At 38.9% G+C, this 144,179-nt stretch overlaps 1 protein-coding gene and 1 non-coding gene across 5 annotated transcripts; one reads left to right on the forward strand and one right to left on the reverse strand.

Moving 5' to 3' along the window:
* Positions 1–2,748: 2,748 nt before the first annotated feature.
* Positions 2,749–87,957, reverse strand: enah (ENAH actin regulator). Of its 4 annotated transcripts, none has more exons than XM_008125937.3 (14): positions 87,512–87,957; positions 45,039–45,204; positions 43,025–43,202; positions 33,693–33,777; positions 20,867–21,216; positions 16,699–17,469; positions 14,835–15,130; positions 14,297–14,430; positions 13,585–13,639; positions 13,304–13,352; positions 12,363–12,429; positions 9,686–9,764; positions 6,729–6,786; positions 2,749–5,958 (listed from the first exon to the last, which is right to left on the reverse strand). In XM_008125937.3, the coding sequence occupies exons 1-14, from the start codon at positions 87,514–87,516 to the stop codon at positions 5,921–5,923; spliced, it is 2,331 nt and encodes a 776-aa protein (XP_008124144.1). In that variant the 5' UTR covers positions 87,517–87,957; the 3' UTR covers positions 2,749–5,920. The 4 variants fall into 4 exon arrangements, with proteins under 4 accessions (XP_008124144.1, XP_008124146.1, XP_008124147.1 ...); XM_008125939.3 differs by having other exon boundaries at positions 16,699–16,809; positions 87,512–87,953; XM_008125940.3 differs by lacking the exon at positions 16,699–17,469 and having other exon boundaries at positions 87,512–87,953.
* mir5444a (microRNA mir-5444a) lies at positions 11,378–11,466 on the forward strand. Its single transcript, NR_130044.1, has one exon. It is a non-coding gene; the product is annotated as a microRNA mir-5444a (primary transcript).
* Positions 87,958–144,179: the final 56,222 nt, after the last annotated feature.

The following is a 144,179-nucleotide window of genomic DNA, read 5'->3' on the forward strand; positions in this document are numbered from 1 at the left end:
AAAGGCAGTTTCACAAATTCTCCAAGCTCTTAGATAACAGCTATCTTCTCCACTCTTGTGTAAAATATACTTGCAAAACTGCTTTCCTTAATACAGCATTGTTTTTTTCTATCAAGATAATTATATATTTTGTTAATGAAAGAAGCACCACGAATCTCTCAAAACCGGGAACATGTACAAACGTTTCACTGGTGCACAGGTTGCCTGACTTAAACCAACATAAAGGGCCGAAGGCTTATAAAGAGGCCCCAAAAGACCATACACATTTTATATAATGTAATTCTTAAAAGGTGGAGGCTGCATAAGTCTCTGCTGTATGTCTTCCTGTGGGTCAAGAATTAAGAGATGCTATATTAGTCTTCTGATTACATTATCACACTAGGATAGTTCAGACTTAGTGCTAACCACTTACTATCAAATATCTGGTTAACAGTAAGTGTGAACAATCCTAGTGCTACTGTTGATCACTTACTATCAAACAGTGCTTCACCCCAATCCCAGGAATCTTCCTATCAAGTGGCCCAACTCAGTCTTTTCTACAGTAGTGCTCTTGCTCACTTTTAAGATTCGTTTTGAGAAATTAGGCTATTTTAAACTTCTTCAATATTTAATGCATAATTTGTTTATGGAAATTCCACTTTTCTTACAAAGAACACAATAAAGCTTTTAGAACATTGTTGATTATATCAAGGGGCATTTGCTTCTTCTTTTAGTGATGAAAGAGCATAAAAATATTTGGATAAAATTGTATTTGCGCAAAACTATCTAATATTACCTGTGGAAATGCTTTATGCTAAGAGCCTACAGGAAAACATTTAAAATGCTACTTGGTATGAAACTATTTGCAGTAAAAAAAATCAAAACTGCTGATTGTGTTTGTGCAAAATATTACATTTGCACACCTGTATGAATCAGCCTATTGTTTTTACACCACCATTTGCATCATAACCCCGAATTACACAACCAAGAGAGAACCCTCTGGCAGCAGCAACAGCAAGACAATGACACCAACCAAGAAAATGTAGTTTGGTTGGGAGTAGGATGAGCAGGTTAGTATGGGAGGGTAGATGCCAGGGAAACAGAAGTACAGGAATTCATGGTGAATGAATGAACTACGGAGCCAACCCTGCACCATCACCACCAGCTCCTCAAAATAAATCAGATGTTCTATTCTAATGGTCTGCAGTGGTTTGATGTATAAGCCAGTGGTTCCCAACCTTTGGTCCTCCAGGTGTTCTGGACTTCAGCTGGTAAACTGGCTGGAATTTCTGGGAGTTGAAGTCCTAAACATCTGGAGGACCAAAGGTTGGGAACCACTGGGATACACCATTTTATCTTTCCTGATCCTTTTTAAGTGACAAAGAACCTTCTCTTATAGGGAGGAGTTTGACCAGTTTTAAGAGCTGGTTGGTAACTACTTAAATAAATTAAACTCAGAAGTTACTCACAATTATTTCTTTGAGTACACAGAATATCAACAGCTATGTTTCAAATCCAATGAAAAGGGGGAACAAGCTAATAGCTTATGTGTAAATGTTCAGTGTTTAAGAACTATTCATTAAACCTCCTTTAATCTCAGCAACTTTATAGTTTTGCTTGTATTTTTCACAGAAGTCTGTAACTTACCCTCTTCTTTATGTTATTACATCAAGATCCTTCATCCCCTTTAGAAGCAAAGGTAAATACAGTTCAATTTCATTAATAGAATCTGTAATTCTGTTTGACCTAATTAATGCCTGACATTTTGCTTCTAAATTAAATATTTGAGTTTTTTATGATTAAGAAGCTATATTCTCAAATAATATAGTGAGATATACCTGCATTAGAAACATGTTTCCAAGGCTATTTGGATAGTAGTGAAGCTTGTTAAAAGCAAGGTGAAGACATTTTGATTCACATTAAACATAAGAAAAAAGAAGGTGGGGATAGGAGCTAATAGATTAAAAACAGGAAACTCTGTGAAAAGATCGGAATCAACTCAATAGCAAAACATTTGAGTAAACTGTGATTGTAGGTGGATTCTGTGTAAGTTGTACAGGCAGCCCCCAAGTTATAAACAACCTATTTACAAATGACTCATAATTATAAACAGGAGTCAGACAATGTGAAGTGAGAGAAATCTACCACTAGGAAGGGAGATTCACTCCTGAAAGAGTGAATTTTCCATGGGGAAAAAGTGACTCCACTGAAGCTTTATCACAATCCTTGTTTCTACAACAAGCCAAATTTTTAAAAATCCAATTATCACAGGGACAGAAAGTGAGGTGAAATCTTCTGAACAGACAGAAAAACAAACACCACAGGGGTGTTAAATCTCTCCTATGCGATCCAAAGCTTATATATATATATATATATACACACACACATACATACACACACACACACGGCTGGAGTTACACTTTAAAAATGTTCCTGTTCTGACTTACATACAAATTCAACCTAAGAACAAACATACAGAACCCATCTTACTAGTAACTTGGGGACTGCCTGTATATACATTCGAAGGTACAGGGGAACTGGACGGAGAGACATCAAAACCCAAAAGCAACTTTAAGGTGAAAACGTATAGCTGGATTCTTGGATTCAACTCTTATGTTGAATCTAAACAAATGTTGGTACATTCTTTATGGAAGTAGCACTTATAGAATGCTGAGAACTTCACATGGCAACAGAAGTGAATTACACTAAAAGCCATCTCTTTTTCCCCAACATGACCTCAAAGTTCACAAAAATAATAACAGCAACATGTATATATTGCAATTTTATTTCATCTGCTCAAACAAAACAAAGTTAGCATTTAAGAAATTTTAAAATGACACAATATGGTAAAAATAGCAGAGAATTAACTGGAAAACTCAAAAGGAGGTAAACTAAATGCATGAAAATTCAACATTCATTAGTGTTTCATCTTCAGTTTTGATTGACACTTGATGCTTTCAAACTTTTTGAACAATGTTTCATGACAACTCTGAAGAGATTTCAGCACCAGCACTAAGATTTGTACATTCAGTTTGTATGCAATTGACTTGTTAGCCACTTGTGTATGGATAGGACAGATTTATCACAGATCAGATCACAGTGTTGAGGAAAGCAATACCTTCCTGGAATTAAAAGTGATCCCCTAAACCATATTCAGCTTAAGGCATCCGCTGTACAAAAGCACAGGAACCATCATAACATTTTTAAAGAACAGTAATTAAAATAACCTAATAGACTGTAGCTAATTTTAATTACAGGAATATCTGGCAATGGCATAGCTGTTATAGTAGTAACAGCTGGAATTTACAATTTAACTAAAACTAGATCTTTCAGAGCGGTCCAATTCAGGATTATGTAACTACGCATGTAGAAAGAGTACAAAGACCTCTGTTTCTTTTTTTCCTTTTACACAGAAATCATGTTAACTTTAGACCAAGGCACAAAACGTTTAGTGCATTAACCAGTTTCATTCACAATCAGTAACTTAATTTCCTTACCTTTGGACCACTTACACCTGTAACATTCTCCTAGACAACCTCAAAATTGTCTTTATAAACAAAATCAAACATGATTCTGGAAAGAGCAAGTTTTTACGTTTAATTACCGTCTAAACAGAAGTTACTTTCAAAAGATGGAAATGCCTCCTGTCAATGGGATCAACATTATTTGCCTTGAGATTTAAATGCCTTCAACTAATGTATGCAAAGTAAAAAATTTTTTAGAAGTTACCACTGATTTGGGGTTATATTTTACTTGCCATACTTATGTCTTGTAGAAAGTGAGGGGAAATGATGGTGTCATTCAAGCCTCTGAGTAGTAATAACAATGGTTAATTTGTTTTGAGGTCTAACACTTGGGAAGATGTGCTACTGAAAACTTATGTGAACTAAATTGGATGGAATGGGATGATCTAAGAAAATGAGTAGGTATGTTCAAACTACAAGTCACTTCCAAATGAGAACAGTTCACAAAATAAATATGGCACTATTATATCATGAGCAGCAGAGGATGCAGTGGGCTCTTGTTTGCACTTTTGTCAAATCACAAAATTCAATAGAAGGGTCTCTTTCTCATCTTTTCCTAAATTCTGCATGGGAAATTTTTAAAAAAGATTTAGAAGTTGGGATAGGAGATGATACTAAGTGACTTCCATGTTACTAAAAATTTACTGTTGCTACTCTACTCTTTTAAGACTTTTTCCTGTCTTGTGACTTTCTGCATCAATGTTTGATTGTTAACTACATGCCCAATGCATGAGAAAACTCATATGCAGATTTCCACCCATCTCGCATCAAATTAAACCAGCCGCAACCACCATTATAGGCTGCAATGACAGTAATCATTTTTGAATCCTGGGTAAAATAGAACCAACAATTATATAACCCTTAATAATTCTTGGGACCTAAGTGGAAAGGAAGAAGAATGGTTGCTGCAGGGAGCATGGGGACAAAAGAGCACATGATCTCATAGGCAGCTTGCAATCAGTCACACAACCTGGGCTTAAAGCCGGGATGGAGAATGTGGCCTCCCTGATGCAAGTGGACAACAACCCCCATTTCAGATTGCCACTGGCTGTGGTGGCTATTATTAATAGGACATGTAGTACAACTACATCTGGACGGTAACAGGTTATCCCTCATTGCATTAAACTATTGGAAGCACAGCATTTTGCACTGACTATGACTCTCCAGCTTCCCCTCCCCAAATTTTAATGGGATTTGTCTCAATACACAGTGTAGCCTAGCTGTTGCGTGTGGGGGTATATTGTTATTTTTATATGTATCTTTTAAAAAAATCACCTCTTAGTATTTCTATGATGCTTAACTTTAAGCTAAGAAAAGAACGAAAACAGTTGGTAATGCCATTACTGAGGCATTACTTAGTTTGAAATACAAATGAAATGATACAAAAAAGTATTAAGTACCTGGCTGTATTTAACATGATTACTGATAAGTCACAACATTTTCCTTATTATTACACATGCATGCAATAAAAGGAAAAATAGTGCAGCAATTAATACAAATGTTTTAAATAAAAAAGTCACCCCTATTCTCAACCCTACATTCCCAAGTTTTTCCCCCTGGGTATTAACTAGGCCTTAATGGGAAAAAAGGGCTACTTAATATTTGTGGCATGCAAGAATGTTTTAAATTAAAAAGCCAACTCTGTGGTTGTGTTATATTACAAAAATGTCTACATGCATAAATTTGTAAAAGCTCAAAAACCTATGGTAAGTCTATAACAATCTAATAATTTACATTTGACCATTGATTTGTATTCTGGAGAACTTTTAGATTTGGTAAAGCATAACATTTTAGGAAGGCATCTATATCTTTATATTCTGGACAGCATTTGCATTTTCCCCCTACAGAACTGCATGAAGGCTAACTAGAGAGGTTTCCTATCATGAGATTCCAAAACACTCATTCTCTATTTTGTGTTTATCTGGATTGTGTTTTTCAGCACACTCTCCTATCTGTACTATTTTGTAAACCGAAGTTATGTTTGATCTTTAATTAATAGAAATAGCCAATATGATAGGAAGACTAACCTGAGATACACTTTTGTTCAACAGTACAGCTTGCTAAATCCTTCCTTAAGAAAACCTCTTTGAAAAGCCTTCTCCTATTTTACTTCTTTCTTTGTATCTTAATGAACCATGAATATACAGCTTCATTTTGATATGAAAACATTTCAATGCACTGTGATCTTGTCCAACAGTATAGGATTTTCTGCATAAATCATCATCACAACTTAAGACTATTTTCCACCCTGTTCAAAGTCAGAAAACAGCAGCGAAGGGAAATAGTGACGTCTGAAAGTTTTCAGAATCTTGCTCTCTCTTCTTCTTAGTGTGTTTTTCCATTTCTTCTAACAGCTCACAAAATGTAGTTGACTTTATGCCAAGACCTGTGGTCACAATGGCTTAGTCCTAGTCTTTCTATGTTGTATTTGACTTATTCAGTTCTTGTCGGATTGCTGTTTAGAAAAGAAAAAAGCTGTTAACTATGCAATGCTAGAAGACAGAAGACAAATTTGACTAGTAAGACACTATACAACTACATTATATACAGCACAACTATCAATTACATATATAAAAATTGACAGATTAAATTGGAGCTGACATGCCCGGATTCTGGAATATTTGTTCTGAAATCTTGGACCAAACACTATATGCTCAATGTAGAATTGTTTAACAGTAGACTAAAGAGATGAACAGTGAAAACAACCATTATGGAAAATTGTTTTGGACCTGAAACTAAGGAACAGCACATAACCCCCAGCAAACAGTCTCAAGGAAGACAGTGAAAGAGGGACATAAAAGTATGAGGGGTAGATGTCAAAAAGGTATTCAACGTCTTAAATACAAAAATCAGGACAATAAAAGAAGTGTGTTGGAAATACCTCTGCAAAAGTGGCAGATTGCTCATACAGATCATCAATTTAACAGCTATTTATATTACCATTGTATACACATGGGAGTTGGGACAAGAAGTGACTTGATAAGATGACAAGTACATAGTACAGTTTAAACTAGGTAGAAGCTAAATGATTGATCTATTTATTCAAAACCATTACTTTCGGTTGTGGAAGTAGAACAGTCAATATGAGGATTGGGGCAGATGGGGGGGGGGGGGACAAGGTTAGGAATTTTGCATTTTCAGACCAATTTTTGCAATCCCAAACATGCAAGTTCTATTTAATTATAGTCAACTTTACAATGCCATATCATAGGTTCACAGACTTACCATCAATTAATTCTTCTTTTAGTTTTGTTAATTCCTTTCTCATTTCATCTAAAATATCCTATGGTATCAGAACAGACAGGTTAAAACAATAGAATTCAAAAGGTGTCGAACTGAACAAAGCACAAATTGAACTTTTTTTAAGGAAGTAATTTATAATAGAGCGAGAAATCTTGGGAATGAGGTTTCAACTGCCTTCCCACAGACCCTTCCATGACCAGATTGTGGTTGGAGAATACAATAACACCTGGATATCCTTCAGGAATGGAAAAAGAAATTAATGAACGTCTTTAAAGAAAGAAATTGATTCCATCAGTGACCTGTGAGACTATTAACAAAAAAGACATGTGTATCTTTCAGTTTCTTATCATCAGAATGAAACCAGAAAAATAAGACTCCCCCTTTTTTCCATTTCAAACAGTATGTAAATAGTATTTGCAACTAAAAATGATCCATCTTTTAAAAATGCACAGAAATATGCTTTGATCAATGGAGGAATGTATAAAATGTGCATGTTAAGAAACATTCATTAAAATTGAATTCATTAGCAAAAGTGTACACTAAAGTACATATGAATTTCAAATGGGGAATTTCACAAAGTAAAAACAACAAGAAGTCAAGTGCAAATGGGAGTTGAAGAAAACAAAAGCAAGACAGAAATTTTCACATCCCTAACATCACCAGTTTCTGATGCTGATGCTTCAAATAAGGACTACCACTCTCCCTTCAATATCTACATGTGAAGAAAGTAATAAATGACACTATAAAGTCTAGAGTGGGCTGTGAATCATGTGGCCCTTCAGATCCCAGCATCATGACCAAAGATGGAGAAGGTTGAAAGCTGCAATCCCACTATATCTGCAGGTTAGATAATTTTCAAACTTGAAATTATGATTTCCTTACTTCTACATAAGATCTTTGCACCTATTTATCACATTTTCACTTCACTTTTTACATTTGAGCACCTAAGCAAAGCTTTTTGAGATCTATTCAATGCATATAGCCCAAAAGAGTGACACTGATATCTCTTCATCACCAAAATCCAAAAACAAGAACACCCCCATTCCTTGCTATATGGCAATCAGCTGATCACGTTGGACTTTTAAGTGGATATATATAACCTGAATATTACATCTATGTTGTAACGGTAATATAAGTATATGGTGGAAGGAGCAAGAAAGTGTGATATCCCTTTCCAATTATTATTATTATTATTATTATTATTATTATTATTATTATTTTATTTTTGTACCCCGCCTCCATCTCCCCGGAGGGACTCGGGGCGGCTTACATGGGGACAAGCCCAGTCAACATAGTTAAAATATAAAATATAAACATACTAAGTACACACATGGTACATAGAAGTGTATAAACAATACCGTAAAAACAGAAAAATAAAAACATTATAACCAGATATATCGATACTCTGATATCTAGTAAAATATATGCAATATATGCAAGGGGGGTTGAATGTATAATTCAATAGGACACTTTAATGAAATAGTATCTTAAAGAGATAACCAACAGATTCTACATGCTTCACCATCATTTCTCTTTCATCCTTTTCTTGCAGGTTGGCTTTGGTATCAACTAGAATTCCCTATTAATGGTTGTTGTGGTTGTGTGTCTTCAAGTAGATTCTGACTTATGGTGACCCAAAACAATCCTATCATGGGGTTTTACTGGCAAAATTTATTTGGGGATATTCCTTTGCCTTCTTTTGAGGCTGAGAGAATGTGTTCTGCCCTAAGTTACCAAGTAGGTTTCAATGGCCAAACAGAGATTCAAACCCTGCTTTCTAGAATAGTTCAAACTACAGTAGAGTCCTGGTTATCCGAGATAAAGCGGCGGGCCCAATCTCTGATAACTGGAACTGCTCGGATTGCCAAGAGGTCCTATTATCCTCCCGGCAATCCAGTTTAGGGAAGCGCCCGTGAGAGCTGCTGCCTAGCAATGATCACGGGCGGCTTCCTAAGGGGTGAGGGCTCACCGAGGGACGTCTCCCCGGATCTCCCTCGGCCAGGCCCTTGCTGCAATGGCCTGGTTGAGGAAAACCCATGGTACGCTCCTCGTTTCTTGGAGGGACAGGCCCTTGCTGGAGCAAGGGCCTGTCCCTCCGAGAAACGCCGAGTGCACCCCGGATCTCCCTTGGCCAGGCCATTGCTGGAGGAAACTTTCTTCCAGCAAAGGCCTGGCCAAGGGAGATCAAGGGAGATGTCCTTCGGTGAGCCCTCACCCCTTGGGAAGCACCCCACAAGCGCTGCTGCTTAGAAGCATTCCTGGGGTGCTTCCCAAGGGGTGAGGGCTCAGCCCAGGGAAGTACCCCATGAGCACTGTGGCAGCAGCGATCACAGGGTGCTTCCAGGGCACCTCTCCTTCTCTCGAGCTCCCTTCGCTAGAGAGAAGGAGAAGGAGGGTGCCCCCAGCGGCGCCTCGGATAATACGACTCTCCGTTAACCGGAACTCGGTTAACCGGGACTCTACTGTACTATACCACATAATGGAGGGAGTATAACTTATTCAACTTCTAGTTTTTATTGGAAATTCATCTATCATACAAACGATGAAATTTTGAACTGGTAACCTGAAGTACCATTAAAGAGAAGGGCAAAAGAATCCAGTCTTTGCTTTCCTCAGTCTGCCTTATTTTGTTGTATGATGTAGAGTATATGTAAATAGGACAAGCCCTGTCCCTCTTTTTAAATGGGTTTCATGCTGAAATAAGAACCAGAAAGGATTTTGTCTCAATACAATAATCATGTGGTGCTGGTGTCCTATCTTTAGCATATGCTTCCATTACAAGTATTAAAACTGTTACTATAATGCTATATATTGCTCAATCAGATGTTGCTTCGATGATAATTAACTTGTTAAATGCGTTGCATGCCAGATATTGTCAAGTATATAGCATTAGAAATATCAAGTTCACAGTGTCACGTTCTAGTAATAGTACTATTTACCTGTTTCAATCTGTCATAATCTAGCCCTTCAGCCTGTACTCCATTGGTACTGGGTTGCCCAGTGGAAGCAGATTTTGGTCTATGAAAAATAAATAGACACAGTTTGTTCAAGTTAACTGTGCTACCATACACTTTTTCACCAAGGTTTCAACATTTTAAAACAGTTATGGATTTTGGTATGATCCGTGGAGAAGTTGAGGGTCATTATGTGAAGGTGACAAAGGTGGCAAAGTGCCTTCAGCTGACCAGCCACATCCGGCTACTGCCATTTTCCTGCCCACAACTTCAAAAAAAAAAAAAAAAAGATCTGTTAAAATGCTGGCTATTTATTACTTCTGTTTTACTCATGTCTTTGCTGCTGTTTTGCCTCCTGGGATAGAATATGTTCCTTCTCTTCCAGGGTGCTCAGAAAAAGTAAACAAGTGGATGATCACTCTTTTCCCGCTCCCCACCCTTTTGCCCAGGCTACCTTGCATCTCATCCATTGCAGCTACTGCAATTGCCACTGTTGCCCCTTCTTGACTAGCACAATTATTTAGAGGGATACATGTAAAATGTGACTGGGGATGGCATTTAATTTTGTTGTATGATGTACAATGACAATATTGTTATTCTATTCTAAAGTTATTCTGTTCTACAATAATCAAATCAGAAAATGTCTGTCTAATTTCCTTATGTATTAAATTTTAATTAACAATGATTTTTGTAGGAATATTCAAATAACACAGATGGTCACCACCTTAATATACCCTAGAATGCAATCACAAATAAAATGGCTCTAGTGCATCAATATTAGTTTGTACAGGAAAAAGACATCTATTTGGTAATGCCACTGATATAAGAATATTTATCAGAAGAACCAGCATGGCCTAATTGGCAGTGTGGGTGTATTTCTTGCATATACATGTACATGTATAATGCTTTCATGTAGTGAAATTATTTTTAACTCTTGAATTAATACTTCAGTTATACATAATAGGTTATTGAATAAATTAGCTCAGTATACCAAATAAATGTAAATCATTTAGTTTTTAATGAAAGATTCCTACAGAAGTTTACTCTGATCTGGGATTTTCTTCATGCAATTATGCATTTGTTCTTCAGGATAGACCTAAGTTTTTCAGGATCTAAATATTAATGTTGCAATGTTCTAACTCATTATAGTTAATGTTTTCACATAAACTAGGTTTTTTAAAAGCTACAGAATACAAAGCATGAGCACCCTAGCATGGCCCGTTCCTGGTGGCAGCTTGATGAAACCTAAATATTTGTCTTTGCAGGCTTTTTGCCTCTTGAGATATTCATCACTGCTTCTTCTTTTTCTTCTGACTTTACAACAATAATTCAAGATTGCTGTTTTTAAAGTGGTGTACATGTAACTAATTAGTTAAGATTAAAATAAAAATAAAAAGTATTTGAAATAATTAAAAATTGCACTGCTTCTTATTTTAATTTACAATTTTAAAAAAGTTATTGCAATTTATAAGTACTTAAAAAATTGAGCCCTTCAAACTTAAACATCAATGTGTTGCCTTTGTAATGGAAAAATGGTGGAGACAACAGCTCCTTTGGCAGAGGAGAGAGCAGAAGGGGTGGTTCTCTCAGTGCGGAGTCAAAAAGAAAGTCAGAAAGGTAAGTCTGTGCCATGAGAATTGGAAGAAAGCAGCTGTTTTGGGATTTCTTTGTCATGGCAGGTGCTTCTTTCAGGTTCTTTCAGCAAGGATTAAGGTCTGAGAGTCCAAGAGTTTAGTCCATGCTGGAAGAGCATGAAGAAAGCAGCAGTTACCTCTGCTCGCACTCTGGCAGCTTTTCTGGGATTTTCGGAGAGCAGAAGGGGTGGATATCAGGCTCTCTTGGCACTGAGAAAACTCCAAGAGTCTGAGAGCATAGTCCACGCTGTAAGAGTCTCAAGGAAGCAACACCCGCCTCTGCTTTTTCTCCGGTGGCTCTTTTGGGGCTTCCCTGCTGTGGCAGAGAGAGAAGAGTGGGCGAGTGCTTCTCTCAGCCTTTCTTGACGCGGAGTACACTACAAGGCTTTGACAGCTTAGTTCATACCAACAGAGCCTGAAATAAACAACAACCCCCTCTGCTCTCTCTTTGACTGTTTTGGGACTTCCTTGTCACAGTGGACAGATATTGCTTCTGCTGCCACTGCCATTCCCCACCTAGATGCTGCAAAAGGTCACAGGAGAGAGTAGAGAAAGTCAGAGCTTCTTTTAGAATTTTCGACAGAACATGGAAAACATTATTTTTTCCATCTCTTTAAAAATGTACTTAGCACATGTACTATCTGTATCAGTAGTTCTCAACATTTGTTTCTCCGGGTTTTTAGGACTTCCACTCCAAGCCCCCTGGTCAGCTTGAATGACAGTCAGGAACTCTGAGAGCTTATGGAGGAACACAGGTCAGAACCACAGATTAATATTAATAAAACTGTGAAGTTTAATTTTATTATCTAAAAACATTTTTGGAGTTAATAACTTTATTCTTATATCCCATTCCATTTCCCCAAAGGGACTCGAGGCGGCTTACATGGGGACCAAGCCCAGTAATGCAACAATAAAATACAACATAAGATATGTTCAATTATAATGAATTAATACATAAAACATATAAAAATAATAAAAGCATAAACTCAACAACAAGTTCTTTTATTGCAGTTATTTTCAAATACTACCTTGAGATAACAGGTGACTTGCTTCCATTCATTGTATTTGTTCTTTCCCAGGGCTTTCTTGTTAATTCTGTAGAAAGTAACATAACTGAATGTTAATGAGTTACATTCACTGAATGATGCTTTTAGGGCATTCTTATGGTAGAGATGTTCTTTCTAAGATCCTGGTACTATCAAATGCCATAAGATCAGCGGAAAACATAATGAAAGATTAAATTATACACTCAGCAGACAACATTTTGGAAATCCATTTTTATCGGGTACATCCAACGAGATTATCCTATATACTCATGTATAAGTCAACCTTATGTATAAGTCAAGGACAGGTTTCTGGGGTCATAATTATGTGTTTTTGATAGGACCAGTGGATAGGTCACAAGCCATTCCATGAAGAGGCAAAAGCACCAATGTTGCTTCTGGGTGGCAGCCACCCATGCTGTTTTCCCATCCAGGCATCCAAAAAAGGTCAAAAGTAAAGTAATGACAAAGAGAGTAGATGAGCTAAGTGCTTCTTCTAGGTCAGTGGTTCTCAACCTGGGGTCCCCAGATCTTTTTGGCCTACAACTCCCAGAAATCCTAACAGCTGGTAAACTGGCTGGGATTTCTGGGAGTTGTAGGACAAAAACATCTGGGGACCCCAGGTTGAGAACCACTGTTCTAGGTTCTCCCAAGGCAGACTAAACTCTGACCTTTCACCTCTCTATTCATAGAAGGGGATGATTCCTCTTTATTAAGGGTTAAGGTATAGTACTCAAATTGACCCATGGATAAATGAACCCAGTTTCTTAGGGCTGATTTTTTAATTAAAATTTCTAGACTTATACGTGTGTAAACAGAGTAGATAGATTATTAAATATTTACCACAATTATGCTTTATGTTACAATAATGAACAAAAAGAATGTCAAAAGGAGAGTGCCATGCTTCACAAATTTACACAACTTACCAGGTGTGCTTGTTGAAGGAGGCTTGGAAACTGAAGGCTCTGGTTCTTCCTATGAAAATGAGATGAACAATCTAACAATTTTGCACCTAGTCAAATTTATGAAGCAAAGCAGTTAAGCTCATATGGTTACCACACTTCTAGAAGAAGGAAAGGGAAAGGTAAAAACCTAACATTTCAAGTTGTACATTTAAAACACTGCAATTATTTTCATTTAGGCACACTATAATTTCAACAAAATAACAGCTTGGACATATGCGTGACCAAATAATTTATTAGCTTACACTTTTTTCTTCTTTTTGTTCTGCTTCTGACGATCCCTTCTCAGCAATTCTTCTCCTTCAAAGAGGGACATATATATATGTGGTTACTTCTTAGCTAATACTGCATGCTGATATATAATTACAGCATCATTTTCCAAACTCAGAAAAAAAACACATTGTCCCATCCCTTAATATAGTGTGAAAACTATGACTAAATAAATGCCTCTTAGCATATTATTGAATGCTTGCAGTAATGAAAATCAACCAGGTGGGTGTGTTAATGGAAAACAATGCATCATGCTATTTCAGAAGCTAAAATTCAAGTTTTTCACCATTAATATACGGTATATACAATATAACATGTATGCTAAGAATATGTTTACATTATAGAGATCTGAGATATTCAGGAGAGGGAGAGGGAAAAAGAGACTATGTGTGACTGCCTTCAGGTCACCTATCAATCTATGGTAAGTCCACGAATTTCAGTGGGTTCCTTAGGCAAGGAATACTCAGCTGAGATTTTCCCAGTTCCATGCAAGTATTAACTCGGGCCAACACTGTTTATATTCCAACATTTGGTGCCTTTAGAGCATTGTCAGCCTGAGATATCTGTAACTATTCACAATTTACCTTCATGGTAGATACTTACATTAACAAAATATAGACATGTTTAATTTTTCAAAAGTAACTCAAATCTACAAGAAATGCTATGAAAAAAATCCAACTGTGTTACCTTCTTGCCAACAGTGCACTCATTTCTTCCATTAAACCGCTTCCTCCAAGGGGAAGTGGGCCATTCCCACGACCACTATCTGTTTTAGGTGAGGCAGAGCTTGATCCTCCACTTGGATTAGGTGACTCTTCATTCTATAATTGAAAATATGCAAATCATAATGTCAAACTACATCTCTAAAGGATGACTAAAACATGCATCTACATGGCCTAGAAAAATTGTCAATATTTGAGTAAGTTGTCACATCTGTTGAATCTAAACCCTTACCACATACTGATACTGTACCTGAACATGTTATACAAGGCATGGGCAAACTTCAACTCGCACAATTCCTAACCGCCTACCGCCGGTTAGGAATTGTGCGAGTTGCAGTCCAAAACACCTGGAGAAACGAAGTTTGCTTATGCCTGTGTTATACCTACATGTTGTCTAGTTAGAGTTCAACCTTGATTCTCTACACCAATTAGTCATTATAGAAAACTAAGTAGAGTTTAAATTCATGTTAAGTAACACTTTAAAAAACTTGAATTGTATTTACCCGTGATACTTTTCTCAGTTTGGCTCCTGCAAGGGCGGCTGCGAGTCCTGTTATAGGACGATGGTCTTCATACATCAACCCCTTGGGGAAACCACTGACAGGGAGGGGAGGGGCTGGAGGCGGAGGAGGGACTTGGTTGGGAAGGGGGGGCGGAGGGGGAGGGGGAGGTGGCCCTGATGGCGGGAGAGGGGGTGGTGGAGGTGGCCCAGGGGGAGGAGGGACTGCTGGTGGAGACTGGACGGGGCCAGGAGGAAGAGGGGGTGGGGGCGGAGGTGCAGGTGGTCCTTGTATAACACCTAATTAAGAAAAAAAAAAAAACACGTAGGAAAAAACCAAATACAAAAACTATGACAAGAGGTAAAAACTGCTAGGAAGCCAGTTTTATAAACTCTTAAAGAGAATAAAATTCACATTCCAACATCTATCCAGTTCTACAGTCCATAAAATATTTACTATTTCTAACATTTGCATTCAAGAGTAATAAACAAACAATTTAGCCTGAATAAAAGGTAGTCTTTAAAATTTGTAAGATGGACTCATATTGTTGAAGACAACAACACTCATTTCAGTTTTTTTAAAAATACGATACCACACAATTTTTACACTGTGTACTAAAAGATTCCTCCCTAAAAACAAAGATATAATGTCAGTGGATAAAAGCCAATGACCCCAACACTCAAATAATCTATGTTATAATATTAAACTTTAAAAATATGTACATCTGCATTGGGTTCTTTAGTTTTATAGATGTATAAGAAAGATTAAGGACAAGATAAATAAAATAAAAAGTTGTATTTATTTAGATAATTGCACCTTATGCCTTGGATTTTTGTCAGAAGTATTAATAATGCATACATTAGTGGGTTAGAAGCTTTTAAAAAGAATGTTCCCCACCTCCACAGCTTGATGAAAATCAATTTTTGTACGGCTGTGTGTAAACCCAGACTTACCCACCCACCAGTTAATGAGAATTGCCCATAACCACAAACATAGTTTTGCCTATCAATTTAGGATGATTTTCATCTGCTCCTGTAGTGCAGTGGTTCCCAACCTTTTCTTGACCAGGGACCACTCTCCAACACTAGTACCAAAAGAGTTACAAATCAGTTTTTGGTCAACTTTAGATTTGGTGTGGTTATTTGGGGTGCTGTTACAGAAAATTGCATTGGATAGACCACATCAGCTCTAGTTTCTGATACAGAAGATAAGCTACCCAGTAGTCGCCATCTGCTTGCCCACAGAAAACCATATTTAATAATCTAGAGCTGATGTGGTCTATCAAATGCAATGGTCAGCTCTGCGGAAAGGAGCGGAATTAAAATAATTAAAATAAATAAAGAGGAAGAAGGTTCGCAGACTGGATTTTCATTCCCGTGGCCCACTGCTGGGCCATGGCCCACAGGTTGAGAACCACTGCGTAGTAGTAGAACATCACAAGTCAATAAGGGTTGCCTCCTCTTGGGCTATAATATATACTGAGTAATAAAAGAACAGTTGAACAGTTATGTGTCCTGAATTTCTTAATACTGAACTAATACAAACTTGACTCAGTCAGATGGCTTCATTTAAATAAGGAGCACTACAATGAGTATCCCCCCCTCCCAGCAAACCTCATACAGGAGCTAAATTCACCTTCCAAGAAACAAACAAAATAAAATAATTAAACTCTGCATATATATTTTTATTTGACAAAAAAAAACATACCGCCAATAACTTAGCATCCTGCCAAACATTTGCTGGGGAAATTAAGATCACTCTGAAACTTTCAAACTGTTAATGCATCGGGACAATCCAGGTTTTGGATGCAAATTAGTTAGGGGTGCATTCCTGATTAGTTAATTAGTATCAATAACAGAAACCTTACCCTGCTGGGACGGAGGTTCAACCGGCTGAGAGGCTGTCTGCAAGACTGGCTCAGAAGCAGAGGAGTCTCCCAGCACAGAGTTTAGAGAGTTCTCAACAGAGGCAGGGGGAGCTGCAGAAGGAGAAGGGAGAACACTAGGCTTGGATGAGGGAGCCGAGGCATTAGGGGAGCTTGGAGAGGAAACTTGAGGTCCAGAGAATGAGAGAGGCTGAAAGGAAGGTGGCGGCGGCGGCGGCGTTGGACCTGAGGTAGGTGGCGAAGGAGCTGGATAATTTGCCAATTCTGGAAGACCATTGGGCGCAGTAGGGGATGGTGACATTTGGGATAACTGAGCACTAACAGGAATGGGGAGAACAGGCTTCGGGCCAGTGGCTTTGCCTGGAGGACTGCTAATCATGACCGGAGGGGACGGGGGAAGAGGTGCAAAACTAGAAGCAGACCAAGTAGTAGACTTGGTACTTGCGGGCAAAGAGGCAGGGGGGTTCACAGGTGAAGGTGGTCGAGAATTTTTGTTTACTTGACGAGGAACTGTGGCGTAATGGGGAAGAACAGGGTGGAAGGCAGAGCCCAAAGACGTAGCAAAACGTGACGCGGAGTGCCTTAAGGGTGGCGTTGGGGGAGAGGACACTGGCTGTGCAGCAGTCACTACAGCATAATCTGGAGTAGAGTCTGACATTGCTTTAGCATATGAAGGAGGTGGTGCTGAAGGAGGCTGGCAACTGGCGTATTCAGGAAGTGAAGTACTATACGGGGAGTTGTCGTAAGATGGAGCTGGACAGAAGGTGGAAAGCAGCAGCAGAGGCAGGATAGAGAGAAAGAGAGAGAAAAAAGGGAGCTAATGAAGCAACAAAACCAGCATTCAAACAGAATTTATAAATGTAGACTATAGTTAGTTCCACAGGATTAGGCACAAGTGATTTACGGTTAGGAGAATTTATATACTATCAAGAGAAGCTTCCAGTTTCACCATTTATTTGTGCCAGTGCTTGAATTTACAAGCACATTTTAGAAGTATTTTAAAAAACACAATTCCTCGGCAGAATAAGCTCCCAAAAGACAAAATCTATAGTTTGCAATCAAGTGTATTGATCCTGGGAGTTTTGAAAAAAAGAAAGACTACTGAAAACAACTTCACTATCTGAACAAATAAACAAGCAATTTTAAGAAACCTACATAAATTGCCACCATATGCAAGTTTCTGTTTTTCCAGTTATTCATTTTTGGCTAATAATTAATCAGAAACTTAATTATTACTTTGCCTGCTTGCCTGTCTAGAATAAGAACTGCCTCCAGGTTACAAGGCATGCCCTAACTTTTGCAGCACTATGTTATGCACTTCTGCACACTTCTTTGAAGCTAGTGAATCTGAAAGAATACAAAACTAATGACAACATATTCCCAAGAGGGATATCCCAGCTTTCTGATTACATAAAACAAGGATTTCAAGTATGTCAGACTTTCAAAAGAATGAATGGCTTGAATGGCTTTTACTGCACCTATTACAATGATGACACATATTTAGGATAAATATATTTCAGATACAAATGGCTACTTTCTTTAAAGTTTTGTATATGTTTTTAAGTTTCTAATTTATGAACTGATATATCAACACATGTAATAATTCCACTGTTTAAAATATATTAAATACACTGTCTACAATGTATTAAATTACAGAACTAACAACACAATACAAGCCTGGATCTATGGTGCTTCACAGTAACGCATCTAAAACACCAGCCATACAACCTGCTAAAAGATTTCATCAAGACTCTTCATGCAAAGTCTGCCATTATTAAACTCTCATGCTAGAGATGCAGTTATACAGACAATACCCTAACATGAACTTCAAAGCTTCATCTCAGGTGACAAGTTGGGTGGTACAACTGGCAGAGATTCTAGTTTACAGTTGCACCTAAACACACACAAACTGAATCCACTGGATCAAAACATTTATTTGAAAAGAGTTTTAAATGCCACACCCTTATCTCCAAATTCTGAAAAGTAAATGTACACACATAGTCCAAGCTGGGTTGCAAGACAGGGTAGGAGAAGGATAAGGCTGAGAAAAGGGGGATATAAAAGCATAAAAAGATCAAGAACAGGAAGCCAGGTGTGGAAAACAAAGCTCTTCAACTGAAAACAAAGCACTTCAAGAGAGGCTAGAAAAAGTAGAAAATTTATATTTTGGTATTGGAAACAGTTCTAGGGACAAGGACATCAAGTGAAAAAGAAGTCTGTAGACATATGAAAAGAACAAGCCACAAAATATTCTGGAGATAATGACTATTATACATCCTATTTGTATGGGAACAATGAATATAAGTCAGTTTTAAAGCTATGTGATTCAACATAAAATGCCTAGTGTTTCTTTGTATGAAAATAGGCTATCTGGAATAACTGGAATTATATAAAATGGACTGGATGACAGGATATTCTTATAGTGAATCAAGGGTTCAAACTGCTTCACTTTACTGAATACAGTATTACCTTCAGACTATAAGAAAAGATTACAAGAAATAAAGCTTAGGGGCAAGTTCTGATAAAGCCTTTAAGCTTAAAACACTCAAACTGAGCTTGAGTATAATGCTTAAAAGTTGTATGTAATAATGTTTGCAATTAGCTCCCTTTGAGATCTTTGTTCTCGTACCATTTATATCTCATGATGTTTCATGAATCCCAACCTCATCTTGTCTATGACAAAAACATACACAGAAAAAAAAATCTAAAATGAGTGTATTGAAAAGTGTATGAGATTTGCATTATTCTCCCTCGCCTAATCCATCCCTCACATGTCTCTATCAAGTTGAGATTCCAGATTGTGATGTACATTTTTCCTAGCGATACATATCTAAGTATAGGAAAAAATGTAATTGCCCATAATCAAAGGCCACATTAACCCATTTCCAGAGCATACACCAAGCTAGACCTGAGGAACAAGACACTAATATCCTTTATTTCAATTTCCCTATTTCCTACATAAGTCAATTTGCCGCCACTTACTTTATGGGACATGTTGAATTGGAATAGTCTTCACCCTTTCCTTTTAGAGGCAAGAAAGTGTATGGTCATATCTCAACTAAAAAAAGCTTATGACAAAGAAAATATTTTTTAACAAAGTGTTTTTATGCCTATTCTGCCCCTATTTTCCTCCTTGTATTGGCAATGGGAGAGTAATAAAGAATTGCTGGAGAAACAGGCTTTTAATGTTATGCTGCAACAGCATGTCTGTACTAACGCTGTGAAGTTTGAGCTGGGAAAGAAAGGGATACTGTTCCCCTACAACAAGCACATTAACATCATTTGTCTCAAGGTCACCTTACTGAGCATGAGGATCAAAACAAAGATAAAATGTGAAAGCAACTTGCCTCACTAGCAATCCCCAGCTTGCCTGGCTGCCCAAATAAAAATTGGTGGAAGAAGCTTCTTCATCATTGAAAAAGCTTCCCCATAGTCTCTACAAGGTTTTAAATGTTATTGTTTGCTTTTGCAAGAATTATCTGATGCAGTTTTTATTTCACACAGGCATATTATTGTTAGTTTTGAAGAAAAGGTTTGCTGAAACATGTTGAATTGCTCTTCCCTTTTGTGTTATCTCTATCCTTCTAATGTTTTTTTCTGCCTCTGGTATCAAATTTTCTGTGAAAAAAGTAATGTCCAGGAACACACTGACTTTGTTAACAGAGGAACACCTTGTTACCACACTAAAAGGCCTAATTTATTCTTTTCACAGGATAGTTCTTGAGCAAAAAAACCTCTGGTTCCAGATTAATATTAAGTGACTGCTTCTTGTGATGGACAAAAATATTCAGGACTCCATGGTAAAACATAAAAATATAACTGCTGGGTCACATTAATTTTCTATATCAGAAATATAGTAACTTTATAGGGTATAACTCCAACACTTTTAAATTTTTAAAGCAAATTAATTAAATCATTGTTTCTCACACTGTGGTCCTCCAGGTGTTTTGGACTTCAGCTCCCAGAAATCCCAGCCAGCTTACCAGCTGTTAGGAATTGTGGGAGCTGAAGTCCAAAACATTGGAAAGGGCACGGTTTGAGAAACTCTAAATTAAATGCAGCCAGGAAGTAAGTAATTTTATTCTTTGATTGCTTCTATCAATTCCATTACACGTAAAGTCTAGTATTTCAAGTGTACTGAAATTCTTACCAGCATTTGAGAGTTTTCTTTCCCTTTCCCATTCTAGTTGTTCTCTTTCTAGTTGTTCTTGCCGTTCTCTTTCCTGTCTTTCCCATTCCAATTGTTCCCGGTCTTGTCTTTCCCGGTCTTGTCTTTCTCTTTCAAGGCGCTCTTGACGATCTCGTTCTTGTCGCTCCCTCTCCTGCCGTTCCAGTTGTTCCTGTTCTAATCGATCGCGTTCCAGTCTTTCTTTTTCTAGTCTTTCTCGCTCCAGCCTCTCTCGTTCTAGTCTTTCCCGTTCCAGCCTTTCCCGCTCCATTCTGTCACGTTCCAGCCTCTCCCTTTCCAACTCCTTTTGTCGTTGTTGCTCCTGCAGCTGCCTACAACACAGAAAATGAAAAATAAAAATAAAAAGCAAAATCATTAATGCAAACACAGTCATTAATTTTAAGTAGTAAGGCAATAATTGGGAATTCAAAAGCTTATATTACATTCTTTAGTCAATACTTTCAACATTATTTCTCAATTTGATTACTAGATAGTCTTTTGATTTAGAAACTTCTCTCAGAAAACTTACATAAAGATTTTTGTGTGTGTCAGGAGTGACTTGAGAAACCGCAAGTCGCTTCTGGTGTGAGAGAATTGGCTGTCTGCAAGGCCATTACTAAGGGGGCGCCCAGATGTCTGATGTTTTACCATCCTTGTGGAAGGCTTCTCTCATGGGGAGTGGGAGCTGACAGAGGGAGCTCACCCATTCTCCCCAGATTCAAACCGCCGACTTCTCAGTCAGCAGTCCTACCAGCACAAGGGTTTAACCCATTGCCCCACCGGGGGCTCCTATACATAAATATTACTACAACAACATGGCATAATTGCTTTTAATCCTTCTGATATATGGTGTTATTCTGGAATGTTATCTTGGGTTAACTTGGGATATCAAACACTGGGTATGAATCATTCATAATGTTAACCTTCTGTATGAGGAAACTCTTCAAAAGTGCAACCTTATCTTCAATTTTCATTGGGAAACAAACTTTATTCCTACTAAGTATCTGTTGGTATAGAACTAGTTAGGGCACACACAGTTGATTCATGTCAGATATCCTGGATGTAAGCTTGGCCTCAATGTAGCAGAGCTCCATACTCAATGAGAAAATGTTTCTATCTTCTCCCAGTGGACAACTGATTTAAAAAACAAAGCAAACTGCAACTTATTTAAAAATTAATAAAACATTAAAAAGTTATAGAAGTAGAAAGTCAAGAAGATGTCATGGCTATTTTAGTGTATATAATTTTTGAGACAGAAATTAGAGGTAGGCATTCAGTGCAATAACTGTTTGGGCTTCCTTTAGCATGAAGGTTAGGAGAGAAAAAAAGGATTTAATGCAGTGGTTCTCAACTTCTGAGTCCCGAGGTGTTTTGGCCTACAACTCCCAGAAATCCCAGCCAGTTTACCAGTTGAGTTGAAGGCCAAAACACCTGGGGACCCACAGGTTGTGAACCACTGATTTAAAGGATGAGGCACTTGAAAGTGTAATCCTATATCTAAGACAGGGATCAAAACACTAGCACGAAACATGGGAAAAGTAGATAATAATAATAATAATAAAAAAACTTTATTTGTATTACACCCTATCTCCCCAAGGAGGCTCATACATACAATAGCAAATATTCTATACCTCCGTAAAACAAACAAATACTGACATAAAATCCCAGAGAAACCCCGCATATGAAAATAACATTAAAACCTAACATCAAATTTAATTAAATTAATAACTTAACTTAAAAAAGGAATTGGAATTATCAGTCTCAGGATAAATCACACTCATGGGATAAAAATGAAAAGCTTTTTGACTGTACAAATTTGGACAGAGTGAAAAAAAAGCTTATGAACATACCATACAACAGGATCTGACTGAAAAATGAAGCAAGCCACTAAAAACTAAACGTCTTGTAGGGAACTCTTTCAAGTCACCAAATACCTCACATATTTGATTTATGTACTGTATTTTGCCATTTACTACAGAACTTTTAAGTAACTCTGGTTGTCCAATAGATGGCAGCAAAGCCTTATAGCTTGCAGAAACAGATAACAGTAATTCACCTTAATTTCCCAAGTCACCTGAAATAGCTACCTTTAATATTCCCTTTTGCATTTTGCTTTAAAAAATTTCAATTCTACTTTTTTCTCTTTCAATAACCTTTCTCTCTTTGTAATATGCGTATAAATTCTTAGCATAAAAAGGAAAATCCGAATGCAAAGGAAAAGAAAGAAAACATTTTACAAACATACTATGTTTTACAAACCAGAATGTATCAGCATAGTCTAGGAACATATCCCTGTGGGAATGGGGTCATACTGTATTACAAACCCATATACTTTCTGGTCACTCTGTCGCCAAAAGCTAAGAGTATTTATTTTACCCACATCTTTCTGTATTAGGAATTTCTTTGCTACTTAACGCCCAGATATTACTCCAACTGATACCATGTTATAACTGCTTCTCTCAATTTTCCTGCTAAGAAATATGTAGCTTGCTTATGGTTTGTAAAATTGGACTGAATCTAGGTTGGAGGTTAAATGTCATGGGTGAACTCCAGTTCTGCTCTAATCAATTTAGCAAACCATATATGATGCATCTCTGTCATGCAAAACAAGCACATTCTTTTCATCCCTTAAGAGAAAGCATTAAGAACTGCTTTACACTTAGTGTTCTTTATAACAGTACCTTTAAATGTTAAGACCTTCTAAAGAGGAATTTTTACTCAATTTGGAGTAAATATCGGCATTACTTTTAATCTGTGATGTGTCCCAGAATTATGCACCTCCGCAGTACATCAGTAGTATAAGTACTTTTTAAGTTACACTGCACAATGTTAGAATCTTTTTTTTTTTTTTGAGGAAGATGGATTTATTTTTCATAAAATCATTCCCCCAGTAAAATCTTAGAGCAGCTAGCACAAATCTTGCAATTAAAGGATACAAAAAGCACTTAGATAACTACAGTAGAGTCTCACTTATCCAAGCTAAACGGGCCGGCAGAAGCTTGGATAAGCGAATATCTTGGACAATAAGGAGGGATCAAGGAAAAGCCTATTAAACATCAAATTAGGTTATGATTTTACAAATTAAGCACCAAAACATCATGTTTTACAACAAATTTGACAGAAAAAGCAGTTCAATATGCAGTAATGTTATATTGTAATTACTGTATTTACGAATTTAGCACCAAAATATCACGATATATTGAAAACATTGACTACAAAAATGGCTTGGATAAGCGAGGCTTGGATAAGTGAGACTCTACTGTACATTCATGACATTCCTTACATTCTTTATTATATTCCCTGACATTCCTTAGTTATAAACTTTTATGTCCCATCGTTTCAGACTTGTACATATGTTTATTGCAGTCCAACAGCCTTCACAGCTAGATCAGGAATAGAAATGGTATGGGGCTTCAGGGCTGCACCCCCACCACCCTAGTGATCATACAGAACTGACTTGTTGAAATATTTTTGCTCCCATATTGGTCATGGGGAAAATGTGCTGCTTTTCTTCCTTTATGGATCAATTTAGAACCAGTTGAGGCCTTTTCTAAAAATAGGAAGTCACCCAGAATTTTCAGATCACTTCCTGTTTGAAAAAAACCTTTCCTGTCCTTTGAACAATCTGGTGTTCAGCCTATAACTTCTACAAAGGGGGGGGGGGGGAGAGATTAAACACAGGATACCCTGGGATGCACAACAACAGCCCTTGGGCTACACGTGTTCCAGGGATCTTCCACATCCAGAGTTAAAAGGACTTTGGATATACATCAGTTAAAGCTTGACATTAAAAATACAATTCATGAGAAGATCCACAGGATCACACCAGATACACAAAGAAAACGGTTAAAACATGGTTCACTTTAGCAAGAATAAACAAGTGGTTCAGTAAGATATCGTATTAGTCCAGGGAACAGCTCTACAGATGTATTCTTTAACTGCTTCTTAGGAACAATATGAAATGTTATTTAATAAGCTAAATAACATTTAATCTTTTCTAAATGAATATTGCCAATACAATTGCAAACATAGGTTGCAAACCCAAAGCTCAACATTCTTGGCTGCATCTCACACATTCTAGAATCCCTCTCTGTTTGTAGAAATGACTTGCTGAATCTATGAAATCTGCAAGCTAAGGGTCTCTAAACGAGGTAAGGCTGGGAAGGAGCTGTTCTTCATCTATGACAGTGGTTCTCAATCTGGAGTCCCTGATGTTTTTGGCCTTCAACTCCCAGACGGCCATTTCTGAATAGAAGATATTCTTCCCTTTGCTGGATTCATATACTACCAGTATCCTAAAGTCTCTGATGAAAGCGAGGTAGATGAACGAAAATCTAAATGGGCTCTTCAAAGTCAATGCAGTGACTTTCACTTAAAGCAGGTGTGGACAATACCTGTGAAAAGTGCAAGATATTTTTTTTCCTGTAGGAACCCTCCTCAAGGGCCACACCGTGCAAATATGCCCTGAAATATAATCTGAAGTATCTGGAAAGCTGCCTCTCTCTGTAAAAAGGAGGATGGATTACACAGAGATAGGACAGAACTAGATGATGTCAGAGAATTATACAGATTAAGGGCAAGGTCCTCTCCCATGATGTCAACTGGCCTACAAGCTTGGTCTTAGACATTCTATATCAATCAAGTCCTGGTTAAAAATGCCCACGTTTACATTCTTGTCAGATGTAATAGGTGACAAACTCCTTTATCCTCTGCACAGCCACAATGGAATAAAGAAGGGCATAAGACAAGTTGGATGCGGCTAGTTTTCACAGCATTATGTCACTACATAATAAAAACAAGAAACTAAAATCTTAGTACAAAACAAGCATTTACTTCTTGGACAACCAAAATCTGTTTTTTGTTACTATACATTATTTCCAGGTTGAAGCTATTCTTGTTAGAAAAATCAATTTTATATGAAGCCAACAAACATACAAGGGATTCCCACCTATCTGGACACTATCTCTAAGGTACACCAAGAACCCCTGTAGTAATTATTCACTTAGTGTTACTGAATTCACAATCTCCAAAGGAAGCTAAAAAGACTGCTTCAGACAATCTTGGCAACACGTCAGCAGAAACTACTGGCTCTATGTGTTGGCTCCTGTTTGCCCACACACAGACCCTCAGTTATTACTGCCATGTTAAAAATGGAAAGTATCAAGCCTCCTCTCATTGTGAAATATATTTTGCCTGGTCATTTAGAGACACTTCTTACAAATCACAATGGATAGCTATGTACAAGCCTGGCTCTATGTAAATTGTGAGTGCCCTGGTGCTTCAGGGTGAAAATTTCAGATTGAAATCTTTAATCTACAAACATTTAAGTTGAATGTCAGCTAACAGTAGCTAGTTCTCACATTTAATTTTTAAGCCACTATAAAGAGGTTTAAAAGACAGTGATTAATGTGTCTTTACCTGAAGTCTCATCAAAATGGTCAAAACATGGGTTAATAACACCTACCCAACAGTATATTTTTATATTACTCCATGTATCAAATGTATGATCAACAATAAAAAATGGCACAGAACGGTTTTACAAATAGTTAAATATTTTGCTTTGATTACATGCAATCTCACTGAAATACTCCAGATACACAACAACAGCTACACAAAGAGGCTCATTGTTTTTCTCAAAAGTAACAAATGTTACGATACAATTTGCTCAACCGTCAAAAAAATTCAAAGTGATTACTTACAGGAGAAGTCGGTCAACCTTTGGTCCATTATATCTCTCAAGGATAAAGGGAGGCCTATACACTTTCATTGTTTCTGTGGTCTGTATACTGAACCCTTCAGCTCTCCCCTTTATAACATAGCCATGTAGTAATTACTTTATTTATAGATATCAACTCAGCCAGCTACCAGCTACAAACAGATAGCAACAAATTTACATTCATGACATTTCTCTAACATATCTAGCTGTGATGATGCTATATTAACTTCATGAATCATTCCAAGGCATAATATGAGCTAATTGTCTATTTAAATTTAGATTATGCTGTCTCCCTTCCCTCCTAGAATCTTGAACGTGTAAACAGATTTTACAATCAAAGCAGAAATCTTCTCCACACTGCAACCTATCAGATGTGCTAGACCAGGGGTGTCAAACTCATTTTCATTGAAGGCTATATCAGCCTTACGGTTGCCTTCAAAGAGCCACTGAATGGAGTATCCATGGGTACAAGAGGTGAGGGTCAATTGCAAAGTGGTCAATGATCTCTAGTTTTTATCCAGTTTGGGGCCCCAGATGTTACTGAAACATCCCTTATGTACTGGGGGAAATGGGAATTGCAACCCAACAGCTCTTGTGGTTCTGAGATTGGGGAAAGTTTAAAGGACATTTTAAAGTCAGACATCCTATCCACAAGTCTTGTATCTAAATTCAAACCCCACTATGATGACTACACAGAACAAACTGCAGCCTTCAAGATGTTACTGTATCACAACTCCCATCAGCTCTAAAAACTTTATTTTTATATCCTGCCACCATCTCCCCAAAGGGATTCAGTGAGGCTTCCAAATGGGACCAAGCCCAGCAGAGCAAAGTTTACAAACTAAAAACACATTTAGAAACAATAGCAATATGATTAAAACAATTAAAAACAGCAGAATATAAAAACAAATATTAAAATTAACTAGAACCAGGGATAAGCTGGGCAAGATAAAAAATTAGAGAGGGCTGGGCCTGGATATGTGTAAAAAGGAGATTTCATGTTCTAGGAAACTCTTCATCCTCCAGGATGACTCTGCAGTCAACTTTCACTTTCACCTAAGTTGAGACGTTCTTTCTAGGTATCTGCTGAAATTGACAATAGTCGCCCTAGAGCAGGGGTCCTCAAACTTTTAAAGCAGAGGGCCGGTCCACGATCCTTCAGACTGTTGAGGGGCCAAATTATCACTTGAAAAAAAAATACGAACAAATTCCTATGCACACTGCACATGTCTTATTTGTAGTGCAAAACAATAACAATAACAATGAAAGACCAATACAATATTTAAAAATGAAAATAAATTTCACCAACATAAACCTGTCAGGATTTCAATAGGAAGTGTGGGCCTGCTTCTGGCCAATGAGATAGTCAGGTTAATTAGGATTATTGTTGTTGTGTGTCTTCAAGTCATTTCAGACTTTGGGCAAGCCGAAGTCCAAAATTATTTATTTATTCATTTACTACATTTATTTACTACATTTATATCCCACCCTTCTCACCCTGAAGGGAACTCAGAGCAGCTCTATGTACATACAATATATTGTATTATTAGCATAGCACAATATTAGCATTATATATTACTATATTGAACTATACCACTATCTATATATATAAAAGAGTGATGGCATCATGGCAGCGGACAAAACAACAAAAGTAAATACCCCACAACCTTGATGCCATCACTCTTTTATATATATAGATGTAATATATAACATATAATTAATATTATTATTAGTATTATATTGTATAAAATGATAATATTATTATCAATATCATATGTATATACAATATATTATATTATTAAAACTGATATAAAAATATTATATTATAAATGAGGGTGGGGGCCAGGTAAATGACCTTGGAGGGCCGCATCCGGCCCCCGGGCCTTAGTTTGGGGACCCCTGCCCTAGAGAATCTAGAGATTCCTGGAGAGAACATATTCAATCCATGAATAATCAAATCAGCATAAGTTTAACCCACAAATGTGGAAGGCCGACTGTATTACTCACAATATTTTGTAGTATAGTGCACAAAGTTATTCTTATTTACTTAAGATGTTCTTTATTAACTGTGAGCAGACATCCCCAGGGAGATGTACATTTTAAAAAGTGCAACAAGAAAACATAAAAATCATATACAATGAGTCAGAATGCAGTCTAACTAAAACACAGAAATAGAAAAAATATCCTAGAGTTGTAATTAAATGGTTTAGGGAAATATTTTTTTAAAACATCATCTAACTGGCATTAAAAAACACTACAATTGTGTTGGGTGGACCCTCTGTATTGTGAATTTTCTACAACTGTAGTAGTAGCATAGAGAAGACGCTCTTCCCTGGCAGCTGCCTACATTGCCATACATGTGTAAAGCACTCACACACTGAGGAAGGCCTTCACATCTAGGTATACACATTTGCATGTAGTTCTTTAAACACATAAATCCTAAACAATCTTCAAATATTCAAGTCCTAAGATGGAAGAAAAAACCCTAAAAGTATAGGAAGTCAAGACTAGCACTTTTCATGCAGCCAGAACTTCTCCTAAACAAGGGGATTTTGAGTGTCTCATTGTGCTGAGAGCCATACCATCAAGAACCTAGACTTAATTGAAACCGTGACCTCTAATATGGTCAGGCAAGGCAGGATGCTAAATGTAAGGTGCATCCATGTTCCTTGGGAAGTAAAGGCCACATGAGTAGAAAATAACAGATAGTTCCAATGGCAGAGAAGCTTCCGAAAGGAAGCTACTGGGCAGCAGCGGTTGTGAGAGGAGAAACTGGCAGAGACAACCGCTGTGACACTTTAGACTATTATTAGCACTGTGCAGGAAGACAGAACGGTAAACCACTTCTGAACGACCTTAAAATGCCATGTCTTTTACCTTAAAAGCCCTAAGATGAAACAATCCATGAAACAAGTGTTAGTGCTGGAGGATGATACCACTCAAACAGCTACTGGGAAATAGCAACGGACAAGTATAAATAGTGATGGATGCAACTGGACTCAAACTGAAAGCGTGTTCAGCTGCTGACATGCTCAAATGTGAAAGAAAAGCCTGAAGCTGCAAATAGGAATATAGAGTGTGAAATTTTTTTATAAAAGAGGAAATGGAATGTATAAATATTGTAATATTTCATGTGAGTGAATTGAAGTGGATAGGAATGGAAGATTTTCAGATTATATAGTATTTAGTTTGGAAATGACAATCTAAAAAGAAATGGTGTGTCATTAACAGCGAGACATGATGTGGCAAAAGTAGTAAAAAGATGTAATAACTGGAAGAATGACAGCAATAAGATGTCATGCAAAACATATCAATATAGCCCTAATCCAAATTTATGTTCCCACTACAGAGGCAGAAGGGGAAGAAACAAATTCTACTGCATGCATCCAGGAAGAAACAGATCCACACGCAAACAGGATATGCTGATAATCATAGGTGGATGGAATTCAAAGGTAGGAAACAAGAGTACAATCATACATTGTTGGAAAACTGGCCTAGAATCAAGAACTAAAGAAGGGGAGTCACTCATAAAAGGTTGATAATGTATATGGAAATCATTGGACAGCCAATATAGAAATGAAATAGGACTATGCAACTGAAAGCAGAAAAGTACCAAAATACTAAAGAACACCTTTGTAGAATTCAAAGAACATACAAACAGATTTGCACTACCAAACTTAAATCAACGGACTAATGCAAAAAGACACTGTAGTCAGCTGTCCATATCTACAGATTCTGCATTCATGGATTCATCCATACACAATTGGAAACTATTATCTCCCCTCCAAAAAAATTCCAAAAAAGCAAACTTTGCTCTTAACAATTTATACAAGGGACACCAGTTTACTAAGCCATATAATAGGACTTCTTCTGCATCCATGGATTTTAGTATCCATGGGGGTGGAGGGAAGGGGTGGGACTGCTTTGGAATCGAGCCCCAGTGGATACCAAGACCCCATCGTATCTGCACATTGAAAAAAAGCAAAGCCTCACTGAATAACAGATGAATTCTTAAGGATTAAAGAGAAACAAAACTAAAAGATGACTAATGGTGCATCTACACTGTACAATTAGCATACTATTTTAACTGCCATGGCTCAATGCTATACAATCATGGGCATTGTAGTCCGGTGAGGTACCAGGTAAAGTCCTTTTTAAAACGTACACTCCCATGATTCCATAGCATTGAGCCATGGCAGTTAAAATGGGGTCAATGCATTGATTCTACAATGTTGATGTCCCCAAAGTCAGAATCCTGTTCATACACATTCATATTCATTCCTGGATAGCCAGAGGAACAATCCACTTAAACGTGAGTCACATCAGGCCCTTAGGTAATCAGGTGGGTATAGCTGATCTTTTCTGAAACAACTGCCTGTGAGCATCCCAAAGTCACCTATGCTGAGCGATATCTGTCTAATTTGTAATGCCTGATATAAATAGTCATCTCTTTCCAACCTTCAGTCTTGCATTCATCCTCTAAGAAGGCTGAAACTTAATATGCCCAGGTCATTGTCATTCTCCTCATGGCATGGGGCCCGTATGTGCTGAGATCTTTGAACACGAAGTCATAATGTTAAAGGTTCCATGCCTTAATCCAACTTGCTCTCATCAATTTAGTTGCTCCGCTCCCTGATGACTTGGAGCAAAAAGAAATTAACAGAGCCTGAGTGTGTCTAATTGACCCCATTCTTTTAAAGTAAACTTTCAATGCCCTGCTGATATCCACAGAGTGCCAACATATCTCTTGTGGATTTCATAGACTTGGACAAAAGACTGGAAGGAGAATACACTAAGGAGAAAATATCTTTGGCAGAAATGTTAGTTTTATAGCCAACATTAGTTTGTTGTCATCAAAACGGCACATATTTAGATTAGTTTATAACACTGCCAATTCAGAATCTCATCTTGATTGATGCATTGCTAATGAGGAAAAAATCACTTTCAAAGTCAACCGATGTAAAGACATTTCTTCAATTGGTTTGAAGATTGATTGATATAATTTATTTATATCCCACTTTCCCCCCACAACTGGGACCCAAAGTGGCTCATAATTTAAAAGAATACAATTAAAATATACAAAAAATGAATACTAAAATAGAATCAAAATATTTACAGTACTAAAACAATTCACACCTCGGTGAAAGAATAACATGTAATTTTAAAAGTTTAAGTAGCTCTTTAAAACAGATTGGTTAAAACAGTAAAGCACACTCTAGCCTGTTCTTTTAAACCATTGTTTTATGTATATAGATGTTCTCAGATATATAATACTATGAAATCTGAGGTCCCTTCTACACTGCCTTATAAAATCCAGATTATCTGATCTGAACTGGATTATATAGCAGTGTAGACTCATATAATCCAGTTCAAAGCAGATAATGTAGATTATCTGCTTTGATAATCTGGATTATATGGAAGTGTAGAAGGGGCCATAGATTCTGTAACCTGCATCAGTTAACAGCCTGGCTATGGTTCTTTGGACCTGCTGGTCTGGAAAAAAATCATCAAAAAGGATGATCAATGCCTCCAGGGTTCACAACTTACCATTCTTCTGCAAGTCAGAGGGAATCACAAAGGTCTTTTAAAATCTAAGACAGGTGAAGGGACAGAAATGTCCAATCACACATCCAAGAGCTTTATAGGTACTACCAGCTATTTGGGCAAATCTTGGTTTGTGGAAAATATTATCCTGGCTAAAGGTCAATCCATGTTTATCTTCAATGTTAGTAAGATTGCACTAAGAGGATCTGAAATAAATCTTCAAATGCTACTGCCATGTGTGCTCTCAGCTACATCTCTCAGAAATAGGTTTCTCTTCGTAAATGGCACAGACAATATCACAGAAGCAAAAACCCAAGACAAGCTTTTATGAATGTCAGCTCCCAAGATTTCTTTCAAAAGTAATGTATGAGCTCATGGTCAAGACAAGAAGAAGTTTCTTATCGTGTTCCAAGAGAATCCAAAGGCTATAATATAATGACTTCATCTAAATTCGTGATTACTGCTTAATGCCCAAAAAACAAACATGTCATAAAACCTTTTAGTTTAAAATAGTATCCACCAAACCTGAATGAATAGACTACATGCTATCAAAAATTCAACCAATATGAAGTAGGGTATGTGGCTGGAGATAAGAGACAAATGAAGAAGCTTAGCCTTAATGCTATCAGTTTGTATACTGCAGAAGATACCTGTTTATTAATCCCTCCTCTTTTGTCTTTATAAGAATATTACTCAGACTAGCCATCAGCTTGACCTGAGTTGCTGGCTACAATCCTACATTCTTTTTAAAGTGTACTCAATAGGATTTTCAGCTTAGCACAATGCAACAGTCTCTCTCTCCCACACACACATACACACTTCTTTTCTTCCAAATGGCAAACTAATAAATGGGTGTTCGAAAACTCCCTTGAGTTTTGCAGGAAACTACTGGGAGGTTGGGGTGGGGTTGAATAGAGAAGTGATAGAGAATGGAAGACAAACTGTGCAGCCCATAAATTGGTTTTCTGGTTTATGATTATACAGAAGTGAGCCAGACAGCAAAATTAAGCTTTATAGGACTCAACTAATGGACAGAAAAATGCTTACCAAATTAACTTCTTTTTAAAAAGGCAGCCAGACTCCAATAAAATTCACTTTCGTCCCTGCCCTTTAGCAAATTGCAATGTGAGGAGCCCTGGGAAGGAGGAAATGCTTCCTACAGTTCTGATGGAATTGGAGGATAATGCTGTCCACTTCTCAAGCTAGAAACTGGAATGAAAACTGAAGCTGACCATTTGGGCTAAAAATGACGAAGGTACTCTGACTTGGCTCTTTTTATAAGACTCACTGAATTTGATAAGATTTGCACATTGCTATCTGTCTAGAACCTCCAATAAAGGGAAGGGCGATTTTTAAATATATTACGACCATGGCAAATGTAGAATCCAAGTCTAGCCGAAATGTGTGGATATCATTTGCATTCCGTAACAAGCAAATAATCTAGCATACATCTATTCTGAAAAGATGTTTTTGAGAACCCCGAATAAACGCAATAAAAACAAGCATAATCAACACTGTAGTATCTGCTATTCATCAAATCATACTAACCTCCTCTGAATTTCTATATCTTCTTGTGATGGGCCATTTTGCACTTGTGTAGGAAGTTGTGCATTTTGTCGAGGCAACGTTGGACCTGAAAAAAGACACATTATACATTAACTTTCATTTGAAAAAAAATCACTTGTAAAGTCCAGTGCAAAGTTTTGATTATATTCTTGTTTTGTTTACAGTAACTCCAAAAACCTATACAGCACACAAAATGTAACTGAACACTGTCCTCAATAATTTTTTTCTAGTTTTACAATATCAAATTGAAATATAATTCAACATAAATATGAAGAGTGAAGCTATTCACTACTCCTGAAAACATTATGGACATATTCATGAATCTTATATGTTTCAAAGTTTTACACAATATTTTGAGGAAACATATTTTGAGTTCAAGATGATGCTTGGGGAAAATCAAAATATAAGACAGCCGTATACATCAATACACTATCAAATATGGGCAGTTGTTTCACCTGGGGTGACAGAAATTACATGCCAATTATTCATTATTATTTAGACTAAACTTTATTCTGTTAAAGACCGTATTATCTAATTGGAATACTAATTAACATTGTTTTATGTAGTGAGGCAAACTATGTTGGGAGGATAATCCAAGAAAGCTAATTGACTAATATCTTTTATTATGATCATCTAGAATACCCACAAATAGTGAAAAAACCTTTGGGTTCTCAGCACTAGAAGCTTCATCTGGTGTTTTACAGAGGAAACAAGTAATGACTGAGTTCTTCCACATGTAAAAAATGTAACCTTCAACACAGTATAAAATAAGGATTTTTAATGAACTGTTTTGATATACAGTAGTCTCTCACTTATCCAACATAAACGGGCCGGCAGAACGTTGGATAAGCGAATATGTTGCATAATAAGGAGAGATTAAGGAAAAACATATTAAACATCAAGTTAGGTTATGATTTTACAAATTAAGCACTAAAACATCATGTTATACAACAAATGTGACAGAAAAAGTAGTTCAATACACAGTAATGCTATGTAGTAATTACTGTATTTACGAATTTAGCACCAAAATATCACGATGTATTGAAAACATTGACTACAAAAATGCGTTGGATAATCCAGAATGTTGGATAAGCGAGTGTTGGATAAGTGAGACTCTACTGTATTTTTTAAAGTATTTGCACACCAACTATGTGGTAAGGTTCACCTCACATTACATACTTCTATCTAAGTAAGTATTCTAAAACACTTTTTAATGAACCTTTGTCATTGTCAGCTAGAGTGTATTAAAAGGTAGATCACATAGTATGCAAGTAATATAGCTATACAGGCAACTTACAAACAAGACAGGTTCTATAGGTTTGTTCTTAAGCCAAAAATATCTATGTTTTCATTTTGGATAGCATAGGGACGGGTTAACACTCCTGTGGTGCTTGTTTTGCTGTTTTTGTCCCTGTTCAGAAGATTTAACCTCACTTTCTGCCCCTGTGACAATTGGAGTTTGGAAAATTTGGAAGCATGGATTGGTGATAAAGCTTCAGTGAAAACACCTTTTCCCCATGATAACTCTTTCAAGAATGAATTTCCCTTCCGAGGGATAGATATCCCTCACTTCCTGTTGTCTCACCACAGTTCTTAACTATGAGTCATTTGGAAATTGAATGTTTGTAACCTGGGGACTGCCTGTATCGTTATATAGTTCAAATCTCCAAGGATAGGGAAAGCAAAATTCATGGCTGCATGACTTACCAATACCATTCCATGTCCTCCCATCTCCCAATATGCAGGTGCACCCATATGTTTGTGTTTGTACATTTACTAAAAAATCTATCTTGCAATTTCTTGGAGTTGTAGAGGCAATTCTGAGGGTCCCTTGGCCTATATAAGGTCATGGTTCCCCCCCACAAAACTCAAAATAATTTCTGGTTACTTCTTGTTTGGAAAAAAAGAGTAGCAGCTTCATGATTATTACAAAAACTAAGTGATTCTGACGTGTTTGCTTCTGATGAAACCAGGGGGAACTAATTGCCTTTGAATCTGAGTCTCTGAGGAAGTTTATACATTTCCCTAACAACAAGCAAGTATAAATGAACAGAGAAGTCATATCTGATCACACTGATTCCTTTTAAAGCCGTGTCTTATGAACCAAATGTACGTATTCTATGCATTTTCTTATATTAAACAGCAGTATTAACTGGAGATACGGCATGTGGGTGCGGGCAAGCCCCAGGGTATCACAGAATGGAGCCACAGAAGTTAATATAGTATCGAATTGCTGTAATTATGCAGTGTGGATGGTCTCTATGTTTTGAAGGGTTAGTGGAATAAAGGCATCCATGAACGAGTCATTCTTTATAGTGTCTCTATGCTGAAGCAGAGAGCCCTCAAAAGAAGATAAAAAGTTACATGATCCAGCTCTCTCTCTCTCTCTCTCTCTCTCTCTCTCTCTCTCTCTCTCTCTCTCTCTCTCACACACACACACACACACAGGTTTTACATACACTGTAACTGAAAAGGCAAAGGAATGCAACCAATGATTGGCTCTTTGCATCCACAGATTCTGCATCTATGGATTCAACCACGCATGGCTTGAACATAGTTAAAAATCCAGAAAGTAAACCTTTCTTTTCCCATTTTATATACCGTATATATTCATGTGCAAGTCAACCTTATGTATAAATTGTCTCAGGGTTTGGGGCCAAAACTATGACTTTTGATATGACCCATGGATAAGTCACAGGTCATTACATGGAAAAGGGAATGCACCAATGAAGCCCCAGGAGTCAGTCATGCCATGACACTCCTTCCATCATTTCCCCCTCTAGGCATTCAAAAGGTCAGAAGCAGCACAGTGGCAGAGAAAGAAGAAGGGATCAGTACTTCTTTTAGGTTCTTCCAAGACAGATTAGCTCTTGCTTTTCAACACACTACTCAGAGAAGGGTATGGTTCCCTATTCTAGATGTATACATGAGTATTATAGAGTAAGCATAAACAGACTCTGGTATCACTGAGAGGGGATATTGGAATCAAATACCAAGGATTCGTTGCATTTTCTATTGTATATTTTTAAGCAGTTGTTTTTATAAGCTCAAACTCAGAGATGTAACAATGCTAGAAAGGACATGGTGGTGACCTAGGCCAACACAACTTCCAGTGCCTACCCAGCCACTAGTTCTTTGGGAGAGTTCATTGCCACATCCCCTGCCCTTTTCAAGCATGAGGAGAACCTGACTGACACAAAAAGATACATTTTGTCTCTCCAACAAATCTGTTCTGTGAGTCCTATTCTCAGGAGAGAAGAGGCAAGCAGACAGCTGCTGGAGCCTGCCCAAGAGCAAGATTAGTGAATGACAACTAAGAATGAACACAATGGGTCTGGGGGGAAGAAAGCACATGAAGTCCACTCGGCACTTTTCTTTATCTCACTCCCTTTATTCTTTCACTTCCCCCAACTCCAACTTGAGAGGATTCAGCCAAGTGGATAAACTACCATAATGTTAAAACTGCCTTTCTTGAAAACTACACAATATTTAAGGGACCAGATTACTTTAATAAGTAGTATGAATAAGATAGTTTTGTTTTAACTAAACAAACTATGTTAAATAATTTGTACATTTTAGAATTCTGAATTAATAGTTTGCTGATTCTACTATTTAGAAAAGTGATTCTTAATCTTTCTTTAACAAGAAGCCTCTTTAAATATATTTTGGTGCCATAGACCCCCAAGACTTAACTGAAGATCTATAACCCTAAAATGCAACAAATATTATACTGGCCAACCTCATCTATATTCATAAGAATGGAGAAAAAACCAACTAAAAGAACTATCGACCTATAAGCCTGATTGATATCACAGCAAAAATTTATCCAAAATATCTTTTGATTAAAATCGAGCAATAGCCCAATGCAAACAATATTCTCTGTGAAGAACTATCAGGCTTCCGACAGGGATGTTCAACCATAGATAATTGCTTTGTTCTGCAGCATATAATCCAAAAGTATAATTCAAGCGGGATGAGTCTGTATACAGCATTTATAGATTTGTCTTCAGCATTTGGCACAATCTGCCGCAACATATTATGGGAAAAGCTGGCCGCCACAAATATTGACAGAAGATTACTTACTTTATTCATTACGTTGTACTCTGATATGGTACTGAAAGTCAGACTTGGACCCACTGGAGCCCTGAGCAGTGAAATCAAAATGTCAACTGGTGTGAGACAAGGGTGCATATTAACCCCTTTTCTCTTTAACTTCTATATAAATGACATTGTGAAAACATTATCCTCTAACAGTCTACATGGCCCTAAAGTTCTGACCAGAACTATCAACATCTTGTTTTACGTTGATGATATGGTGATCATGGCAATGTCTCCAGTGGGACAGAGAAGATCTCTGGAAAAATTCAATTTGTATTGCGAGCTAAATTCGCTCACTATGAACAAGGACAAATCCAAAATCATGGTCTTTGGAAAAAGCAGGAAACGGTTCACTTGGACCCTGAATGGCACATACATGGAACAAATTAATAGCTACAAATATCTAGGCATTACATTTTCATCATCCGGTGCTTGGGTTAACCACATTACCCATAGTATACAAAGAGCAACGAAAGCTGCAGGTTCCATTTATAAGCTGTACCATTATAGATACCCAGGCACAATTAGACCCGCCCTGGAAGTCTTCAAGACAAAAATAATACCAACACTTAAATTTGGGGCTGAAATTTGGGGGCACATCAATTTGGCCAAAATTGAAACTTTCAAAGGTAAGCAATTTCGCATCCTCCTGGGCCTTTCCAGAACAACGCTGATGGCTGCAGTAAGGGCGGAGCTAGGCATGCTCCCAGTAAAAGCTCAAATTTTAATGAGACAATTCAATTGCTGGTAAAAAATTAATCAGATGAATTCCAGCAGACTTCCTTGCCTATGTCTAGAGGAGCAAGTCCAGCACGACCACAGGTCATCAGTGGCTTCAAACAATGAGATGGCTAAAATTGGCCTTCATTTACAATTTCTGAACTATCTAGGACCTAGGGCAAAACTAGTGCTCATGCAACGCACTCGTTATATCTATGCTCAATTGAACCTAGCAAGTATAGGTAGGTATTCTGCCACAAAGTTTTTAGCCTCCCACAAAATGAATATTCATTTAGAACACTATCCATTACCCTTAAGAAGAATATATATCAGGGCTGGGTTTGAACAACTCGGTATTATGATGCAAACTGGTTACTACTGTAACATCCCAAGAAATGAGAGATTTTGTGTTTGGGGAGAACAATCAGTGGAAGATACTGAACATTTTTTGATTGACTGCCCAGCTTATACTGAACTTTGATACAGATATTTACATCCATTACTATCGAATTTTAGGTCCCCCAACAGAAATGACATTTCTCTTGCAAGGACAAGAAAAATCCACCATAATCGGAGTAAGCCTTTTTATCCTGAAAGCTATAATGAAAAGAGGACATTTCCTGAAAGAAGAATCAGGAAAATAAGATTTTGACTGCAAAGAGAAGGTCAGCGGCTGTCCTCTCCTCCTTTCTGCCATGTTTTTATTTGTGTTGTACTTTGAAATAGTCATATGACTGGTCAAATAAATAAATTCTTATTCTTATTCTTCTTATTATTATTATTACTACTGGCTAACACACATGTTAGTGCCTCAAACATTAGATCTGTTTCTGAGTATAATTTGACTTGATAATTCCAAAAATGGCACCAGTTTCCCTCTCTCAGTTCTAGTTTTTGAGATACAGCATATATGCCATATACCAGTCGCCATCGATTTGCCCATAAAGAACCATCATAACCATATATAAAAAGCAAAGGCAGATGCGGTCTAGCCGATGCCGTTTTCTAAAAAACTCCAGGAACAGTCCTAAAAACAAAGACACCAAAAATGTTTCTGCTGGGCTGTGTTATTAATGGATCTGTGGTTACACTAACATTAAATGCAGTTGGTGCTAGGAAACTGTATCAGTTGCTGTTACGTTATAAACCAAAATTTGTTCAATCATCTTGTCATTACATGGCTTATAGTGATTTCAGAAAGACCAGTGTCTGTTGAACAATTGTCAGTGTGACTGAACACAACCATAATTACATTAGCATGCAGAATTATCGGGTCAGTTTTCTTCTCATATTATTTTAGAGCTGCCAATTACTTGGTTTCATCTTCTTGCCGTATAATTATTCATCACGTGTGGCAAGCATTTAGTCAACTCAGGGGTCAAAAATTTGTACTGGGAGATCACTATAAATATGATGTATTTTTTTGGAAGGGAGGGGTTCCATTCTTCCTGTTTCCTTAGGTAGAAAAATATCCTAAATACCTGCAAACAATATTTCTCCAGCTTCCTAGGAGATATAGGATTAATACTGTGAAAGACCATGTGAACCCAGACTAGGTCTTCACAACCATCTACAGATCCACCACCAAGATTCTACCTCAAAGACAATCACATTCAGACTTGAGTGATTGCCTGTGATGATGATAGGACTAACAGAACCAATCATTCTCAAATGTTTCCATTATAGCACAATTGCTTTTGAAAAGTAAGTATGGTTTTCTGCACAAAAGGTCACAGGGACTGCATTTTTTTTCTCATCAACCTCTCTAGTTTTATTGAGTTCCTATCTCTTCATCCTCATCCTTCAAACAGAGTTATCCTTAACTGATAACTGCAGTCTGTAATTAACAACATCCAGAACACTCTCAAATGAGTGTTTTAAAATACAGTAATATACATCTTCATTAAGCGAAAACCTATCAGTATTAAAGCTCATTAATGTTTGCAATGATGCAATCTGCAACCATGATGAAAGTTGAAGGGGAAGGGCAAGGGAAATGCATTAATGAGAGTGAAGAGGGATATAACGGAAGTCCTTCAACCATTTCCAAGTGTATCTTAAGGAAAGGAAGACCTGGAAAACCAATTTTTAAGACTGGTTTCTGCATTCATTTCACTATCCTAGTATTCTATTAAGACTTTAAAATACTGTGCCTATAATAAATATAATATTTTGGTTTTCTGTCCTTCAGCATATTTTAAACATTAAAAAGTAAGTTATTATCTCTTTGTAAGGTACAGAAGATGCTGCCATACTGAACTGCAGTTTGAGCGACTAGTTTAGAGATCTTAAATATTATTGAAAACTGAATGGGAACTGTTAGATTGAAGGCTAATACAAAATGCATGTGTGAAAACTGTACAAATCTTAAAGAAGAGTGAGCAGATAAATCGAATGAGCAAATAAATCAAAGCACCTGTGACCTGCTATCTTTCATAAGAAATAAACAGCCACATTATGATTTTAACTAAGAAGTTTAACATTTATGAGATTAGATAGAAAATCATGAAAGCATTAATCAACCACATTCACTCAAGAACAGCTGCAGTGCAGACACTATTTCCTCTCTACCAAACAAAATGTCAAAGCAAAATCCAGTGGTTCAAAAATATTCTTTATCAATCAATGAACCTCTTTATTTGACATTGACTAGGCAGACAATTTTATGTTGGCACCTGTCATGTTATAGTTTGTAATATTACAGTCAGCTCTCCGCTTTCATGAGGGTTAGATGAGTGGAAGTTAAACCTGTAATACTGGAGGGTCGACTATTTAAAACTAACAAGAATAAAAAATATTAACAGTACTCATAAGCAATATCACAAATATTTCTATGGATGAAAGCTTCTTAAACCATTACTGGAAAATTATAAGGAGAATTTATTTTCAAATGGAATCAAATTTATTTAATCTTAAAATTAGCTATTGAATGAGTAGCAGATCCAGAGAAAGACAACACAACTAAACCTAAGGCTTCTGTTTAAAGACCAAACGGAATTATTTTGGTGTACATTTTTGTGATCTATACAAAAGATCAAAGAACTTTTCGGTAAACTAATTTAAACAAGAACAGCTGCCATTGCTTTGAAATATTCTTATGCTTCATCTTTCAAAGACAAAACAAAACATGTACTACTGAACTAGGGATATGTTTTGCTTTTGGCAACTTCAACTGCTCCATAAACAACTGTTCTGGAGCTTAAACTGCTTTTCAGAAGCCTACTGGTATGCTAGTAAATTATTAATATGAATGAGATTCAAAATGATGAACAAGGTTCAGATTTTTCCAGAAAATGTATACCATGACACAATTTCATTTCTGCATTCTTGAACATGATTATAGAGGGTTATAGAGAGGGTTATTATGTTTTTCTACTTGATAAGCATTTTTACTTGATGAGCATACCACCAAAAAAATTCTGGAAATGCTTTTTACGTTCTTGTTTCCATCCCTATAATCAATTATTCATTTTACAATATGTAAACTAGCCACACTTTTCAAATGTAATCTGTTGCCTCTTCTTCCAAAAGGAAATTGGTGTTCAACCTGAGCAATATGGAGCTAATGAGACAATAGGGGAAATGCTACCCCAAATAGGTAAAGTAGTAGTCAAGCAATACTTGGCAACCTGAAATGAATTCAAGCCTCCAAGGCCAGATGAAATACATCTAAAAGTATTAAAGCAGAAGTAATTTCAGAACCACTGGCAATAATCTTTGAGAATTCTTGGCGAACAGAAGTCCCAGTAGACTGAAGTAAGACAAATGTTGTGCCTATTTTCAAGAAGGGGAAAAAAGAGGACTCAAAATAATTACCATCCTGACATCAATACCAGGAAAGATTCTGGAGAAGATAATTAAAGAGGCAGTCTGCAATCACTTAGGAAGGAATGCTGTGATCACTAAAAGTCAACATGGATTTTCCAAAAATAAGTTATGCCAGACTAATTTTTATCTCTTTTTTCGATGGAGTTACAAGCTTGCTAGATGCAGGGAATGCTGTGGATGTAGCATATCTTGATTTCAGCAAGATGTTCGACAAGGTCCCCCACGATTTTCTTGCAAACAAACTAGTAAAATATAGGCTTGACAATAATATTGTTAGGTTGATTTGCAATTGGCTAAGTGACCAAACCCAAAGGATGCTCACCAGTGGTTCATCTTCATCCTGGAAAGAAGTAACTAGTGGGGGGTCACAGAGTTCGATCCTGGGCCCAGTACTGTTCAACATCTTTATTAGTGACTCGAATGAAGGTTTTGAGGGAGTGCTTATCAAGTTTGCAGATGGCACCAAATGGAAGGGATAGCTCCAGAAGACAGGATAAGAATTCAAAATGACCGTAACAGGTTAGAAAGCTGGGCCAAAACTAACAAAATAAATTTCAACAAGGAGAAATGTATGATACTATACTTAGGGAGAGAAAATGAAATAAACAAATGCAAATGAATTTGAAACTTTATCCACATACAAAACTGGAAATTTTAGGCAGTCTTACCAGAATCTTGTGAATTCAACACTTCTAAGGCATGCATCATGGCACTTGCAAAAACATTGGCATCTTCTTTACTGCCAAAGTTGAGGCCATACACTTGTCTAGCATCCCGCCACTGATGAAAAGTCTGTGTTGCTTGGTTGTACTTCAGTCCTTTTGGAATGGCACAATTTATTACAACCTAAACAAATAAGGTAAAATGAAAATTGGACCTGTTAAATTACAGGTAAATGCACATTACCTAGTTTCAAAATAATTCAATAGATTTAGATGCTGTTCAAAGGACACAACATATCTGAATGCATTAAAATGGATGCTTATCTTTTCTGACTTTTTTGTAATTACGGTATATTGTTTAAATCATTAGCTATTACAATCTGCAACACTAGATAGCACAATTCAAATAGCTAAAAATGGTAAAACCTAAAATACAGAACAATACTTGATTGCACATATGTATATGAGATACATATGTGATGTATCTCATATAAACATTCTACAGCTTACAATAAAAAGGAAAAAGAAAAACACTCCATCACACTTGTGAACTATTATGTTAAGGTTGAAGGTTTTCCCCTGACGTTAAGTCCAGTCATGACCGACTCTGGGGGTTGGTGCTCATCTCCATTTCTAAGCCAAAGAGCCAGTGTTGTCCATAGACACCTCCAAGGTCATGTGGCTGGCATGACTGCCTGGAGTGCTGTTACCTTCCCGTCAGAGTGATACCTATTGATCTACTCACATTTGCATGTTTTCAAACTGCTAGGTTGGCAGGAGCTGGGGCTAACAGCGGGCACTCATTCCGCTCCTGGGATTTGAACCTGGGACCTTTTGGTCCGCAACTTCAGCAGCTCAGCGCTTTAACACACTGTGCCACCAGATTAACACTGTGCAATATCAAGAAACTAAAATGCATTCTTTAGAAGTATTACACTATTGAATACTATTCTGTTCCTGGCTTGAAAGTGTTATTTCCTGTTTAATTGTGTGGTAGTTACTTTGAAAGTAGTTGTTACAATATAGAAACTTTTTTTTGTTGCTGTCATTTCTAACCTTTCAATGTGCCATTTTTAACCTTTTGTAGTCATTTTTAACCTTTTGTGCAGACAGCAAAAACAAAGTTTTTACAGTCTAATAAACGTTTTCCATGTTTTTATGGTAAAACCAATTAGGAAATCACATTTATAACCCAGGAAGAAAAATCGTGTTACATAGTGTTATTTGTCAAAGCCCATATATTTCAGCTTTTAGGAGAAAGGACAAGAATTTCCAGATCATATGGAAAGGGAGGGGGGTTGCAAATCTACAGACTGCTCTTTACTGGAAGTTCTCTGCCATCTCTGGTAGAAAGAACATTATTGGTTACAGCAGGAATTTTGAACATAACAGGCACTTTGATTCCCTCTCAGACGATGCTTCCTAACAGCAGATTGTTTTAATTGGTCTTCTAACATATAGGGATGGAGAGAATCAATCACACTATTTCTGAGCCAGTTTTCCAATAAGCCCCTGAGAATGGGCATCTGAAAAAATATAATCCTCCATCACTTTGTCCATATGAGAAGCAAAGTGTGTGTGGTGGCTGATCATCCTCTGAATATCACACACAGGAATTACACAGATAGACACTGTGATATACATATATCACATAAGAGTAAAATGCAGATATATACTCAGAGCACTGTATCTGGCTGAGGGTGTACTTGCTGCTAAACCTGAGTCTTCTTACATGAAATGTCAAGAACAATTATAATTATATGTAGCACATTTTTAACCATTTTACAACCATATTTTGATCCTTCAAGATATACAGACATTTAAGTATTTTAAAGAACACCACACTCCTCTCTATGAAAACAATTAAGAAATCCTAAAATAAGTGTAATTTTGAATAAGGAAAATATGGTAAGGGTACTGGGTTGCATTCAAATATTTTTCTTTCTATCAGAGGAGCAATATCTTTGAACCTAGCAATAAAAATACCATTATAACTGATTGGATCACAGAAATCACTCACCTGATGATCCTGAATCTTCCTGCCAACGACTCTAAACGTATTGTTGCCTGTATGATGGTATATATGAACTCTGCTAAATCCAGTAGATCCACCAGCTGGTACCCACTTCTTATTGGCATCATCATACACCATTACAGCAGCTCGTGCTTGGCAGATGCTCTGCTCACTGTTTTACAAAAAGAAATAAAAAATAAAACATTAAAAGGGAAAGGAGATCTGATGTTAAACATTCTACATGAAAAGAAACACATGATAGCAATTTTAGGGACAAACATAGCTGCCTAAAATTGTCAGACACTATATTCAAAGCATTCCATTATTTATCTGAACATAAGAAAAGGAGGGCTAACCATGGTAAACCAAATTATTAATTTTGCCAAATTTATCCATTTTGTAACTCATATACACATTAAGGTTATGTCAGTTTAGATTTTGTTCAGATGAATAAAAAGATGAACAAGTCAAAAAAGTCTCCAGTGCTTGGAACAATAAATAACCCAAACACCCAAGAGAGAAGAAATGTTTTCAGATGTTGATGAAAAAATGATCAAGTTGTCAATATGCAAGTTTTCCTGGAGAAGCACATTCCATAATATGGGCATTTTGAAAGAGAAGGCCTGTTCTTTCATCTCTATCCTAAACACCTATTGCAGGGGGCTCTGAGAAAAGGGGAGCAACAACACGCTCAGGGTCTGGATATATTTGTATGTTGATAGTTCTTAAGAGATTAGGCTTTAGAAGCCAAGACAAACGCTATGACCTGGAAATAAATTGGCAGTAGACTAGTGCAGAACTATAATCATATGTTCGGAATACATAGTGCTAGTAAGCATTTGGTATCACATTTTGCTGCTCCAAATTAAAGCTTACTGCAATAATCTAACCTAAGGATGACAGCACAAATTACTAAAGCCATGTGATCCCCACCCAGCTAAGACACCAGTTGAAGTTGTTGGAAGGCACTTCAAGCCACAAAGACTACTTCTGCCTTTGATGATGACAGCATTAGCAGTATACAGTATCTGCACAGGTAAGTCTTTAGTTGTGACCCCATCTAGAACAGCATCTATATGCAATTCAATTCAAAGCAAGAAACTGGCCATAAACAATGTTTCTACTGGATTAAGTTTATGTTTCCTAATTAATTATGGATGTCCATCAGGCAAGTCCTTCCATGTCAGCTCCTTGCTCCATTTAACTATCTTCCCACCTTGAAGACCCAGCCTGATTTTCAAATCCTTTAAAAGTGATCAATCTCTCTCTTCTCCTTTCTCCTGCTGCCAAATTTTAAACCTCCTTCCCAATTATTCCCTTCTCCCCCCTTCTCCTGCTACTGCCAGATTTTTAAAGGGGCTTAAGATCTGGCTTCAGCAGGAAAGGGGGAAGAAGGTAGATTGTTGGGGAAAGGATTAAAATCTGGCTGAGACTTCATGGTGGGAAGGTGCGAATGGGAATGATGGGGATGTGCTTTTGGTGGGAAACAAGCTTACATTTTGGGGGAATGAACTTATAATATTTGCAATTTCCCACTTTTGTGCGGGTCCTGGACCCTAAGTCTCCCTTTAATTTGGGGGGAGAGGCATTGTACAAAAATAATCAGCATCAGCTAGACACAGAAAAAGGGGCCACAATGTTAAGTTTTTATTTTTTATTTATATTTTCCCCAATCTGTATTCTATTTACTCTCACTTCCATTCACATGACTCCTTCCTTAACTTCAGATTTCAAGAAGAGCATCTATATGTAATACTTTTACATTTCTAAATTCCTAGAATGATTCTGACAAGTGAAAACAGAAGAAAGTTAAATTCTGCTGGTAAAAAGCAGTGGTGTAGATAATCTGAACTTCCTACTCACTTAAAAAGCATACTTTAATCAAATATTTCCTCTTAATACTAGTACGAAAGTTATTACTTTAGAAATTCTGTCACTTGTGCTTTATTTATGCAATAGATAAAATTAAAGTCATGTCGTATTTTATGAAATATCATGTAATAAGACGTAATTAATTTCAGGCAGCAAAATTTTTACAGCAAACACACATTATGGATTACAGTAAATCCAGTATTGAAACCTGTACAACTGCTATATATATGAAAAAAGAAAATATCCATTCCATACTTCCACAACAATAAAACATCTAGTATAATGAATTTATATCAAGCCTGCACAACATGCGGCCTGTGCACTGGACGCAGCCCTCACAAGGATTTGGTGCGGTTCGCTGAGGCTCTGAGCCTAAGCCTTTGAGAGGGAGATCATGCACAGCACTGCAACAGAGTAGCAACCAGAACCTACCATTCCCTCCTCCAGTGTTTTACCTCTATGCATTTCTTTCCGTATGCACCAAAGTTACCAAACTATCCTATGACAAAGGGGGCACCACCAATAGATCCAGTCAGAATACTTGAAGTTCTGGTCATTTGGGGAGGTTGTTGGACTCAGGTTGTAGTAGTGGGGAGCAAGGAATGAAAATTTAAGGTGTATTGGACCTTACTAGGAGAGTTTGGAATCTTGGCCCCCAGGTTATGTGAAAATTTAACATTAGATCAGCCATTTTAGAGAGGGGGTGTGGTAAAGAAGAAGGGCCTCAGTTCTTGCCTCTGTTGCTCTTCCTTTCTCTTTACCTTTGATGTCTCCTCCTCTGTAGGAAAAACCACCAACTCCTCACTGTTCATGTTCCTCACTTGTGAGGGAGAAGCATAGCTTCGCTATGAAGTTGTTGTGGGATTTTCATAGCGAAGCGAAGTTTCTCCCTCACAAAAGAGGGAAAAACAAATAGCATAGAATTGATGGGTTTTCCCTCCATAGCAGAAGGAGACAACAGAGGCAAAGAGAAAGGAAGAGCAGTGGAGGCAAGAGCTGAGTGCTTCTTTCCCTAAGAAAAGTACTATAACCTGTAACCACATTGAGGGGAAGCAGAGAAATTCGAGGCTAATCTGCTCTGCTGCTTGCGGAGAGCGAAAGGCACCCTCTGGCAAGCTCTGAGTGAAGCACTAAAAACCTATCTCCAGCCCAAAGAGGTTTTGCCTATTTAATATCAGCCACCTACTACTGCCAAGTTGTGCAGAACTGGTCAACATAGATCTGCCTCAAATAAGTTTCTAAGACAGGCCTGCACAACCTGTGCCCCCCCCAGGTATTTTGGACTTCAGCTCCTAAAATTCCTGACTACTGGACAAGATGGCTGAGGCTTCTGGGAGTTGAAGTCCCAAACACCTGGAGGGCCACAGGTTGTGCAGGCCTGTGCTCGGACCTCTACTGCAAAACAAGATTGTGATGGTTTTTAGAGTGATCAAATCAGTTCTATTTTTAAATTCAACAAGCTCAACAATAATGCCCAATGTAAAATACCCTGTTTCAAGCAAAAGAAGAATTTGCTCTGTATGGTTAAAGAGATTGAAACCTGGGCTTATCTGAACACATTTGATTTAGATAACCACAAACAGCTCTCCAGCCCTAAAACATGATTTAAGAAATACAATTACCATGATAATTGAAAAAAATTGAAGAGTTCCTGCTAGTTCAAGAGTTCAACAAATAATACTGCAGAGCTAGTTTCTTTTGTGTACATGACCACCTGAATGTAAGAGCTGTGCATTCTTCCTTAAAATATGTCAAAATACAGGAAGTTGGCTGAGCTTTAGTAGGTGTGCAATTAAAAGGAAAAATGAAGCATGCAAGTTCGTTTTAGGCAGTTAATAGTACAATCTTTTAAATACTAACTCAAAGGTAGGTTCCAATGAAGCACGTAGGATTGATACATTTAATAAAAATTTGCAATTTCTAAGTGAAATCAGAAAAATCGCAATTCTATTATTGAAATAGCTCACAATATATCTGGACTTTTTGTTATTTATGAAAGAAACACGGTTTAGAAAGTTCAAATATTGTTTTATACAAGAGATTTAAAACAAGATACTTATTTCCATTATCATTTAATTAGTTTATTCCGCTAAACCACCACAGAATTTCTCCCAGACACCAAATATAAGTGCAGCAGCCTTGTTGCATTAATCACTTAGCAGCAACCATATGGCTGCTGCGCACAGTGTCAGTTTTAGCTTCCTAAGCTTGTTTCTAATGTTAAGTGTTGATTCCTCACCAAGATATGGACTAGGGGATCGTTAAGCCTCTATAATAAAGGATTTAGGACTGATAACTACACATCAGAATTCTATTGGCAGTCTTAATCCCCAAAACACAGACTGATATAACTGTTTATGCTTACTTCAACTGAGTACAGTTTGTATGAAGTAGAAGTTATTTTAGTCAAGGCTGGTTTTAGAAAACACCAGCATACGTCAGTTATGTTATTTATTGCAAAGTCTGTTCAGAAAGTACATGCCATAAATGGAGACACCATCCAATCAATAACTTCAGAGTATTTGTTACCAACAGACAACACAAAGCTCAAATAGAGCGTGTAATAATATTTAATTGTTTTCCAATTAACCATTTCAGACATCCTAATGTGCCAGTGATCACATTTTCAAAGAGGGAATTGCATGTGGAAATGTAGTTCTTTATATGTAAGCAACATGACTTTTTACACATATCATTCTTATATCAAAATAAAGGATTAAGGTATCAAAAATATTATACCAGTGTGCACTCATTGCTATGTATCTTTTCTTTTTATTATTATGCACTCCGCGTTATTAACCTTATAGGCTGTTTCAAAATGATGAACCCGGTATATTTCACAATGGCAACATGTTACCATTACACAAAAAGGAACAAATGGTTCAATAAGTTATCAAATTATCAAGTTTACTAATTATTTTGAGCCAGAAACAAATCTAAAAATTAACTCCGTAAATGGGGAATATCTCATTAGGCCTTATATTGTGGGGTCATCATCTCGCGAATGACTGAGGCTAGGTGTTGTTTCAAGCCCGTAGCCAAGGGGTGGTTTTGGGGTTCAAACCACCACCAAAAAATTTCAGGTTAAAAAAAACTGATTTATTCATGCATTTTAACTGGTTAACCAAATCCCCATGCTAAGCCATGCTAAATGCATGAGAAGCAAAAAACCAGAATCCCTCCAGAACTGTATGCACTATTCAACCAACTTTCGATAATTTATTCACACTATCATTTCCAATATTTCCATTAACTTACATTGCAATAGCAGTAATAGCGACATAGTGGAAGGGGCAAGTTGGCCCATTCGCAGTTGGCGGCGAAAGCCTAAGGCGCGGGGGCCGGATATGACCTGGATTGCAAGTGAAAACTGAGGAAACTTGTGAAAACTGAGGTGTCTACCACTGATTCAAGCCCTGCCAAAGAAACCATGGAACAGGATCAAAGACAAGAAGCTGTGTCATTGCTAGGCCTTGGACTTTATATGAACAAGATTGTTTTTGATGACCAAGTGAAAGCTCAGTTAGTGCAAAATCCACAGACTCCATTGCCAGGATATGTATTTCCTGTGGATAAGAGAAAGCATCTAAGTTTTCAAATGGTTCAACAGTTCCCCTGGTTAACCTACTCATTTTATGTACAAGGTGCACTCAGTAAGTACTGTATGATGTTTAGAGTACAAGTTGTGGGTAAAGGTGGTCATCAGAAGCTTGGCGCATTGGATGCTAACCATTTGTGTGATTGAAAGATGCAATACAAGCTTTCAAAAAACAGAGTACCAGCAGAACAACTTGTGCTTGGCTGAAAACTTCTTGCTAATTCACAGTGGAAAACCTATTGATGTAACCCATCATCATGATAAAGAAAAGAAGAAGACAGAAAGAAACTTCTGCCAGTTGTGGAAACTACTGTTCTTTGTGGCCAACAAGAATTGACTTTAAGAGGGAGTAATAATTAAGGACCTATTACCTGTGAAGAACCTTTGCACAATGATAGTAATTTCAGTGCTTTATTGAGATCTCGTGCCAGATCATGAGATACTGACCTGAAAAGTCATCTCAAAACTGTAGCCATTTATTTATTTATTTATTTTGTCTCGAGAGCATTGCATAAATTAGCATAAAACTGATAAAAAAAATACAGTTTTTCCAAATGGGAAGAAACTTCTTCAGATTGTTGCAACATTGCCAGTGTCAACAGGTACAAATGAAAGGTTGTTTTCAACTCTTAAACCTTTGAAAACATACATAAGACGCACAATGGGGCAAGAAAGACTGACTGGATTTGTCTTTTGAGTGTCCACTGAAGTTTACTGATTGAGCTTGATTTCTGTCAAAGTATATTGACATAGTTTTCAAGTGTTTCCAACAGGTGTTGTATTCTTTTGTAACAACTAAATTCCAAATTAACAGTCCTTTTCAGTTTTTTTACACTTGAAACTTTGCAGCTAAAATAGAAATTTGAGTTAATTAAGTCTATAAAAATAGAATTCTATGAGTCATGGAATTTAAATGATTTTGTGTTATAGACCTACTCTTCATGATTTGCTTAAAAAATTCAACCTCTCCTGAAATTTCTTTCTGGCTACAGGCACAGATTGTTTGTGTGTTTTGAGAGGCATCCAGCAATTTTAAATCAAGTCCATCTTTTCGAAATACCCTCCCTATCACATCTTTTCACTTGTTAAATCCCTTTTTTTAAACAACTCAACAAAAATGGCTCCTTCATTTATGTCTAAAGTAAAAAAGAATGAAAAAAACACTATCTCTGCTGCTTACAGAAGACAATGAATTATGAGTTATTGGTACACAGAAGCTGAGAGGAACTAGCATCATGACTTCTGTTCCAAATTATTTATTTCTCCAAAATGCTTTCAGTGCATTTTGATTCACTTTATAAAATTTGAATTTCTTCATCAAAATATTATATTTTGACGGAACCTATCATTCTTTCATATCTTTTGTAGTGTTCATATAACACATTCCCCAGCTAGCATTCATCATAGCTGCTCTCAGTTTAAATTTCCCTTTGACTTTACAATCAAAACAACCAATTCAAAGCATTTTGCTACTTATTTTCTTACACTAACGGAGCAATAACGTACAGAGAAACAAAGCAACCAAATAAACCTATGATATCTTGAGGGCTTAACACATTTATTGACTATACCCTGTTTAATTGGATGCATGAAGTAAACTGAGCTCTAGTCAACAAAACCTCATGCTGCAATAAACTTCTTAATCTTTCTAATGCCATAGGACTTTTGCTGCAACAGATGGTCATGATTCCCAGTTTGGAAATGTCTATACCAACAGGTGATTATACAAAGTTTCAGAATTGTGATCAACTACCAAGAGAAAGAAGACAGCTATTTAAACAAACTATTGTAATGAATAACCTGCTAGAAAAATATTCTTTCTTCTTCTCAAAAGTTGTGTAATGCTCAAGCTATAGTCATTTTAAAAAGATCATTATACTATGTAAACTTAAAAGAAATTGTTTAAGTTGCTTCACAAAACTGATCTGAACTTATATTTTAGAAGCTGAATCTATATACACATACATTAACAAGCAAGGACTATGGCATGTGCTCAGATTTCTACAGGCAGCTGGACTGCAGTCAAGGACAGAGCTTAATCATTTGCTGCTTGCTGCCAGACATACTTAAAATTCTCAGGACAAATGCATAACCCCTGAAACAGTAATTTATAAAGGCTTTAAAGAGTTAAACTAGATTAGACTCTTGAAGTAATACACCAACATCTAATTAAGACAGAGCGGTGTCTTAAAATAATCTATTTCCCCCTTAAATACACACACTGTTGGGAGCTCTGGCTTTTCTTATTCTTTTTTTCCTAAACGCAACCTGTTAAACAAAGTTGCTGCTAGTAAAATCTATGCAAGATGTAATTAATAAAACTTTTACTAAGCTTTTTAAAAAGCTTGTCAATCATTTACAGGGAGTTCTGCTCAGAACACGTTTCAAAAGCGGATCATATGTGTATGACAACCATATAAGCATCATAGGGTTTTCTTAAGGAATGAATACTTAAAAAGAGGTTTTGCCCGTTCCCTCCTCTCAAATATAGCTTAGACCATCTGGTTTTTGTTGGTGGTCTCCCATCCACTTATTAAAAAGAGCTGACCCTGCTGAGCTTTTCAAAATCAGACAGGATCAGGTGTCTTTAGAGTACTTAGGCCGTGAAAGAATATTAATGAACAGATAATACTAGTCTGGGTACATAGGGTCTCACAAATTGTGCAAGCAATATCACTAAGGAACATAAAATTAGCCCCACGAATCTAATTACATATGAAAGCATAAATATTACACAAAAAAATAAAATGATGTGCATAGTCATGCTGCAAAATTCTTCATCACCGATTTGTTATTATGGGAAGCATATACCTCTCTGGTATTGCTCTATTTGAATGATTCCAATTACTTCCAGAAAATGGGAAAGCTACCTCCAGAGTCCCTTTCTGAACGTGCTTCAACAGCAAACAAGGAGAGGAGAGGAAATACATAAGCCTGCCTTAAAAGAGAACTGCTCTATAAGCCTGGCCACCAAAATGAAAATCGTAAGAAAAGGAGAGGATGGTGAAAGAAAGAAAAAATGCCTAGATGCTTTTTGGAAAAGGATTTTACATGGCCTCTAGAAGGTCTATACAAAGTTTCATTACAATATCTCTAACCAATCAAAGTTATGAAAATAACTGTTCAATAACAAAAAATGTACTCAGCCCTAGCTACTTCTACACGTGGGGAAGAACATGGTAAGTGAATAATGCTAAGTGGCTGAGAGAAAACATATGACATGTCTTGCTACCACATATACAGCCAGAAGCTGCCTTTGGAACTTCATCACATTAACATGGAGAAATACATCCCATTGTTGGGTACATGCTCTATACACACAGAATGCATAGAAATCCCGTCTCACACTTTTCTTAAGTTTTCAAATAAAAAAAACAAAAAAAAAACTTTATACCCCGCCCGTTCTTCCTGAGGTGACTCGGAGAAGATTATAACAATGTAAATAACACAACAATAATCAAAATAAAATGATGATAAACAATAAACCAACAACCAATTTAAATAAAATTAATACAAGTAACTATACAATCCATAAAAGTGAAAAAAGTAAACCAAACATATTAAATTAACAAGAGACACCATCATTTAAACCAGAATTATATGGTATAAAACAATTAAAACAGCACCACCACTGCTCAGGTTAGCGAGACCAAGGTCCAGTTTAGAAAGTGCAGTTCAATTAGGTTATCCAGCCATTGTGTGTTGTTATGTTTGACCATTCTCAAAAGCCTGTTTATAAAGCCAGGTTTTCAATTCCTTCTGGAATATTCAAGTGTAGAGGCTTGCCTAATTTACCTGGGGAGGGCGTTCTAGAGCCGGGGGGGGGGGGGCTACCCATTAGGCCCTCTCCCTCGTCCCCACCAACCATGCTTGTGACAGAGGTGGGATCGTGAGAAGGGCTTCCCTGGCTGATCTCAGGGCCCGCAAAGGTTCATAATAGCATAACTTGGAAGTCTCGATGTACTAATACAGTGAGAGTTGGAAAGATCTTGTGTCTGCGCAGTACTAGAGCTCCCTAATCACTACCTTTTGATGCAAACCGGTAAATCAACAGAATTGCATAGATTCAGTGTTTTTTAATGATATAATTAATTAGTAAATAGGCTTTCTTTCCCCAACAACCAATGAAAGAGAAATGATGACTTCTACCCTCATAATTATTATTATTTATTTACTGCATATATATACCGCTTTTCTCACCCTTGGGGGGACTCAAAGCGGTTTACAATATAATGGCAAAATGCCAACCATACATTAGAAAACATAACAGACTGATCTAATCATAAACAATAAAATGAACAACATCACGTGTGCTTATCGAACAACTCAAAAATAACAAAAATAGAGATTTAAATATATAAATCAAACATTTAGGACATGTTTACTAATAGATCTAATATTAGTAAACAGTTAAAACATTAAACGTAAAAAGGCAATTTGCAACAAGCCAACAGGGCAGATGTAGTGTCAGAGTGTTTAAAGTGCTGTCTGAATTAGAATTATTATATTTGTTACGCCCTAGGCAGCTGGAGCACCGAAAACCAACACAAAGACCAATAACAATATAATATCTTTATTAAAGCAAGTAAAGTTCCAAAAGGAAATAAGCAACAAAGTTGAAGAAGCAACTGACCTTCCAGGAAAGATCAAATTTAGTCCAATAAGGAAAAGTCTTATGTCCAGCATTAGAGTTTAAAATCCAGAAACCGAAACACACTCAAAACTCCGCCTGAGTTTTGAGTGGGGAAAATAGCAAGTAGCAAGAGGAATCCTCTAGAATAAATGTCCAAAACAGGATTTCAGGGCAAGGCAGAAACTAGATGTCCAGGAGCTGAAACGCAGTCCAAACTTGGCAAGGAGGTAGACCAACGCCTGGTCTACTCAAGAGTAAGTGCACCTTCAGGCCGCTTGGAATCCAGGAGCTGGAGACGATGATGTTTCTCAGTGAGAAGTAAAGTTGTCACCACAAAGGCAAGTTCTCAACACAACACTTTTATTAAAGTTCATAAGCTCCCCCAAAGCAGGTGCCTGACTCCCTAAAACTTCCCAAGAGAACTGAGCTTGTTTCAGCTGCTGCACCAGGTGTCTAACTCCCCAATTCTTCCCAAGAGAACTGGGCTTAGCCATAGTCACCACGCTCCGCTAATCTAGCGCTTCTCCGGAGGCTTTGTCTGTTTGATCTGTCTGTGTGTACAAATGCCCTACGATCAAACACCAGATTTTCCGGAGAATCTGGGAGAGCCGCCATTATCTCAAGGGCATTCTTAATTGGCTCTGGCTCGGAGATGTCAACATGAGGCATCTGGAAGGGTGTTGAATCTTGCTGACTTGGGAAAAAACCCTAATCTTCTTCATCCTGGTCAGGAATGGGCAAAGGGTCCAGGGCCAAAGGTGCTCTAGGCATCACAATATTGCACAATTCCACAAGTTAAAAAGGGCCAAGTTAAAAGGGTTTGGTTACCATTCCCCTCCCCCACCTGCCTCCTGAATTCCTTCCCCATAATGTCTAGCCCCAGTCTTTATGGCCTCCTAAAGATTTCCAGATCATCACAAATAAGGACTCCTCTGGATACTGTTCAGGCAAAGCCCAGGTCTTCATGGGGGGCGGGCAGTGTAAACTGTGATATGAGGTCCTTGGGGAAGTAGATGGGGGTGTTTTTTCTTGTGATGGCGAGATGTCTCTATCCATGTTGGTAAAAGTTGCTCAGCAAAATAGGCTCTGGGACCAGTGATGTGCTGCTGGCTTCTGGTGAAATAGTACAGCTGTGGGGGCCATTCCCAGCATGTTTGGCAAGGCTGGCCCCAGGCAGAAGTTCTAAGTAGAGCTCTCACCCTCTGGCTGCCTCTGTTGCTCAGCAAAGCAGGCTCTGGGTCCAGTGATGGTGATAAAGACTTCCAGAGCCAGCAGAATCCACCTCTAAGGAGAGATCACATGACAGCTGACACAATGTATATGGGATGCAGGATCACACAGAAAAGATGCACCTTAGAACTTGTGTTCGATTATTCTGTTTGAGAGCTTTAGTAGACTGTTTCCAAAGGGTTGCTTATGAAAGGGGACAAAAATCACATGATAGGATCCATTGGGAATCACATGCAAATGATCTCAGAAACGGGAGTATAGGTTAATGTGATGAGGTCCTTAGTGTTGTCTACATTGTGCCATCACATTCTTGGACTATCTGTTGCTTCTCAGAATTTCACAGCTGTGGTTAAAATATTCTCAAATAAATCTATGTACAAGAGGAAGACCATGTTATGGGAAGAATCAGAGTCAGTCAGTGCAAGTGATCAGATGAACTTTGGAATAACTGAATTACTCAAAAAATTATTGTGCTTCTTCTTTGAATAAAAGAAGTTATCGTCAGGTAAAGTGAATTTTCAATCTTATTGTGCAGGATTTCAAACAATACGTTTTGGCTGAACAGATTGCTGGCTGAATGTGAAACATAAAAGTACTGATGATATTAATGAGGGTGCATCCTGTTCAAAGCAAAATGAAGCTCCTTTTAGCCATCTTAAAAAGTGCCACTGCTACAGCAAATTTTCTCACTTTCACTGGGATTCTGCACCTCTAATCTCCACAAAAACGGATGGCATACTATAACAAAAAAACCCTGAAAACCACACAAGATAGCTGAAGAATTTAAATTTGATTCTACCCAAATCTTGCATTAATAACAAGAAAGCTATCAATGACCCTTTGTTGTCAAATTAAGAGGCCAATCAACAGTTTGTCAGATAATGGTGAGGAGCAGTTATTAGAAAAAATTTGCATGTCTCCTATTTTGCTCTGCAACAAGATAAGAGCACAGACACAACAAACGAAGCAACCTTATTGTGCTATCGTAGATAAATATTCTCAAAGACTTACTGCTCATCTCCTCACTGGGACACACTATATCTGAAGAAGTATTTAACAAATGTAATTAGTTTAAAGGATCTCATGAAATACATTGGTTGAAATACATTGGAATTAGCACAGAGGAGCTTGAGCAGTGTCTGCAAATCTTACTGGACTTCTAGCACAGATTAAGAAAATCATACCATTAGTGATTGGTATAGTTGCTGCATACACAAGGAATCTCTGGTTGTTAAGAGATACCAGCAAAACTTAAACAGACAAAAGAATTAGGCAAATTTGTCAATTTTATAAGCGTGTTTTTTCCAATTTGTTCCTCCTATAGAACCTGATAGGACCTGGTGGTCTCCCATTCAAGTACTAACCAGGGCTGATCTTAGTCAGCTTCCAAAATCAAACAGGATCTGGTCCCTTCAGAGCAATGGTTCTCAACCTGTAGGTCCCCAAGTATTTTGGCATACAACTCCCAGAAATCCCAACCAGTTTACCAGCTGTTAGGATTTCTAGGAATTGAAGGCCAAAACATCTGGGGACCCACAGGCTGAGAACCGCTGCTTTAGAGGATTAAAGCCCTCCAGGAGCATACAATCAAGTCTACAGTATACTTTTGTGGTACTTTGGAGTAAATTTGCCTCTTTACTGGTAAGTTTTTGTTTACTCTAGAGTCTCACTTATCCAACGTTCTGGATTATCCAACGCATTTTTGTAGTCAATGTTTTGAAAACATCGTGATATTTTGGTGCTAAATTCGTAAATACAGTAATTGCTACATAGTATTACTGCATATTGAACTACTTTTTCTGTCAAATCTTTTGTAAACATGATGTTTTGGTGCTTGATTTGTAAAATCATAACCTAATTTGATGTTTAATAGGCTTTTCCTTAATCCCTCCTTATTATCCAAAATATTCGCTTATCCAACGTTCTGCCGGCCCGTTTATGTTGGATAAGTGAGACTCTACTGTACTTGTATTTACTCAAGTCTAAAGCATCATCGAATCTAATGTGCATCTCAATTTTCAAAACCTTGAAACCAAAAAAAAAAAGGTATTTGCTGGTGAATGTAATGCGGTGACAAAAAGTGCACTCTTTATAATTTGACGAAAAAAAGTGAATTACAGTGGCTGCTTGCTTTTAATCCCCTTTTCAAAAATGAAAGTGTTAGAACACCAAAGCTTTGAAAGCAATGAAAAAAGAAAACATTTATTTATTTATTTATTTACATCATTTATTTGCTGCCCTTCTCACCCGGAGGGACTCAGGGCGACTCACAATCTGGCATAATTCAGTGCCACTATACAGTACAAAGAGATCAAACATAAGCAATTAAAACCATTAAACAATTTAACATAGTACAATAAATAAGTTTAAAATGGTACAATATAAAATACTTAAAACATTGGGGATACATCTATGCTGTAGAATGAATCCACTTTAACTGCCCTGGCTCAATGCTATGGGGTTATGGGGCTGTAGTTTGGGATCATGGGGGGCTGTCAAAGAATGTGGATGCCTCACAAAACTACAAATTTCAATGCTGCAACACTGCATAGCACTTAGCCATGATAATTAAATTAGAGATGACATCCCTCAAATAGGAGCTCCAGGTGCTTCCCCTATTTTGGCTCAGCACTAAGATTGCATTACCCAAATCTAACATGCACCCTAATTTTTGGAAGGCAATTTAGCCAAAAAAAGGTGAGCGTTAGTCGAGTAAATACAGGATGCGCAAGTATGGCTGAAACAGACATTAAAACCCTGTTAAATTCATGTTGACTCTTCTTGAATAAACCAATAATTGTCTATGACCTAACCATAGTCTTTTAGGGTGTTAGGTTTTTCTTAGCAGAGAAGAATCCACTATCAATGAGTTATGTCACATGTGTCCTTAGTTTGCATGTAGTATGTAATGAACATGCAAATATGACACACTTTGTAATATTACTTTTAGGATAAACAGCTATAAATGCTTAGTTCTTGAACTAAGGATCTTTGAGATTTTTTTCACAAGCCTCTGACATTCCCATGAAAACTATTTCTTGAATCCAAATCAGCCACATAGATTCACTATCTTTCTCTTCAACTTGATATTAATTGCATCTTGCAAGTTCAACTGCTGCAGAAGATAACAACACATCACTTGAACTATTCACAAACCCAATACCTGGACTTATTTCTGTCATGTCCCCATGCCGTCTTTTGAAAGAAGTCTCCTTGTCCCTTTTTTTCTCACTCCTGCTTTACTTGCTTAGAAATTATTCCAGTTTCTTCACTATCTACCTGCCTATTAGACCTCCATAAGCTGCGTTCCTCAAGGGGCAACCCACGTCATGCACCAGCAGCCCTGATCCTCCAAATAAGCAGCACACAGCTATGTCGTATGGCATCTTTTCCGCGAAAACAGTCATCTTTTTGACATGAAGGCTTGGGAGGTTATTTGAATTCCATAATGACACACAATATGTAATCTGGCATCCTCTGCTTAGTCTTTAAAAGGTTTGTGAATTAAACTATTAATAGAACATAACATTTTATTGCTAGATCTTAGCCAGCTCTCAACATTTCAGAGCTTCATATTACAACAGAGAAGTGTTTTTCCCAAGTGCTTATCCCCAGTTACTCTTCTAGCACATTGTTCTTCATCAAGTAATGTATGCCTAATTAGTATTAATTGCAAAATAGAAACGTTTTCTCTTTTTCCTTTATGTCCAAAATTGAAAGTGCATAGTTTACACACACAACCTTAAGAATTAGAGAGCTTTTGAGGAATAAGAATACAAATTTATGACAATCATTTTCAGAGTAAGAGTTCATAGATGCTATTGTGATTTTCTGAAGTTGTATTTGCAGAATGCCAACTGCATTTTAAGTGATCTTGAACTTCACAAATCGGGCTGTTACTTGTCTGACAAATAACAAAAGGAAACAGCTATTGGAAAGGCCATATTATTTATTATACTGCAATAACGCATATATGTTTGTAATGAGTGAAATGCTATGGGAAACTTTAAACAACGTTGTTAGGTGAAACCCAATACCAAGAACAGAAGACGGGAACAAAAGAGCAGATTTTAAAAGTTAGAGGGAAACTACAACACTTAACAGAGAAAAGAGAGTAAGCCAAGGATAAGCATAATGTGGCCCCCTCCAAATGTGTTTGGACTGCAAGTCCCAAAAGCACTAGGAAGCCCAGGAATGTGGGGAGTTGCAGTCCAGCAACTTCTAGAGGGCCATATGATCCTCGAATTATGGAGGCCCTAAAGCAAACCTATCATGTTTTTTTTTTTTTTGCTTTGTTCAGAGAGCTTGCCATTGCCTGTCTCATGAAGCTGAGAGAGTGGGACTTGCCCAACGTCATCCATGGGGTTTCTATGGCCAATTAGGGATTCAAAACCCTGAGTTGTTGCTGCTGCTGCTGTTGTTGTTACTATTATTTATATTCTGCTTTTTCTTTCCATAAGGAGACTCAAAGTAACTAACATTAAAAGTATTATAATACAATTTAAAATATACAAGTACACAAATAGTAAAACAGTATTAAACATCATTAGCATTAAAAACAATTCAGATTGTTTTCCAGCACTCAACCGTCATACCACACAGGCTCTCAATCACACTAATTAACACCTGAAAGTTGGCACTAAGTCTATTTTACTTTGCAATTTCATTTGGTTTGTATTGTTTATAGAGGGTTTTTTTTTACAGTTTTACTACTTTCTCAAGACTGTATCAGAGGATTTTAACTAGCATCCAAATGTACTCAAAAGGCCTATTTAGTGACTCAGTCTGGATATTTTCTGATCGCATGGGAATTCCAATGTATTCTGGGAATAAAAAATATTGCATGTTCACAGATGCGAGTATCAAACACATGCTCTGAAGAGCTGACAGACCTCCTTTTCTATAAAAATTAAAATAAAATTTAGCCAATAAATTAGTCTGTGTCCTAAAAATACTAGTTATTTTGATATGAAACGAACACACAAACAAAATCTTATTTTGATACACAAATTTAGAAAATGGGTATAAATCCTGGAATAAAACAGCTGTGAAGAAGACTGGAATTAATGATTTTATGAAGTAATTTTCAACTCTCCCCCCAAAAAACCAAAACTATTCCTGCTGAGGGAAATGTCTTCAGTCATGTGAAACAGTCTATAAACAGAGCATGTCATTGGTTTTCTCAGGCTAATTTCAGAAACATTCATGGGCCAGATTTTGGGTTTTAAGCATGACAAGAAAAGGAATGGCCCGTCATTGTCCTCAGGCACATTTTTTAATGTTCATGAACTAAACAAATCAAAGTGTGAGAAATGAGAATAAGGAATATGAATATTATCCAAAATATAAAATACTAACTAGGAATGGTATATACATGTCAACCATTTTCTTTCTTTTTAAACTGCAGTTGAAGGTTATCTACAAACTGTCTGGATGCTTTAGCAAATGTGTTAACGCCATCCATGTTTTGAGATCAAAAGGAGACTGGCAGATGGTTGTGTGGAAATCACACAGTCTTCCAGATGTTGCTGGACTGCTAACTCTTGGCACGTCTAATCACTGGCTCTGCTGGCCAGGACTGAGGATACAGTAAAACCCTGCTGGTCCGAGCCTCCATGCAATCTGAGCGGGTGAACGGGGAGGGCTCGCTGGCTGGCTAGGTGTGCGTGTTGGCTGGCTAGGTGTGCGTGTTGGCTGGCTAGGTGTGCGTGTTGCTAGGTAGACACAGGGAAGCGCACTTCGAGCTTCTCTAAAAGCCCAAACGCCCACCAAAGGGAGGAAAACCTTTCCCTTCGGCGGGCGCCTGGGCCTAGTAATCTGAGTGATCCGGGTTGACCGAGATGAGGTCCGCCTGTTTAACTCGGACTACAGAGGTTCTATTGTACTTGCAGTCCAACAAGGTCTACAGGACCACATCACTCCTATTGTTGGCTTCCTGGAGAGACTAACTGCTAAATCAGGGATTCCCAAACAAAGGCTTGTGGGCTGGATGCAGCCCTCCAAGGTCATTTACCTGGCCCCTGCCCTAAACTTTAGCCTTAGGTTCACCCTATGTCTGAAACAACTTGAAGGCACACAGCAACAATAATCCTAATTAACTTGACTATCTCATCAGCTGGAGCCTCCAGTGGTGCAGTGGGTTAAACTGCTGAGCTGCTGAATTTGCTGAGAGAAAGGTCGACAGTTGAAATGTGGGGAGCAGAGTGAGCTCCCGCGGTCAGCTCCAGCTTCTGCCAACCTAGCAGTTCGAAAACATGCAAATGTGAGTAGATCAATAGGTACCGCTCCGGTGGGAAGGTAATGGCACTCCATGCAGTAATGCCGGCCACATGACCTTGGAGGCGTCTATGGACAACGCCAGCAGTTCGGCTTAGAAATGGAGATGAGCACCAACTCCCAGAGTCGGACACAACGAAACTTAATGTCAGGGGAAAACCTTTACTTTTACCTATCTCATCAGTAGGTCCATATTTCTCAGTAAAATACTGGTAAGTTTGTGTTGGTCAAAACTATTCTTCATTTTAAATAATGTCTTGTTATTTCATGCTTTTTTGCACTACAAATAAGGTATGCACAGTGTGCATAGGAATTTGTTCATGTTCTTTTAAAAAACTATAGTCTGGCCCCCAACAGTCTGGGGGACAATGAACAAGCCCTTTGTTTTAATTTGGAACTGAGAATGGGCTACATTGAAGAAAGGGAACATTGTTACATTTTAAAATTTTATAATACAGTGCTTCTTAAAAGATTAGGTGACGAAAAATGATGCAATCAGGTCTTCAGGTTTTTTCCATGAAGAATTGTCCCTTTCCATAATTTTATGACCAAAACAAATGAAGTTACGCAATTTGTGCATAAAGATGAACACATTTAAAGCCAACTCTTAATGGCACCATCTGTGCCTCTTGGGCTGTGCTCGTTTATTTAATTGCTGTGGCACATACAATCTTCAACAAGTTCCAAACCAGCATGACTACCCATTGCTCGAAAGTTTCATGCCGGGAAGTTATTTAATTTCACCTCAGTTTTTAGATAAGAACAATCAAGAATACTGTTTTGATAAGAGAGTCCTCAGTAGCTGTGCTCAGATGTCACAGCCAAATGAAGGTATGCCTCTGCAAATTGGCTTCCTCAACTACTGTTTATTTTCAAGAATTAGTTTCCGATACGTCTTTTAAATCAAATTAAGTTTAGCAATACCCATTTGTCAAGTACAAACACAAACCCAAAGAACAGAGAAAAAAATAATCAGGGTGGCCAGTGTTGGCCTTGTAACAAAATAGAAGAAGATACAAAATCCCTTTATTGGGACAGTCCCAAAGGATAGAAAACATTATGCAAGCTTTCAAAGTTTCATTCGCTTCTTCACTTTTTTCTCCTGTGTCAAAAGTCCTATGCTAGAGACACAGCCTACATTTTTTTCTGAAATGTTGTCAATTAAGATGGCATTGAGACCGAAGTCAGCCCTCTTATTGACTAGACATAAAGAAAGAAAAGCCAGGGAATAAAATGTCAACTTCATTAGCAATTTAAAAAAAACATCTTGAGACCCATATGTCCCTATCCTGTGCAAAGCTAGCTGATCCTTTCTTAGGAAAAGAACATCTCAAGGGTACAACGTACAGTTATATCTGGGAAAACTTTAGATGGCATTTAAAGTTCCAAAACTTCCAAAATTGTGTCCAAAGAGTTTAAACTTTATTGGAGGTGGAAAACAAGAGTCCCAGACCTTTGATTCCCTCTTGTTTAGGATTCCCCCTTTTGCAGCTAAATTTGGTAGCTTGAAATCAATTCAATACAATTCCTGCACAACAAGAACACGCAGGAAGCAGATTGCATGAGGGAAGAAGCACATGGCACACATCCCTGGCAATCTGAATTGAGAGAATGGTTTGAGAATACATGTTTTAAGCTTCACAGCGTAAGCATTTAGCAATATACATAATACAGATGAGTGGGACTCCAATTAAATTACAGTCAGGCTGACATGAAAAAACTTATTTCATCGTTTTAGAAGCTGCCTTAGTGAATCTTGTCCATGACTGTTCAGATAAGTGGTTTTCAAGTTGGGTCTAAGGAATCCTGAAGTTCTTTGCAAGTTTATCAGGAAACCTCCAGTCAGACCAACAGTTCAAGACAAGCCTTTCCAAATAGAGCTTGGTCACTCACTGACAAGACACAAAAGATGTATTGTACATTGTAAATCTTTTTTTTGAAATGAAACACAGCTCTTACTCAACAGTGATCAAAACCTATATGGACCTCTATATAATCCTGTTCAAGACATACTTACCAAATATAAATTAAAATTTTAAGGCATAACTAATGTCTGTTAAATTAGTGTTTGGCATACACTTCTGTGGAGCATGCAAGTTCAAATGTATTATCATTCATAGTTTCAGAAGTTATCCATTAGAAGGAAAAGCCAGAATAATAGCCTAACATTGAATTCAAAATATCAGTCAACTTCAAGTCTGATCTTACATTTCACCTTTACTTTTAATGCACTTCAATACACGAAACAATTAGCAGTATTTTAATTTTCACAAAAAGACATACAGGACCCTGCTCCTCACTGGGAGGCTGCAATGATGTGAGCTCTGCTACCAGTTTCCTTGACACCTGTCTCTGCTGTGAAATATAGGAAATACAGAAACTCCTTAGAAAACAAATTACATGCATTCTATATGGAAAAACATAGTTAATGCTAATAATCACAGCATATTATCTATTGGAAACCTCAGTTTTCTTCTCTTCCTTCATACTGCTGTGCTTGAAAATGTAGACACTGCATGATAATTCTCTTAGATGATAAAAGGGATAGCATTAAAAACCAGCACTATAACAAGATCACACTGGACATGCCAAAGGTCAAGCTGCTTTTCTCAAACACATAAAGTTGCCAACATTACTTCTGTTTGTTCACAGAATCAGATGTCATATAAAGATGTCTGGCTATGGAGTACAGCTAGCTGTTCACATTCATGGGCATCCAAAGCACAGGAACACAACAAAAATTGTGAAAAACAAATGTCAAACAGACTCCGATTAACAGTCCCAGTGAATCATTCCTTTTCCTACTTTGCCACAATCTCCTGTCCTTCCAGCCCATCATTCTACTCTTCTTACCAATTTGCTTCTGTCTTTCCAAAAGAGCAAACCAGATTTTAAAACCCCTTCCAGTTCTCAATCACTCCACCCCAGTTGTGACAGCACGGCAGTGCCAGGAGATTCGAATTCCTTTTCTTGCACTGCTAGTTTGTACTTATTTCAATAAAGTAGCTTCCCTCAGGTTGCATTCATAGGGCCAACAACTTGGCAATCTTCGTTAGAATCTTTAAACCCGCCCCTTTTCCCAAGGTTTTGGAGGGAAAAGGGGATTTTGTTCAGTTTCACTGTTTGAAGCCTTATGGCAGGACGTGTGGGATTCTCTTTCCCACCTGCACAAAAGCTTTACTTCTCACAGCTTTGCTGGGGGAGTAAAGGAATAGTTCCACAGCTTTGCTGGGGGATCAGCACAGTTCCTAGAGCCTTCATGGAGTAGATTTAAAGGACACCTTCCAGCTTGCCAGAATCTACAGCAACCTTATCTGGTAAGGCACCACTTGGGCTATCCATAACGCATCTTGGAGCCGGGAGCAGGGGCCTCACGCCAGCAAGGTAAAGAAAGATTGCCCAGGGAGGGGTCAGAAGATTTCCCTAAGGAAAAAGGAAACAGTTTACCAACAGTTGCCTGTCCTTGATGGCAGATTTAGGAAGCTACCGGTCTTCCAAGGTTATAAAGCATTTAATTCATTTGTTTGAAGATTTAAGCCCAAATAAAGAGCTTTGTTGAACTTATTTGGAGCCTGAATAGAACTTTGTGTTGAGAAATCTAAGGGACCCTTCAGCTGAGGCACCCCGGCATCCCGTTGGGCATACAGAAGGCATGTCCTGCAAACAGACATTATTACAGGCCCAGCGTGCGACAGCACACCAGTCTTCTTCCTTTTTCCAACAGTGTCTTCCAAAAAAGAAGGTTTAAATCTGGCTTGTTCTTTTGGAAGATGGCAGATTGAGACAGGAGAGGACTGGGAGTAAGAGGAGATAGATGAATTGGAAAGCTGTTGGAAGGGGAGCGGATTAAGAGGAGAGGACTGTGATAAGAGGACTGGAGCAAAGAGGTATATCTAGCTGTCTCTACTGGAAGGAGAGGAGAGGATTGGGAAGGAGAGGAGTGGGGATATGGCAGTCTCACTGCAATATTATGCATTCTAATGTCTATTTTGGCTAATACATCAAAACCCTTTTTACAATGTACTCTTTCAAATCACTTATGCTGGAATCTACCAATCCAATAGTACATTTTTTGAGAGCCAGGCTAAGTAAAGTAAGCTATCATCACTGGCAACATTCAGAATTTCCAAGCTACTGATTCATTGTCAAAATCATTTGTCATGAATTTCAAAAACACTAGGAACAAGAGTTCAAGATATATTTTAGTGCCCTGCAAACAGGTGGAAAGATCAGCTGCACTTGCCTTGTCAGCCATTTGGTACAGCTGCAAGCTAAAACACAAGTACTGCTAATTACATCTTACTAGAATTAGTTATAATATATTCAGTGTTATTCCTTAAACAGGAACTACTATGATTCTAAAATTATTCTCAACTGAGAGATTTTATCCTAAAAACATTTTACTGATGTATACAGTAGAAGATTATATAAACATCTACATGCAATTACAGACTATTGTCTATTTTGATAAAATCAAAACTACACATCAAAATTATTCTAAACTATCATTAAAAAATCAAATATGAGTTCAAGGGGAGGGGAAAGGTTCCAAGATTGCCATGATGTTTTATGTGAACTAATAAAATCTGTACCCCAGTGGGGGAATATGAACTACACATCAAAGGAATGAAATAATTCTAAAACTATCCTGCTGTAACTGTACTTCATTTTAAAAAAAGAGGCATGTTGGAACCTCAATTAGGAGGAGTTGTGAATCTTTTCCCTTTGTTTTGCACTGCATTTTACTCTTGTCCGTTGTTATTTAGTCTTTCCCAATACTCGGATATATGAAATACAATTAAACTGTCTGCTTTATTCCTAAAATATAATTAAAAGCAAAAAATTTAATATCCAGAAATTAACCAATTATTTTTTCAAATCATATAATCTTAGAAGCAAACCAAGAAGAGAGAATTATACATGCAAGACATGTGATTGCCCTACCTCTGGAAATAAACACAGATATCCATAAAATAGAAACAGATGTGTGGACAATGGATTGTAAGAAGAGGATGTAATTCTACAGTCAGCAGAAATAATCTTTTAACATATCAATAAAGACACAAAAGTGCAGCCTTCTATGTTGGAATTATGGAATTATAATGTTGCACTTCAGACAATTCAGGTAAATTCTGAACAGTTACTACAATTAAATTACTACTGACAGACATGGTACAACTCAAAAGCCCAAGGGAAGCAATACAGTAATTTTTAACTATAAGTATATTTGAGACCTCAATCAAATATATTGGCATAAAGTATCAAAATTATTCCATACACATGTTTTAACACAATGTTATAAGTTACCAACAATACTGTGGATGTTAAAGGTCAGACGCCAACTAAGAGCCAAAATATAGTTTATTAAAGTAATAGTCCAAAAATAGTTCAGTAAATTAACAAAGACTTGAAACACTTAATCTTCAGTGTTATTAGGCAGTCAAAGCAGGAAAAACGCCAAAAGCATTAATTGGCATATAATCCGGATTAACCAGAGATATAATCCGGATTAACCAGAGATATAATCCGGATTTAACATAGAATACTTGAACTCAGCCCAAAAGCTCAAAACGGGGTTAAAATGGCAAAACAAACAAAGGTAAACAACTTTCCCAAAACCCAGAAGTACAACAGCGATTCCAAACTGAAACAAGAACCCAAACTGCGCTAAAAAGCTCTTTGCCGTGAGCTGCAAAAACAAGCAAAACTGGAAGACGCTGAAGAGTTAGCAGCAAACCGCTGCAGAGACAAACGCCGAGCCAGGAATTAAAGGAGCAGAACGCTGTAACGTAGGCAAGCCGGTCCGAAGTCGGGATAAGGAGAATGCGTCAGGGTCAGAAACAAAGCCAGAAGTCAGCAACAGTAGACAGCCACAAAGACAGGAACGACGCCAAGCCGAGTTTGGGAGCAAAGAGATAAGCCGAGTTGAGTTCCAGTCCAAGGTCCAAGAGGTGAAATCGTCACAAGAAGGTCCACGTCATGAAATGGCACAAAGAGCCAAGACAACGGAGGCGAACAGCAGCTAATGCAAAATAGTAATAACAGTGCAGTCCAGGGAAACCCACAGAATTCCAGCCCTCCGTTGCAGAATAACCCGGATCAAACTTACATCTGTTGCAAAGTCCCAAGCCAGTCTTCAGAATCACGTACAGGAAACCCAATGGCGCCCAGCAACACCTTGCCACATGCAAAGCATAGTGACCCAACATCCCCAAGGTAAGCAAATGAACGTATCTTGTCCCTTCCTCTTATTAATCCATAGCCTTAATTATACCCTATGCCAGGACACATTAAAAAAAGATTCAGAACTATGAAGGTCTTAACAACTGAGCATCACCATCAAATTCACTGCAAGCAGAAACATTGTGTCCAACCAGCCAACATTGCTGGCAATGAAGATTCCTTGATTTTCCTATGACCCTTGTTTCATCATCCAACTACACATTCACAAACTGACTTATTTAAAATATTTTGATAAAAGTGAACTGCATTCTAAGCTATTTTGAATCAAAGAAATTAAAGTAGCTTCAATGTAAATTCTTGTGTATCTTAACATTATTCTTACTTTCTCTTAGAGTCGTTACTGTTATTACATTCTTCTATGCTATCACAGAATGATAGCATAGAATACCTAAAGGAGGCTACAATGTCCAACTACATTTTACAGAATCTTCTGCAAAGATCCCACTGATGAATATCTGAAGGAATTACACAAATTATTCAGAGAATCCTCCAGCAGTGTACAGAACTTAATACAAATTGCCAAATTTGAATTCAGTTCAATATGCCAAATTATGGTTCCTGAAAATTGCAGTAAAAGACATCAGTTTCCTTATCCAGCATTTTAAAATCCAAGTTTTAATAAAGTCTGCAATTAATAGCCAATATGGTACTGTCCCATTATCCAAGCGGAGGCCTCAAGGAGGCACTAGAGAGAGAAAGATAGTCCATTTTATGGGGCGGAGGGTGGGTTGAAGGAGGAAAAGCATTCTCCCCTGTTTTCCTGTTATCCCCACCACCACCACCACTACCAATGCCCCCCCCCCGTCGTGTAAACAACACATTTCTGAAATGGAAAGTGGGGAAGGGGAATAACCAGAGAAAACAGGGGAAGTGGTTTTTCTCCTTCAACCCACCTCCATAAAATGGACTACCTTTCTCTAGCACCTCCTTGTGGCCTCCGCCCTGATAATGGAACAATACCACCAACATTTATTATTCAAACCATCTTTTGATTCTTTCACAAATCACAAATTCTTAACTTTTGTGTGTCTTTAGAAGCTGTATCTCAACAACTTGAAACTTATTCTGACTGAAAACAATTCTTAGATAATGTTTACCATGGGCCAAACAGCATATATTCCTGGGTATATATTTCTTATTACTATTTCTCTCCTGTCCTGTATTGTGAATTCTCATGACAGCATAAAATCAGTTTAAAATAATGTACAACTATTTAAAATTTAATGCAGTAATTCCATACAGAATCATATACATACCTGATTATTCACAATGGGCCTGTAATTGTCAAGACCCAGGCTGCAGAGCACCAATAACCATACACAGAGGCCAGAATCTATCTAATATCTTTATTGTAGGAGTATATAAAGTTAATAAAAACAAGTGTAGAAAATAGTCCAGAAGTAGACCTTTCAGGAAAGGTCAAAATTAGTCCAAAGAACAATGTCCAATATGAAATATTAAGGTCCAAAGTTGTAATCCAGTAACCGAAACACTCACTTTGCCAAGCAAAGTGAGGGGAGATGACAAGGTCCTTTAGTCCATGAAACTTAAGCAAGGCTAGGAAGTAAACTTGATTCTTGGAACACTAAGCTTAATTCAAGGCAACAAGAAACAGTAATCCATCACAGTAATCCACCCAGTATTCTATATTGTCCCAGCATGTTTGTAATCCCATTTATTTATCTTGCATGGTAGACATTCCGCTATAGAGTCTTGACATACCCAACAAATAAATGCTGTTCAGACTATGGAAGTAAAAACTCCTCTCCCTTGATGACCAACAGTACACACTTCACGACCATCTCAACTATACATGGATGCTGTTTCACCTAAATGAGGTCTCTAGGCATTCCTTTTGGCCCCTTTTCTGCAGTCACTTCCTTTATCTTTGTTCTCTTTTTCAGCGGCATCAGGATTCTGTATCTTGCATGCTTTGCCAAGAAAATTTTCCAGGAAACTTTGCCCATTTGAAGTACTGAGTTTCCACAAATTTCAAAGTATTCTTCAGAATCGATGCACATATGGCACCTATATCTCCTCCATTATTTGGTTCTCACATTATATGCATTTTGGTGAATCTTTTCTTTGAAGTCTGGTGTTGTGTTTTCAAGAAGAGTTCTGTATTTCTGGAATCTCTTTTATTCACTCCTGGGTTCAATCTTTTAGATCACTCTCATTATTTTCAATTATTTTCAGCTCTGACTTTGCCCATTATGGCTAGAATTTTATTTGTGAAACCTAAATTTGCATATGATCCAAAGGTAATTGAAGGTCCTTTCTTGGCCTGTTTCTGGGATTTGATTTTTGCAATGACTGGAGAATGTTTTCACTCATAGAATATTTTCCTTTCATTCCTGCTTTATATTATTCACAGGACTTCACAGCTGGAATATTTTCTACTAGTATATTTCAGTTATCATTGCAAAGGTACTGGAACTTTTGGTCCCAGATACTAGAGTGAGCAGATAGCTGCTTGTTTACTGCTTTATTTCTTTCACTAGCCCATTTCTTTCATTTGTTCCTTTAACTTGGTTCAGGGTACCATCTGTCTGTTGTATATTCATGCGAGCGTTTCTTTCCTGAGGGAATCAATCCCATTTGCGTTATCTCCTGATTCAAGCTCATCAGTGCTCTTTTTCAACTGGGTTTCTAATACGTTCCCTTTTTTAAAAAATCTAGTTGTGTGTTGCCACAAGTTTCCCAGCCATAAAATGGCCCAAATCATTCCCAATCAAACGTGGTACTGGGATATCTGAATGCCTAACACTGTAACCTTATATTTGATGTTTACTCTGGGCAAAAAGGCTTACCCAAAGTCCTTAATTGAAATCACTTTCCTTTCAGTACATTTGCTGTGCTTATAAAGATGGGATTTACATTATTCAGGGCCAAAATCCATTTTATATTGTTATTATTTGGTGACACTTTCTCTTTAAAGGTAGAATTCATTTCTGAAGTTGAGGACAGTAACATACAGGGTTGTGCAGTTTCTCAGGTTACCGTGTTATGCATTCCTGTAGGTACCCCTGTTTCCTTGGTAACCTCACCAGATTCCAACCTACCATTAGTCCTACCATATTTACGTGTATGTGTAATAGGAAGACATTTCTCTTGTTTGTGACTGGGCACAAAGGCATACGGTATGCCCAACATTTCCATTTCTGCCAAATGCCTTTTCCTCAGGTGCCCTATCATCATTAGGACACCAGTTTCTGTGAGGTCTTTTCTGAGAAGATCCTGATACTGTCTTTTCACCTCTTATTAATACCAGATAGTCCAATATCCCAGCCGCTGCTGCCACTGTTTTTGTACTGCATTGGAAATCTTGAACCAAGATATAGAACTATTTCAGGCCAACTAAAATTATGTCATCTTTCATTTCATTTTTTGACCCATCAATCCAGTTTCCCAAGAACTTGCTCAAACAACAGCCTATCTATCTATCTACCTATAGTTCCAGACTCCTCTTTTAAACCGTTTTATTTGGTACTAGCTTGGAGACCCAGCGGTGCCCGGGTTATTTGAAAAAGGCATTAGTTGTCTTTGAATGTTATGTATTCTCAGTTTGGAGTGGGTGAACTACAATTCCCAGAATTGTGGGTCAATCCTCCCCAAACCCTGCCAGTATTCAAAGTTGGCCATTTTGGGTCTGTGTACCAAGTGTGGTCCAGATCTGTCGTTGGCTGGTCATCGCCTGGCTGCAGTGCTCTCTGGATGGGGGTGAACTACTACAACTCCCAGATTCCCAGAGCAATTTTCCCGAAACATCTGTCAGTATCCACAGAAGGCTATGTTGAGTCTGTGTGCGAAGTGTGGTCCAGAGCCGTCGTTGGCTGGGTTCAGTGGTCTTTGGATACAGGTGAACTACAACTCCCAAAATCAAGGCCCATTTCTACAAACCCCTGCAGTATGTTCAGTTGGTCATGAGGCTTCTCTGTGCGGTTTGTTCCTGGTCCATTGTTGGTGGGGGTCGCTGTTTCTTTGGATGCAGGTGAACTATAACTCCCTTTTCCCCAAACTTGTCCAATATGTTCTATTGGTTATGGGGACTCTGTGTGCCAAGCTTGGTCCTGGTCCATCATGGGTAGGGTTCAATTGCAGGTGAACTATAAATCCCAGTACCTACTACTCCCAAATGTCCAGGCCAATTCCCCTCAAAACCCACCAGTATTGAAATCTGGGCATATCAGGTATGCATGGCAAGTTTGGCCCAGAGCCATCATCGTTTGGGTTCACAGCGTTCTGGGTGTAGGTGAACTATAACTCCTCTAAATTCCCCAGTAGGAGTCAGTGCTCTGACTTGATACAGAGTGAACTACAACTTCCACCATGTGGAGTCAATCCCCCAAACTCCTCCAGGAAATTTAGTTGCTGCTCAGTTGTGCTCTTGTTGTTATGCAGATAGATTTCAAAGGGAAGGGCAGTAGACGGGGTCATGCCAATTCCACACCAATTGAGAACCCTGGGATGCCTGCCTGTGGTGGAGGACAATGCAAAATCTAGGATGAAATGGTCCCCAAATGAAAGCATTTCTTGGGTGGTGGTTCGTAGTGTTTGGAAAGGACATTGGCAGGGTTTGGGCTACATGTTCATGGAGCTCGCTATAACCGCAATGTCAGTGGAAAAGAGTGACTTGGTGGCTCCTCAGCACTGGGAACTATAGCCTGTTTGTGGAGGCCAGAGGCTATCTATGTGAGCGGACACCCGTGCCACATACATACATACATACGGGTTTTTGCTTTTATTATGGATATATAGATTCTGATATGAAGCCAGTTCTTTGTTTACCTGTATCCTTAAATAAATCAGTCTTTTGCTTCTTCCAGTCTCAATTCCCTATAAATTTCTCAATCTTCCACAAATTTGGGACTTTCAAGGCCCATCTGGATCTCACCTTTCATTTCCATATAAGCACATGCTCTTTCAAAATCAGTGAAGTCTCATTTATAATGTGTATGAAACCTGTTTACAAACAGGACATGGGGATCATTTATAGCACAAATTTTAAGACTCAGACTTGAGGTCAATTCCCATTTCCTTTAATGTCATGTTATGCGTCTCTAACAAATGAGCCCTGTCTTTCTCTCTCTCTTCCCTTAACTCTTGTTCCTTTTCCAATCTCAACATTTCATTCTCATGTTCATCTCTTTCTCTTACTTCTCTGTTCCATCTCCTTCTCTCTCATGTTTAATTCTTCAAGTTTTAATATTTCTACTCTGTATGATGCTTGAGCTGTGATTATGTTTGAATTATCCAGTCTTTCCTCACTTACTCCTTCCCTTCCCTAAGGTTTCCCCTTATATTTGCCCTTCCATATTGGTGAACCATCATACCAGTATTTCTTGACCTTCACTTGCAGCTTTTACCTTTTGTTCCTATCCAGTGCAAAGGATTTATTTCTATTTCTATGTCAAAAATAAAACTGACTCGGGATAAGAGTAAGGGATATCTGTTTAGATATAAAGGTGAGGTAGTATCAACTAGAATTGTATTCAGTTTCTTAATTTGTAAAGCACCAGGGCACTGAGCAACATTAACTCTTTCCAAACAAATTCAGATCTAAATATCTATTGCCCCAAACTCCAATATCAAAAATGAAAATATCAAATGCTGCATCTTATCAGCACAAAATATCTAACAAGCACAACAATGTCATCAATTGTGTAATGAATATGAATACCCCATAATGTATTGATCCCATGGAAAACATGAGGTCAATTTCAGCACTTTTTACCAGTTTGTTTGTTTTTTTTAATCTGGGACTAGGAAAATATTGAAACTAGGACCACAGCAATCAATGTGAGCTATCTTCCACACTCTCAAAAAGGAAGGGAGAGAAGAGGTCATCCTTGAAGAAACTGGAGCATCCCAGCAATTTTGGTTCTCCAGCAGAGAGAAAAGGTTACAGGTATCTAATAAACACCAGCTATCTAATAAACCAGATATCTAATAAACACACACAAAAGATAAGTACTATTTGGCCCAGCATTTTTTTCCTCTGACTAGCAGTGAATATCCAGAATCTAAGAATTCTGCAATCCAAAATACTGTTTGTTGAAGACTCCTGTGGTTGATTTATGGATCTAACTTGGGGGGGGGGGGGGATATAAATAGATTATTTAAATAAAATTTCTAATACATCTGCTGAAACACTGTGTGCTAACTAGATGGCTGAAACAAAAAGTATGTTGATTTGCCGCTAAATAAAATCTCTATACTATCTACTATACAAAGATTTTTCTCTAAATCTGAACATGCAGTTCATTTGCTTTTCTCACTAGGTAAGTATACCTTCTTTAGAGAGATGAAAGGAGCAATTCTGATATTGTCATTTTGAGTGAGTTGTCTATTTGAATACAAATTTATTTAAGGAGTTTACAGCTAGCCTTTCAATGCAAATCCCAGCTTCGTACAAAGACAACAACCAGGATTGTACAGAAAGCAATGGTCAGAATTAAGTATGGCACACCATAGCCAAAGTGATCACAAAATTTCAGAAACAGGAAAGGCAAAACTAGTTTCCATATAATGGAGAACAGTTTTCAAATCAGTTATGGTGCTAGAGTTCATCTGAAGTCTCATGTCATCTTGCAGTACTACCACCACACATCTTTTTTGTACATCACACACATTAATACCATTATTTTTATAGTTCAAGAGCAGCACTTAGTTCTATAATTCAGTCTTCAATTCAGGTTTCAATGGAGAACTGCTCCAATTTTTCCCAATTCTAATATCAGTCTTTAGGTGAAACAAAAAAGATAATCAGATCTTTATAGTTCAATCCTTCACAACTATCAGAAAAATATTAAGATAAGTCCTATTTTGGGATCAATAGGAACTTATTGGTTTATTTTACTTATTCTTAGAAATTCATATTTCCAAAATTCTTTGGGACACTTACTGCCACATGTGGAAATACGTACTCAGTGTCCCACCATTTTTCTGATGCTTATTAGATGTTTGTTCATATAAATGTCTCAGTTTTATTTGAGTTAGATACCAACAATACATCTATTTTAAAACATGTTATCTCCATATGAGAAGATACAGATATTATGGGAAAACTTTTCCATAATGTGTTCCATTTCACATTTGCCATATTTGTATGTAGATTAATATTATCTGCTTTCTTGAATTCCTCAACGTCTGAGGACGTGGATTCAATCCACAGATTATACATTTTAACACTAAACCTTTAATGTTTGTTTGGAATGTTTGTATTTATATTCACATTTGCTTAAAGAAAGTTGCACCTGCTCTGGAGATGAAGATAGAATTCCCTATTTTTACTCAGGAATCCCCTGACTGACTGCATTTGCCAGCAGCTCTGTAGCTAGAAGTGGAGACGAAAGATGTCCCTGAGGCATTGCCTCTGCTTATTTGAACTGGATCTGAGTCTCTGCCATTTGTATTAATGATGGCGTGACCATCTTATACTTTTGAGAGTATGTTTCAGTTTTTTAACAACCTGTTTTCTGTTGAAAATAGTTAATCAAAATATTTGAATTAGTTAAGATTGTTAGATATATAGTTTTTAAAATAATTAATCTTCATATTAAAATCTGTTTTTTGTCTTGAGTTTGTCTTGACTGTGCCAATAATTTGGATTTTATTAAATTCATAAAATGTTTGTTTTGTAAATACAGTAGAGTCTCACTTATCCAACACTCGCTTATCCAACGTTCTGGATTATCCAACGCATTTTTGTAGTCAATGTTTTCAATACATCGTGATATTTTGGTGCTAAATTCGTAAATACAGTAATTACTATGAAGCATTACTGCATATTGAACTACTTTTTCTGTCAAATTTGTTGTATAACATGACGTTTTGGTGCTTAATTTGTAAATTTGATGTTTAATAGGCTTTTCCTTAATCTCTCCTTATTATCCAACATATTCACTTATCCAACGTTCAGCCGGCCCGTTTATGTTGGATAAGTGAGACTCTACTGTAAGCAACTTTTAGGGTCTAGCTATGCTAATTTTAACTGCTTTTTTCATTTTTGTAAAACTGTTATCTTGGTTTCTGCAACAACCTTTGAAATTGATTGGCTTCTTTCAGGCATGCCCTTCTAACAACTGCTTTTAATCGCTCACATAAGATTTGAACTGCAATTTCCTATGTTAGGTTTTTTCATATGGTACATAATAGTAATAACACTCTTTGACGTTATTAAATACCTCTGAGGAATTTCTTCTGTCATACTAGAATAGGGTATCTAGATCCTCATGTGACTTTAGTATGGCTGATGAGGCCTTTGACAAAAATGCAATAACCTTTTGGGACTAGTATAATAGTATCTAGTCAAAAGTGGGAGTTTTCAGGCTGTTGCTATTAATATTTTCCCCGGATTTAGATTATCCGTTAGCTGCAAAACATAATCTAAACTGGCATTTCAAGCAATAAATTATAAGTCCCTCTTGTGCGTTTTCTGCAGCATTATCAAATCTGGCTTTCTTGTTTAAGGAACCTTTGAATTCTTTTTCACTTCACGATTATTCTCATGCCATGAACATGAAAATAATTTCCTTTTTTTTAGACATGTATATTTCCAGTAGGTTCCTAGTTTCCCAACTAAATAACCATAAACTATAAGCGAAAGTACCAATGACAGCCTTCTAACTTATTCCAGAAAGCCAAAACACATTTTTAATCAGATCTTCACTCTTGAAAAGACAGCAAATGTATTAGCATAAAATCTCAAAAATTATTCCATAATGTAGGGCAGTAAATAGAACATTATATTTTCACAGCAACCTGTTTCTTAACAGAAATCAAACTTAGTCAAAAGGCATTATTGAGAGTTATAATTTTAAAATAGGACTTCACTTCTATGCTGATGGCCAATACATAAATCATACATAATACTATGTAACAAAATTTGAAAATGTTTCTGTTTCTGGTTTGAAATTGTTAGTTCCTGTTTAATTGTGAGGTACTTCCTTTGAAAGTAGTTTTTATAGTCCAGAAACTTCATTTTTGTGTCTGCCACACACTATGTTGAATTGGGTTGTTGTATGTATTCCGGGCTTTATGGCCATGTTCCAGAAGTATTCTCTCCTGACGTTTTGCCCACATCTATGGCAGGCATCCTCAGAGGTTCTGGACATACAGCCCGGAATACATACAACAGCCCTGTGATCCCGGCCATGAAAGCCTTCAACAACACATATGTTGAACTGGTTGAAACTCTACAAGATATTCATTGAAAACTTATAGCAAAATGTCCTGCAGGATATCCTGCAAAAAGGTTTTGCATTTTAATAAGCCTTTTCCGTGTTTTTATGATAGAACCAATTAGTAAATGACATTTATAACCCAGAAACAAAAATTGTGTCACATAGTGTAATTGAAGTCAGAAGATGGAGAAGCTCAATTCTCTTTGCAAAAGCAAGACAGAGAGCAAATTGTGGCATGGATCATGAACATCTAGTATCAAAGTGTAAAGCTAAAGAACAAGGCTAAATCAATAATTGCGACAAATGCAACTAGAAGAATATTCCTACAAAACTTTGCACTATTAAGATATTTGAACTATTAAGCCTAACTGACTTCAGAAAATTCTGAATGTGAAGCCAGGAACCTTATCAGGGAAGAACGTAAAAAAAAACATTACCTGCAGCCAACATGAAAAGTAAGCATCACTGGATGGCAAACAAAACTTTTCAAGTAGTTAAGCATAGACAAGAGTCCTGACAGCAATTTTTCAATAATTTGCGTGAAGGAACAAAGAGACCTATTTATAACCATCAATGCAGAGAACGACAATGAAAAAAGTAGAATGAAAGACCTCTTCCCCACAAAATCTGAGAATATTGAGAAACAGAACGGCTTTCAATTGCCAAGAGAATAGGCAAGGATGCATTATATCACCCTATTTCTCTAACTTGTACACAGAATATATTATATGCAAAGCTGAAATAGACTATTTTATTTATTACAGCATTTGTATCCCGCCCTTCTCACCCAAGAGGGGACTCAGGGCGGCTTACAATAAAGGAGGAAGTAGGTGTGAAAATTGGAGGAGGGCAATCTACAATATTAAGATATGCAGACAACACCATACAACTAGCAGAAAACAGCAAAGATAACACCAAAAGGTTAGCAGAAAACAGCAAAGAAAACCAAGGGGGAAAGTGCAAAGGCAAGTTTGCAGTTAAGAAAACAAAATATTAAGAAAAACTGACTACAGGAATGTACATAACTGTAGAGGATGAAGACACTGAAATAATTGACTCGGTTATTAATAAAAATGGAAACTGCAATCAAGAAATCAGAAGAAGGCTATGACTTGGAAGGGCAGTTATGAAGAAAACTAGAGAAGATCATCAAGTTAAAGATGTATCATTACATACCAAAGTCAGGACTATCCATACCATTATATTTCCAATTTATATGTGTGCTGTGGAAGCTAAACGAAGCTTACAGGAAGAAAATCCACTCATTTCTCACCTTACAACCTCTGAGGATGCCTGCCATAGATGTGGGTGAAACATCAGGAGATAATGCTTCTGGAACATGGCCATACAGCCCAGAAAACACACAACAACCCTGAAAATCCACTAATTTGGAATGTGGTACTTGATGAGAGTTCTGCAGTTACCCTGGATTGCCAAGAAGACAAATAAATGGGATCTAGAACAAATCAAACCTGAACTCTTCCTAGAAGCCAAGATGACTAAATTCAGACTGTTGTATTTTGGACATAATTTGAAAAGACACAGTTCACTAGAAAAGACAAAAGTGCAAAACTAGCTAGCTGCTGAGCTTAGAACAAAGAAGTGCAAGGGGAGTCATGATGGAGGCGTTGTGCAGAAAGAAGATCAGAAGGAGCTGTCTTCTATCAATGCTAGAACCCAGGGTCAGCCTCTGAGGCTGAATAGTGGCAAACTCAAGGAATAAAAGAAAATAACTATTTCAGAAAGGGCACAGAAAACAGAACCTTCAACCACAAGTAATAGTGATGGCTGCCAATCTTGCTAGATTTAAAATGGCTGACTACTAGTTGTTGGCTATGTATTCTTACAGTTGCAGAGACAAAATGCCTTTATATATCAGTTGTTGACACCATGCACAAGTGTTGTTGCGTCCATTTCCTGTCTGTGGGGTTTCCGTAATAATTCAGTCCCTACACAAACAGAAACTGACTTGGTAACTGAACTACTATAGCCAAATCCTTAATATCATCAAGCATGTTTCTTCTCATATTATCCATGTTGATGGTCTGTCCTAACTGAAACCATACCTAAAAACCTAGACAATTGTTTCACCTCCTTGAAAATGAACTAAAGAAGGCTTAGACCAAGCAACCTGTCTCCTTTTTTTGTCTTTATGTTTTTATGTTGCAACGTTTCTGGAAGTAGAACAGTACAAATTATTATTTCTTAATTCAGACATAGTCTGTAACTTTTGGCTTTCTTTGGTGGCCAAGTGAAAAGTATCTTCAACCTATTCCTCCTTCAAGACAGCCAAGAATACCTTACTTGCACAGAAGGCTAATGCAGAGCAAACCAGATTTAGCACAGCTGTGGCCTTCATGGAGCAGCCAAGGAAGTTTTTTTGCCAGTCACATTATTTTCCTGCTCCAGAGCAGAAATACGGGGTGGAAGGCTTGGAAGTTGTTTCTGAAATGTTTTTCCACTGGTGGTACAGTTACCCAAATAAACCCCTCTCAACTTTTGGTCCTCCGGGTGTTTTGGACTTCAGCTTCCACAATTCCTAACAGTTGGTAAACTGGCTGGGATTTCTGGGAATTGAAGTCCTAAACAACTGGAGGCTGGGGATCGCTAGTCTAGATTATAAATCACAAGGCAATTGCTGAATGGTTGTTCTCCATCTCTGCAGCCCAGGGTTGCACATCAGTGTTTGATCCGTTTACGTAGCAGAACTTCAAATAAACAGTAGGATTAATCCTACACAATCACTAGTTTTAGGGGCACAGGATCTCTCTGAAAGTGAAATGCCATAAAGAAATGTCTTTCTTTTGTCAAGAGAATACCTCTTTGGGAAGTTCTAGGTCTTCTATCAAAATTCTATGGTCAACAACCACTGGAAGCTGAACACAGAATTGCACTGCAACACAGATATATTCTACAGCAGGCATGGGCAAATTTCGGCCCTCCAGATGTTTTGGACTTCAACTTCCAAAATCCCAGAGGTCAAAAAAGGCAACCTATGTGATTTCGGATTCAATTACTTGAATGACGTTAAAACAGCTTTAAAATCATAGGTCACAAAGCAAAACTCTGAATTTTCCAAAATGGTTTTGATGCCTGGGTTAAACAATGGCGCAAATGTGAACAAATTGATGGTGACTATGTTGAATGGTAGTTTTGTGTAGAGGATAGTTCAGGCTATGATCTGTAGCAACATCTGCTGTTATAATAATAATAATAATAATAAATTTATTCTTATATGCCGCCCCATCTCCCCGAGGGGACTCGGGGCGGCTCACAACAATAATAAAAACAGTGACGAATTACACATTGTAAAATCAAACATGAAAAGCAGTCATACAATCAATACATACATCACATGTTAAAAACAAGGAGATAAAACAGTTCTAGGCCGAAATAGAGGGCTTCTGTAGCTTCGTGGCAGAAGTATTCAATAATCATGGCAGAACACTCTCTAATTAAATTAAATGGGCAGACAAATCAACCCCCAAAAATTAGTCGTCGAAGGCCCTCTGGAAAAGCCAGGTTTTAAGGCTTTTTCGAAAGGCAAGGAGGGTGGGGGCCTGTCTAATCTCCCTCGGGAGTGAGTTCCAGAGACGGGGGGCCACAGCGGAGAAGGCCCTCTCTCTCGTCCCCACCAGCCGCAACTGCGAAGGTGGTGGGAGCGAGAGGAGGGCCTCCCCCGAAGAGCGAAGAGATCGTGCAGGTTCATAGGGGGAGATGCGGTCTCTAAGGTAGGTGGGTCCCAAACCGTTTAGGGCTTTGTAGGTGACAACCTGCACCTTGAATTGGGCCCAGAAAACAAATGGCAGCCAGTGAAGCTCCTTAAACAGAGGCGTAGAACGTGCCCTGTAGTTTGCTCCTGTTAGAAGCCTGGCTGCCGAGCGCTGAACTAATTGCAATTTCCGGGCCGTCTTCAAAGGCAGCCCCACATAGAGCGCATTGCAATAGTCCAGTCTAGAGGTAACTAAGGCGTGGACCACCGTAGTCAGATCAGACTTCTCGAGGTATGGTCGCAGCTGGCACACAAGTTTTAGTTGTGCAAAGGCCCTACCGGCCACGGCCGACACCTGAGCCTCAAGCGTCAGCCCCGAATCCAGGAGGACCCCCAAGCTGCGGACCTGCGCCTTCAGGGGGAGTGCAACCCCGTCAAGCACAGGTTGCCACCCAATACCCCGATCGGACTTTCGACTGACCTGGAGGACCTCTGTCTTGTCAGGATTGAGCTTCAGCTTGTTCGCCCTCATCCAGGCCAATACAGCGGCCAGACACTGGTCCAGTATCCGAGGGGCTTCCTTGGATTTTATATGTTCATTCATAACGTTTTTATGACACAGGGGGAAAAGCTTTTTGACCCACGCTTGTATGCAGAGAACTCATCTCAGAAGTGTTGACTTTATTTCTTTAAAATAGAGTTAGGAATTGTCCGGCATGCATGTTGTTGTATTGCAATTCCCACAATCTTAACTGACATAGCCAATGGTGAGAGATACTGGTATCTTCAACTCAGCAACATCTGGAAAGATGTGCCATTCCAACTCTAAAATACCTGTAAACTGTCAAAGTCCACAAAAACGCCTTTATTTTATGGAAGTCACAGCATTCAGCAAAAAAACAGCAAGCCACCCTGTTAGGTTAAGGACAAACTGCCTGAAAAATGAGCATTTTCTATGTAATCTTATTTCCAAAGGCAAATCTTTGAAAAACCCTGGCTCTGATACCTATTTTTGGATGTTCTATTATAAAGTACATTCATGTAAGTAAAAAGGAAGCAGTACATATGCTCTGCAACCAAGGCACGATGACTTTACTTTTTTGTAGAATCTCAGAGCTGTCTGAATTCAAAGACTAATAAAATTGTGTTAGTCACCAAATATATCAAATTACTGCTACTAATATTCTAGCATGTCCAAAAGTCAGCAATTGGTTTCAGTACATCTTTATTAAGATGATTAATGCTTTGAAAACACTCATTCATATAGAATAATTTCAGATTTGACATTGGCATGTTGTTCCATTTCTTTATTGTTTCTCTTTTATTTGGAAGTCTCTTTCATTTGGTAATACTGAATATCACCAATATGTTTAGACATAATTATACAAACAAATATTCCATAGGAACAGAATATAACATATCAGTGGCTCATCATCTCTATGTTCAGCCTTTTGTTTCCAAATTCATGCCTTTGGTCAAAAGAAAAATTCATGATTTGCCATCAAAGAAGATAAAAGCCCTTCAGGCATTTCCAAAGCATGTTCTGTCACTGCAGCAGAAGGAAGAGTACACTGAGCCTGACCTCCTTCATAATCACTTTTGTTACTCACTATGTATGGAGGTGAGCCTACTCTAAACCCTAGAGCTGTTGTTCTCCCTAGTGGCTATTTACATGGAAAAACCAGGGCTCCTTGGAAAGCTCAGGTTGTCCTCCATGCCGAGGGTAAGGAGGGAAGCTGAAGGCTTCGTACTTCAGACTGTTACTCTCCAGGCACAGAGGATGACAGAAGTGATGACAGCAAGCAAAAGGGGAGCAGTGAGACGCTCTATGTATTGTTCTCACACTTGTCTGCTGTTTTCACATAACAGACCTATAAAAAACCCTGAGAGACAGGAATCCTCCTGCCCTGTTTTTTCATACCACATATCTGTAAGGAACAGAGGACAGAAAGGGATTCCATGACCTACTGACTAGAAAACGAGCAATAATTTACAAGCATAGTTTAGTATGACCATATGTACACATAATGCATGTTATCATGATGACTAATACAATTATAACCAAGATCATAACAGATGCTCTTAGTCTGTTACACATAAGCTTTCTTATTAAATTACATTCCAAAGCCACACATGATTACAAACTTGCATTGCTAATTCATTCCAAAGCCTAGGCCAAGAAATCCCAGTTTAGTCATAAGGTAGTAGGGGATTGTTTGGACAAGGATAAACTCTGTGTTCATAACAATAAATGAAATGACAGACTATCTCTTTAAAGTAGCTAGACATTTGCTTCCTTACTCTTAATGTAATTAACTTCACTTTTCTCTCACAAATAACCTTGATGCTAGTCTAAACCTTGATACAAATCTCAAAGAATCTATATCCTAATCTTCAGGCATGAAGAAAAGAAGCTGCACATGTAAGTCAGCACAAAAATTGCTGACTGATAAATCAAGGACAGCCAATTTAGCATGGAAAGTTGTTGTTATGTGCCTTCAAGTCTGAAGTGAACCTACCATGGGTTTTTCTTGGCAAGATTTGTTCAGATAGGGGTTGTCTTTGCCTTAGCCTGAGATCAGGGCCGGATTAAGATATTTAGAAGCCCTAACCACTTAAAAGATTGTGTTGTCCATATACATCTTATTAAAAATATAATCAATAAAGCATTGAATAAAAATTGTGTTTGAAATGAAACTAAACTTACAGTAAGATGGAAAATAATATGGATTTTTGTATACTTTGACTTCATTTTTTCCCTGCTTTTTTTGCAAAGTCTTTTAATGTGGGAGTCCCTTTTTTGTAGAACGTGGTTCAGCTGCACCATTTACAACTTTGAACCATACAGTCCATGGAATGCAGCAATTGGACATTTCTGTGGTGCCCCTTTCCCTTGAGGCCCTAAACAGCAACTCATTTTTTCTTAATGGTTAATCCAGCTCTGCCTGAAGTCGAGAGATTATGGCTTGCCCAATAGGTTTCCATGGCTGAGCCCTGGAATGACCCTGGTCTCCAGAGCTGGAGTCCAATGCTAAAATCATTCATCTCATTGGCTCTCTTCAGCTGAGTAATGTAATGCAATCATTTCTGAGACCAAAGAGGAAAATTTGCCATAGAGAAAGTTTACACTCATAGGCCAACATAGAGGACCCTCATATCCAAAGGGGAAATGTTACAACACAAGGATACCAGACACCGTGGATAATAGCAAACCCTATTTTGACTATATTTGGGCTGGAAGCATACAATGAAATCACTGGAAGACCTAGAGAGCCCCACAAACATTTCTATGGGGAGGGAATTCTCTCTCTCTTGGAGCACAAGTAAGCAAAACCATGGATAGCAAGTTTACAAGGATCTCACTGCATATATACATTCATAATAGCCTGTCAACACCAACACTTGAACACATGTTACTACATCTTTTTGCCATGTGTTCCACTCATTTTATAGTCATGACTTAACAGTTAATGGGAGGCCCTTACAAAGGCAACTTGGTGTCTCTGCAACAAGAAAATATGCACCAGAAGCAGTATCTCCTAAAAACAAAATGAAGCACATTTATTCAAAGAGCGGAACATCTCATGGGTGCAGCTTCAAAGAATGCATAGCCTGAGACTGTTAAAAAAATAACCGAAAAAAGTTTAGTACAGCGTGTGCTTATTTTCTTGGTGCAATCAGACTGCTTGATTCTTTTGTCTCTCTCTCTCAAAAAAAAAAAAAAGAATGCCAGGCCTTCTCACTATGAATCTTACATGGACTTTGCAACTGCTGGCCCTTAGTCCTGAATGCAAAGGAAATCCAAATGCAGTGGTGAGGACTGTATTTCGGGGAGAAGGTCCAGAAGGAAGAGCTTTCCTTGGATCCTAATGGAAAACCTCCTCAGTCTCAATTCTAAGTGTTGCATCAAAGCAGAGGAGTAGTTGCAGAATGCAAAACAGAGAAGCCTCAGATGAAAGGAACCCTTTCTTCTCAAGGATTCATGCAGAGAGAGGGAGGAGAGGCATGCCTCCTTCGTTAGGGAGACCAAAACAAAACCTAAATACAAATATTCGTGATTCCCGGAGCATTGTGTGCGCGGTTCCCCTCCCCCCCTTCCTTCTATTTATCGATTACACAAAAGACAAAACCCAGCAGGGACTGCTGCATTGCAACACACGCCGACCGGGGAGGAAGGACGGCTTTTTCCTCGTCTCCACCTTGAATTCGGCAGCTGTACGCAAACGCCGAGGTGATTCCGCGTCTGGTTTCCCAACGCGAATCATAAAAGGACGCTGGAAGCAGCCTAGCCCGGCCCTCCTCCTCCTCGCCCTCTTTCCTCCACGTCGCCCCCCGCCCAAAACAAAATGTATACATGCCTAATCTCCCCCCCCCCAAAAAAAAAAATCAATGAATGGCCCTCCCTCCTTCCTGCGCACCAACCCTTCCAGCCCCGGTTTGCAACAAAAGCCCCGCAACAGCCAGAGAGATGAGCCATGATGATCCCCACGGGCACAGCAGAGGCGCAATGCCTCCTCGCCTTCCCCGCCTCGACCGGCACCACGCACACGAGAACTTCCCCCACTTCCCATGGAAAGGAACAATGGGAGGGAAGGAGGAGAAGGGGGGAAGACCCGACAATAACGGGAGTGGGGATTCAACGCAATTCAAGGGGGAGAGAAAAGACTGAGCGACTCTGCTCCTTTTCATTCCTTGCACCCCTTCGCTTCCAAACACAGCCCAGATCCCCATGAAGCCCACCCTGAATTGGGGTTTCCCAACCCAGAGTCCCCCATATCCCTATTAAACCCCTTACTGGAAACCTCATTGGATTTCCCAACCCAGATCCCCCCCCAATATCCCTATTGAATACCTCATTGGGTTTCCCAGTCCAGAAGCCCACAAATCCCTATTAAATCTCCTATTGAAAACCCCATTAAGTTTCCCAACCCAGCGCCCCCCCCCCCATATCCCTATTAAACCCCTATTGAAAACCTCATTGGGTTTCCTAGTCCAGAAGCCCACAAATCCCTAATAAATCTCCTATTGAAAACCCCATTGAGTTTCCCAACCCAGTGCCCCCCCCCCATAGCCCTATTAAACCCCTATTGAAAACCTCATTTTCCCAGTCCAGAGGCCACCATATTCCTCACGCCGAAGTTTGCCCATGCCTGCCCTATTGAATACCAGCCCAGAGGCCCCTGTATTCCTATTAGACCCCTATTGCAAGCATGGGTTGGGGCTATTAGGAATGGAGGGAGTTGATGTCCAAAACACTTGGGAGGGCCGAAGTTGGCCCATGCCTGCCTTATTGAATATTTCAATGAGTTTCCCAGCCCAGAGGGCCCTATATTCCTATTGCAGGCATGGGCCAACTTCGGCCCTCCGGGTGTTTTGGACTTCCAACTCCCACCATTCCTAACAGCCTACCGGCTGTTAGGAATGGTGGGAGTTGAAGTCCAAAACACCCGGAGGGCCGAAGTTGGCCCATGCCTGCCCAATGGGTTTCCCAGTCCAGAGGCCTCGCTATTCCTATGAAACCCCCCATTTGAAGACTGTACTGCATTTCCCCATTCCTCTTTCCTTGAGGAAGTCCCTCAAGAAACCCCCTCCCTTCCCTCCCCTTCCCCAGCCACGACCAGCCCCCCATTGGACACACAGTGCCTCCTCCTCCTCCTCCATAATGGCTTCCCTCCTATTGATAAAAGTGAAGGAGCCCCTTCCTCCCCCTCCTTGCCGCCGCCTTCTTACCTCATGTTGCTGCCCAAGGTCCGGGCGGGGGGCGCCTCCCCCCAGGCCCAGCTCCTGTCCTTTCTCTCTCTCTCTCTGTCTCTCTCTCGTCAGGAAGGGCTTCTCTCTTCAATGGGAGCGGAACAGGAGAGGAGCAAGGGGTCCCTCTCTCTCCTCTTTCTCTCTCTCTCTCTCTCTCTCTGCTCAGGCGCCAGCCAGTCCCTGCCGTGGCAACCCTCCCTCCGCCGGCCACAGCGGGGAGTCCGAAAGGGAGGGAGGGAGGAAAGGAAAGAAAGAAGGGGGGAGGCGACCCTGGAGGCGCCGCGAGGATTACGCGGGAGAGCCCCGGCTTGAAGGGAGGAGGGGAGGGAGGGGACGGGCAGGAGAGGAGAAAGGAAGGAAGGAAGGAAGAAAGAAAGAAAGGCGGCGGCAGCGGAGGAGACACCGGCTTCTCAGGGGGAGGGGGAGGGAAGGGGAGGGGGCTGCAAGGCGAGGGAGGGGCCAGGCCTCCCGAGCAGGCGCGCCGAAGGGGCGGAGCCAGGGGGAAGCCGCGCCTATTGGTGCTGCTCTGCATTCCCCGTGCATTCCATGCGGGATCTCAAAGGGAGGGAGGGGGCGCCCAATCCGCGCAGGAGGAAAGGAGAAGGGGGGGGCGCTCAGGGCTCCTCCGACCGGCGTTGCCACTGCGATGAGCCCGCGCTCTCGGGCGACCCCTGCCGGCCGCTCCCGCACCACCCACCTCGCCGCGAATCGCTCGGTAGCTAGGTACACACACGTCCCTCCTGACTGAGCGCATCTACAGTGGAGTCTCACTTATCCAACATAAACGGGCCGGCAGAATGTTGGATAAGCGAATATGTTGGATAATAAGGAGGCATTAAGGAAAAGCATATTAAACATCAAATTAGGTTACGATTTTACAAATTAAGCACCAAAACATCATGTTAGACAACAAATTTGGCAGAAAAAGTAGTTCAATACACAGTAATGCTATGTAGTAATTACTGTATTTATGAATTTAGCACCAAAATATCACGATATATTGAAAACATTGACTACAAAAATGTGTTGGATAATCCAGAACGTTGGGTAAGCGAGTGTTGGATAAGTGAGACTCTACTGTACTTACTTAGGCGATCTCTCGGACTATTGTCCTCCATCTGTGGTGTTCTTAGGTGGCTGAAGAGACCTATTCTTGATCTGCATGCTCTCCCGCAGTGAGGACCTCGGTTTCCAGGTGGAAGGTGGTCTCGGTCAGGGTTGGCTTGATGCTCCTTCCTCTTGGCACGTTTCTCTCTTAAGCCCTCCATTCGTGCCTCTTCGAACTCCGCAGCACTGCTGGTCACAGCTGACCTCCAATTAGAGCGCTCAAGGGCCAGGGCTTCCCAGTTCTCAGTGTCTATGCCACAGTTTTTAAGGTTGGCTTTAAGCCCCTCTTTAAATCTCTTTTCCTGCCCACCAATATTACATTTCCCAGGGTTGTTGTATATCTTTCGGGCTGTGTGGCCATGTTCCAGAAGTATTCTCTCCTGACGTTTCGCCCACATCTATGGCCGGCATCCTCAGAAGTGTGAGGCATGGATAAACTAGGCAAGGAAAGGGAAAAAAATATCTGTGAAGAGTCCAGGGTGACTCTCCACAGACACTCCGTTCTTGAGTTCAGAGTAGAGTAATTGCTTTGGGAGACGGTGATCGGGCATTCGGACAACATGGCCAGACCAGCGGAGTTGACAGCGTAGGAGCATCACTTCAATGCTGGTGGTCTTTGCTTCTTCCAGCACGCTGACATTTGTCCACCTGTCTTCCCAAGAGATTTGCAGGATTTTCCTGAGGCAACGATGATGGAAACGCTCCAAGAGTTGAGTGTGACATCTGTAGACCATCCACGTTTCACAGGCATAGAGCAGGGTTGGGAGGACAATGGCTTTATAAACGAGCACCTTGGTAGCTCTACAGCTGTGCCGATCATCAAACACTCTCTGCTTCATGCGGAAGAACGCTGCACTCGCAGAGCTCAGGCGCATCTACATCGTGGAGTGAATGCAGCTTGGCGTCGCTTGATCTTGAATCCATAGCAGCTGCGCTGTGAGGAGGCACCAGCGCTCTTTGGAAAAGGTGGCTGAATTCTTTCAAAACTGCAGGCAGTCCCCAAGTTAGGAACAACATAGGTTCTGTAGGTCTGTTCTTAAAGTTGAATTTGTCTGTTGGATTGCAAGCAGTATAACACGGAGTGTGCAAAATATACATTGTGAAACGCTATATATATTCCACCTGAACATTAGGAAAAGCTTCCTCACCGTGAGGGCTGTTCAACAATGGAACTCTCTGCTCCAGAATGTGGTGGAGGCTCCTTTTTTGGAGGCTTTTATACAGGCTGGATGGCCTTCTGTCGGGGGTGCTTTGAATGTGGTTTTCCTGTTTCTCAGTGGGGGAGGGGGTTAAACCCAGGGGCGCAGTGGGTTAAACCCTTGTGCCGGCAGGACTGATGGTCTGAAGATTGGGTTGCTGACCTGAAGGTTGCTGGTTTGAATCCAACCCAGGGAGAGCGCAGATGAGCTCCCTTGATCAGCTCCACCTCCATGCGGGGATATGAGAGAAGCCTCCCACAAGAATGGTAAAAACATCAAAAACATCCAGATGTCCCCTGGGCAATATCTTTACAGAAGGCCAATTCTCTCACATCAGAGGTGACTTGAAGTTTCTCAAGTCACTCCTGACACACACAAAAGCAGGGGGTTGGACTGGATGGCCCACGAGGTCTCCTCCAACTCTATAATTCTATATACACATAACAAAGGAGGAAATATGTATGTGTGTGGCCCCCTGACTGCTGCTTCTCCCCCCCCCCCCCCCCCAAGCAGAGCCATTCCATGTGGCACCTGGAAGCAGGAGCACCTTAGTGTCTCCGTTTTTAGACCTCCTGTACCTGTGCTTATCTGGGGTGCTGATTGAGAAAATTGCATTGGATAGACCACATCAGCTCTAGATTATTAAATATGGTTTTCTGTGGGTGAGCAGATGGCGACTACTGATGGCATATGTTCTGCATCAGAAACTAGAGTTGATGTCTATCCAATGCAATTTTCTCAATCAGCACCCCAAATAACCAAACCGAATCTAAAGTTGACCAAACACCGATTCTTAACTCTTTTGGTACTAATGTTGGAGAGTGGTCTCTGGTCAAAAAAAAAAGTTGGGAACCACTGCTGTAGACTGCAACTTGACAACACTTTGCTATGGAATCATATGAGTTGTAGTTTGGCAAGGCTCCAGTACTCTTCATGGGAGAAGACTAAAACCTTGTAAAATTACAATTGAGGACCTCCTTGCGCACCTAGGCACAGCAACCTCTTCCCTCCTGGGTGAATCTACAATGTAGCTTGAATGCAACGTGACAGCACTTTAACTGCCATGGCTCCATACTAATTTTTTAAAAAAATTCCAGGGGGCGCTGAGTAATATTTTTTCTGGAAAGGGGGTGGTAGGCCAAATAAGTTTGGGAACCACTGGTGTAGTGCCTCACCAAACTACAACTCCCAGGATCCCATAGCATTGAGCATGGCACTTAGAGTAGCAGCCATCTGCATTCATTCTACAGTGTAGATGGATTGTACCTTTGTATGTAGGCAAAGGTATAATTCCACATAGGGGTTCTTATTCTGTATAAAATGTGTGTCCAGTACATAACTATGGAAATGGGTTGCACACACACAGGCAGCTATTAAATGCAATACAGGGTGGCTATCTGCATGCAAGGCTGAGTTTAAGAGCTGCTGGCCGTGGGGGTTACCAAGGTCACGTGGACTGCATAAATTACCACTGAAGCTTCTTGTTACTATTCAGTTCTCCCTACAGCAGAGTCGCTTTGAATTCCTTATTATTAGCTGTTCCTATTGTTTTTTCTGCTTGGCTTGCACCTTGTAATTCAATCTGCGTTGGCACTTTCTGGACGAATTCTTAGCATTCTCCCATTGCATTTAGTTACAGGAATATCCTCTGCACCTACGTCTATCCAGTTAACACCACATCATGGCAAATAGGATTCTTGTTTCATCTCTAGTATGCTTGGCTTAACTTTTAACTTTTCTATTGTTGAGAATGGCATGTTAAACTATGTGGAAAAAATTACACTTCTATCCTCATGTTTAGGATAAATATGCCACATTTGCCCAGATATGAAAAACATCTAACTGGAACTCTCCCTTATACCAGTAGGGCTTACTGTAAGTATATTTACTTGGCGTGCATCTTATTTAAATTTATTATTTATTTAAAACATTTATATTCTGCCCTTCTCACCCTGAAGGGGACTCAGGGCGGAGCACAACATATATACGGCAACCATTCCATGCCGGGACATAAAATAATTATAAATATACACAAACCTTAAAAACATTAAACATTAAAATCAGTTATACCTACTTTAAAATGAGCTGTTTAAACCAACTCGGGACACCATGCTGGCTCCAGTCAGCAGAATAGGTTTCCTCTAATTGCCTTATTGCACCGCCCCAAAGGCTTTGTCCCACAGCCAGGTCTTTACCATATTTCTAAAGGACAGGAGGGAGGGGGCTGATCTAATCTTGCCAGGGAGGGAGTTCCATAGCCGAGGGGCAATAACTGAGAAGGCCCTGTCACTCTTCCCCACCAATCGAGCCTGTGATGGTGGCAGGACTGAGAGCAGGGCCTCCCCAGAAGATCTGAATCTCCCTGGTGGTTCATAGAGGGAGACTTGTTTGGACAGGTAAACTGTACACTTAATGCAGTTTGATATCACTTCAATGCCATAGAATCATGGGAGTTGTAGTTTTAGAAGGTTGCAAAGAGTACTGCACCAAAATACATTTCTCATAATTCCATACCATTGAGCCATGGCAGTTACAACAGGGCCAAATTGCATTAACAGTACAGTTTAGATGCATCCTTGCACACACTCATATGAAAGTATGACCTATTGAATTCAATGGAGTCTTACTTCATACTTGCCTATATATCTTGCTACCTAAACCCATGCCCTTGTTTGAAATAGGATATAACAAAGAGCTCCCAAGTAGGTGCACATGAGGACAGCTATATAAATGTAAGTAGAATGTGGACTGGAAAAGCATGAATCTTGTCTGATGATAGGCATAGAGGCTAAGAGCAAGAAGCGATTGTGGCTGGGCCGCAGAATTGACTAAAGTCTGATTTTAGGCCGTGAATTATGCTGTCATTTTGTTCCTTCGACCTTTCAGATTAAACCTAGGATTGAACCCCATGCAATTGACATTGCTGTCCTTATTGTATTTCCTAGTTCATATTGTTATTCATGAAAACAGTGTGTATTTCAGAGATTTGCTGACTACTTTTGTCTTATGTCTTGCTACTGCATTTTATTTTTGCTGGATTGTTTCTGCTAGCTCATACATATAGCTATCCATAGATATGATATGAAACCATTTGAAAGGCTTCATAACAACAAGCATGAGATCTAATGTTCCACTCGAGGGAGAACTGCTCCAAGGAAGGAAATTCTTTGCTTTGTATAGAAACACTCTTTTATGCCAAGTACTAAATGTTCAAAGAGGTCAGGACCATTCTTGATGTAAGTCAACAAAGCTCCCTTGATTGCAAAAGCGTTAAACCAGCTTACTAAAGACAAAACGTTAGACTTCTTTTAAAAACGAAGCTAGTGTACGGCAGGGTAATCCTAAGTGAGGTAGGTGATTTTCCCACCCACAGCAATTCATGACATAGATCATAATATCTATATCTATCTATAATCATCCAATTAAAGTAAAGTGGAGTAGTAGATAAAATGCCAATAGTGATCCAGAGAAATCCAAGAACTCTTGCAGAGAGAAAAGTATCTTTAATAGGTTATATAAATTAAAACAAAGGCCAAACAGATCTACCAGTAAGTTCTTCAACTGCCTAGTCACAGAGAAGGTGTTATGCCTTGCATTCCTGCCAAACGTACTAAGGCAGGAATGAAGGGGTAGGAGGAAATGGCCATATAAGGAGGTACGAGCAGGCCAGGAACACAGCCGATGGGTTATCACATGGTTTCCCTGAAATCATGTGTTTTGAGAGAAACGAAAGTAATGAAATGTAATACTGCACCACAAATATGCACCAATGGTTTGATATGTGGGCGGTCGTAAACCGAACCCACTGAATTGTATAAATAGACACTCGACCCTGTCTGCGGGGTTCTCCCTTTTCAGCATCTAGTTGTGCGTGGGATGAACCTCTGCAGCTGCAGGAACTCTAGTAAACTGCTTTCTTTGGGAAAAAGAAAAAAACCTCCAGTTGTCTGTCTCCTACTTCCACTGCGTCCGCACAAGACACATGACAAGCTGAGAAAAGGGGAATCTGGCTTCCGCTACAGTACCTCTGATACTTATGTGGAGCACACAAGGCACCTTCTGCAGATTAACTTAAATGATGGGCAGGCTTGTACAAGAGGAAGTGATCTTTCAGGTATTCTGCCCCTAAGCCATTTAAGGCTTTAACGGTAATCATCAGCACCTTGAATTGAGCCTGGAAACAGATCAGCAGCCAGGTGAATTGGTATAACAGAAAAGACACATAATCCAGTAGAGTGGCGCAGATCAAAACAAGCTGCTGCAGGACCAGCAGAAGTGTCCAAATGCTTTTTAGAACTGAAATAATTAATTAATACGTATGTCACCCTGATGAACCCTGCCCATAGAAATGTGCATAGCACCTTAAACCAGGATGATGTTATCATAACTGCTGCCACCATTTGTATATCCAGTTGCAAGACAGAAGTCCAGAAATATAATGTGTGTGTGTGTGTGGGGGGGGGGGTGATACATCCCTGGACAAGCCCCCCAGAGCTGGTTTTTAAGAGCACTGAAATCCAGGCAAAAGCCTTCTTCTCTAATTACCATTACTGAGCAAAAGCCCAGCTGTGTTCTCTTGTTAATTTTCAATTTACTGGTTCCCAAACAGTCCTTTAGTATTTCCAGATATTAATTCACAATTTTCAGGTAGGGTTTCATAGTAGTGATGGTTGTGATTGTTGTGTGCTTTAAAGACATTTCTGGATTCTGTAACCCTAAAAGGAACCTATCATTAGTCTTTGCCTTTCTCTGATTCTGAGAGAGAGTGACTTTCCCAAGATCGCGTAGTGGATTTTCATGGCTGAACAAGGATTCGAAACTTGGGCTCCAGAGTCATAGTCTAACACTCAAGCCACTACACCATGCTGAAGCCTTATGTTTTATAAACGTTAGCTCATTCTTGTTACCAGAAAAGCAAACAAACATCATTTGCTCTTCTGCTTCAGGACATAGTTATTTGTGAAATTAACTGTGCATTGTATTATAATTAGTGTGTGTGTGATCCATGAACAATGCAGAATTATTTTATATTAGATGCCAGATAAATACATTCTTACCTAAGTGGACTTCATGCAAAACAGTGGTTTCATTGTGTCATCATCACTTCATGCATCTTGCTTCTTTAGTGTGCCATGCAGATTGTACTTTGTTTTTTCTCATTATGTTACACAGAATTGTCATTTAACTTTGCCAGTTTTAATGTATGACTCTTCTATAGTATACTTACATGTATACTGTTTTTCTTTTTATGTTAGATTATATACAATGATGGTAGGTGATATACAAGGTAAATACATGTACAATAAAATTATCAAGGTAAGGGGTGAGGTGAGAGCCAGTGTAGTGTAGTGGTATGGTTTGTGTGAAACTCAATGGGTGAACACAGGCAATTCATATTCTCTGTTCCTCAAAGGAAGACTGGTAAGTATCCTCTGAATAAGCCTTGCCAAGAAAATCTCTTGACAGAGATATCATAGGTCAGAATTAACTTGAAGGGCACATAACAGCACCAAGGTGTACTGACCATATGACTCATCCTAAGAATTCTTTTCAATATTAGAAGTGAGTTCATGACATTTCACAAGAAAGCCAGCTCTCCTGGTTCCCATCCACACAGATGCATTTTTCATTTTAGCCTTTTTCCCATTTCAGATTAGTTATTTGTAGGGAGTTATTTTATATTTTATAATGGCCACTAAGAGAGGTTTCCATATCCCCTTGGTCTATGTTCTGCTGATCTCGGTAATATGTGTCCATCAATATTCTATCAACCCCTAAATAGCATAAGTTGTCATATAGCTGAACTGGGAAAAAGAAAAAAAAGTCAGATCACATATTGGGGCAATATTTATATGGGACTTCTTTAAAGCCAGGGATTCTGACAAAAATGAGGATGGCAGCATTTCCCAATCTGAGGGTCAGGACCCTTGGGGGGGGGATCACGAGGGAGGTTCAGAGGGGTCGCCAAAGACCAGTATTTTCTGTTGGTCATGTGGGTTCTGTGTGTGAAGTTTGGGCCAGTATTCAGATTTGGGCATATCAGGTATTTGTCCCAAATTTGGTCTAGTGAGTGAAAATACATCCTGCATATCAGATATTTACCTTACAATTCACAACAGTAGCAATATGACAGTTATGAAGTAGCAACAAAAATAATTGTATGGTTGGGGGTCACCACAACATGAGGAACTATATTAAGGGATCACGGCATTAGGAAGGTTGAGAACCACTGCTGTATGGAGATTGCTCAATTTGCCCAAAGAAGAAAAAGCACTCCCTTTAAAAAATATTAGTGGAGAATAGCAGTTTACATAAAGCTATACAAGGCCTGCCTCCAAAAACTCCCAGTACACAGAAGGAGCTGGGTCTTATTTTTGTGAAGAAAGGCAAGCCCTAAGTCTCAAAAGTAAAAATAAAAATAAGAACGAAGTCTAGGAATGTAGGACACAATTTTAGTTCTTATTTCTAAACAGTATTTTGAAGTTTTACCTGAATTTTTAGTCACCTGCTGGTCTGATTTTATACCTAAACCACATTTATTTGTAAATTTCCATTAACCATCCTTAAACAATATTTTACACATGGAAGGCCTTGCAATTAATAAGCTGAATGGACGAAAGACATAAATAACTCAGAGGATTTTAGATTACATCCATTGCATGCACTGAACTGTTAATCATATACTCCCTTCTAGGCCATGTATAGCAGTATGTCCCAATCTGTTAGAAGGTGAGCTCTATACAGGTGACAGAAAATCAAGCCAGTGTCTAAGAAGAGACAACAAATCTGTCATATAGCCCTTTTTATATAAAGAAAACATATATTATCTTCTGTACCTTTTGATAGGCCAGCATTGAAGGAAAAGACAAAATACTAAACGAAAGCCTTATGAAAGTGATCACTCCCCGAATCATAGCTGTTCATGTCACGGAGCACTAGCCTCACGCTTACAACAGTTGCAAGATCGCTGTAGGAACTTTAGTAACAGAAGCCTTGCTGCCATGGGAATAGCCTTTGAGCAAGTAGAAAGCCAGATAACCTATTTTTCAGAAGACACAAAAGAAACAAAAAGAATGTACGTAGTCTTGCCCTGGAGCATAGCCTTCAAAGAAAAAAGACAAATATTTCTTTAAACAGGAAGGCAGAGTGTGCAGAAAGGAGTGCAAAAATAATATAAAGAATATGTTCCATTTTACAGCAGATAAGGCTTGTTCACTGAGATTTGGAGAATCATGGATTTCCTTAATAACAGAATTTTTCAGCCAGGTGCACTCATGCGATGGTCTTGTGGATGGATCTGTCTCAAGCAGGCACCTCACCTGTGGGAAGCTGCTGGGTCCAAGTTCAAGAAGATTATTGAATGAGGTTTGTGGTGTAAGTTAGAAGCTCCCAAACCATAAATGGAACTGCTCATGGTTGCACGTCATACTACACCCACCTCAAACCAGTATTCACCTCATTGTCAGGCTGTCCTTTCCAATAAATTGAGGACTGCCAGGTTCGAATCCAACCCGAGAAGAGCGTGGATGAGCTCCCTCTATCAGCTCCAGCTCCATGCGGGGACACGAGAGAAGCCTCCCACAAGGATGGTAAAAACATCAAAACATCCGGGTGTCCCCTGGGCAACGTCCTTGCAGACAGCCAATTCTCTCACACCAGAAGCAACTTGCAGTTTCTCAAGTTGCTCCTGACACGGAAAAAAATTGAGGACTCCAATTTTTCAGCAAGAGAAAGCACTTTCAAGGTGCATTGAGGGGGTACGACACATCAAAGGCACTGCTGCAGTGCATTTAGGACATGCACACATTGTTGTTGTGGGCATCACTTTCCTCTCCCCAAACTGCTGGTTATTCCAGAGGACCTCTGGCTTCAAAAACACAACTTTCAAATTTCACCCATTCACATCTTTAAAAAAATTTAAAATCACTGTGCTGGGTAGTTCTAGGCACTGATAACAGATTTCCCTTGTCAGTAAAACATTTCTTTACTGTTTGCAAGATTTCCTATTTGTGTTTAGCAAATGTTCCAGCTCATGTATGTCCCTGTAGCCCAAAATAAGATTTGGCAATCATAAGGTGTAACTTCCTCTTACATAATACACAAAATAGGAAAAAATTACTGCAAAATGTGTGTTTATTTCTTTTTTTAATATTTTAAGTGTTTGTGGGAATAGTGTTTGTGTATTGTGAAAATGTGGAAGTAATTAACTACACAAATGCAAACACACACAGAGACAATTCCATCTTCTCATGACATAGTAAACTCTCAGAGTGGCAAAGTTCTTCCAGGTGGGAAAGTGTAAAGAGTCATGAATGAAGAGAGGCAATGCACAGGTTGAAAGAAGTTACAGCTGGGGTAATGCAGTAAGCTAAAAGTGCATTCAACTTATTGAAAGCGCTTACAACAAGCATTGGTGCTATAAGAATAGTGCCTATCCTGGTGAGATCCAGCTCTTAACAAAATGGTTTTGCAACACCAGAACTCATTTTAGGACCTTGTGTGGTAAAATCCTGAGTTCTAGGGGGGAAAAAATAAGTGAACTCCAATTAAAGTATTGTTAGCTTCCAATAAAATAAGCTTCAAACAAAACAGGTAGTAGCCTGCTAGAACACCAGATGCAAATAACACTTTATTAACAAGGAAACTCAAAGTGTGCCTTGAATAACCTCGGGGTTACTGATTCTGCCTCTAGTGATTAAAGTTACTTCCCAGAATGATTAAGTTGCCAAGCTACTCTAGCATCCAAATCACCTGCACAAGGTAATAGCACATTGTGCCCAGAAGCTTGAGATTCCTAACAAGTTATATCAATTTATTTGGTTCTTCTTGGATGGATATGACTGCTAATTTGACTGAAATGTATGTCCACACATAGAATAAAATAGCTTTCACATTGGTTCTTCAAAATTTATAATGGCTTTCAGATGAGTATCTGTCATAGGTACTTAAGGAAGATGAAAAAAAATGATTATGTCCTCTGACCTCTCTGTATCAACTCCAAGTAAATATGGTTGAAAATATTCAGCAATGGAGGGCCTTTCAATGTGATATTTTGATTGTGGAACTACCTTCTAGAAGAGGATGAATTGATTGCCTTACTTATGATTTGGAGATAGGTGCTTATGATATCTTTTTTTTTATCATGCCAGACTTCTGATGTAATTCCTGTCTGCTAGCTTTCTTGGCTTGCTTTAATGTCCTCTAATTTTAATAATGTTAATTGGTATTATACCAGTTCCCCTGAGGTCCCAAAGCTGTATATTAATTATGTTCGAAATAATGATTAACATAGATGAATGACATTGAAAAAGCCCTGTTCTGTATCCCATCCACTCACACAAACAGGTCTTCCATGACTATTGTTCTCTATTACTGACATCTGACTCAGTTGAACATAGTCCGTAGCAATGCGTCCTGAGCTGGCTTGACCAAAGGTGACAATACTAAAAATAACTCATGTCATGGTATTACATCGCAACTCGTGTGCAGTACTTTCTGTTCTTAGTCACATTCCATATCCATTCTCTTAATATCTTATGGACATTCCATTGTTCAGGACAACTTGTTTATATCAATTCATTATTGGAATAAAGGCACATGGAGACTCATGGTATCTTTTATATTTTTATAATATTGTATTGCATCGTATTCTGTCAATGGTGTTGAGTGTGGATTATGGATCAAAAGACAGAAGTGGGCAAAAAAGTTGGTTGGCTCCATGGCCTGTTCGCCTTCTTGGCTCAGTCATCCCTGGCTCAGTCAAGTCCACTGCACATTTCTAGTGCAGTGGACTTGAACCAGAGTCATCCAACATGTTATAAAATGAAGTGTTTAATGCAGCAAGAGCTCTGGTGCGTTACTTTGATGGAATGTTGGGCCTGTGAGTTGGGAGAGGAAGGGAAATGCCCCCATGACATCCCTGATTTCCACTGCTGGACAAGATTACATTAGCATTATAGAACAGAGACTTTCATCTTGTGCACCAGCTGTGACTGTACCTCGAAAAGCCTGACTTGACTATAGTGGTTCACACCTTAGTTACATCCAGAATGGACTACTGTAATGCACGCTAGGTGGGGTTGCCTTTGAAGACGACTCGGAAATTGCAGTTAGTACAAAGGTTGGCAGCCAGATTACTAACTGGGGCAAGCTTTAGAGAGCACACCATGCCCATCCTAAAGCAACTCCACTGGCTTCTGACAAGTTTCCAGGCCCAAAGTGCAGGTGATTATCTATAAAGCCCTTTACTCTTCGGGTCCAACCTATCTTCTAGACCACGTCTCCTTCTATGAACTGGCACAAGCATTGAGTTCTGCTGGAGAGGCCCTACTCTTGGTCCCACCACCGTCTCAAATACGGTTGGTGGGGACCAGAGATAGGGCCTTCTTGGTAGTGGCTACCCAGCTCTTGAATTCCTTACCTAAAGAAATTAGACTTGCCCCCACCATTCAAGCCTTTTGGACGAATTTAAAAACATGGCTCTTCCAACAGGCCTATGAGCCTGTGTAATTCTGGCCAGTCTGATGACCCGATTGTGCCAATTTGCACTTTGTTATTGCTGATAATTAGCTTAATTAGCAGGTTTTACTGCATTTTAGGAGTCTTCCAGGGGAGATGGTGGCAGGGTACAAATAAAGATTTTATTATTGTTGTTATTATGATGATGATTATTATCTCGCTAACACCTGGTTTGAGCATGCAGAATTCTGATAAATGTAGTTTAGGGAAGCCAAGGACCTTGCTAGCTGAGAATTCCAAAGACCCCGCCCTAAATTACATTTCCCAGAACTCTGCAGAAGCAATCTGGATAATAGGGAGTCAAACGTCTCCATTCTATGATGCTAATGTGATCTCATTCTCAGTGGGTTGGGAATTGTTCTGTGATGTCTGAAGTAAAGATTTGAGTCCTAGGCGCTTTCTCATTTCTGCCCAACATTTTCCTTTAAGACTGTAGGACCACTTCAACAAACCACATATTAGGCCCCTTTCACACAGCTGAAAAGATCCCACATTTTCTGCTTTGAACTGGAATATATGGCAGTGTGGACTCGGACAATGCAGTTCAAAGCAGATATTGTGGGATTTTCTGCCTTGATATTCTGGGTTATATGGCTGTGTGGAAGGGCCCTACGTTGGAAAGAATATTTGGGAAAATTCTAAAACAGATCTAAGGAATCACTACCACCAACGAGGGGGACATAAAGAAGGTGTATTTTGGGGTTTCATATTTAATTGCATCAATCTAAACGAGGAATTGCCCACAAAGGACACTAGATTCTGTTTGATCTAGGAAGTGAAGCAGGGTCATCCCTAGTTAATATTTGTGTGAGAGACTACCAAATCATACCAGATATTGTATTTCAGTGGAAAGAACTGTAAAACAATCTCTGAAAATTCCTTGTCCAAGGAAACTCAATGAAATATATGGGGTCACCACAAGTCAATAGGCATACAGATACTACAAAAAGAAACTTGTCCTAAATTACTGTATTTATTGTGGTTATGGTTATTTTGTGGGAAAGGTGTTTAGACTTAGCATCCACAAATCACTTACTTCAGAACATTCTGATGCCATCAAAAATGTTTGAGGAAAAGGTATTTAGCAGCTTTAGGCTTTACTTCTATTAGCAAATATCAACTAGGGAAGACAAATTGAGACTATTGTTGGATGTAGTTAAATCCCACCTACTCATGGATCCTACACTAGTTTGAGATTTACAAAAAGATTCAAACTTATGTTAGGTTTTTTAGTATGTCGTATTTCAGTTCTGCATATCTTCTTTTCTTCTTCATTCAGCATATTTCTTCAAAAAACATTAATATCAGCCAGACAGTTTTCTGAGGACAGACGAATCCTCTCTCAGCCACTGGGCTTTTATCTGAAGATGCAGTTCGTATAATGTGGGGCAGTGAGTAAATAAAATGACTGAAACACAAATAGAATCCCAGTATTCTGATCTCTGACTGAAGGAAAAGTGAAAAATGTTGTGTTATTAAGAGACCATGACTAGATTAAATATGAAGTAGATATAAAAGTATTAATAGGCCTTGAGATTACTGGAGGCAAGAAACATCTGTTTATCACCATCATCATTATTTATAACTGAGGAGTCAACAGAAGCCCACTGCATACATCAAATATGGATTGAAGCTAAGAATCCCTCCTGTTGGATTCACCAATGAAGCATCTATTTTTGTAAACATCTATACTGGCATTCCTTTCTAGGACAAAAAGAATAGTAGTAATTTATCTCATCGGCATGGATAAACATTGTGTTATGATGACATGCTACATCAGTTTCCCATTCAGCATCCCTATAGGCAAATAGGCACAACCATTTCAATGTGTTGTTTGCTAGATTACTAAATTCATGTAGCTAACCATATAACAGGGCTCCAATACTCAAGGAAGCACTCTGATCAATCAAGGGGCTTCTTTGAGTAAAGAAGATCATTTGTACATATGATAGACTAATTTCACAACCACCAGCAGCCTTTTGTCAGAAAATGGGGAAATGGTGCATGGTCTGCTGGTCAGTGAAAGTAGCTCTGCAGCCTTGAAATGCACTCCCTGCATTCACTGAACACTTTGTCTAGAATCATTTGTCCACTGAACAAGAGAACATAAGCACAAAGTGTTTCGCTAGACTGGAGCAGGGGCCTATCTAGTACAGCATCTCATCTCCCAAAGTTATTGAGAACACATCAACGGCCACAAGAAGTTTATGTTCTCTAAAAGTCAGTATTCAGAAACATATGCTTTCTGATACTGGAACACTAGAACCCAGATCACCCCAGTCCCAATCTAACACTAATCTTTGTGTATACCAGATTAGTGAGTCACAAGTAATTCCAGAATATGGAAAGTTATTTCTTAAGAATAGTTCATTATCATAATTTGTGATAATATTTGGAAAGTAGCCATTCCAATTATCTCCACATGTTTTTAAAAGTATGCTTCCCTTTTATTCGTTGTGTTGGTTGTTAATTTTCAGTACTTAAAAAGTGTTACAAAATATAACAAAATGGCAGAAAACTGTACTGTCAAAGTGTTTCCAAAAATGTCATGCCTTTTTAAATTAAAATTTAAAATAAGAAAATATTACTTGCTACACCAAAATGTGCTTTAGTTCCCACTATATTATTTTTTAAATATAGTTTTATTCTACCTGTGACCTGCAAAGTCTTTTGTTGCCACTATGTTCGTTGTTGTGACTCATCATGTCCATGCTTGGCATAATCCCAAATTATTGTTGTTAATTACCATCACATTGACTTTATGGAAATCCTATGAATGAAAGGCCTCCAAAATACATGTATCCTATCAACAGCCCTGCTCAGTTCTTGCAGATTCAGAGATATGGCTTTCCTGATTGAGTTTATCCAGCTGAAATATACTGGTTTTTTTTTTTATTTTACCAAGCATTTTTATCTTTTCAAGTGAATCATGTCTTTCTATGATATGACCAATGTATGACCGCCTCAGTTTAGTCACCCTGGCTTCTAGGGAGACTCCATGCTAGAGTTTGATTTGGTCTAGAACCCATTTATTGGTCTATTTAGCAGTGCATGATATCTCTAGAACTCTTCTGTAGTACCATATTTCAAATGAGTTTATTGTCTTCCCATCAGCTTTCTTCACTGTCCAGCTTCCACAACCATACATACAAATTAGAATTACCATACATCGGCATAGGAAATCCTAACTTTAACATTCAATTATATCTCTCTTGGCACTTCAAGATATATCATTGAATCTTGTCTAATACCTTCATGCTCTTCCAAATCTTGACTTGGTTCTGCTTTATTGACTGCTGTCTCTATTCTAAATAATGACTGAGTCTCGGTGTGGTAAACAGTAAAAAAATGAACACCACCAATGTAAGATATGAAAGTGACATTATCTGACTGTCTCTGAGATTCTCCATTAGTGTTGCATCCCACTCCTGTTGTTGTCCAGTAACTGTTTGACTCATGTGGGTCTTTAGCAAAAGCCTGGTTGACATGTGAGACTCTACAGCAGTGGTTCTCAACCTGTGGGTCCCCAGGTGTTTTGGCCTACAACTCCCAGAATCCCAGCCAGTTTACCAGCTATTAGGATTTCTGGGAGGTGAAGGCCAAAACATCTGGGGACCTACAGGTTGAGAACCACTGATCTACAGGCAGCAGTGCTGCCACCAGCATATCTTCTTGCCCCACAGGAGAACACAATCCTACCTCCACAAATAGTTATTGCCATTGGTGGGACACCTTGAAATATATAACCTGTATTCCATTTTTAAAATCATACAAGCTCGTTTTTCTCCTTATCTTTTCTGTCTTTTTCATTAATTACTCTCTTTTCCCCAGTCCCCCACAACCCCATCATTCCTTTAAATGGTCAATTCTGGTGCAGAACATGGCTCTTAGTCATCAATGGTATATACATTTTTATTGGTAATTAAATCCCATTTAATCCACTGGGTTTTACTTGTGGGTAGACATTTACAGATGTGATTCATTTAGCAGCCGTTGAAGAACAAGCACTGTATCACTGTGGTTTAGTCCAATTAACTCTGCTTCGAAATACACCCAAATGGTTATTTCTAGGCTTTGGTTTCTCTTTGAATTCACATTCAGCTCCCTGGTGTCTCTGTCCCTGATCCCATGATATTTTCTTTTAATATACAGACCTGTTTCCAACAGAGGCGGCTCCGTCAAATGCCACAGCTGCACTATTTCCACTTCTAAAAGGTTGGGCTAGACTCCAACAAAGACAGCAGAGCAGCAGAGTAACTTGCTGATTATACAGCAGTATGGAACATGGCACACTGTATTATAACCAGGAGTTACATCTAATGGCAGATGTGGCAGCAGGAACTTCCCCCCTCCCTTCCCCAAAGTTCCCCTGAGCCTCCGGCTGCGAGATCCCTAAGCAAGTTACCCAGGTAACCTAAGTCATGGCACCAGCTCTGGCTTTTTATAATCTCTGTGCTCAGTCTCTTAACACAGACAGATGTAATATGTCTACTCTAGGAAGAGAAAAGAAGCAGAAGTTAACTTTAATTGCTGTGGAGGCAGGTGAAAACCATGTGTAGAAGCGATCCTGCAGAAAGGATTCTTCTTCCCAGATGGTCTTTTACTTTACATTATTACTGCCTTCTTCACAACTGCAAAGGAAGATGTTCCTCAATTAAGGAGAGAGAAAACATATATGCATTGCCCCATAGTTGTTGTTGTGACTTATTTTTAGCGAGGGTTTTGTTCTTCCCTCATTATTAAAATGTGCCTTGCACCATGACAAATCATTATCAATGATCATGCAATTCCTCTTTCTAAAACTGTTTATCATGAAAAGACTAGCAATTATATGTTAAGTGAAAGACAGTTTATGCTGTGCTGACCCTTTTGTTTTTCATTAGCTTCATCTTTCTAGATACCACATTAACAGTTTTCAACCCTTGTTATTTCCAGTGCTTTGTACCAAAATCTTAATTTAGATCTCTGGTTTTACTGACCTCATCCTTTCACTTTGCAGACATGAGTCTTGTTTCTCTTCCTGCCTCTTAATGGCACTATTTACCATCAGTCTGTTTATACATGCATTAAGGGATTCAGTTTCATCCTTTATGTTGCTGCTGTGTTGGTTTCTCTCATCTTCTTTTGCATTACTGTCCCTTTCTCTTCATTTAAACCAAAGGTGTTGTTTAGAATCCAATTTGATAAATATTTGGAGAAGGTTATATCTGCAGTTCCATATATTGAAACATGGAGCCGCCGGTGGCGCAGCGGGTTAAACTGCTGCTGAACTTGCTGACCAAAAGGTTGGCGGTTCGAATCAGGGGAGTGGGGTGAGCTCTGCTTTTAGTCCCAGCTTCTGCCAACCTAGCAGTTCAAAAACATGCAAATGTGAGTAGACCAGTAGGTACCGCTTAGCGGAAAGGTAACGGTGCTCCATGCAGTCATGCTGGCCACATGACCTTGGAGGTGTCTATAGACAATGCCGGCTCTTCGGCTTAGAAATGGAGATGAGCACCAACCTATTAGGAATATATCCATAACCTGTTAGGATTAGGATACCAATATGGTTAGATATTGGTGCAGAGTAACAAAAATACAGAAGTCTGGGGGTTTATGTGAGCAGAAGTGAGAAAAAGCAAAATAGCCAGCCTCCCTTTCCCTTTAAAGAGTCATGCGCATAAAAGAAGCATCAGAGACATCAAAAATAAAATAGTAAAAATATGTTTACTCACAATCTTCTATGATGATGATCATACAGGTAAAAACATCTTAGTTCCAAAAAAAATACAGTTCAGGATACTACATATCTCTTAACAAGAAGTAACATCAGCATGGCAGAATCAAGAAGCGGGACGAGCATGAAGAGAGGACGAGAGAGAACAAAAGAAAGTCTCCCCTTTTATGCCCCAAATTCTAAAGGCATATGTAACTTCCTGTATGTCTCCAGGAAGTATACTTCCATTTCCCACATCACATGCAAAACCCCTAAAATGGTGCCATCAACTCTGGAATGCAGCTTTGGCTTCAGGTTACTAAGCAACAAACAAAACCAACTACATAAACCATCCCACATTGAAAATGCATGCATGATTGTAAATAACCCAACACAACCCCCAGAGTTGGACATGACTAGACTTAACGTCGGGAAAACCTTTACCTTTACCTATATTGAAGCATGTTGTCTGCTTACACCAGTATGATCACCAGTGCAGAACTTTAGTTTCAGTGCTCCGTGAATGTGAAGATCTATATACAAACATACTTTGCCTCAAATTCCCAAAGTCTCTATTCTGATAATCTCATCCTTTTAATAAGTATCACTGAAGTAATTGGTGATCTAATTATTTTCATTTCCATAATACAGATCGAATCTCCCTTATACAAAATGCTTGGCACCAGAATTTTTTTTCTGATTTTTGATTTTTTTTTCAATTTTGGGATATCTGTATTTGCATCTACATAGTGAATGAGAGATAGGAGGGAAAGGGAGAGCTCTTTATTCCCCCTTTATACGGTCCCCTTTATCGAAAATTCACAAGGCATTATCAGCCCATTTCTCTCCCATTCCCACATTAAGATGTTTTTATATCTGTGCCTTTGAAGTCTTTGCAACAAATCTTTTACATGTTGACTGTTTCAACTATTTATATTTATTATACTGTCTTAGCTTCTTTGTTTATTTGTTTTTAACTTCATTTAGCGGAGATTTTGTGCTGTGTTTTTGCTGTGTTGGTTTTGCATTGTAATGTTTTTAGTTAATTGTTTACATTTCATTGTGCTATGGCTCTGTTTTAAAATAATGATACACTGCTTAAATAATTTGTTTTATGGGTATTTTACAGAATAAGAAAAATGTTCCTGCTGCATACTGATGCACATGCACACACAAAAACCTGCCACTGCTAATCCTCTGCATATAAATGATAAACATATACACATTGTGTCATTTCCTACAATGAAGTGATGGCTGTCATATAGAAAATCTGTCTTGTGCAAAACAACCCCAAAACTGAAAAGTCAGAGCATGATAATTGTTTCTTAAGCTCTTCTATGACTGCAACATTTGCTTCCTGGCAGCAACAGTAGCCAAACTCACAATTTGGATTTCAAATTTAGTAAGTGATAAATCATCCATGAGACACAAGATACAGAGAGTCACAACTACAAAAATACCCTTTCAGTGTTTTAGAAGGAACATAGCAAATACGTTGCCAGATGAATTTCTCTAAAAAAGAAGAAAAGATTTCTACAATATTCTAAAACATTACACATACTTTTATATCTAGCATTAAGCTCATCAGCTTCCATGGAATAACGAGCTAAGCATTAAGGTTCAGCCTATCAAATAAATGATGAAGAACAATTCACAGTAGTCCTCCCCTCTTCACAGATTTAAGAATATGACCCTACCTTGGGATCACCATAGAGATAAAACTATAATTTGCAGCACTGGTAAATATTTATTCGGATTTTAGCACACCAGTTCTATGGTCCAAAAAATGGATGCTGTTTCACCTTTCCCTTGACAAGATAACCTAGAAGGTATTCTGGGCTCAGAAGAACAATATTTCAGATTGAAGATTACTGTTTGAATATGTTCCCAAAACAAAGTGGTCTGACCATTTCCTACCAAATTATGTGACAGCTGGTTGATGAATTTCCTTTCAGAAAACAATGATAGTGAATATCCTATCCATCTGTGCCCTGTTAAATGACAGCTGTGGGATATTTCTAATTGGACAATGAGTTACATCTTTGCTTCCCTCTGTGTCTAGTTCCTTTAGAGTTAATTTTGTAGGTAGTACAGGCTCAGAGGCCTTTCAACAGCCTAGGGAAATGAATGGTTTTTCTTCTGTTTCTACATTTTCTCTTGCAAGTTATCTGTTTTTGCTCACACTTTCTCTCTCTCTGGTTTTATTTTAAAAATGCTCTTTTGTGGTTTCAGTTGGAGTAATATTGCCCTCCACATTTTCAGGTTTGGCTTTTGTAGATTTGAGTAAAATTTCTCTCTAGGAATCTTAGTTCTCCAGTGCAATGCTCTGGTCAATATCTGCCAAAGATTGCCCATACAGCTGTGCTGGAAGGCCTAGAGATTCTGCGCTGATTGGCTCTGACGTCAGAGTGGAGGGGGAGCCACTAGAGGTCTCGCGCACCTCCTCCAATGAGAGTGTGAGCCCCATCTATGACTTCACTCCCTCGCTGGCCAATGGGGGAGATGGAGGTGTGGCAACAGGAGAGACGAAGAGTACACAGGTGGAAATGACAAGATTATAGGTGACTCAACTATGATCTTTTGTCCAAATAGCCCAGTGACCGCCTGTGGCGTTCCAACCGGACCTGGCTATTGATTCATTGATACCTGTACTAGGGTCGTCTTCAATCAATTTTCACTGCCAGTTTCACCAAAGAATCTTCTCACCTGGAGTATCATTTGAATCACAGTCAGAGAGCTGGCTTTCTAGCAACCTTCTTTATTATGTATCTTCTCAAGCAAAGAGAAAAGGATAGGTCCAACCAACTATGTGACCCGTCAAATTGAAAGCTGTTTTGCTATATTCATGCCAACTCTTAGATCTAATGCATTTCCTAGATCGATATCTGCCTGGAGCTAAAAAAAATATCAGGGTAGGGAAGGCTTCAAAAATCTGGGAGGTCACAATACATGGTTTATTATTTTCTTACAGCTTGGTGGATCATAAGTTGCTCAGACATTCTCCAAGACTTTGTAAGACTTGTGTGTCCCCTTAGTGAGCACGGAGTTATGTAAACTAACCCTAAATCAGATATCTGTCCCAGATAGCTAACGGTATAAAAGACAACTCAGTAAGATGTAAAGACTCCATTAGTTTTGTAAGACAATCACATTATAAATATTTTCCTCTATAGCAGTGGTTTTCAAACAGTGGTCCTCCAATGTTTTGAGCTTCAACTTCCAGAAACTTCAGTTAGCCTGTCCAATGGTGAGGGATTCTGGAAGCTGAAACCCAAATTATGTGGAGCATCAAAGATTGAGTATCACTGCTCTATTCCACAGAAAAAAAATGTGGAAAGTGATCATTATTTTCTATAACTAATATGAATAATAGAAATAGACTTGCTGTTTAGTAACAACTGATGATTTCTGTATTGATAGGGTAGTAATGACAGCACTCTGTCATTACTATCTGAATTTTATCTGAATTTTAAAGGAATCACTCACAGTTCTGGATCCTATCTGCCCCCCCCCCCCCCCAAAAATTCACCATATTGAACAGGTCCTCTAAAGTTGAGAGCAAAACCCAGAAATGCATTTATTTCCCTATTGTCATGGAAGCCCACGGCTACCACTGTAATGAGGTTATCAAGCTTTTCTTGCTACTTTTTGTTCTCACTTTCAACAGCTTCTCAGCCTTGCTTCAGTGGCATTGAAAAGCCATACTTGCTCAAACATTCCACCTCTTCAGCCTCCCTCTCAATCCTTGAGAGCAAGAGAGCCTTTGCCAAATACAGAATCTGTCTCTACATGAAACACATCAATTGCACAAACTCAGTGCTTTGGATACAAAAACTAGTGCATACGTAACCAATGGTTAGTACTTGCTTTAAAGGGATTTTTCTAATCCAGTTTAATTAGAAGAGCCTAACATACCCCTTCTAATATTTTCTTAAGTTTCAGGGTGTATGTATGCTGTATAACATAGACAGCTGCTATTTGAAGCACCCTATCCAAAATGCATAACTAGTTGGGGGAAGTCACTGGATCTGATCCAAGGTTTGTGTGAGTGTGTGTATCACTTGGAACAACTTTCCATTACAATAGTTACAGAAGAGATGTTGTAATGCTAAGACGATACAGTAGACATACATTAAAGAAAAGTCATACTGGCTCTGTGAGCTAATTCATAATTCCAGTGCCCTAAGGGATGTTCTAATAAAACAGTTTACTTAAATCTGTGACTTGCTGTGAATCTTTAGCTCTGTAATTGTCAAGGAAAGTTGCCTTGAGCAAAGGATCTTGGAACAACAAACCATTCATTCTCCAGTAACTGTTTCACTGGGTGGAGAGGAAGGAATTTGCCAGTTCTGCAAAGACTGAAAGAACTGTTCTGAAGATGAGACTGCCATGGAAGGGCTATCGGGTTGGCTATTTGTGTCTCATGGCCTACTTGCAGGTCATAAATAGCCTGTCATTGCAGATATTGAAATATTCCATATAACTGCACTTGTAAAATGTGTTGTAAAATAAGTTCAAGCAGAACTTGGGAATGTATGTATATGATTGCAGCACCCAGAATGCTCCACCCACTTGGTCTCTTTCAATATTTCTTGGGAATTATAGTTATCTAAAATAAAAAATCCAAGTTTTAGGCAGGAAAAACAGAAAGAAATGCTCGTAGACTTAGCTGGGATGCCATTTTTGCATTCTGTAGCCAGAAAGGGAGAAGCAGAAGTTAGGTTTAGTTATTCCTGGCATTGGCATTTCCCGTCCAACAGCCCACACTATTTCCATTGCCTCTCCCTAGTGGCAGGAATAACTTGCCAATTAGATCTCTAACTATTATTTTTGAAGTGGGACTTCACCAGACAAGGCAGGGTTTTCACTTCATAAGCATCTCTGGCCAGCCAAGCCTCACTTCAGCCCATCTCTCCCACCCTGCCTTTGTGGTATAAATGTCATTTCATGTCCAGAATGTCATTTGGTTCCCTTATATTTGTCACAGATTTGGTGGGCAGTTTGTTACTAGATCAGATTTAATTTGAAGGCAGATGAGGGCTGTCTGCCATTCTTACTGTGGCGGGGTATCTCTTTCGAGACTTTGGGGTGAAGGCAGCGCAGGTCACAAATGGTTCAAGGGCGGGAGATTCAGCCTTGCCCCAAGTGGCAGGAATCCAAACAGAGATTTTCATTTTCTTAACAAATCTATCTCAAATCATGGTAATAAGCATGTTTACTTGCCAAAGCTCTCCTCACCCTATCTCGCCACTGGACATAATCCTGTTTGCATAATCCTGTTTTGGACCATATGTTCTGAAGAAATGATACTTTTTGAAGCAGCTGCCATACAATGCTTTGAGATCAACAGACATTTTAATAAGCAACACCAGATTGCTTGCTGTGTTTCTGTGATTGTTGAGAGAGTAAGTTATGCCCCTCTTTGGAAGAGAGAGCCATTGTCAAGGGAGCTACAAGGCCTCCCACTCACCTGCTGTGGGGCAGAAACAGTGACAGTGAGCAAAGGAGGAGGGTATGCAAATGAACAATTACACAGGCGTAGAACAGTGTCTCTGTAATTCACACCTGATGAAATAGTTGAAAGAAAATGAATAAAGAGATCACTGGGGGAAGACCATTACAGATGATCCCTCCAAAGCTGTGGCCCTTCTTTAACTCACCCACTCACATTATTAAAAAAATTGTAAGGTTGGAAGGCTAGCAAGGATCATCTTGTCCAACCCTGTACCCTGAAGGAAAGCACAACCAAAGCATCCAAACTGTGCTTAAAGACTTCCAAAGGCAATTTATTCCACTGTTGAACAGATACTGCAGCCAAGACGTTCTTCCTGATCTCTGGGTTGAAATGATGCATTCTTGAGCTCAGATGTAAACTCTAGTCCTGTGCACCACAGAGTTCTCTGCTTATCCAGCTATTTGTCCACTAGTAGTTTTTTTAATTAAAAAAAAACACCAAGCAAATATAAAGTGGCTTCTACATCTCTGTATTCTCTACCCCAAAAATTCATACCAGGACCCAATGGTATAAATTGGATAGAAAAGTATATATTCAGAGCTTCTAATGTTAGTATTCTAAGGTAACTTGTTGGTGTTCCTTGTTAGCAAATGGGTTTTTTTTAAAAAAAAATTACATTTGATACTGTTTGTTACTTTCTGATGCTTCCCCCTTTTCTTACTGAAAAAAAATTAACATCAGTAAAAGAATAGTATAAAACTTGGAAAAATGTGGTACTCTAAAATAAAAACTTGCTGATTAAAATTAACCAGAACATGTTATTCACTGTGCAGGCAGTCCCCATGATACGAACAAGATAGACTCTGTAGGTTTGTTCTTAAGCTGTATTTGTATGTAAGTTGGAACTGGTACATTTTTAAAGTGTAACTTTTTCTCTCTCTCTCTCTCTCGCTCTCTCTCTCTCTCTCTCTCTCTCTCTATATATATATATATATATATACACACACACACACACACATACATACACACACATATCTTTGGATAGCATAGGGAAGGGTTAACCCCCCTGTGGTGTTTGTTTTGCTGTCTGTGTCCCTGTTCAGAAGATTTCTATCCTTGTGATAATTGGAGTTTGAAAATTTTGGCTTGTTGTGGAAACAAAGATTGGTGATAAAGTTTCAGTGGAAACACCTTTTTTCCCCATGATTTTTCCCCATGATTTCAGGAGTAAATTTCCCTTCCCGGGGGTAAATTTTGCTCACTTTTACACAGCCCAACAACAACAAAAACATTTATTGGGTGTACTCGTTTTTAGGCCTGTTCCTGTGGGTTTGGGGACACTAATTAAGAACATTGCATTGGATAGACCACATCAGGTCTAGTTTCTTAGATACGGTTATCATGATTCTTCATGGATGAGCATGTGACAACTGGTATGGCATATATTCTGTATCTAAAAAACTAGGGCTGATAGGGGGAAACTGGACCCATTTTCGGAATCATCAGGAAAAATATACCCAGAAACAGGTCTAACGTTTGAGGCACCAAAATGTGTGTTGGCCAGTGTTATTTATATGTATGTCACTACTTGAATTGGAACTCATTATTTCCAAGCACAGGCTAGACCTTGCTCCAGCTGCAATGCTTTGTGCAGAGAAATCAAGGCTAAAGTGCAAATCCTGCTTGAGAACACTTACCTAAAATAAATTTTGCCTCCAAAAATAAGTATCTATATACTATTGGAGAAAGAGCAACTGTGGTGTAATGGTTTGAATTCCCGTTTAAGCCATCGAAACCGTACTGAGTAACTGTGGGCAAGTCATACTTTCTCAGTCTAAGAGGAATGCAATGACAAACCTTATCAGACCAAATCTTGTTGCTGTAAGTTGTGGTTTACCATCATCTGATTCTTGTGAAATTTACTGGAACCAATCGGAAGCAGAGCAAGGCACCTTCTGAACAGTGAAGATTTGGTTTTTCTGCGGAACAGAAACAATAGGAACTCTAGTTTTAGGGCAGATAGATTTGTGCTTCCTTGAGATAATTTCCTTAAAAAATACCAGGCCTGGGGTTTCTTGTGTGCAGGCAAGAATGGATGGAAAATTGGTGGGAGAGACAACATACCATAATAATTAGAAGTATTGATCTCAGCTAGTGTTGTTTTACCACTCCAAAAGAGGTAAAAAAAATCTAGTTCACACAAAACATTCTATGATGTCTGTGATGAGATTGTGGTATTTATGTAGGAGGAGTTCTGTGTCGAAAGAGGATAATAGTTTTCTCAAAATGATGCGCCCTGAACAACTAGCCCCAGCCTTTGGAAGGAGGATATTTCTGAGATGAGTATACATGAATACATGAGTATTCAACCACTTGTATGCCAGATGAATAAGAAAGAAACATAATCGTCTGACTAAGTATAGACAGGATTTCTGGGCAGAGAATTTGCTAGCTCATCCTGCCTTGATTTTAACTGGTCATTTCTCCCTGCACTTCCCCCATATAGTCTCATTATCTGCTGAATCTACATTTATCTAACAAGCTGGAGATTTTAAGACTTGGAAATTTAACTTGATGGCCTAACATCTCAGAGCTTTATTCAGACAAAACACCCTATGATCCTGTTGCACCACACTTTAAAAATATTTAACATATTCATGGACAACAGTCAAAGTAGAGAATCAAGTACAATGAGATAAAATATATTAAATATTTATACTTAAGGTGAGACATCAGAGATATCAGCATGCCAAGTAAACATCCTCCCAGAAGCGGGTTTGATGGATTAATGGACACGAGGACAGCATTACTATTGATGCAATATATAAAAAATACTAAGATTTTATAAAACTGTCACTAACTAACAAGTCCTTTATTTGTTTTCATTGTATGATAATTTTCCCATAAGAAAGGAGTCCCAAACTTTCCCCTACTGATCTTGCAAGGGAATTGAAGCTTGTTTCCAATGTTTTGCAGTGACCACTCAAGTAGCAATCAGAAGAAAAGCACTACCAGTAACGTCTTTGTACTGTAATTTCCCTTTGTCTTCAATAAGGAGGCATAATACCACATCAGACCCTTACAGTCTATTGTACCATCAGTGAGCACTTTTGTTTTGAAGCTGGGATGGAGAAATGAGTTGAGCTGCAGTATCTTTTGCTCTTAAGCATGTCAACACTTTACTACCATACACATTCCTTTCACTTTTGCAGGCTGGTTCTTTTTCCTCTTGGAGGCCACGGCCACATGATAGGGATATCTGAAAGCAAGTGCTGGGCTAAATTAATCTGTCCAAAACAGATTTAAAATAGACACTTTAGATCATATTAAAAGCAGTCATGAAACAAAATCTGCAGTCCAAACGTCTCCAAAGTCTTTGTAAATAGCATGTTTCCTATTTCTCTTCCAATGGATATAATTAATGAACAAGTGTCACTCTGCAGGTATAAAAAATAAGCTGCCATATATTCTACTTGTATATAAACCAATCTCATGATAAATCAAGCGCAGGGTTTCAGGCCAAAATTACATATTTTGATTTCACTTGAGAATAAATTTACACTCATTCTAAAAAGAAGGGAGAGTTCCAACCCTTAAAGGGACCAGCCACTTCTAGCCACTGCTATTTTGATACCCAGGCAATAAAAAAGGCCAGAAGTGGCAGATAAAGGTGAATCAGTGCTTCTTTTAGATCAGTGGTTCCCAACCTTTTTTTGACCAGGGAGCACTTTGACCAGGGACCACTCTCCAACATTAGTACCAAAGGGGTTACGAATCAGTTTTTGGTCAACTTTAGATTTGGTTTGGTTATTTGAGGTGCTGATTCAGAAAACCACATTGTATAGACCACATCAGCTCTAGTTTCTGATACAGAACATATGCTATCCAGTAGTCGCCATCTGCTCGCCCACAGAAAACCATATTTAATAATCTATAGCTGATGTAGTAAATCCAATGCAATTTTCTGAATTGGCACCCCAAATAACCCTAAAAACGAAGACACCAAGGCTCCACTCAGGGGAAGGCATGAGAAGGAGAAGCAGCAGTCAGGAGGCTTGTTGTCACGCCTGCCTTTCATGGGTAGCCTCTCCCCTCCCAACATTCCCATTGCCTCAGCACAGAGCCGGCCCTAGGTATTTTTCAAGTGTAGGTGAACAGAATTTTGCCCCCCCCCCAAAAAAAAATCACTGAAAAATAAAAGCGTTGGATAAGCGAAAATGTTGGATAATAAGGAAGGATTAAGGAAAAGCCTATTAAACATCAAATTACATTAAGATTTTACAAATTAAGCACCAAAACATCATGTTTTACAACAAATCAACAGAAAAAGCAGTCTTGACTGCGCCCCCGTATGTTTGGCGCCCGAAGCGACCGATTAATTTGCCTCATTGTTGGACCGGCTCTGCCTCGGCACTATATGAGGGTTTCACGAGACCAGTTGCTCTTGTTGCAATAGTGTAGTCCTATTTAAGTTCTTGGGGACCACAGTTTGGGAACCACTGTTTTAGATTCTGCTGGGATTAACAAACACCCCTTTATCCTCCCCACCCAGAAAAACCTGAATACTTTCCCTTCCATATTATTTTCTCTTGCTTTCTACCAATCTATTCAGAGAAGCCCTGGTAAGCCATGGAAGCCCTCTTGATTACCTTGGGCAAGTCACAGTCTTTCAACCTTATGGGACACCAATGGCAAACCTTCTCTTAACAAATCTTGCCTAGAAACTATATGCTAGGTTTATTTTAGGGTTGCCATAAGTCAGAAATGACTTGAAGGTACACAGCAACAGCAAATATTCTGCTTCAGTTACCTGGAAGACAGAAAAATGTGCTAAACCCTGACTGCAAGGAAACCTATTGAGACCTCCATCTCTGTCACTGCTTTCTCACTTTGCTCACATATATTCAAAGTCATCTTCACAACCATGAGAAATTGGTACTTACTCTTTTTTTAAAGGAAGTTGTTGAATTTGGCACCAAGTACTCATGCACTACATTTCTGTGTGCAGAATTACGCACAGCATACTTATATTTACTCTTAGTTACACAGAGCAGTGCCTGTTTTATCATCCACTCATGAAACCAGGTACTAATTCAGTCTAGCTGCATTTCTTCATTCTTTATTCAGCCTGAAACATTAATCTTTCTTCTGTATAATTATAATAATCTTCTTATTTATTACACTTTCCATATCTCCTTTTTCATGTTTTTCCTAGCTAATGAGTCCCTCACAGATTAAAAATGTTTGGTGTTAGTGTTCAAAAGCATGTGTTTACTCGGTCTAGTGGTGAAATTGATTTCGTTTCTCTTGCTCTTATTCCTGGGTCATCTAATTCACCACAATACTTTTTAATTTTATCTCAGTTAACAATGGAAATTCAAAACATGGGAGGCCAAGACAAAAACAAAAAATGGAAGAACAAAACATGAAAAACAAAAAAATGTAAGACTAAAAACCACGTATCACTGGGTTCTTACCGTGGTGTTGCTTATGTCATCTCTCTACAGAATAAGGAAAATTGTTCTTATTGAGGAATACTGTGGTGGTGAACTGTGCTGACTGATAGAGTTCTGATGATACAACAGGATCACATTCTGTGCTACTTATAGAGTAGATTTCTAGCTTTAAAACACCATAAATTATTTGGATTTTTTAAAAAAAAATTACAGTGATCCAAATAAAGTTGAAATGTAGAAACTTACAACAACCTTAAAGTGTAGAGAATGGTTGGTATCATGTGATTATCCAGTGTTGTTGGGCTGCAACTACCATCAGTCTCGGTATTGGTTATGATCTCTAAGGCTGCTGGACACTGCAGTCTGACAACATCTTGAAGGACTGTATGGTCCCCAGCCCTGTTTTAGAGTACTGCTTGTACATATAAACATGTTCATGTTACTCAGTCCAAACATCTGGAGCACAGAAGAAGGGATAAACTGAAGAGGAAAACAGTTTCTGATGGAGAGGTGGTCACATTTGTTGTTCATGCTGGGAAAGGGGTCAGATGACAAACACAAAACCGCTCTGGTTCTTCTTTAAAGTACTTATCTTGTCATCACTTCACACTGAAGCACATGTTCCCTGAAGCCATCTGTAAAAGCTGTTGAAGAACTGAGATACCAGAATCATACACACACACACACACAAACACACACCTTTAATTATAAACTTCATTTGCGGCTGTAATGTAAATTACAGATTCTAGATGATGCCCATGGGTGAAGTCATCTAGAGGTTTGGGCTGAAGAATTATTAATATGCAGAAATTGCGGCACTCTTATCTCTTGCCTGTCATTGGAGCCTAGTGCAGCCTCCCACAGTCTGGTGCTTTCCAGATGTATAGAACTACAATTCCTACCATCCTTAGCTAGTGCCCTTACTGGGTGAAGATGATGGGGTTGTAGTCCGATACATCTCTACGGGGTTGGGTTCTGCATGTAATCTTCCTGTTGTTGTATTGTTATATCACTATTTAATTATAAACCAGTATGAGTTTACATAAATAAAAACAGAGGTAATTTCTCTGGCCAAGGCATTAATCAACCTGTGTAGTATCTTTTCCTGAGATGCTCTGAATACTCCAAATAGTTATGAAGACCGGCTTTCAGTCTAGGATACTTAAAAACATAGAGGAGGGGATCAAAATTCAAGAAATATAAAATAAACAACTATGTTGGGAAAAACAAGATAATTTTCATCACAAACACATTTAGGTGGTCTGGCTGTATGAAAATCAAGCAGCTGCATTTCCTCACAGTCCCAGTACTTAGGATCAGAACACTTCCTCGGTTAGCATATTTCAGTCAGGGCAGAAGACGACCTCAAGTCCAGTTCAAAACAACGACTGACTGAAAGGCTCTTGCTGTTCCTGTACTGTTACTTTATGCAGCTGTTTGATCTCTCTTGCCAGTAATTTGTATGAAGAGTCTGAGAAGATCCAACTTCTTCATTTTATTTTTCGAGATCACATCCATGGAGAGATACTGCATCCTGACATGGAAATTATATTTCATCAGGAAGGGTCCCTCCAAATGGTACTGGATTACAGCTCTCAGCATCCGTCACCCCTGGTGATATCGGCTAGAGGTGAAATTAGTTGCTGTCACCAAAATCTGCAGAATCACATGTTCACAACATTAAACAATGCTGTAATATTATGTACATGTACCTACAGGCTCATATGTTTCTCACTACCACCCCTGCTTCTAATGTGACTAAAGAAATGAAAACAGACCTTATGTTCCCATCTTCAACTATCTGCAGTTATGCAGTAGGCCTGAATTTCATATTATGTTCAGTTCAGTGTAAAGTGTGATTTAGGGCAAGGGTGAGAAACGTTGGTACTTCCTGAGGCCGATTTTGCTCTCCTGGGACCTGCTCCTTGCCCACCCGCACTGCTGCCATGCCAATGTTCAGCAGCAAATTGGGGAAAAAATGAATCAAAGTCTTTTCTCAGTGGCAGCCCCTTGGCTCTGGAACTTCCTTCCATGGGAGTCTAGGAGGACCCTCTCCTTATTGTCTTTCCATCAACAAGCAAAGGCATTTTTATTCTGGCTTTTCAGAAATGAAGTTTTTTTTCTTAAAGGAAACTATCATTACTGTGCTGTACTATTTAAATTGTGTTCTTTTTTACTGTTTTTAACATGGTATATCTAAAAGTTTTTAGTGCAGTTTGATAATTTAATTCTACGCCAGTGTCAATAATTTATATTTTTAAACTGTGTTGCATTTATTTGACTTTGTAATTCATCCTGAATCTCAGTTTTGCAAAGAAGTCAGGGCATAAATAAAGTTGCCCTGCCTGCTTTTTTGGAGATTTTCTAATAGCTAATGAAATTTAGTAATGCAACTCAATGCCAGATGTTGGCAGTGCAGTTATTAGAGATTCAGAATAAACTTTTAGGGTCCCATAAAGCGTCTGGATTATGTGCTGCCCAACATAAGCTTAAGGGAACAAGTACATTTCAAGGCATGTTAATGATTCTGACTGGTCTCCTCCCATAGCCCTGAGTACAGGTAGAAAGGATACCACTCTGTGATTTTGCCAAAGGGAAAGAAGGACTTGGGTGGGGAAAGCAGACAAATCCAAGACTCGCTCAGGCTCAATTCTAATGTCAGTTTTGTTTCAGCATAACATCTAACGACTGGTGATCTTGGACGTCTCTCATTCGTATGGTCTCCATACAACTTGATGACAAATAACTCAACAAATTATACTTGAGGGCATCTAGCTATGAAGGAGAACCAGTGTAGTGTAGTGGTTTGAGTGTTGGATGAGAACTTTTGAGACCAGAGTTCAAATCCCCCTCAGCTATGGAAACCCATTGGGTAAGTCAGCCTCAGGGGAAGGCAATGGTAAATCTGCTCTGAACAAAGCTTGCCAGCAAAAAACTGTAATATTTTCATCTTAGAAAATGACTTTAAGGCATACAAGAGCTGTAAGAGTTGTTCTCCAGTTGATTTCTTCTTCTCATGTTTGCTCCTTCATTCAAATTAAGTAGTTGGACAGGTAGGTGGAAAGTTCTACATACTACCTTGTATTTCAAGGGGAAATAGATAGATATAATGAATTTCTGGACCACTGAACTGAGGGCTCTGTTACCATACCACAAGCTGCTGGTTACCCATGGGCAAGTCACTCTTTGTCAGAATGCAATGACAACTCGCCTCTCAATAAATCTTGCCAGGAAAACCTTATGATAATGTTGCCATAAGTCAGATTTGATTTGCTTGTTTATGTTGCAGTTGCTTAGGTCAAATCCAAATAGATGGGAAAAAACATCAACAGCATCAGCAACACAATTCAAAAGTTTCCACTGTGAACTAAAACCGAGAGTGATGGGCCAGATTTTGTCATCCCTTTTCCCATTGTCTAATAATACATGCTTCTGCAATTAGCTCCTATTTGAAAGCAGCCGTCCTAATGTTCCTTAGAAGGATGTCAAGTCTGAAATGTTTATGTAGCAACAAGCCTCTGAATAAACTGAGGCTTGGCAATATGTTTCTAAAATATGAACCACTCATTAATGCAGTTATAAGTAAACTCTTTGTCACTGGAATTTCATCACATCGGAAGGGAAAGCCTCATGAATCGTTACCAGATGGGCTTATATAAGATTATCATGGGACAAGCAACAACTCTAGGACTAAAATGTTGGTTTCACCTCAGCCTGTTCAATGAATCTTGGAATTGTATTGCAATTTTGCATTGTTTTAAAGCGTCATAAGACATATTGTTATAATCAATGGACTAGCAGAGAGTGAATGCAGAGCAGTGCAGTTCCAGGGCATTTTTTTCCAGAGCAAGAGTCATACCATCATCTGTTTCAGCACCAGGATCATTTTTGAGCCACTTGTTCTGGCGAGTGAGTGGGGTGACAACAAAGCTTTCATGCTTCTCTATGATTTGTGGGAAATTAACAAAGAGCAATCTAAAGAATGAAGAAAATAACCCAACACCTGCTGCAAGCTTCTTTTATTTCCTGTGATAAGGTTATCATTTTATACCAGCATTTTGAATGGTATAAACTATTTGCAAGATGGTTTGCCTTTTTAAATTAAAAGCTAAAGATTGCATAGCTGGCTGAAGGCCTTTTGTTCAAGCTCAATATATTTTTCAGGTTCAGCCCACAAACTCCTCTGAAATTAATGGTGCTTACTCCCCAGGAAATATACATAGGTTTGCAATAGCATCCTATAACCTTAACTCAAACATATTGGCTGGCATTCTGTTAATGACATGAGCTTGCATAAATTGTGTTATATATGCAGGGCAAATTATTCACCACAGCATAACACAGTACAATATATTCTGCCGACAATAGCAGAAGTGGAGGTGCACACACAGAAGCCCTGAATATTGTTTTTTATGCATTGCACAACAGCACCCAATCATTGACATGTGTTGTGCAACATTGCTATTCTGCATGAAGGTTGGACACTCTTGTGGCAGTGTTTCTCCACTGAGAGGATGCTGGAATGCAGCCTTGATTGTTTCATTTTGCATGTTTATATTTTGTGATGGAGCCTTATACCACAGTTTTAAAAGAAATGTGTAAAAACATGGAGACATTACTATGAATTCTTCTTGGGCCCATGGCTGTTTGAGCTGTCATGGTGAGCTCCTGGACTTAATTTCAATTACTTCCAAATGCTAAATCAGCATTTCCATGCCTCCCATTGATTCCATGGGTCTAATCTAGTTGAGAATAGCAAATTAGATTCAGGATTCATGACCACATACATCACTGTTCATAGTAACTGAAGACTGGAGTCAACCTACAAAAAGAAATGTGCCGTTGGCTTCTAGCTGCCCTCACTAGAAGTAAGCAAGAGAAGCTGAGCACAAACACATGTTCAATATGTGTGGTCTAGATTTGTGTATGAGACTTTTTATAACTGCAAGCTGGACCTTTTTGTATACAACTACGAAGCAAAACAGCTAAATGAGTGAGATTATACTTGATACCTCTTTATGAACATACTATCACGATATATTTGAGTTCTCCATTAATTATGTGGTTTGCATATAGAGACCTGTCTTTTCTGTCCTTCAAAAACACATACACATTTTGCAGTTTCAGGTATGTGTCTGGCTTCCTTTAATTCATGCTTCTCACATTGCATGTTTCTATAATATATGTTGTGGAACTTCAGACTTTCCTTTCACCTCTAAGCACACCAATAGATGAACATCCTTTTGGTTTGAGTTTATTTGTGTCATTAGCCACAGAACTACTCATAAGTGTACTTTGCTCTACCTCAGAAGCTCATAGAGTGCCATATGACCTGGGAGTCTCATCTTCTGGAACCATCTCTTGTTCCATTTTGGATTGTATTACACAGTTTTCATAGTTTTGGGTTGTCTTATACAGTTTTCATTGTAAAAGGCATTCAAAATTAGTGCTTCCTTCTGTGCAGTATTAACACGTGTTAGCTAATTTCTCTGAGAGTCCCTTCACCAGTGTCACTTCTTACCATTGCTGCTATTTCAGTAGTTGTTTGGGCAAATTTCTCTAGCTTCAAAGAAAAAGTCTGTCCAGCATGGAACACTCTACCAGAAGCACTGCTATTGTCAGTATTGATGATGATGTTGATGATGATTTATATGCCACTTTTTCTCTCTTAACGAGACTCAAAGCCTCTTCCCTCATGGAAGCACGCAATACAACCACCACGGAAAGATAGTGCCATGGTGGGCACACTAAACTACAAACTCCCAAACCCCACAGAGAAGGTTGTCATGGCAGTTAAAATGGAATATAGCCTTTTAACAGCGTAGTGTGACAGGTCCTCTAAGGGTCTTTTGCCCAAATTTAGATTATCAAACTGGCTAATAAGGCCCAGGTTAAGTATATATTCATACTAGTGCAATCTATTACATTTTCCCCTAATGATGTACTTGTTAAAGGTTTCCGTCTCGGAGTCCTGGCTGCCGTCAAGCATAAATGCAGAGCAGGATGAAACTGACAGGAGGCTGAAGCTGCCATGAGTTATGTATGAATTTTTATTTACAGAACAGGAACAAAATATTTTTCCATCGTCTGCTAAGCTTCCAGCTTTGGAATCATGCATGTGGTCATTGCTCCCTCTAAGTCTTGAAAACTACTGGAACTTGTAAATGTCAAACTCTGCTTGATACTTGCAAGCAACGAAGCACCACCTACATAAGCCTTTACAGTATTGTACTTCTTTTGTAAAGTAAAAACACACATTAATCCCCCCACAGCATATACCGCTATACTTATTCAAATAAAATTTCTGCAGTAGAAAGGATACATATTATGTTTTCACCCACATCTTCTACATATATTGCTTAACTGATTACTTTCTTGAAAAGGACTTCACGGCTTGATTTGCAATGGGAGCCCAGATCCTTGGCTAGAATAGACAGGAAGGCAGCAAAGCTTCAAGCAGTTATTTCCACAGCTGGGGTTTATTTTGGGACATCTAGTTAATCCTCTTGATTTGGCCATAGCAGTTGTTTAGACATTCATTTCATTTTTAAAATCTAGCCCTTTCTTCAGGGCTCTAAGGCAGCATGGATATAGTATTAGAACACATGATTTCACCTACCCACATCTGACAGAATATGTCATTTTAGGATTTTTCTAGGTTCTGCTGTGGAGTCTGGTATGCTTCCACTTGAATGTACCAGAATCACCCTGGAGGATCTACCAAATTCTTGAAGAGGATACCTCTCTAGGAATCCTGTGGAAGTCATTCATTTCAACAGGGTTCACTATTATCCACATTTTCCTGTTTCCTCAGTAAATTCAGGATCATACCCCTTGCAAATACAGGAGACACACTATAGCTTAAATCAGTCTTTTTCATCTCTACAACAAGCTTGTGAAGTTGGCCAGGTCAGTATAAAAAAGAGTAACTTCCCCAACATCATTTTGGGAACTTTGCAGTAAGTGGGCAATGATACTCACACTGCTAATCTTTAGATTAGAGGTGGGCAAAGTGTGCTCCTTCCAGTTATTGTTGGTGGGCAGCTTTCATCAGTCCCAGCCACCCAGTCAATGGCAAGAAATGCAGGAAGCTGAAATTCCATGATAACGGAAGGCCACACTTTGCCCACCTCTGCTTTAAAGCCACGGAGGTCTAAGGTCTTCCTGTCAGTGAGGGTAGTGAATTTGTTCTGTGTTTTTGCCTGAATGTTAAAGGAACTATCCAAGGTGCTGAATGCTAATCCCCGAAATCCAGATTAAAACCCAGAATGGATTCACTGCCGCAACTAATGTAGATGCCACCAAACACGGTTGTTTAGAGAAGGTATGGATAACTGTGGTGGGTCCATGGACCAATTTTCTGCCCCTGGGACCCTCTGGGGGTATACAGACTGCTAAAAGTGTCCAAAAAATCAATGCAAAACCAGAAGTAGCTAGGAGTCTGCTTCTACTTGGAAGGTGAGAGTAACCAGGAATTCTTTTACTCTACAGTTCAGAGGGGCCCTACAACCAATTGCTGCCTCTCAGGTCTTTCATACAACATAATTTTAGCACTACAATTCTCTTTTAGCAGGCATGGTTTCATTACACTGAATCCTGGGATTTGTCATTTGGTGAGGCATATGAGCTCCTGGACTGAGAAATGTTGCCATCCTTACAGTGCAATCATTCTACAGTTGTGTTGCGTGAAGCAGGAGAATTCACTTTTCAGAGTGTGGAAATTGCTCCTAGGGGGTGTTGGAGTGGCCCAAGGCTACAGAAATAGACTTGGTGGTCTGGAGATGCAGTGTTTCCACTCCAAGTTTAGAATATCAGGGGTTGATGCACCCATCTCTCGACAACAATATATATGGTATCAGATTCTCACTCCAAGGCACCTTTCGTTGTTAGCCAGCAACCTGTTTCTTCCTTTACCAGCTGCATTAAGAACTACCATGCTGTTTGTTTCAGTTCCAGTCTTAGCAGACAAGCAGCTAGTAGTCAATGCCACTGGGAATATAAAACAAGCTGTACAGTAACATAGAGAAATTGCAACCACTTCACTTAAAATCCAGAAGTACTGTTCACAAAGCATCGTATTAGTATGAGAAATTTAAGCAAATGAAACAGAAAATGCAGAAAAGACAGTTAGGAAAGAGTAAAATCAGAATTCCAAGAGTCGCTAGTGCTGATTTTTGTCAAAATTGTAGGGGACTGAAACAAGGAATTAAAAAGTATTCATCTTCAGTGGCTATTTGCCATTTTGAATCTCACTTTTAGAGGAAAAAATAAAGTTAAATTATCATTATCTTGCACCAGAACTTTTGTCCATAGATTCTTCTGTGTGATGTATATAATATTGGGCAAATTAATTGTTATACTACACCTTCTAAATCCCCTAGGATTTGGCGGATAAGCCAAAAGGTTCAAAACTGGCATATATCTACACTACAAACAACACAGTATAAATGCTGGAGTCTTAACGAGGAATTATGTTGGGACACTCTTCCCCATCACAGTAAATTCCAGATGTATTAGGCTACTATGTTGTATGGAGGGACGATTTAATGGAAATTGTAATCTAACCGATCTGGATGCCGCCGCATTAGGGAAGGCTAGGTAAGACCTCCCTCATGAGTCACAGGGAGAATATAGTTAATGACAGCCTGAGTGCATACTGGTTTGACCATTGATCCCTGCTTGGCCATAAAAACCCACTGGGTGACATTGGGCAAGTCATAGCCTCAGCGGAAGGCAAAGATAAACCTCTTCTGAACAAATCTTGCCAAGAAAACTTTGTGATAGTGTCACCATAAGTTGGAAATGACTTGAAAGCATACCAGAGTTTAGGTAATGTGGTTTATGCAGCATGTCACTTAAAATACAAAGAAGAAGTCTAAAAGAAATCAACACCTCAGATACATTCAAAGTAGTTACTCGTACAAGGTACAGATATATAAAAATAAGTCAGCATATGTAACAGAATCAAAATCAATACAATGAATATTTTATGTTGAAAAATCAAAAGAAATTGTACTGACTCATTTGGGAATGTTAAATATGAATTCTGATTAAGGAATTATTTATGGGACTGTGAACAAAGACCTTTATTCCCTTCAGCTCACATTACAGCACTCAGGTAAGGCTTCTGTGCTGATACTGGGGGCAGGAACTGTTTGATTTTGCATTTCATTTGTTTTATATTATATGTAAAGCTAATTTATTCTGTATATTCTTAAACAGTATCTACTGTTTTCTATTGACCAATAGTCAAAGTGGCTTAGAATAAAAGTCATATAATTAAAACAATAAATACACACAAAATAATTCAGGAGCAGCCAGGATAACCAGTGTTTTGTTATGTTTTTAAATGTTAAATATCTATTGGCTGAAAGCAATGAACCAATGTATCATTTCATTGCTTGCAAAATTTCCCCAACATCCAATTGTCATAGAACCAAAATTGGAACCAAAAATATGGAAATCAAACCACACCAATATGGAACATATTGCAGAATTAATACATGGTCCATAGCCTCCTGGATCTCACACAAAGTGTATCCTGCTTTCCAAAGCTTATGCTGCTGGTGTTTTTAGGGCCAATGAACCATCCACTCTTCCGCCACAATCACGTTAGATAATTGGATACATACTGGGTTGAGCACCTTCGATATCACACCTCTCTTCATTAGCAAAATTGTGCCGATTCACCATTCCATAGTCCTCTGACTACACTTCCATACATGTTCATAATCCCATCTTCTTGCAGTATTGAGCTCCGTAATTTTTATTATATTTTTATTTTCAGCAGAATAGCATATTTTAAGCATTACAAATTTAAAAGTTAAATACTTGTATAAAAGAAAACAGCCATTTTTGGAATAATGAAAAGGGGAGAGGAAAAGAATCTCATTCCCTGATCTCATTTTATTGCTGGCATGCTGGCACAGAAGCAGAAGGGACACATTGTACTTCGATGTGTGATGTTAATATTGCGAGATTGGAGACTAGTGATGAATTTTTTTTCCCCCATCAGTAGCTAGGGATGGGAGAGCCATGGGGGGAGGGCATGGTTTGATAAGGACTCACTACAATGCCGATTCGTCTGCCTTATGAAATAAAAATCCAAAGAGTCACTACCAGGTAAGGCTGATATGGAACCCTACCATCAGCTACCATGGGTTTATGTAATATTCAATAGAGAGAAATTGGCATCACTTTCTAAGATATTCAAGATTACTGATGAGCTAATTCACCATCAAAAAGGGGATATTATTCTGTGTACATTTCCATATACCAATTTACATCAGATGCACATTTAGAAATTATGATTATTATATATATAGTTTCACGAGATATTTAGAATTCTCTGCAATGGGCTCCATTAAGGACAGTCACAGCAAGGATTCTCTTACACAGAAAGCTTGGATTTCAAGGCTGATTGTACATTGAAAACATATGGGACACAGAAGGAGGCATGTCATGCATTATATGGTATCCTGTCATCAAGAATATCTTGCGAAAAAAATGGTTTTTTTTGTTTTTGTTTTTTGCACAAGCAAAAGAGATAAACAACTTGGTCTTGAAGTGGACATTGTCTCTGAAACATGCATATTTCCTGAAAGTGTTGTCTATGAACTGAAATATGAGCCTGAACCACATTAATGGCACCAATTTCACAGGCACACACTTCTCATGAAAGTAAACAATATAACTTAAATATAGCAGGGGGAATCAGACCCTAAGAATGGTATTTTATGACCCCTTAGCAGCACTAAACTCTTAAACTGAAACAAATACTTGACAGCGGCATTAGCAGCAGCCTATGCGGCCCCCTGTCTGACAGGCTCATGACTAGTAAAAATATTGCTTAGGGTCATGCTGCACTTTCCTGCACAGATTTAATGAATGGAATGCACAATGTGCTTACCAAGCCAGGCTAGATAAACATGGAAAAAATCTAGCAGAGCTGTGTCACAGACCACAATGGTTACATAGGGTATAAAATTGGAAGAAGAGATTCCTTTGCTATGTATCATTTACTTTTTATAGATCGTTGTTGAGGAATATGTCATAGCCATTAATGCTTCACTGATGTCCGCATGCAGGGAATACAGATATATATGATTACAAATTAGATGAGATCACCGCATTCTTATGCAGTGTCACAACATGTTCCAAAAACAGCTTTCCTCTTATTTTTTAAAAAGCCAGATTTGAAAATGCTATGAAGTTTTTGACTTTTGTTAACAGCCAAAGCTATTGTTGCTGCCTTGCTTTGAAGCTTGTTCTACAATAGGCATGTAATAGCCAAATTCCTGTTGGGTACCCTATGCCAATAGTTGTCCAGGATCTCAAAAGTGTCAGTGAGGGAAAGCAGACTATGGCTAAAATCCTATTGTTAGTGCCAGCTGAAGTAAATGAAAATTATTGGTTTTGCCAAGTGGGTAAGGAAACCCTTAAAAAAGAGGTTTTACTTGTTAGTTCAGTCCAGAGAGAGAGAACAGAAATGGGGCAAATTAAAGAGAAGAGTAGGGACTAGAACTGTTTGCCATGGGTAAACACTTTTCAATTCAAAAGTGGGCTTTGAGGAAGCCTGTAATAACTTCTGAACGGCAAGACTTCTGTAAGCAAGTCTGGCACCTTCCTGAAAGCAAGACCTGCTTCCTGAAACATATGCAACTTTTAAAGACTGCATATGGCTGGAGTCAGAATAAGATACACAATACTTGAGTGTTGTGTGGTTTCTGGGGTGTATGGCCGTGATCTAGTAGCATTTTCTCATGACGTTTCGCCAGCATCTGTGGCTGGCATCTTCAGATGATCCTCTGAAGATGCCAGCCACAGATGTAGGCAAAATGTCAAGAGTTCAACAGGGATCCCATCAGGTCTGCTGGCTTTATTATTTTTTAGTTGGCTAAGGTCTTTGCTGACTTCCTCCAAACTAGGAAGTGCTGCAAGCTCATCCCTGGTTTGTTGTTGTGAGATTTGTGAGGTAACCTCTTCAGCCACGTTGGAGCTGCGGTTAAGAAAGTTATGGTAGTGCTCTTTCCAACATAATGAGATTGATCTTTTTTATCCTTCAGAAGTTTGGTTCCATCTGAAGAACATAGAGGGTTTACACCATAATTTTCTGGGCTATAGATGACCTTTGTGGCTTTAAAGAATCCCTGTGCATCATGGACATCTGCGAAGTGTTGGATTTCTTGAGCTTTTTTGTCCACCAGATGCTCTTGAGTTCTCTGGTCTGTCTTTGGACCTCTGTTTTTGCACTAACATAGATCTTTTTCTTAGCAGCACAGCTGGTGTCTCTTTGCCATATGTGGAAGGCTTTCCTTTTCTTATTGATTAACTGTTGGATCTCTTTATCATTTTCATTAAATTAGTCTTGATGTTTCTTAGTTTGATATCCAATGGTTTCTTCACAGGCTGTATTGATAGAGGTCTTCAGTTTATTCCAGTGTTCCTCAACATTTTCAGGGTGCAAGATACTCCACTTCGGCAGAAAAAATGGAATGCAAAGATACAGAATGGGGGACGCCTGGCTTGACAGCAGTGTGTGCGAAAAAGACCTTGGAGTTGTCGTGGACAACAAGTTAAACATGAGCCAACAATGTGATGCGGCAGCTAAAAAAGCCAACGGGATTCTGGCCTGCATCAATAGGGGAATAGCGTCTAGATCCAGGGAAGTCATGCTCCCCCTCTATTCTGCCTTGGTCAGACCACACCTGGAATACTGCGTCCAATTTTGGGCACCGCAGTTGAAGGGAGATGTTGACAAGCTGGAAAGTGTCCAAAGGAGGGCGACTAAAATGATTAAGGGTCTGGAGAACAAGCCCTATGAGGAGCGGCTTAAAGAGTTGGGCATGTTTAGCCCGCAGAAGAGAAGACTGAGAGGAGACGTGATAGCCATGTACAAATATGTGAGGGGAAGTCATAGGGAGGAGGGAGCAAGCTTGTTTTCTGCGGCCCTGCAGACTAGGACACAGAACAATGGCTTCAAACTACAGGAAAGGAGATTCCACCTGAACATCAGGAAGAACTTCCTCACTGTGAGAGCTGTTCGACAGTGGAACTCTCTCCCCCGGGCTGTGGTGGAGGCTCCTTCTTTGGAGGCTTTTAAACAGAGGCTGGATGGCCATCTGTCGGGGGTGCTTTGAATGCGATTTCCTGCTTCTTAGCAGGGGGTTGGACTGGATGGCCCATGAGGTCTCTTCCAACTCTACTATTCTATGATTCTATGATTCTATGTTCTATGGGTAGGTGATCCTTGAGTGTTGTTTGGAGAAGGGTTTGTTTAGAAGGCTCTTGAAAGGCTCAGGTGTTCATTTTACATTGTATCTTTCTTCCTTGGAGTCTGCATTTGGGGGCAATCCTGATGGTCATCGTAGATCGAATTAACTGTGATCTGTCCAGCAATAATCAGTGCCTGTCATGGCTCTTGTGACCACATTGCGGTGGTCTCTGGCACATATAATTATATAGTCTAAGAGCTGCTAATGCTTTGACCAGGGGCATTTCCATGATTTCTTGAACTTTTTTTCTAGTGGAAGAGTATGTTGAAGATGACAAGGTTATGCTCCACACATTTGGTGTGAGGAAAGATGCCATTCGGGTTGCTGTTTCCAACCCCATTTTTTTTCTATATTCCCTTGCCACAGGTCGAAATCTCATCCAACTCTGGCATTAAAATTACCCAGGGGGATGATTATGTCCTCCTAAGGTACCTCCGATAGGATGGTGTCTAGTAAACATTTTCCTTGATGTCTTCTTCAGCATCCAGTGTTGGTGCATATTCTAGTTGGCCTATTCTAGTTGGGACTAACCAACAGGATCTAGACCAGTGGTTCCAACCTGGGGTCCCCAGATGTTTTTGGCCTTCAACTCCCAGAAATCCTAAGAGCTGGTAAACTGTGATTTCTGGGAGTTGTAGGCCAAAAACATCTGGGGACCCCAGGTTGAGAACCACTGATCTAGACAAAGGTTTGCCATATCTCAACAATCTCTCTCTCTCTCTCTCCTCCCCCCCCCCCCCCCAAATGTCTTAATTCTGTCAGAGCCATTGTGCTCCCAGCCTTTACTTTTCTGCTGCTAATTTGCTGCACCAATTCCAGCCAAGGAGCTCCTGGGAAGGAATAAAGATATTTTCATTAATTTATTTCTGACAAGAATATGGTAGGCAGGATTTCATACACCTATTTTCCTCCCTTCCTCTGACTGATACACCTAAACCAGCCTAGTAATAACAGGGATCCAGCCCCTGAAGGGCTCAGGGCCCTTCTTATCAGTTCCACACACCTCCAGGGAAGGGGGCATAAGGTATCATGCTGCTGTCTCCAGTCAGAGAGAACAGCAGGCATTCTTGCCATTCTACTCCCATTTTGCTTTCCTAATTGAAAAGGCCAGCACTGCACAAAGGAATCTCCAATCTCTGAGATAAGAGAGATTTTCTGGAACAGATTTAAGGGGCATGCCATTGGAGTATGAAAGAAAGGAAACATGCTATACCAGAAGAACTGTAGAGTGAATATATACAGATAAGAAGCACTTAAAGGCTGAATTGTTTTAGTAAAAGACTTTTCTCATTGCACCTCATGTTCTTTCTATAGGTGTATTTGGCATTTCTGACATTCACGTATGGTGGGCTGGTGCTTATGATTACTAAACAGCTTATGGCTATTAAACAGCAGGAAGTAATCAGAATACTTATATTAAAGTAAAAAGCTTTTGTGTTTGTTGTTCCAGAAAATCTATTCAATTTGATAAACATAGTTATAGAAACTTATAAATGTATGTCAGTCTTCTCAGGCAGCCATTGCTGAGACTATTCTTTGCACTCTCTATATCTTTCTAGCTGAGAGAAGACGCAAAAAAAAGCAGCCTTAAAGATAGGAGGAAAGAAGTAAAACCTAAGCATAGCAATCTACATATAGATGTAGACAAGTAAGGCTTTCTATATGTTTCACCCCTTCACATGCTAAAGTTTCTAACTACAGTGTTAGTGTTTTAATCTCTAAAACAGTTACCTGCATGGGATTCTTCATTTTTCTCTTTCAACTTTTTTGTCCCCATTTCTCCATAGTGTTATTCTCCCTAACATCTCATACTTCTATGTGTTGACTTCATAGATAGAGAAATCTGTCAAAGGAACTCTGTTCCTTTATAATTGTAGGACAAGCCAAAACTTGTGTTTACAGAGCTGAATGAAGCTGTTCTAATCCAAAAAAAATGCATGTGTGTGTTAACAGTTTACTGGTAAATATCCTTAAGGAGCAGTAACGCTGCAGTTGGATTCTGGCAAATGGTGGAGTGACATGATGAGATATGCAGAATCCACACAATTACCATGCCTGTAGCCTTCCACTGGCCCTAATAATAGCTTTGTTGTGAAACCTATATAATTTGATTTTAACAGCACACTAAAAAGCAAAAGCTCAGCACTTTATAAAGCAATTCTAAATAGTTTGTGGGACAAATAGATTCTGGCTGTACTATGTTATGATAATTAGCCCTAACGGATTTGGATATGGTGAAAATAAAAATGCAGCTGCATTTATGTGGTAATGAGCAAGAAGGATCTAGAGGAAGACCATCAAAATGACTGTTAAGAGATCCATTGACGTCAGTGGGAGGTAAATATGAGCAGCTAAATGTGCAACGCATGAGATTTAAGTGGCACCGTCTTTTCTAGAGCTACATGTTGGACACAGTTAAAGTTAATGAGGCAGATATTGGCATGAAACAAGAAGTTCTCCTGATCTGCTAATACAGTAGAGTCTCACTTATCCAACATGAACGGGCCGGCAGAACGTTGGATAAGCAAATATGTTGGATAATAAGGAGAGATTAAGAAAAAGCCTATTAAACATCAAAATAGGTTATGATTTTACAAATTAAGCACCAAAACATCATGTTATACAACAAATTTGACAGAAAAAGTAGTTCAATACGCAGTAATGTTATGTTGTAATTGCTGTATTTACAAATTTAGCACTAAAATATCATGATATATTGAAAACATTGACTACAAAAATGTGTTAGATAATCCAGAATGTTGGATAAGCGAGTGTTGGATAAGTGAAACTCTACTGTACCATGGGATGCTGCTGCTGCTGCTGCTCAATCGCATAGTCGTCTCCAACTCTTCGTGACCTCATGGACCAGTCCATGCCAGAGCTCCCTGTCGGCCGTCGCCGCCCCCAGTTCCTTCAAGGTCAAGCTAATCACTTCAAGGATACCGTCCGTCCATCTCGCCCTTGGTCAGCCTCTCTTCCTTTTTCCTTCCATTTTCCCCAGCACCGTGATCTTTTCCAAGATTTCCTGTCTTCTCATGATGTGGCCAAAATACTTCAACTTTGCCTCTAATATCCTTCCCTCCAGTGAGCAGTCGGGCATTATTTCCTGGATGATGGACTGGTTGGATCTTCTTGCAGTCCAAGGCACTCTCAGGATTTTCCTCCAGCACCAAAGTTCAAAAGTGTCTATCTTCCTTCCTTCAGCCTTCCTTATGGTCCAGCTCTCGCAACCATAGGTTACTATGGGGAATATCATTGCTTTGACTATGCGGATCTTCATTGCCAGTGTGATGTCTCTGCTCTTCACTATTTTATCAAGATTGGCATTGCTCTCCTCCCAAGAAGTAAACGTCTTCTGATTTCCTGGCTGCAGTCTGCATCTGCAGTGATCTTTGCACCTAGAAATATAAAATCGGTCACTGCCTCCAAGTTTTCTCCTTCTATTTGCCAGTTATCAATAGGCGTAGTTGCCATGATCTTGGTTTTCTTGACGTTTAACTGCAACCCAGCTTTTGCACTTTCTTCTTTCACTTTGGTGATAAGGCTCCTCAGCTCTTCCTCACTTTCGGCCATCAGAGTGGTATCATCTGCTTACCTAAGGTTGTTAATGTTTCTTCCAGCAATTTTAACTCCGGCCTTGGAATCGTCAAGCCTTGCACGTCGCATGATGTGTTCTGTGTACAGGTTGAATAGGGAGGGTGAAAGTATGCAGCCCTGCCGCACTCCTTTCCCAATCTTGAACCAGTCTGTTCTTCCGTGATCTGTTCTTACTGTGGCTGCTTGGTCTTTATACAGATTTCTCAGGAGACAGACAAGGTGACTTGGTATCCCCATATCACCAAGAAGTTTATTATGATCCACACAGTTGAAGGCTTTAGAATAGTCAATAAAGCAGAAGTAGATGTTTTTCTGAAACTCCCTGGCTTCCTCCATTATCCAGCTGATATTGGCAATTGTCGCAGCTAGCCAATTGGGTTCCAAACTCTCAACCCCTTCTGCGGAAGTTGCACCCTCGTCCAGGGAGAAAAACTCCAAAACAAAACTGTCCTTTGGTAAAGAAAGATTTATATAAACAAAACATACAAAACACAGTCCTTTGCTTTTATCAGCATCAAACACAAAGCTTTCTTATCTTCAAGCTTTAGCCTCTGTGGTCTCTGGACTCTCCGTCTTCAAACCTCTCTTCGGTTCCACTTCAGTAGCTCTTCAGCAGCAATACCATCTTTGCCACCATCACAACACTGCACTTTACAACACTGCTACAACACCACAGCATACAACACATTACAACACACTACATTACAACACACACAACACTAACATAAGACTTACTCAGACTCTATTAATAGCCCTCAATCTAAAGCAGGTGTCTTAATTGCTGCTGGTCAAACACAGATGGGACATGATTCCTGCAAACACTTATTCATTTTCACTTAAGAAATGACCCAAATTATATAAAACTCTGACACCCCTTTCCTTTCTTAAGTGAAAATCCCAAAACAATATATAACAATCATACAAACAAATAACATTACATTTCCATAATTTTACATACAGGCATTCAGATACAATTATCTGGTTGAACTTTTTCTTTAACATTTACCAAACCCAAACCATTTTTTCATGTATTAACACTTTGTACCATGAACCTGTCTGGAGGTACCCCTATATTTTTCCTTTTTAACCTCCTGGGAATTTCAATAAATTCTACAGTTTTATTTTCTTCATCACTACTAGACTGATGTTCTCTTTTTACTCCAGTCATGGAACTAGTCGTTTCATCTGTTTGATTACTAGTACTAGGTACTTCGTCTGTCTGCCCCCTTTGACTTCTTATTGGAACTTCAAAAGTCTCAGTTTGTTCCTGGTCTTGTGCTATTTCTGGCATATTAGATTCAGAAATTGATCTTTCTTCTCTTTCAATATTAACCTCTTCTTGGTTATTTTCCTCTTGCATGTTATCTACTGGCAAACATACTTCAGTACCTTTCTCTATATCCTTTGGGGCTGTCCTGTAATGGTCAATAAACACTTTATTATTTTGGTGAATATGCTCCCAACCCGAGTGTTTCTCAAAGTTAGCATTTCTAGATACTATTACTTTGTTGAAATCTGCATAAAACCTGTACCCTTTGGTTTTCTCTTCATACCCAATGAACCTCAATCTCTGCCACTTCTTTTGCCCCTTTCTACACAACTGACTTGGAATTAAGACATTAGCATAACTTCCAAAAATTCTCAAATATTTTAGATTTGGCCTTCTTTTGTATAACATACAAAATGGTGTCTCATTTACACATGAACTCCATGTTCTATTTATAACATGCGTGGCAGTTAAAATGGCTTCGGCCCACAATCTTCTAGGTGCTTTGGCATCATCCAACATACTATCCATCATTACTTTTAATACTCCTATCTTTCTCTCTGCTACTCCATTTTCAGCAGGAGAATAAGGATTTGTTTTCTGGTGACAAATGCCTTTTTCTTTTAACCATTGTTGAAACTGATTACTCATAAATTCACCACCTCTGTCTGTTCTTATGCAACCTAGCTTAAAAGAAAATGTTTTCTCTATCATTGCCAGCCACTCTTTAAACTTGGCAAAAACTTGATGCTTTGATTTCAATAATATACAGTAACAAAACCTCGTAAAATCATCTACCATTACAAAAATGTACTTTGCACCTCCCTCACTTGGAGTAAATGGTCCTGCCAGATCAGAGTGTATAAGTTCAAATGGTCTTGTGGTAGTTTTAAAACTCCTTTTAGCTATAGGATGTTTTTTCAACTTAGATCTTGAACAAACTGCACAATCCAAAAACTTATTACACTGTTTTAAACTTAAATCTGTTACTGAAGCCAGTTTCTGTAAATAAGGAAAACTACAATGCCCAAGTACACTGTGCATGTAGTGCACACAATCTTGGTGTAAAGGCTTGTTTCCTGTTCTAGATAAACTTAACACATTTTCCTTATCATTTAAGACATAAACTTTGTTCAATATTTTTCCCTTAGCACATAGTTTGCCATCTTTCACTACCTCACAACCTTTATCATCCAGGTTTATTTTATAACCTTGCAAACAAAGACTGGCTGCACTCACTAGGCAGTACTCTAAATTTGGAACTAGTAATACCTCATGAAAACTTTTTCCCAAACTTGGGATAAATGCAGTCCCTTGCATGCTACATTTGGCTAAAGTTCCATCAGGTAAAATAACATGTTCAACTTTAGCTTTACAAGTATTACTTAACAGCTCTATATCATTTACACAATGCTCAGCACTACCAGAATCTAACAACCAAGTTCCTTTGCTCAGTCCCTTAAATTTACTCAATGTATTTACACTTGAGGATGCTCTTCTTGAGAAGTCCAAACTCTTTCTTTGTTTGAAGCCTCGCCTCTTTTCCTCTTCTTTCTTCTTTCTTCTTTGTGGACAGTCTTTAACCAAATGTTTGGTGCTTTCACATTCAAAACACCTTCTTACAAAAAACAATGATGCAGCCTTCTCACCAACGTTTTTAACACAATCCTTTCCCTTTTCATGCTCAGCTGATGTTTCTTGAACAAATTCCAAACGCTTCTCTTGTTCAATCAGTCTGGCTGAAACATAGTCCAAAGTTAAGTCCTCTTCAGGCACATTTTGCATTGCATAAACAAAATTATCCCAACTTTGGTCTAACGATGACAACAAAATAAATGCCTTGTGAGTCTCAGTAAAAGTCATTTGCCTGTCTTCCAGCTCTACAAACAAATTCCTCAGCTTTTGCAAATGCTCGGAAACACTGCCTCCCCTTTTTAACTTTAAATTATAAAGACGTCTTGTCAAAATAATTTTAATTCCAGGTGTTTCCGACTGATAAACACTCTTCAGACGTTCCCAACATTCTCTCGCTGTTGTAACATTTCTCAGATAAGTGAGTTGGTTATCTTCAACAGAAAGAATAATATTTGCTTTACACTTTTCATCATTTCTGAGTTCTGCTGCATTCGCCCCAGCTGCCGGAGGATTCTCAACAGCATTCCACAAGTTTTCTCTAATGAGAAAATACTTTAGTTTCACTGCCCATGATGAGTAGTTTGAAGAATTTAGTCTCTCCAGTGGCAAACCACCACTCCCGCTCAGAGACATGTTTTCAAAAATCTTTCTTTTAACAAACACAACCCTTGACAGTCTTTAGGAGTTCTGGGTTTTAGGTTGTCCTATACAACAGGACTGGTGCAGGTTCTTCTGGTGATTCTGGGCATCCTGGGCCCATAACCCATGTCGCAGCTAGCCAATTGGGTTCCAAACTCTCAACCCCTTCTGCGGAAGTTGCACCCTCGTCCAGGGAGAAAAACTCCAAAACAAAACTGTCCTTTGGTAAAGGAAGATTTATATAAACAAAACATACAAAACACAGTCCTTTGCTTTTATCAGCAGCAAACACAAAGCTTTCTTATCTTCAAGCTTTAACCTCTGTGGTCTCTGGACTCTCCGTCTTCAAACCTCTCTTCGGTTCCACTTCAGTAGCTCTTCAGCAGCAATACCATCTTTGCCACCATCACAACACTGCACTTTACAACACTGCTACAACACCACAACATACAACACATTACAACACACTACATTACAACACACACAACACTAACATAAGACTTACTCAGACTCTATTAATAGCCCTCAATCTAAAGCAGGTGTCTTAATTGCTGCTGGTCAAACACAGATGGGACATGATTCCTGCAAACACTTATTCATTTTCACTTAAGAAATGACCCAAATTATATAAAACTGACAGCAATTTGGTCTCTTGTTCCTCTGCCTTTTCTGAACCCAGATTGTACATCTGGCAACTCTTGCTCCATGTATTGCTGGAGTCTGCCTTGCAGGAGCTTGAGCATTACCTTACTGGCATGAGAAATAAGTACCACTGTACGGTAGTTTGAGCATTCTTTAGTGTTTCCCTTTTTTGGTATGGGGATATAAATTGATTTTTTTCCAATCTGATGGCCAGTCTTGTGTTTTCCATATTTGCTGGCAGATGGCATGCATCACCTTGACAACATCACCTTCCAAGATTTTAAACAGCTCAGCTGAGATCCCATTGTCTCCTGCTGCCTTGTTATTAGCAATGCTTCTTAAGGCCCATTCAACCTCACTCCTCAGGATGTCTGGTTCTAATTCACTCACCACACCGTCAAAGCTATCCTCTATATTATTATCCTTCCTATACAGATCTTCTGTATATTCTCACCACCTTTTCTTGATCTCTTCAGCTTCTGTTAGGTCCCTGCCATCTTTGTTTTTGATCATGCCCATTTTTGTTTGAAATTTGTGTCCGATGTTTCTGATTTTCTGGAAGAGGTCTCTTGTCCTTCCTATTCTGTTGTCTTCTTCCACTTCCATGCATTGCTTGTTTAAAAATAGTTCTTTGTCTCTTCTGGCTAGCCTCTGGAATTGTGCATTTAATTGGGCATATCTCCCCCTATCGCTGTTTCCTTTCACCTTCCTTCTTTCTTGGGCTACTTCCAGTGTCTCAGCAGACAACCATCTTGCCTTCTTGGTTTTATTTTTCTTTGGGACGTACTTTGTTGCTGCCTCCTGAACAATGTTATGGACTTCTGTCCATAGTTCTTCTGGGACTCTATTTATTAAATCTAGTCCCTGAAATCTATTCTTCATAGGATACATCAGATGAAAGTAGGAACAATGCAGCAAAGACAATGCAGAGAGGGAAGGAAATCAAAGCTTGGAAAAGAGTTTAATTCTAGACACATGCACAAATAGACCTATATATCATGTTGAATTCAACTTAACATCTCTATATTATTTTTTTCCCTATTGTCTCTACTGGATTTCTCACAGGACATGGGAAAATTGCTCATTTCAGCTACACAGCCCGAAATTCCTCAGTTTTGATATATGCACTGTCATTCATATGGACACCCTCAAATAAGGGAGAGAAAAATTGCTGAGAGGAAGTCAAGTGCTATTATTAAGTTGACCTGCTGTATCAAAGCATTTATCTCTTATTCAGTCTTAAATCCACAGTTATATGAATAGCATATTTACTCGAGTCTACAGCTCACCTTTTTTTGGCTAGATTACATTGCCAAAATTGAGGTGTGCATTAGATTTGATGGTGTGTTAGAATCACACATATAAAACCCAAATGTGTGAAAAGACATGGGGGAACCCTGAACTAAGGAGGCCGGACAGGCAAGCGGGATGTGTGTGAAGAGGCTGTTGCCAGTGGAGGGCGCAGTCACAGAGATCCATGGCAAGCAGAGAAGGAGGAGGAGCGCCCGGCTAGTGACCCAGTCATTCCTGCTGCTTAGCCGCAGATCCTACCTCTCGGGTGGCCCTTAGAGGCTCTCACCTGCCCCCCTGAGCTCAGACCCATGCAGTTCCCAACTGGCCTTCACAAGGCCTTCAAAACCTCTCCTTCAGTTTTGAAGGTGTCATGAATGAAGTCAGTTGAGAATCATGTGAAGCTGCCAAGTTCACTAGTTAAATAGCTTAAATATCCTCATTCATTCTGCCTGCCTCCCTGACATGCTATGACTGTGCTGTTGGGAACATTACATTTGAGGGCAAATCCATTTTTGTAAAGTGCATCTTGGGGGCATTACATTCTGTGGTGCCTTATACTTGAGGAAATACATAAAGGCAGGAACCCTAAAGCAAACCTATTGTGGGATTTTCTTGGCAAGATTTCTTCAGAAGTGGATTTCCAGTGCTTTCCTCTACAAAGGAGAGGGTGTGATTTGCTTAAGGTCACCCAGTGAGCTTCCATGGCTGAGCATCTTGGTCTCCCAGAATTTTAGTCCAACACTCAAACTGCTACACTACACTGGCGCATTTATGCTGTTCTAAGTATACCTTGAATTCAGTGGTAACTCTGTGGTGCTAAGAAAACCTGTTCCAAATGGTTTCCAAGTTTTTCAGATTAGCTTTTAAAGAGTTTTTAGAAGTCTGCAGGAAGGAAGTGGGCGACTGATTGTGGTGGAAATAGTGCAGTCTGAAGGAAGGCGACCACGGAGTTCTGGCCTCTATCTACTTAATCTGTAATGACAGCTCTGATTCGGTCCCAGGCACTGATTAGATGGTATCAGTAAACATGTGTCTTTTTAAGTCCTATTGGATTCAGAGCTGGAGAAATGAGTTCCATTTATGTGCACTGAGGGTTCAGTCCAGACAAATTATTTGTGCCAACTTATGCTACACCATTTTATGTTGCCTCCTGGTGCTTCTTAATTCCTTGTTCAAATATTCTCCTCGCTTTAAAGACAATTCAAACAGAAAGGTAACTCACTTTGGTTTTGTGGATATACGGCTTGTGATGCTGAACATAGCTTTAGATATGAGTACATCCAAGCTCCCTGCATGCCTTTTTATATTATATTGTAGATACGTTGTAATCATTAAAGTGGTTGTCTGCCTCTTATCAATGCCTCATTAATAAATATTGATATAGCTGAAGTTATAATGCAAAAGAATCAAACTATAATCATGATTTAGTTTGTTTTTGCAGAGCAGTATGCATCTTCTTTACTCCGACTTCCTCTCTGGTCAAACTCCTCTGAAACTTCCCTTGATGGGGGTGGGGTGCTCCAAATATAGCAATATCACAATTATTACTTTTAGAGAAAAATAACATTTTAAAAACCTATACATTTTAATGAGGCAATTGAGCAGAGACAGAAGAACATGTGAGGGCTGAGAACTGTAAAGGTCATCTGGAGGTATCATAGAGAGAGGGAGAGATAAGACCTGTGCATATGTGCCTTCAAGTTATTTGTTGCTTATGAAGACCTCATGAATTTCATGGAATTTTCTTAGGCAAAAATACTAAAAAATGATTTAACCACTCCCTTCCTTTGAAATGTAGCCTACACCACCTGGTATCCATTGACAGTTCTCCATCCAAGGCTGACCCTGCTTAGCTTTCAAGATTGGAAGGCATCTGGTGTCATTAGGCCACTGTAGATTGGACACTTCTTACAGAATTGCTAATGTTCCAGAGAGGTTTCTTTTTTAAAAAATATCTCTGTGAGATGAAATTTTCTCTGGATCAATGTATTAGCTGGATCAATGTATAAAGAAGAAAATGAAGCAGAGTCAGAAGGCAAGCTGAAAATGCATTGCAGTCAGCCCTCTGTATCCACATATTCTGTATCCATGGATTCAACCATTCACAGCTTTAAAATGTTTTTTTTAAAAAAAAATCCAGAAAGAATATATTAATTTCACCATTTTATATAAGGGGCACCAATTTACTATGTCATTGTGTATGATGAGATGAGCATCCATGGATTTTGATATCCACAAGGTGTCTTGCACCGAACCCCAGCAGATATTAAGGGCCCACTGTACTTGTGATTGTCAATAATTGTGAAGCCAAAACCAGAAAGTACAATTCATATTTCCTCCCTGGTTCTGACAGCTCTTCCCTTGTCTTTCCATTCACAAAGATAGACCTGTTCTTTGTCAGGAGAATGGCCATAGGGAACAGCACTTCTCAGATCTTCAGTATCACAGGAAGACCTCAAAGATCTTTAACACACAATCATTCCCCAATGGAATGTGAAGATTGTATGTTTGGAAAGTTTATGGTCATAGCCCACATCATTACATACAGAAAGTGCTACCTAAAAACAAAATAAAAGCAACTATAACCAAAGGTGGATATATGGAGTTGGAATTCAAAAAGTACTACGACAGGCAAAAAGACCAAATTCAGCTAAGAGTGAAAAGTTGCATTCATTGGCATTACCAGGAAATACACTGGACAAGAGAAACGTTATTTGGATCTTGGGAACAAGAGGAGTGAGTACAACACTGAAACCCAACACATCCGGCCAGCATGGATGAATGGAGACACAGGAAGCCACAGCATTGTTTTATCCTGTCTTTTGTTCTGACTTATTTCTGCAATTTACTTGCATGCTGCAGTTGATAAAATCTGAGCTAAAAAAACACCTGGCAAGACATCTTTAAAAAGAATCTTGCTGCTTTCTGTGATTAAAAACAATGTTCTTTTTCAACCTCATCTTGCAAAAGAAAAGGCGATATCTCTTACCAAGTGTTTTTGTTGCCACCTTGCATCAGAGCAGCCAAGTATCATTAAAGTTGCACAGCCAAAAGGGCAAAAGGAACAATGCTGGTGCATATATTCTAATGTAAATATAATTTAAAAACATTTTCGAAAGAGTTAGCCTAGTAGGATGTCACTCATCTCAAGCCTGTTTTAATGAAAATGAAACATAAAGAGAACATAAATCATAATTGGACCTCCCTCCACCTGATACTTAAAGGCCACGTAAAACATATTTTGGTCCACTTTCCAACCTTTCAAGGCTGTTGTAAAGCTTGGTAATATTTGCAGGATCTAACAGTGGTTCCCAAACTTTGGCTGCCAAATGTTTTGAACTTCAGCTCCTAGGATTCCTGAGTTGGAGTCCAAGACATCAGGAGGACCAATATTTGAGAATCGCTGCTCTAACATATTATGCAGATATTAAGGACCTCATCTCATGGATCTTGAGAAGAATTAGGGACCATTTGCCTAGTTAAGGGAATCATACCATTAGATCCCCAGTCGTCCCATTTCAACTTCTATCTTCCCATCACATGTTTCTCTCTTCAAGTTTTCACCTGTTGTTGTCCACATTTGGAAGCATCTCATTGGAATCCTTTTCTTCGCTCTCTCCGTATTCCTTTTGATTAGTGAAAACTTCAATATTTGAAAGACCTCATCCCATTGATGGTGAAAAGTGGGTGAATTTTAAGTCCCTTTGCCATGATAAGTCTTTCTTCCCTTCATTATACCAGTGTAATTATAAACCCCTTATGATCCCCTCTTGCAAGGCTTTGCTTCCCCCCATTATACCTGTGTAATTATAAACCCTTTGCCATGATCCCCTCCTGCTAGGCTTTCCTTCCTTCCATTAGATCTGTGTTATGTTAAAAAGCTAGCAAGAGCACAATTTTGAGCCTAGATTAGTATTAAGGAGAAAATGCAGTGAAAGCAAGTGGTGAGGAACACCCATTCCTCCATGTCACTGAAACGATTCAACACAAATCTGTCAGATCCCATCATGTGTTCTTTGGCATTAGCGACAGTTCTGGTGCATGCCAAGGACTCAGAACACTATTTCTCGCCTGTGTTCTGAACATGCTTCTTTAAGCACGCTTTGGCTCCATTTCAAGGATGAAGGGCAGCAGTTGACAGCTAGAAATAGGCAAACGTCATCTGATGGGCTCCATGCCACTTTGTCCTTGAAACGGACCTAAGTGTCCAACAACGGGGAAAACTCTCTATGTGATGAGGTCCTAAGTCACAGTAACAAAATTTATCAAATGCCCATCCAATATACAAAGGATAAAACAGATCTTAAACACTTTAACCTCCCTTATTGGTTGTATATTGTTAATTCCAACTATGAAATCACTGGCCAGGTGATCATGCTCCCCTCCTGTTAAAATTAGGAATCCCAATAAGAAAGTCCCCAAGGAAATGGATTATCAACCCAAAGGTAACCTTTAACGAAAAGGATAAACAGGTCATCAAACAGCAGATTCAAGAATTCTTTCACTTTAACAGACAACCACAAATAGAAGAAGAGATCTTATGGGATGCTTTTAAAGCAACCATAAGGGGTACTTGTATTTCAATGGAAATAGGAATCAATAGAAAAGAAAAGATTACATTTCAGAATTTAAGATCAGAGGTTGAAGATGCATTCCTTCGTTTTCAAAAAATCCCATCAAACGAGAATAAAACAAAATGGAAAGAGAAAAAACAGCAATTAGACAACTTAGATAAAATAGAGACCACAAAAAAATACCTATGGATTAAAAACGATTATCAAATAAACTCAATTAATAATTCGAAGAGGCTGGCCAGAGTCCTAAAATCAAAACAAGCTAGAAACAGAATACTCAAGCTGAAAGATGATAG

Source organism: Anolis carolinensis, chromosome 1, assembly GCF_035594765.1.
Source record: "Anolis carolinensis isolate JA03-04 chromosome 1, rAnoCar3.1.pri, whole genome shotgun sequence".
Lineage (NCBI taxonomy): Eukaryota > Metazoa > Chordata > Lepidosauria > Squamata > Dactyloidae > Anolis > Anolis carolinensis.

Bases quoted from the DNA above. Each gene is read 5' to 3' on its own strand.
- enah (XM_008125937.3), bottom strand. The intron at 43,203-45,038 runs GTGAGTGATTTC...TTATTTGTTTAG, and splicing joins GGAAGATTCAGGATCATCAG to GTTGTAATAAATTGTGCCAT. The intron at 17,470-20,866 runs GTAAGAATTTCA...CCTTCTGTCCAG, and splicing joins AAGAAAACTCTCAAATGCTG to CTCCATCTTACGACAACTCC.